This window comes from Podarcis bocagei (assembly GCF_964188305.1).
Source record: "Podarcis bocagei genome assembly, chromosome: 5".
NCBI classification, from domain to species: Eukaryota; Metazoa; Chordata; class Lepidosauria; order Squamata; family Lacertidae; genus Podarcis; species Podarcis bocagei.
The window spans coordinates 17003304-17135034 of NC_138129.1; the positions used below are offsets into that span (position 1 = coordinate 17003304).

The window sequence follows — 131731 nt, forward strand, 5'->3', positions numbered from 1 at the left end:
GAGGTTCTGGCGTGGGCACTTTCACTGCTCTTTGGCCTGGCTGCTGTGCCCCGACGGTGGCAGCCAGGCGTTGGCTTTTACTTGCTCCGGTATTTCCTCCACTCCTCCCTCAACAGCTCCCACCATCCCTTGCCATTCCTTCCTCTGGGGGCAGACTCTGGCAAAGTGACCTGGCTGTTGGCAGAGATAGCATTTCCGGGCGCCTTTTCCCTCCTTCTTTCCCCCCTCACTGGGCTTTGAAACTGCGCGCGCGCGCTGTTCCGATTTCCATCGGCTCCGCCGGCGGGAAAGTTGGCTCTGGAATGTCTGGAATGCGGAACTCCTTCCACCGTTCCCCCTTCCCTTCCCGCCTCTCCAAGGCTCTCGCCTCCTGGTGCGCTCCTATGGTCAGCGCAGATTTGGTCAGCTGATCCATAGAAACCGCCCTGGGACTCCGGGAAAGTTCGTCTTTCACAGCCGAAGCAAGCCCTTCTTCAAATAGCATTTGAATGGGTTCTGCCGATAAGTCCCACCCCAATCTGTGAACCAGCATGGTGAACTCAGTCCAGTACTCACGGACAGATCGGCTCCCCTGTTTGCAAGCCATTAGCTGTCTGCGCACCACTCCCTGCTCAATATCGCTAGAAAACATCAGATCCATTGCACGAAAGAACTTCATTGTGTCCTTTAGGACGTCATTATTTGTTGCCATCAGGGGTCTAACCTCGCCCCCCTTTCAAGATGCCCAATCACGAAAGCCACTCGCGATTCCTCGTCAGGGAATTCATCAAACTGCACATTGAGGGCATATTGCATCTCTGTCCTAAAGGCATGGTAGTCCTTGGGGTCCCCCCCAAACTTCTGCACCAATCCTGGTACCTTTCTGGTGAACTGGGTGGCTTTCCCCTTCTTGTCTGCATCCTGAGCCCTTCTCTCCTCAAGCCTCGCCGTCTGCAGCGCCAGTTGGATCTCCAACGCTCGGTACCTTTCTTCCAAGCTTGGACCCGCTCCAACTCCTGCTTCTCCGGTTCCGGCTGGGTCGCTCATGATGCCTTCTCCTGCACACACAGCTTACAAAGACTGTCGGAATGCTGTGATGGGATGATGAGCTGCTTGTGCGTAAAATCGTAGTCCCTCAGAGTTTGTGCAAGTCCACAAACCTCTGTCTGTGACGGAGCCCCTCAGACATGGCTGCTCTAGTCACTTGCAGTTTCCGACAGTGGTTGCTTTCGGAATCGTTTCCAGCATAAAAGCTCCTTAACGGAAACACGTCTTCTGGACTCACAGCGTGACAGTTTCCGGCGAGGAGTGTGTCTCCCTATGGGAGCTTCAGATACCTCCCCACTGTTCTCGCTGGACGTGTCCCTGAGCCCTCCCTCTTGCTCGCTTTCCCTCAGAGATCCACCTCTCCCCCTGCTGGTTCCTGCTTCAGCTGCTGAGTCTCTACCAGCCTCTGTGAGCCCTTCCACCAGAGACCCACCTCTCCCCCTACTGGTTCCTGCTTCAGCTGCTGAGTCTCTCCCAGCCTCCGTGAGCCCTTCCACCGATGGCAGTTCCCTGACACAGGTGATGGAGGATTGCGAGGGGATGGAGGTCACGGCACAGGAACCAGAGCAGCAGAACCCACCACCAAAGCCAGAGGGACCTCTCTCAGTGTGGTGTAGTGGTAAAGAGCAGTAGACTTGTAATCTGGTGAACTGGGTTCGCTTCCCCGCTCCTCCACATGCAGCTGCTGGGTGACCTTGGGCTAGTCACACTTCTCTGAAGTCTCTCAGCCTCACTCACCTCACAGAGTGTTTATTGTGGGGGAGGAAGAGAAAGGAGAATGTTAGCCGCTTTGAGACTCCTTCGGGTAGTGATAAAGCGGGATATCAAATCCAAATCCAAACCATAAACATGGAGGGCTCTGAGGCATAGGGAGCAGTGGGAGGGCCACTCTAGGAGGCTGAGGCAGGCAAGGGCCCACAGCTTAGTTCCCCAACTGACCAGATGAGGCTTGCTAGCTCTGGGAGAAGGTGTTTGATTCTTCAGATGGAGTAGGCTTGGAACAGTTGAGGGTCACCTGACTCCTCTAGCCCAGATGCTGCAATAAGAATGGAAAGTACAAAAGGGAAGCAGAGCTGAGGTGCAGAATATGCTCAACTGCCCATGTTGATGGACCTTGCCTTGGATGTTCCTGCACTTCTATGGGATTGTGTTTTGGGATTGACTCTGGACTGTATCCTGACTGCTGGACTTCAGACTTGGCTACTTGGATTGACCCTGGACTGCATTTCCTGACCTTTGGACTTTGTTTGCATGGATTGACACTTTTAACTTTGGACTCGGCATACTGACTTGCTGCCAGGTAGGCCAGGCATTCAGGACACACATCTTACTTGCCAAGCAAAACTAAATTATATCAATCTAACTAAAATATCTTCCACATTCCCAAGTCACGTTACAACATTTTAGCACCCATCGTTTCTGGAATTTGAAAGCTGAAAGATTCAACGTGCCAAAGTGAGTGTGATTTGGGGCAAACACCTTGTATTCTTTGCTCACAGAAATGTAGAACTTAGCATGCTGGAACAAGTCCCCAGTAAATAGACCTCTACTGCTGAGTCTCCCACAGGGCTCAGTGCCAGGGATTTCATATGACTTTGTAAAGCCCACACTCTTCAGCTCTAACACAGCAGGAGCTCGCTTTCATCTTGACACCAGCAGCTCAGGTTTTTTTCTATTTTGACATCTTCTGGCAACCATGCTACTTTCTCTTTTCTCCTCAGCAAGAGCTCATGTTGGTTCTTTTAAAAGAAAAAACGCTCCCAAAATGAGACTGGCAATTCACATTTTTACAGATTCATTATATTGGGATACTGGAGTTATGCCAGGAAAGGAGAGCAGCACGCTCTGGCTTCCATCAGGAGATGGATGGCCACTGGGTTGCTGTGTCTGCATGAAGGGGAAAGCTAGTCTGGGTCTAGGACTGGCCTGCCCGTGAGGTATGGTGAGACAATTGCCTCAGGGCAGCAGGCTTGTAAGTTACAGGGAACCAGGCAGAGGGCCTTCTCGGTAGTGGCGCCCTCCCTGTGGAACACCCTCCCACCAGATGCCAAAGAGAACAACAACTACTAGACTTTTAGAAGACACCTGAAGGCAGCCCTGTTTAGGGAAACTTTTAATGTTTGATGTATTACGGTATTTTAATATTTTTTTGGAAGTCGCTGAGAGTGGCTGGGGAAGCCCAGCCAGATGGGCGGGGTATAAATAATAATAATAATAATAATAATAATAATAATAATAATAATAATAATAATAATAATAATAATATTAATATTAAAATAGGGTTGTAATTTTTTCTTGATTCTCTTCTTTTCTCTTTTGTAAACCACTTTGAGGGTTGTTTTTTAAAAAAATAATAATCAAGCAGTGTATAAATTTTATTGACTAACTAAATAAAAATCTGAACCCCATTTTCCAGGTACCAATCTAACACACTAACCACTACATCACACAGACAGACCCTATTTTCCAGGGACGTCCCTAATTTAGAGAATCCGCCCCGGTATTTGAACTGATCCAGGAATGTCCCACTTTTCCTTAGGCGGTCCCTGTTTTCATTGGAGAAATGTTGGAGGGTATGCACAAGCTCTGAATTTCTTCCCTATACCTATATCGGGCAACCCTGTTTCCTTGGAGATACACTTAAAACTAAATGAACACCAGCAGGTAAATAATGCAAAAATCCCTGTGCAAGACCTTCACTATAGTTACAAGTCAGCAAATGAGCATCTGTGAGTAATACAATGTGGCTGAGCTACTTCATCTCTGAAGTGACAGTCACAAATAATGCTTTTTAACAAAGTGTAGCAGCTTTGGGCTATCCTTTCATTATGCTGAATGGAAGCAATTTGAAGTTGAATATGGGGTTAAGGCTATTGTGGGAAACCATCCTTTGATAGTAGGTGGGGGAGCTCGAGGAAAAACTGTGATATGAAAGTCCTGACAAAAGGGAGAAGGGCATACAGATTAAAATGAATCCTGTGCCAAAACCTGTTGTTGTTGTTTTTTGGTTTTTTTTTTTAATTCTCTATCAGTTAACAAGAAAAGAAGCTGCATTTGAAAATTATCATAGAAAGTTTCAGTGAAATTTTCCTGGAAAGGGTGGAGGGCATTTGCTACACTTTCCTTAATTTCAAAAGGTGTTTCCAAGTGCCCTTTCATTCTCCAAATGATCTCTCAAGCGTTCTGCATTCTGTTGCCCTCCTGGGTGACTGTTAAATGAGAATTTCATGATGTACTAAGCTGCGCTTTCCTGAAATAATGGGGAAGCGGGGATACTTCTGTGATGTAATTAACATCTGTTAATTAAAAAAAATGAAGTTCTTTTAAAGAAATCAACAAGGAAATATTTTTAAAAGAAAAAGAAAGCACTTCCCTTAAAATCAACATCAGCGATTTCATCGATCTCAGCAGCTCAATAGCCAGCCTTCCTGACCTCATGTACTTCAATTAAAGCTCAGGGGTTTATTTTCAAATTGTAGCCAGTTTTCAGTGAGATAGGGTTTTTGTTTTTTGTTTGTTTTGTTTTTACATCAATTTCCTGTATGTGTGCAGCCCACAGCTTTTTCCTTCAGGCTATCAAACTCTATATAAGCTTTAATATCATGGTTGCTGTTAAACTAATAGAAAACCCATTGTCAGAGTGTGGATTCCTATATACCCAAAATGATGCTTGGTAGAAATGCCAATATTTTGACCAAAGCGTTAATTTTAACAGCTGTAGACCTCAATAACTGCTGGAACATCTTTCCAGTTTTAATGTACCCTGAACCTTAAATTTTCTTCTGATACTTTTCTCCAAGTCCTCACTCTGAGGGAATTTCGGAGAATGTGCTCCCCACCTGTGGACAGCTCTTCCCAAGGAGGTCCACCTGGTGCCTTCACTGACATTTTTTCAACACCAGGTAGAGACTTAACTTTCACCAACCACCCAGAACTGAGATGATGCTTTGCTGTTAGTGTGTTGCCAAAGCTTCCTTGTGGCATTATGGAGAGGGGTTGTACATATATTAATGATTGCAGCCATTTTGTATGTGTTACTCCAATGGTATTGTACATGCCACCCCCAATATCTGCTGAACAAGATTCCAGGGGGTTCTAGGCACTTACCGTTGGGAAATCGAGGCACGGCTGACACTAGTGTCTTTAAGAAATATGGTGGGTTTGTTTTTTTGACACATATTTACACCTACAGCCTTCAGTGGAGGGGGTGCAGAACATTAAATCCCAAGAGTTTTTCATTTTTCGTCTCATAGCTCCAGCAAGTTTAGGCCCATAGTAACAGTCAGTCATGGCTCCCAGTCTCTTGGTGCAGAACTCCTCTGCATTGGAATTCTGCATGGAATTCTCTTTACTTCCTTCCTTGTTCCCAGAACACCTTGCCAAAAAACCTCTGTGTGACATCATGCCCTCGGTTCCCTAGCAAGCTTCCCTAGCCTTAGAGCCTTTTGTCTTGTAGATGGCTTAATGATATCATCTTCCTCTGCCCCTCAGAAAAACAAGCCCAGACTTTCAGCTCTCGTTAAACCCTGGCACCCAATAATCTAGAGGGGGAAATTTGGCACCCAAGGACCTAGAGAATCTCTGTTCCCCAACTAACCCATAACTAGGGCTCCCCCCCCAGCCAGAACTCATCAGAACTCACATGTAGGATCCATTGCCATTCTAAAAGAACGAGGGAACTTTTCACAGTGAGTTCTGGCACCTCTTTTTCTAGAAATATAGCACTGCCCATAACAGTATAATGTATTTCAAGAACAGCTCAAGAACAGAGAAAAGCGTGCGAGGAGGGTGGGGAGCAGGGTGAGCAAGTAGTATAGCCTTGGCAGGGGTCATAGCCTGGCCAGAGTCCCAAGGGCCACTTGGAAGGGCCTGGAGGGACACATTTGACCCCTGGCCCTGAGGTTCCACACCCATGCACTGGATCTTAGAAACACAGAATGGTAGAGTTGAAAAGCAACCCAAAGGGCCATCTAGCCTTTCAATGCAGGAATCACAGCTAAGTTGGGGCCCCTGCAATTCCAGAGCCCATTGAATGCATCTGGTTGTGTGGGTCCCTGCTCCCCTCCAGCTGCTAAGCCATGCTGAGGAGGGAGGTGGGGTTGTTAAGCATTGGGACTATGGTGGGCAGGAAGGGATGATTAAATTTTTCTTCCCCAGAGGCATGGTTTCAATTAAAATTGCCCTTGCTAGCTGCTATTTGTCTCGGTAAGGACAGTTTTTCTTCTTGAATGAGGAGCATCTTCTGTGCATGTGTGATATTTTCACCAGGGACTCAGGTAAAGGTAAAGAGACCCCTGACCATTTGGTCCAGTTGTGACCGACTCTGGGGTTGCAGCGCTCATCTCGCTTTTTGGCCAAGGGAGCCAGCGTACAGCTTCTGGGTCATGTGGCCAGCATGACTAAGCTGCTTCTGGCAAACCAGAGCAGCGCACGGAAATGCCAGAGCAGCACACAGAAATACCATTTACCTTCCTGCCAGAGCAGTACCTATTCATCTACTTGCACTTTGATGTGCTTTCGAACTGCTAGGTTGGCAGGAGTAGGGAACGAGCAACAGGAGCTCACCCCGTCGCAGGGATTCGAACTGCTGACCTTCTGATCGGCAAGTCCTAGGCTCTGTGGTTTAACCCACAGCGCCACAGGGACTCATTTATACAGCTGCAAATAAAACGTTTTAAATGTGTTGTAAAGTGCAATATACAAATGTGACAGTAAGCTATGCAAAATCCAATGTATTTTTCAAAACTTTTTTTGAAAAAGCATTTTCACAGCGCTTTATATATGTGTGTAGATTCCACCCTGGACTGCCTCATGGGGGAAAGGGTTAACCCTCTTCCTTATGTGCTGTGATCCCAAGATCATTTCCCCTCCCACATGACTGCTAAAACTCCCATATACATAAATTACATGATTACATTTAATGCAACATGTAGTTTCGTCTTAAGAGCTACACAGCTTTTTGAGTTATAAGCAGCCTCCATTCCTGAGGAATTTGTAATTTCTATGTTCATGAAGAACATTTTCAGAGAGTAAGAGCAATTGCGAAAGGAATGTGGTGAAAGGTTTTTAAGAATCACAAACCAGGTAAGGCTCTCTCAAGAGCCAATATAACTATAATTGACTTTGCTCTAGGGGGTTGTAATAGTAGCTACCCCTTGCTGGAAACTTTTCCTGCACACTAGAATGACTTGTCAATTATCGAGCTCATGCCCATTAATGTTGTATATGAAGCACAGAACCGTTGGCAGGTAATTTCAGAGCAGTTTTATTCAAGAGTTCATTGCGTCTTCTTTTTTCCAGCAGAGGAGCTTCAGAGAACATCAAGTACAAGTGAAATGAATGCCACAAATATGTTATTAAAATGACAACTCCCCCAAATGCAATTGGGTTCCAGCAGAGCATATAGCAAGCAGGATCGCAATAAAGAATCTTAAGAACGGGGACATACGGAGCTCAGATTGTCAAAGAAGCCTTGTTTATCCTCCATGAGCTGCTCTCCAGAGTTTCAGACAGGCCTTTTCCAGTCCTACCTGGAGATGCTGATGACTGAACCCAGGACAGTTTGCAGTCAAAGCACGTGGTCTGCTACAGAATCGCAGCCCTTCTCCAAACAGTGATATTGATGCCCCCAGCATTTGTGGAACCCGATACTCGATAGTATTAGGCTGATGCCACACAAGAAACTGCTATCCAAACCTTGCCCCATAGATCTCTGCCTCACAAATGTGCTGTTCAGGGGTTATCTGTGTTTAAGCGGCATATAAATTCTGTTAAATAAAGAAGCACTCCTGAGATCACCACCACATGCTCCAGAGGTGCGCTTAATTTACACTAGCAACAGGGTTTTTAGTGTTGCAGCTGCAGCCCTCTGGAATCAATTACTGTATTTTTTGCTCTATAAGACGCACCTAGTTTTTGGAGGAGGAAAACAAGAAAAAAAATATTCTGAATCTCAGAAGCCAGAACAGCAAGAGGGATCGCTGCGCAGTGAAAGCAGCAATCCCTCTTGCTGTTCTGGCTTCTGGGATAGCTGCGCAGCCTGCATTCACTCCATAAGACGCATACACATTTCCCCTTACTTTTTAGGAGGGAAAAAGTGAGTCTTATAGAGCAAAAAATACGGTACCAGGTAATTAGTCAGGTACCTAGCCTCTTATCATTTAAGTAGCTACTGTAGATGTTTGCTTGAGTGGGCTTTCCCTCTGAAGTATTGAAATTATGAAAATAATAATAATGCCCCACATAATCGATCACATGACATGACCAATTGAATGGCAATGTTCATTAACTTTGGGAGGGCAGCCCCTTTAAATATTTTAGTGGGGGGGCAAAGGGACCTCAGCCCCTAGGAGTTAGCTCCTATGTTTCTGGCTGTGAAATGGTTTATAAAAATGTTAAATTAATACAGTTGATTCCAACTAAGTTTCACTCAGTGGAGACTCATGGCAATTAATAAAGATAAGTTTGTCATGCCTATTAATTTCAGTGGGTCTAATGTGAATAATAATAATAATAATAATAATAATAATAATAATAATAATAATACTATTTTATTATTTATACCCCACCCATCTGGCTGGGTTTCCCCAGCCACTCTGGGTGGCTTCCAACAAAATATTAAAATACAAGAATTCATCAAATATTAAAAGCTTCCCTAACTAAAATTGAATACAACCCACAGTATGGGATGTGGGTGGCGCTGTGGTCTAAACCACTGAGCCTCTTGGGCTTGCTGATCAGAAGGTTGGCGGTTTGAATCCCCATTACGGGGTGAGCTCCCATTGCTCTGTACCAGCTCCTGACAACCTAACAGTTCAAAAGTACACCAGTGCAAGTAGATAAATAGGTACCACTGCGGTGGGAAAGTAAATGGCATTTCTGTGCTTCCATCACAGTGTTCTTAGGGTTTTCTTCTAAGTTGAAAACAGAAAATTATCCCCCTCCCTCAGGAGGTAGGAAGGTGGGGCTGATTATAGAATCAGCTGTGCATCAGTTCTCTCTAGGAGCAACTCTATGCAGTTGGTGTCCCGAGAATGCATAGAACAGGTTGTCCAGAAGAGGTACAAAAATGACCTCTAGAGAAGGGCCATAGCTCAGTTGTGGAGCATTTGTCTTGCACATAGAAGGTTCCAGGTTTCATCCCTGGCATCTCCAGGTAGGGCTAGGAAGTCTCTTTCAATCCATGTAGAAAATATAGATTTAGATGGACCACCGGATCTGACTCAGTATGAGGTAGATTCCTTTGTTCCTATGCTGCACTTATCACATGCTTGTGGGGGCAGAAAGTATTTGGTAATAATAATAATTTATTATTATTAATACCCCACCCATCTGGCTGGGTTTCACCAGCCATTCTGGGAGGCTCCCAACAGAATATTAAAAATATGACAAAGCATACTATATTAAACACTTCCCTAAAGAGGGCTGCCTTCTGATGTCTTCTAAAAGTCAGATAGTTGTTTATTTCCTTGACATCCGATGGGGGGACTTTTCACAGGGCGGATGTCACTACCGAGAAGGCCCTCTGCCTGGTTCCCTGCAAACTTGCTTATCACAGTGAGGGAACCGCCAGAAGGCCCTTGGAGCTGGACCTCAGTGTTCAGGCTGAACGATGGGGGGTGGAGATGGGGTGGAAATGCTCCTTCATGGTAGCATGGATTTGTTCCTGCACTTTGTTACAGAGAACAAGCAGCTAAAGGGACAGCATTTTCAATCCTTACTGGGGGTTGCTACTCATATCCCTTGGGACACGGGTGGTGCTGTGGTCTAAACTACTGAGCCTCTTGGGTTTGCTGATTGGAAGGTTGGCGGTTTGAATCTGCACAATGGTGGTGAGCTCCTGTTGCTCTGTCCCAGCTTCTGCCAACCTAGCAGTTTGAAAGCACACCAGTGCAAGTAGATAAATAGGTACCACAGTGGTGGGAAGGTAAACAGTGTTTTTGTGAGCTCTGGCTTCCGTCACAGTGTCCTGTTGCACCAGAAGCAGTTTAGTCATGCTGGCCACATGATCCAGAAAGCTGTCTGTCGAAAAATGCCGGTTCCCTTGGCCTGAAATGTGAGATGAGTGCCACATCCCATAGTCGTCTTTGACTGGACTTAACTGTCCAGGCTCTTTTACCTTTTACCCCTTTACTCATAACCTTTAAAAGACAACTATATTACATCCAACAAGTGTGCATTTTGTTTAAGTCGGGGTGTTCACACATTGCATCCAACCAGTGTACAATTTGCGTACCTGTGTACAAAATAGCTGAGCTGAACAAGGGGGCACTCTGTCACACAGGCATTTGCATACATGTAGAGACAGCTTGTGTCTGTTCATTGTGTACAAGCCTTCTGTGTACACAAATAGATTAGCTGCATGCTCCTACAGTTATTCACATGTAACCTTCAATGAGTGTACAGTCCATGTATCTGTGTGCACAATAATTTATTTATTAAATTATATTATTTACCATGCCATAAAATATCAGGCCTGTGTACAACAATATGTATGCAATAAAAGAGTTGAGCCGTACAAATAAACAGGTGTTCACTCTTTGAACAAGTCTACTGTCAGGGAAAGCTTAGCGAACAAACAACCATTTCCCCACAGAACACACCATCCAAGAAGCTAGAAAAGAACTGTGGGTTTTCTCTCTCTCTCTCAATAATGGAACAGCAATAGAATACACTCTTTGGAAACACATGTGATCTCAGATTTGCTGGTATCCTTTAAGGAATTAGAATGTTTGCAGGCAATGAAAGCTGTCACCTGACTGTATCTTTCTCATGTTTGTTCTGAGAACACAAGGATGAGTATCTAAAGTCTTTTCCAGCAGCAGTTCTGTGACTTGCTAGCTTTTCGTCCGTCTGGCAAAAGAAGTGTGGCATTCATCATACAGCCTGCTCCAGATAAGACCTTTAGCACAGTGCTGATGGCATGCACTGAAAAGCAGCAACAGCAGCAACTATGATTTGCTAGCACATAGTAAAAAGGATATTAGTTACAGTGTAATCCTAATCAGGTTTACTCTTTTGCATAAAGAGTAATATTTACCCTTATGTAATGTTCATGGGACTGCAGCCATGTCACACAGTTCTGTACATCTTTTTAAAACCAAGTCTTACTGTGTTCAAAGGAGCTCCCCCCCCACCCCCAGTATGTGTAGCTAGGATAGCCAAACTTTCAGCCAATGTTAGAGGTTTCATAGATCATTTTCATAGGTCCTTGTCAGGTGCAACTTGCCAAGTGCCTGCAGTGTCACACAACACGAGAAAGTATATCTGCTGAAATTTTATTATATGCAACAGTGAGAAGCACGGGTGCTGGGGTACTGAAATTTACATCAGTTCCTCTCAAGTACTGCAAATTTGCTTCTGTGATCCCTACAAAAGTGCAAGCATACTGCATTAATGTACTCTTTTGCCATTGAAAGGTGAAAGGTGGCAGCAGCGAGGAAATCATAGCTCTCCCCCTGTTACCCTCAGTCCTTAAGCTTTCCCCCTTTATCATTCTTAGCAATGACACTTTCAGACAGTATTTAGGATTTTTGCCTCAAAGCTAGCCACCTAATGCCTTCATAGACAGCAGAAGGTGAGCACTTCAGAGCATGCACTGTCCTGAGCCTATGCCGTAACAGCAGCAGAATATTTCCTTGAATGTCTTTCGCATCTCCAAGCTCCGGAAGGCATAAATGAGAGGATCGATGACGGAGTTGCACATGATAAGGACCAGGTATGTGTTGAAATGTGAGGTGTAGCAAACACAGTGTGGGTTGGTTGGGCAGGAGATGATCAGAATGAGATGAAGGAAGAAAGGAGCCCAGCAGACAACAAAGACCCCGAGGAGAATAGTGATTGTGACCGCCCCTTTCATACAGGTGCGCTGGTGGGGGGCTCCGTCCACCGGGAGGGCTGCGATGCGCTTGACGTGCAGGCGCGCAAACAGAAACATGTGGACGTACAGCGAGGCCATGAGGAAAAGCATGGTGAAGAACATGGTGATGAGGCAGACAATGACAGTTTTGCTCTCGTAGTAGACAATGAACATGATGCCGCAAAAGATGCAGGCGACCCAGATGAGCCCGATGAGAGCCAGGGCTTTCTTCACGGTCATGATGCTGTGGTAGCGGAGTGCATAGAAAATGGTAATGTACCTGTCGATGGCTATGACCAAAAGGTTGCATATGGAGGCAACCAAAGAGATGCAGATCATTGAGTCAAAGACATTGTCCATATGTTGGATGAAGCGGTCCTCCATGATGAGATAGCCATTGCTCAGGATGGCAATCATGATGGTTTCCAGGGCATTGGACATACTCACCAGTATGTCTGCTGCAGCCAGGCTACAGAGGAAAAAGTACATGGGAGAATGCAGGTTGCCATTTTTGATCACGGCAAGGATGACGAGGATGTTCTCCAGAAGGCTGATGATCCCCAGGGTCAAGAAGACCTCGGCTTTAATGAACACCTTTTCGCAGAATCCATTGTCGCTCCTGCTGCCGAGAAGGACCGAATCGTTGAACTCTTCAGTGGCATTAACCAACACAGGCTGAAAAGTTAGAGCCCAGCGTATCGTCGTGTTCATCGTTAAGATGACGGTGTTCAGCTTTGCAAGCGGTTATGGAAACAGCATCTGTAAAAAGAGAGAATCGTTCAGAATTGCTCTAGTGCTCTTTATCGAATGAGATCAAGGAAGACTTGATTGGGGAAAAGTCCTCTTCATTCAACCCACCAGCTGGGGGATTGCTGGGGGAAGAAAAGCCCCCTCTTTCAGTGAAATCAGATGAAACAGCAAATGCTACAGAAATTTATGAAAGTTGAAATCATGGCAACAATAGCCCCCTTTATGATTCACCTGTTGAATTTAAAGTGACTGTCCTTGTGATATGCTCCCATGTCTTGGGACTGCGGTTGGAGCGGAGATTTAAAAAGCACTTCACAGCATCTCTTCCTGATTCATCTGAGAGAAGGAGGGCAGGAACAGTAAAAGAGCATTGGGTTTTATACATTCATGAATAGGGGGAAAACACTCCTACTTAATCTTCTGTGTCTCACAATGACCATTGGAGAGCAAGTACCTCTTTGACTGACAGTTACAATTCCCATTGCTCCAAGTCTCTGCTGCAAAACTATTTGGTGCCCTCTGCAGATCAGAAAGATATGTACGCTTTTTAAAAAATCCTGTCATTAGTCTATTACATGACACCCGAGAAAAACGTTCAAATATAGCTGAGAAGAAAAATTACAGGTTCTGGGTATATAATTAATCTACATTTAAAGTGCATTTATGACAACATTCACTCCTCACTGTTGTTTTTTCATTCCAAAAAGCTGTGAGTGGTTGCCAGGAGGAATAATGCATCACATTTTGCCAATCCAAGGATACATGTATCAGAGCAGTAAACTAAAGATGCAGTCTTAACTCCTAATCCATCTTGCTGGAAGAGGTTAGAATAGAATAGAGCAGAGGTCCAAAAGGTTTTTAGGCTACCACCCCATTGGTTCCATAAACTCATCCCCTACCTTATTAGTAACGACTAATTTATTCGAAATCCAATTTTAACTATTTAGCTTAATTCAACAAAATTAATGAACTTGATCCAGTGATACTAGCTTTTCAAAGTATGATAGTCATTTACACTTCAAGCACCCCCTGCCAACCCTTGTCTTCTTAGTGCCTCACTAGTTAATCTCCCTGCAGCCCGCAGGCAGCAGCACCCACTTGGGGAACCCGTAGAGTAGACCAGGGGTCAGCAAACTCTCTCAGACCTTGTTGGGGGGGGGTGGACTATATTTTGAAGAAAATAATAATGAACGAATTCCTATGCTCCACAAATAACCCAGAGATACATTTTAAATAAAAGCACACATTCTACTCATGTAAAAAGGATGTCACATAGAGGAGGGAGAAAGGTTGTTTTCTGCTGCTCCAGAGAAGCGGACACGGAGCAATGGATCCAAACTACAAGAAAGAAGATTCCACCTAAACATTAGGAAGAACTTCCTGACAGTAAGAGCTGTTCGACAGTGGAATTTGCTGCCAAGGAGTGTGGTGGAGTCTCCTCCTTTGGAGGTCTTTAAGCAGAGGCTTGACAGCCATATGTCAGGAGTGCTCTGATGGTGTTTCCTGCTTGGCAGGGGGTTGGACTTGATGGCCCTTGTGGTCTCTTCCAACTCTATGATTCTATGATAAACATCAGGCAGGCCCTACAAATAACCCAGAGATGATTTAAAATAAAAGGGCACATTCTACTCATGTAAAACCACGCTGATTCTTGGACCATCCGCGGGCCAGATTTAGAAGGCGATTGGGCCAGATCTGCCCCCCAAGCCTTAGTTTGCCTACCCATGGAGTAGACATCCCTATGCGTTTCTGGCCTCCACCAGCAGAGGGCACCCTGCCACTAGGGAGGCCGCCCACTGCAGCTGCAGAAAACGTGGCCCAGAATGGCTCAGAAAAGGAATGGTATAGGAGCGAGAGTAGAGCTAGGCCAACCATAGGTTCCCCTGGATCCTAAGGCAGTCTTGCTCCTGGCATGGGGCCAGATTCAGGCATCATGGCTGCACCACCTAGAAGCTGGTGCAGCAGAGTTTGTCAGCAAAACTTTCCCCTGCCCTCTTCTGCCGTGGCTAGAATAAGAGGCAAGACTTCAGATGTGACAATGGCTCCCCTGCTTCTGCCTTTCTGCTCCCTGGCCAGAGTTAGGATTGCTCTGTTGCTCATTAACCGCTCATTATGTCAAAGCTTTCTGTATCATTCCCTGCTGAATGCTTTGTTATTATTTCCCCCACACTGCTATGATCATTTTCTTCACAAACTCTCAAGAAGCATTTTTTTTTTTAATAACAAAAATAGTCCTCATCTCAAGGCTGTTCAGTTCATCTCATCTGTATCACTCCAACACTTCCTTGTCTACATGGCGTCAGCTCCTTGGATATCTCTCTTCGTTTTCTTCTGAGATGTCACCTCAGCCTTGGCCATTGATGGTCTCTGTAATTACAGTTAAGGCAAACTGCCATGGACAAAATACTCCATTGCATTTTCCCCCTAGGGCAGAAATTCCAACTTTTTGCTACGAAACAACAATGCTCTTGAGAAAAGCCAAGGAGAAACATATTTTTTCATTTCTTCACACACCAAAAGTGGAAAAATCTGAAACGAAAGAAGAACGAAGATTGTATAAAGAGCTGGTACAACTCTAGGATTCTTGACCCATCACCCTCATCAATCTAAGTAAGCCCAACAGGTGTTATTCAGTGCTAGTCGTACTCAGAGTAGACATACTGAAGCTAATGGACATGTACTTAGGTCTATTCATTTTAATAGGTCTACTTTGAGAAGAACCTAGTTGAGTATCACCCAATGTGTGCCATGGTTCGTGTTGTCCCATTTCCACCTTTTCATTGGCTGTCAGCTATGAGGGCGGGGCAATATCTAATGTCATGTGGAACCGGGAGTGAAGCAACAACTCTGTAACTCCTGTAACATGTATTTATGAAGGGAGCAATCCTAACTCGCCCCCTCAGCTTGGTGAGACCACTGCTGTGCCCATAGCCCTGCCACATATGGTGGCTGCAGTGGCAGGTGGCAGGCAGAGAGACTGCTGTGCCAGCCTGTGACTGGACCCAGGTTAGGCCTGATGCCATCACATGATGGCAGCGGGGAAGGCTTGGGATTTAATGGCTCTTGGGCTACCACAGCCCCTGGTCCCTGTTAGAATTCCTGCTCCATGATTGCAGTCATGGGATTTTTGTCTATCACATGACGGTATATGTTTTGACTCCACAGAGTGGGAAGTGATGGAGACAGGATGTCTGTGTTACTGTGTTCCGTGAAGTGGGACTATTGTGCTTTGTTCTTTTTCTCTTTGCTGTCTTATGCTAGAGAGAGAGGGAGCCATGTTGCAGTGCTCCGTGTGTGTTTATATGTAAATAAAGTAGATTAGCCAAAATGCTGAGGTGCTGAGGTCTGTTACACAACTGCGAAGACTCTGCGGATCCCTAAGTTTGCCGATGTCTGTTGGCATTGGTCACTGTGATGTTTAGGCAGAAGAAAGCTTTTGAAGCTCCCGAACGATCGACCAGGAGGGAGGGAACATGTCAGTTGGGCATGTGTCTCTGCCAGGGTCCTACTCGAGAGTAGGACAAGCTCTTGACAGTTCCTTTCTCCTCCCAGAAAGGCCTGCATGTTTGGTAGATGGAAGGGGAAACTTTGAGCCAGCATCATTCCATAGGTGGTAACTGATGGGCAGCTGACTGAAACTGCCTGGGCTTGGTGGAGGGACACCTCCATGCCTTCTAATTCTACCCCACCCCAATCCAAAGGGGGTTTGGATTGCTTTGTTAAATTTGCATTCCAACAGTTTGACTTCCCACCCGTAAGGCACACTCCTTCATTGTATCACGAGGCAGATACAATGTTAATTCAGAATTAAGCTCCATCGATTTCATGTTTGCAAAGTAAGTGTCTACCGCAGCCTTGGAATGGTGGAGAGTAATTTTATGGGTGGCGGTGGAGCAGGTTAAGGCATTTATATTCAACCCTTTAATCCCTACCTCCCCAAAAGGAATAGTTTCTGTGTGCTGACAGCCATCACATTTAATTTTTAAACACATATTGGATTTCCTATCATTTTAAACAACAACACAATTCAATCGTCAAATCATTAAAAAAACCCATAAACAAACAAGGCACGTAAACAGCTCTCACACACAAAAACACACTTTTGTAGCTTCCAATCAAGGAATAAGTATGCAGAAATCAATTGTTAAATGGCCCTGCTTAAATCCAATGGCTTTTATGCAAAAAAGACCAGTCACTCTTAGGTCCTGTAACATACAGTGAGACAAGTTAGTCACAATTAATTTAATGGATTTCAGTGGCGCTTTGGCATGGACAATCTTCTTTTGATAGAGGGCTATTAGATTTACATACCCTCCAAGGACATTAATAGTATAATCCTAAATCCTAAAGCTTTAGAGAAGAGAATTCACTCTGCCAAGAAGGGGAAGCAAACAGTGCTGAGGTGACCCAGCGTCCAGTCTCCAAGCGGTGAGATTCCAGGGGTTCCAGGCACTTACCCAGTGTTTGGTTCCCTTGGAATTGAGGTCACCTGAGACTGTGGTGTCTTTAGTATATATGGTTTATATACAACCTGAACATAAGGGGCTCACTGCATCAACACCCCAGAAAGTCTTGCTTCTCCCTTGGATTCCAGCACAAATCGAGCCTGAGCCTGTGTCCCAGCTTTCAGCCTGCTTTCAGCTCAGCTCACCCACAACTCATCTCCTATTGTTTTTCTAACAACCAGCCAGGTGGTACTTTTACCTTTACCGCTTCCTTGGATCCAGCAGGGCTCCTTTTATGTTTTATAGTTTCCTTCTGGCTGATAATTTCATTTTTAGGCAAATTGCTGGTTAATAGTCCAGAATGGTTTGCTGATGGAAATTAATGTTACAGAGGGTTCATTTCTTCATGCAAAGCAATAACTCTGCCAAGGAGCTTTGGCACCATCCCTAAATGTCTGCAATCATCTGAAGACACTGTGGTTTAAATGTCTTAGTCTCAGACTCTGCCCTCCTCCTACTCTGTCAGCTCAGTTTTCACACCAGTTCTAATGACAGTAAAGAAGGGTTTGGTGCCATCTTCTGGCTTTCACAGTTATTTTAAAGGACAACTTCCTGGGAATGGAGAATATAGTCACTGTGTTAGACCCACAAGAGTAGAAACACAGGGAGCAGAGAAGGCGAGGACTTCTACAGACCAACTAAGTCCTCCATCACAACATACCCATTCCTCCCAAACCAACTAAGAAAAATCCCCACAACAACAAACAGGTTTACACAGACTGTGCTTAAAGCATGGAAAGATAAAGAAGGTAAACTGTCCCCAACCTCATCCCCTGGCACACCACCTACTATTCCACCACACAGCACAAAACCTCCAGATAAAAACCTGGCAGGCCAAAGGCTTATACCGCCTAGCAGACTTCTACAAAAAACAACAAACTCTTATCAACACAAGAAATAAAATACAAACTAGGAGACACCCAAATGCCCTGGCTAACACATCACCAATTGCATGCCCTCTTAAGCAATCCAGTAGTAAAATTAGCAGCAATTAGGCCCTTGACAACCTCCAAAAAACTCCTCCTAACAACAAAGGGACATGACAAAGGGATGGTATCTGCAATATATAAAATACTACTCCAATATCCCACAGACCCCCTAGACATGATAAAAAAACAATGGGAGGACAACATAGGCTATGAGATTAACCCCATCCAATGGACCAGAATGTGGTCTAAACCTCCCTTTAAATCCATATCAGTGAAAAGGAAAGAACTCACTCTGAAACTCACTTACAGATGATACCTAACACCATGGGAACTAGCACTAATACGTCCAGGAACCTCACCAAAATGCTGGAGAGGATGCACCTCCACAGGCACATACTTCCACATGTGGTGGGAATGCCCCCAAATCCAACTCTTCTGGACAGCAATCATAAAAGAAATATGCAAAATAACTAAGCAAGTGTTAGAAGTCACCCCAGAACTGGCCCTGCTAAACATCTTCTAAGATAATGCCCACTTACAGCATAAAGAGCGCATAACACAGGTACTCTCAGCAGCTAGAAACATCATAGCCAGACACTGGAGAGACCTGTCAGGAGTAAGCATGGACCATTGGTATCAAATAGTATGGGAAACAGTCTTATTAGAAGAACTAACCAATAAACTGAAACTGACATGGGGACAAATAGAAGAAGATGACTTCATCCTGGTATGGCTCCTCTTTATAACATACACAGCCCAACAAGACAATGACAAGAATCCCCTGACAGCATACAAATCAATATGGCTAACCTGATAAAAAAACACCCGCCCACCCCACTCACACATGAAAACAAAGTTTACCACAGCCAACCCCAAACAAACAACCATACCCTAGGCCAACCCCAACCTTTCTCACCACCAAAGGAACACAAGCAAATAGTAAAGAGAACCCGCACAAGCGACGCTGACACAAAACCCCACACATACATTAAGTAAAATAGAAACATCGCCATCCGACTCCACCCCCATTCACCATGCTCTCCTCCACCTCTTCCCCCCTTTTCTTCCTAATGTAACACTAATGTCTCAACAAATGAAACTGATCTGTAGAAAAAGCAACTTGAAAAAAGAGATATTGCACATACTTTTGTAAACCAACTACATAGATAAAAATGCAGGCTTAGGTTTGAAAGCAAAAAATGAATGAAATGGGGGAAACAATTTGGGGGTAGCTGTGATTCCTGCACTCAAGGGGGTTGGACTACATGGCTCTTTGTATCCCTTCCAACTCTACTTTGTATCCCTTCCAATTCTATAATTCTATGATTCTACTTGGTGGGATCTTGGGCTTCTTGAATGAACAGACAGAAGGGGAAGTGGCAGTCTTACCTGCAGTAGGAAAACGGAACTCTGATTTTGCTGAAAGAATTGGGTTGTATTGCCTCCAGTGATAAAGTACTGCTTGTCACACAGGACCCTGGTCTCCTGACCCTAACACTTATCTAAGCTGGGGTGTCTCCTTCCAGTTTTATCCAAATACAAAGGGGTACTTAGAATGCCCACCGGGGATACTTGGCCTGCATGGCAAACTAAGTCTGGCTCTAAGCCCGAGGTCACTCCCTCCAAGGAGAGGTGAGAGAGCCTTTAAAAAGCCTTGGTCCCTGACCATTGAGCCACATTGTCTGGGGACTGCTGGGCTTTGGAGTCTACAGGCTCCCCAGCTCTGTACTAGAGGGAATTTCAGAAACTGCAGCTTGCCATGCCACAGGGTTAAAAGGGGAGAAAACAAATCTGAACTTGCAAAAATATCAATGAACACATGCTTGGGAGTAATTTCCACTGAAGCTACTGCAACTTTATTCATGGTTAGGATTATGCTGTGAAGCACTGGTGATTATCTTTAGCACTGCAACCTTAAAGTAACAGGATTCCTATTTTTTATTATTTAAAAAGTGGCCATCCTGAGTGATTTTTTATTATTATTATCTAAAATGGTATGGAATGCCTTGTCCACTAGATGTCTCTGTTGGCTTTCCATATTCATTCTCACGAGCTCTGCCAAAAGTTTATTCTACATTTAAACAAGACACACACAATAATTTAAATAATTAAATGCCAGGTTCTCCCCCCCGCCCCTTCTTTATTCAAACGTGATGCACAATAAAATCCCTCTGATTTGATCATCCTCAAGCTGTAATGCAAAATGCGGTCACACACACACGTCATTCCTTAAAAGTATATTGACAGCACATGGTGTCCTTCAGAGAATCATGGGAACTGTAGCTTGTTAAAGGCATTGGGAATTGTAGCTCCATGAGGGATAAGCTGTAGTTCTCAAGATTCTCTGGGGAAAATTGGATCATAATTTAACTGCACACATGGATGAACTTTCAAACTACATTTTCATTGACAAGACAAACGTGTGTGTGTGTAAAATGTAAGATATGATGCCTATATTTCCCATTAAAGTAAATGGGACTCACAGCACAATTCTATACAAGTCTTCTGAATTCAGAGGGACTTGCTTCCAGATAAATGTGCATACATTTTCTAGGGCAGAAATGGGGAGCCTGTGGACCTCCTGATGTTGTGGGACTGTGGTTCCCATCATCCATGACCGATGGCCATACTGGCTAGAGCTGAAATGTCTAATGTAGAACATGGTCTATATTCTGATTGCAGCTTTGATTTGCCTGGAATGTTGCATGTATGGATGTTTCATCTCTCCCCCCTTTGCCCTTCCTAATGTTGGAATGTGGCCCTCAAAAGGTTGGCTGGATTCAAATCCACCCCTTGGGTGGAAAGTGCTTCTCCAGGCCCTACCCCACCCCAGTAGAAGATATAGACCTTCACAACTTGTGGCTTCCTAATCTGAATGCAGCCCATCTGTTGGTTGTCCATGTGCTCATCTTTACAGAGGGCTGTCCTCTACTTGAAGGGCTGATAGAGGACAGTTGTATGTTTCAAAGACTATTCCCTCAGAAGGGCCACCCAGTCCAGGGCTGGTTTAAAGACAAAAAACAATAAGAGATACCATGGATATTTGTAGCTGCAGCTGAAGAACAAGCCAGCTACAGTTTTCCCCCACTATGATAAGAGGGACTGCAATTCCATTTGTTTCTAAATTTGCAGCTAGACATAGAAATGGTCAGATGCATATTTTATGAAATCTGTATACTTTTTTTTAGCAATAAATAAGTGGCCACCCTACTTCATGACTCTGGTGGCAAAGTGATTGAATGCTTGCTCCTCCACTAAAGTAAAAAGAAAGAAAGAAAGAACAAAGGTTCTTCCTGACATGTCAGCTTCCTATTTATTTTTGTATAGAGATGAAATCCAGTAGTGTGATCCCCAACCTGCATTCTGAAGTGGTAAAGCCGAGATCTGAGTCAATGATTATCCCATTTGGAGCTCGGCTGCTGAACTGTGGCATTTAAGTACAGCAAACCCAAAGAGTGGGAGGATGTTCCCGCCGCCCTTCACACTCTCTCCTCCTGCAAATGTTTCTTGACCTGCCTCTTTATCCTGCCCAGGAGATCCATAACTGCTAAATGTATTGCTTTCCACTTCTTTGTGTGCTGAGGTTCAATGCAAAACCTCTGCTTTATTTGGTGCGTGGTCCATTGCAAGCCTTCCTTGTGATATTGCCGTCCTTGGAGACCCACAGTGTCACTGAACTGATATCCTGCATCACAGCAAGTACCTATTAGCCAGGGCTGACTGATGGATTTTCTGTCTCCCCCCTCTTTTTGCAAAATGTATTTGCTTCAGTACATGTAGGCTCCCCATCTGATCCTTGTTAGCTGAGCTTTGTTTTTCCTCACTGGAATCAGGAAACAAAAATAAAACAGTCCAGACACCTCTCTCTCCTCCAAACCTCCCTCCCCACCCCTTTTTGGCTGTTTGCATAAATGATGCCTAGAGGAGGTGGTAGTGTGGGAAAGAGTCACATGACGTGCCTTTGAGACAAGGATTGCTCTTTCTAATAGGGCAGCTCAGCCACATAACCCTTCAGCTTATTTCTACTGTGGGATGTTTCTCATAACAACCGCCTCCCAGATGTATTTGCCTGGACTGAGTCTGGCAGATGTATTTGCCTGGACTGAAGTCTGGCAGCAGTTCATCTCTTCTTTTCTAGCACTCATCCAAGCAAACTGGGTGCAAACTAAAGTTAGTAGCCACCATCTATCAATGCTATTTTAAGCAAACATTTTATAATCAACAGTAACCACCAGTTCTATGGAAGCATAGAAAGAAAGAGTCCTCTTTCAACATGGAGAACAAGCACTGGGGGTGATGGCTATTGGGAATGGTAGGGCGGAAGACAGGGAGCTCAGAAGTAGAAGAGCCAATGATCCTGGTGGAGCCAACTATTCCTGGTTTTGGCTCCATTCTCCCTGTTGAGTTCTGCAAGAGCAAGACTGACACTAAGGAGGGAACGTCTGACAGCCAGTACCACCCAATGGACTGGTTGTAAAGTAGGAGACAAGGCAGGTGATGGCTGTTGCTGGGACAATTTGCTCTACTGGAGAACAACAAAATATAATTGATAAATATATGAATGATGCAATCTACAGGTGAATGTTGCAATACTAAGTTGAGGAAGCTGGCAGAATTTACATTGACTTGAGCGGATCTTGGGTTTGGCTTGTGCTGCAAGACATTAAACCCTGACTGTTATAGAAAAGATGTCAAATATAACTCTGTCTTGAAATTCTTCCCTTCTTCCGCCTTAGCTGTGCATGAGTGTCAGGGACTGGAAGGACACTGACAAGTGTGCACCGGGGGCAGGGGGGTTGGAGTCTGACCCAGGAGAGGGGGCCAGTGATTTGTGGAGACCTGTACCAGCCAGGAGGCAAGAAGCAGAGGCAGGGGAAGCTTCAGAGCTGGAGTATGGAGCAGAGGATGGGTCGTAAGAAGAGGAGGAAGAGGCAGGCCATGCAAGTGGGGGGCCAGGTGCTTCCCCACCACCTCCTGCATCCCAGAACCAGGAGGGGATTGAAGAGGGAAGAACAGAGACAGCTTCCACACATGTAATAGTAATTTATTATTTGTACCCTGCCCATCTGGCTGGGTTTCCCCAGTCACTCTGGGTGGCTTCCAACAAAGATTAAAAATATATTAAAATGTCACACATTAAAAACTTCCCTGAACAGGGCTGCCTTCAGATGTCTTCTAAATGTCAGGTAGTTGTTTTTTCCTTTGACATCTGATGGGAGGGCGTTCCACAGGGCGGGCGCCACTACTGAGAAGGCCCTGTAGCTTAGCTTCTCATAGTGAGGGAAACACCAGAAGTCCCTCGGCGCTGGACCTCAGTGTTTGGGCAGAACGATGCGGGTGGAGACACTCCTTCAAGTATACTGGGCCGAGGCCGTTTAGGGCTTTAAAGGTCAGCACCAACACTTTGAATTGTGCTCGAAAATGTACTGGGAGCCAATGTAGGTCCTTCAGGACTGGTGTTATATGGTCTCGGCGGCTGCTCCCAGTCACCACTCTAGCTGCTGCATTCTGGATTACTTGTAGTTTCCGGGTCATGTAGAGCCCCATGTAGAGCGCATTGCAGTAGTCCAAGCGGGAGATAACCAGAGCATGCACCACTCTGGTAAGACGGTCCACAGGCAGGTAGGGTCTCAGCCTGCGTACCAGATGGAGCTAGTAGTTCTGGATACAGAACTGACCTGTGCCTCCATGGACAGCTGTGAGTCCAAAATGTGTGTGAGCAGTCTGTCAGGGGGAGGTACATAAGCTGGTGGAAGGCTGGTTGCTGCAACTGCTCCATAGAGGGCAGACCAGGGACTAACTCCTGGATGCTAGACTGGTGTGTATGGGTGTTTGGAGCTGTAGAAACCACTGTAGTTGTCCTCATTTGACAATAAAGAGTTAACTATCTGCTGTGTGCTTCTTTTGGCTGGGAGGCACCCATGACAGAGATTGCCTTCCACTTTGATCAAAACAGAAGGCACTGCCTATGGCAACAGATGAAGTTCAGGTTAGGAATGAGGAAGTAAATGAAGATCTTCAGCAGCCAACACATAATGCTGTTTTTAGGTACAGCAAATACAGGTTGAGCAGGAGAAGCACACACATAAAGCCCTTAGGAAAATAAATCCAAGACTGCCCTTGGGGAAAACCCAGCTCAAGCTTTTTTGCTGCTCTGGAAGAATTAAAGCATTGTGTTCCACACACTGCATTCCTGGCACAGAGTATCCTGATGAACAGGAAATATATTTTATGTTGCCCTTTCAATGTTCCCTCTGCACCATTCATTTTAGACTCACAACAGCCCTATGAGACTGAGCTGGTAACTAGGAGTACTGTGTTTTTTTGACCTCAGGCGGTTGTGGTGAACTGCATTAAAGGACTCCCTGGAAGATACAATAGCCATCTTCAAATATCTAAAGAGCTGTCACGTGGAAGGTGGAGCAAGCTTGTTTTCTCCTGCTCTGGAGGGTAGGACCGGAACGAATGGATTCAAGTTACAAGAAAGGAGAGTGCAACTAAGCATTAGGAAGAACTTTCTGACAGTAAGAGCTGTTTGACAGCACAACAGACTCCCTCAAAAGGTGGTGGACTTCCCTGCACTGGAGATTTTTAAGCAAGGATTGAATGACCATCTGTCATAGATATTTTAGTTGAGATTCCTGCATTGCCGGGGGTTGGACTAGATGGCCCCTGGGTCCCTTCCAACATGGAATTATATGATTCCATGTTTCAGGCTTAATTCTAAAGGGAGAGTCACCTTACCCTGTAGTATATCTATATATTCATTATTAGAATGATGCATTTTTAAGTCAGCAGCCGGGGCTGTCTTAAGCATATCTGGCACAGTGGTGCGAAGATCCCTCCGGTGCCCCCCCCTTTCCTAGAGTTGCCAATCTTTTTTAGGATGGTGCTGCCGGCAATGCGCCCAGCTTTGCGGGGCTGGAGGAGGCGGGCAGCAGCTGGAGGGCAGCTCCTCCGGTAAGAGACAGGCTGGACGCGGCAGCTCAGCCTGGCCGCTTTGTGCCATGGTGGCCATGGCGGGCGGAGGCTCCGGGCGCGGTGCGGCATGGCGGAGGAGGGCGAGGGCAGTGAGCTGATGCTGGGAGGCACCGCGTTCAGCCTCCGCCTCTTTCCTGGTGCCCTCCAGAACTTGGCGCCCAGGCGCCCTGCGCCACTAGCCTCTATGGGTAAGACACCCCTGTCAGCAGCAACATTGGGAGGGGGTTTGTTGTACCAACTCAGATTGTTAGTTCAGTTAGCAGTTAACTACTATTTGCTCTGTCTGGCATTAGCAATCCAGGGTCTCCAGAGAAAAGTCTTTCCCATCACCTTCTACCTGATCTTTTCAATCAGAGATGCTAGCCAATGATCCTGAGATTTCTGCATGCAAACCATGTGCTCAGGTTAGGACTTGCCTAGACATACTAAATTTTGTTTTTGTTTTTATTTATTTTTTAATGACAGCTCTAGTTGTAGTGAGCAGACCTTCTGGCTGAGCTGTGTATTCTAACAACACGAGCCCTGTTCCTTCTTACCTGGCTGTCTGTTTCCCCGAAAAACCAGAAGGCATCCCCTGAAGCCTGTTGCAACAGTGATGGGGCTGTCCCAAAACATTTAGTTGCCTGAAGCAGAACAGGAAGGTGTACAATACCAAAGCCTCGCTCAGTTATTTTTGCACCTGAAACAGAAAATCCCACAAGCCTTTTCCTTTCCCTGGTTAAAAAGGAAAATAGACTAAATAATTAACAATTTGCTGTCCCTTTGTGACACTCAAAATCATCCACCTGAGGATTCTGCCTCACTCTGCCTAATGGAAGTGCTGGCCCTAAACAGCAGTCTGTAAAACCCAAGGTTGATAAGCATTTTAGTTCTTTTCAAGAGTTCATTAGTAAAATAAAATAAAATAAAATAAAAAATAAAATGAAATAAAATATTGGAGATTTCCACCGAGATGTCCTACAATGAGTATCTGAAAAAGGATTTCTGAAAAAGGCTACAAAATATGAATACAGTTGTGGTTGGTGGGCTGGAACAGCATTGTTTACCTGGCTTCCCAGTGTGGAAGTTGCTATGAGAAGGAGGGGCGAGACTGCAGGGAAGTTGGTGTGGTTCAGGCACAGTGGGAGGAGCATTGGGTTGGTTTTGCCACTGTGTCCACACCGCACTGACCTCCACTCCTCATTCCCTCCTCCTCTTTGTTGCCAGCAATGACTTCCACATTGGGATGGAAGCCATGCCACCCAACCGGCTGCTACTGTTTGAATGGTATTCTATACATGCCTAGGGCCTTTGAGTTTCACCTGTCTGGATTAAGTGTTCTCTAAAGTTTCTCCATCTCTGGGTCAGAGTTCATGAAGTTATTATAGTTTTTGCGATCAAACAATAATAATCATTGGAGGAAGGTCTTTCAGAGGCCCACTTCTGGGGGACTTTGTCCTCCATCCCCTGAAGAAAGGGTGTGTGTGTGATTGTACAGATCAGGCCTCCACAAATGCAGGTCTCGTCCCATGTCCCAAATAGAAGCCAGACCAGTGAATATGATCAGTAATTGCTGTTGTTCTTGCTTTCAGTCTGCAAAAGATAGCCACTCACAAGATGCATGCCTTCCCCTGGTGTGGAGGTCAAGATCTGGGCTCCATGGCTTCTCCACAGCTGGAAAACAACTGTAACATTTCTGTAAAATTTGAATACAGTGGTAACAAAAGGGAAGGGTGGAATTGTGATGTGTTCATTGTGTATTATTGTTACAATTTCTTATTCCTTGCATATCTTGCAAAATCCTGGATAAAATATCATTGCACTGATGAAATAAGTTAGTTGGATACCACCCCAGGGTGCTACAACTGTGCAATCTTTGCTGCTTAAATGCTGTGCTCACTTTCTTATGAAATTGATCACTCCTAGAAAGGGCCATCTTTACCCAGGGGTGCAAGGGGTGAGGGGCACCCAGGCGCCAAAGCTGCCTAAGTTCTTAACTATCTACCTGTTATGAAATAATAAATAATTTTGATCAAGCTAGAAAAACAAAATACATATATACCTAGGCATAACCGAAATGTATACCTACTGTTTTACTAAAGGATTTTCGACTTTGTGCACTCATTTACCAAAGACGCGCTGCACCAGCGGCGGCGCTTTTCATTCACAACAGCAACATTTGTCAGACTCAATGATGGCGCTTGTCATTCTCAATGGCTCCATGCATGCGAAATTAACTCTTACGTCAAAATTTTATGTTACGTATTGTATTGAGCTGCTATGCAGCAGTGAGGTCAGTGGCACCTTTGACACCTTTGGGGGGCGCCTAAACTAAATTTGGGGGCACTGGGTGGATCTTTGCACCCCGGCGGCGCATATGCTAAAGACATTAGTGCTCCTAGACCTGTACCTGTGCTTGGAGAACTGAACAACCCAGTGGCATAGCGTGGGGGGTGCAGGGGGGGCCGGCCGCACCGGGCGCAGCATCTGGGGGTTAGGGTTAGTGGGCGCAAATCCATGGCTTAGGGGGCGCAAATTACTTGCCTTGCCCCGGGTGCTGACAACCCACGCTACGCCACTGGAACAACCCCATAGATTACAGCTCTCCCTATTCAAATGTTGCTCCAGCAACCAACAGACACTGCTTTCAAATAAACCTGGGTGTATTTACTAGGTTATGTCTCTGATATATCCACTAAAAGGAAGTAACGAAAAGGGAAACCAGAAATAAAGCAAACAAGCTTTGTCCTCCCCTCCCTTCAGAGGTAATTACCAGAAACCGTCTGGGTAACTTCCCTTTCTCGTTGAGATATGAGCACATACGAGGAAGAAATGGTCAATTAATTAATAATTGTTCTGGTCGAGAACTTCTGAGAAGCAGAGTGGGAAAAGGGAAAAGCTGTACTGTGGAAAAGCAAGTGTTCTTCATAAATAAACAACAGAATGGACTCTTGTGGGAAACTGCTGAAATAAGGAGAAGCGATGGAGAACACAAAAGCTCTGGATGTCGTTCCACAGGTAAAGGAATACATTCTTTCTCCCTTTAGCTGCCAATGGCATTTGCTAGGCACAACTAATATGAGCCTGCCTGCAAGCAACTTGTAAGCAGCATTGTCTGGGATTTTGTTATATGGAAGCCCCACACTCATGGGATGTTCCAGATTGTCTAACATAGGAAGAGGAGTCCATCAATTAAGACTGCAATCCTGTGCTCCTCACTTACATGGCTGCTGGGGGATAAGAATTATCAGTTTGAGTTAGCTCCTTATAGAGCGATCATACAGACTTCTTAATGCAGTATACTTCACAGGATCCACTTTTGTCCCATTGTCAGGATTAAGCAAGCTTAAGTGATTTGGAGATAGCAGCCTAAGAGCCTAGATAATCATTAAGTAACTGTTAGGGACCAAAGTAGATGTGATGGGCACATGTGCATTTATTCCTGTGTCTGCTTCATTCATGTATCAAGTGAGACTTGTGGGGTGTGTGTGTGTGTATGTCTATGCTTTACTTTAAGTGGATCCTGCAGGCAAGTCGAGTGAGGCCCCTCTGCTTTCTTCCCTCATTGCTCACTGTTGCTTTGTATTTTCCCTGCATTGCTTCAGTACAGTGGTACCTCAGTTTAAGAACAGTCCGGTTTAAGAATGATTTGGTTTACAAACTCCACAAAACTGGAAATAGTGTCTTGGGAGAGAGATATAAGATATATGTTCAAAAATACAGTAAAGGTTCACTATCTATGCTAGCAATCAATTGATGTGGGAGAGAGACTGAGTTGAGAAATAAGACCAAGGGTACATATTGATATAGGAATGTATTAGATAAAATGTAAAGAAATATACAATAATAAGAGTACATTCATTTGTAAAAAAGGAATATACAACGGGATAGACAGGAAGTCCAAAGTGTTGGTACATATATGATTTTGGAATAGTTTTTTGTCCTTGTTTCCCCCCCCCTTTCCCCCCTTTATTTTCTTTTAGTATATAAACTTTGTATACATGTTGAAAATTATAGTATAATAAGCCTTGTGATGTAATATAATAATGTTTACCGATGTAACATAAGAACTTTAATAAATAAAATAAAATAAAGGAAATAGTGTCCTGGTTTGAGAACTTTACCTTGGTCTAAGAACGGAATCTGAACGGTGGAAGGGCACTGGTGGCGGGAGGTCTCATTAGGGAAAGTGCGCCTCAGTTTAAGAACGGTTTTGGTTTATGAACGGATTTCCAGAATGGATTAAGTTCGTAAACCAAGGTACCACTGTACTCATTGAATCATAGAATTGTAGAGTTGGAAGGAATCCAAAGGATCCCTTGTCAGATTTAGGGCAGTGCAGGCAGTTTCCCCTGCATAGGGCACTGAGCTGAGGGGGTGCAACGTTGAGAAGATCCATAATTGAGAAGTTCCTTTTGGGGCATCAAATTTTGGCCTCAAACAGGATGCCGCATTAACAAAGATTGCCAAAGTCTGCCCCTACCAAGGAAGGATCATGGAGTCCAATCCCATAGCTAAAGAATCCCTGACAGATGGTCTTCTGTTTAAAGACCTCCAGTTGAGAGTCCACCACCTTCTAAGGTAGTCCAACTCCACTGTAGAACAACTCTGGCTGTCAGTAAGCTCTTCCTAATGTTTAGTTGGATTCTCTGACTAAAGTGAGCTGAGCTGGGGTGGGAGTGGGTAGGTTACAATGCTATCTATCTATCTATCTATATCTATCTATCTATCTATCTATCTATCTATCTATCTATCTATCTATCTATCTATTTCTATAAAAATGTTTGGAGCAGTGGACCTGCATGTTTCATTACATGTTTAAAAATGAAAGATACACTTTCTGCTGAACAGATACATGGATATGGCTGGATCCTCACATCTAATCTGGCCCTAAGAACACCATTGGTGCCTCCATCTTCCAGTGTGAAGATACAAGAGTGCAACAGCTGTAAGATCATCAGCAATCTTTGGTACTTAGGGTCTTAGTAGGGAGAGCATCTGAGTTGAATACGGAAGGTGTCATGTTAATTTCCACCATATCAGAGTAAGGCTACAAGAGACCTCCGTCTGAAGCCCAGGCGAGCCGATTCTGGTCAATATAGACAATACTGCGCCAGATGGACCCTTGTTTGAAATGGACCAAGTTCTGCTTGCACAATGGGACTTTCCCCACTCCCCACCCCACACATGTGGGGAGCACCTTCCCACAGAGCAGCTGTAGGGGGGCATGTGAGGGGAAGAGAGGGGGAGAAAGCCTCTTCTGAACTGGAGAGGAGGTGGGGTTGTGGGCTTCAGGCACAGCCCCCGCGATACTAAGGGAATCCTTGGACGCGTCATTCCCTCCGGCCAGCCAATCGGCTGGCACGGGGGGGGGGGAATGGCCTGGCCCTAAATATGGGCCGGTGCGGCCAAGGACCGCCCTCTTTTCCTCTCTGCGCTCCAGCTGATCAGATTTTCCTATCCCGCCGAACCGTTAGGCTCTCCGACCTTGCTATGGACTCCGGTTGGTCACTGTCAAGGGGCCTGGTAGGAATTTTTTCCAATTGGCAAATTGGCACCAGCCATTTGGCTTTTCGCCTACCTCGTAGCAATCGTCACAACTTCCTGGGCATTGGCGGTTAGGCATTGGTAGGGGTATTGTTTTGCAGATGAAGAGGGTGGGGGAAGGAAGTGCCATCACCTTCCCCCAAATCGAAGGGTAGTCCGGTAAAGGATTCTGGGGGGCGTCGCCTTGTCCTAAGCCTATGGAGGTGTGGGCCTACGGCACGCCCCCGATCTGTGACCCCGGGGGAGCTCCTAGTTGATGTGCATCAGCAGGACTCCCCCTACTGGTGGTTAACCCTTGCCGGTCTTCAACCAATCGGGCTGAAGCCGGTTAGCTGATAGGACCAATGCCTAAGCCAATACCCCTCAATAACTGTAATCAATAAAGTTGTGGCCTAATTTGACCCATTAACCTTAAATTCTGGTGTCTCGTGTCTTTATTTCTGTGGGGGGAGGCAGGAACTCGCCACGCAACATTCCCTTGTGCAAAGAGAAATCCTTGTGCTGATGCCAAGTTTCCCTCAGGGCTACTTGAAATACGATCTCTAATGTAGATTACTATTATTTGATTAATTGTGGCAGCGGGCCAATGATTTCATTAACCACGGATTAAAAATGAGAGCTTTAAAATTGGTTTTTAATCAGAAATGCTTCCCCACGAGATGGTATTTCATGTTGGAGTCAGTGTCACTAAAACAGAGTGTTTGCTGGCAGAGCACTCCAAACCCTCTTTGCGCAGGGCTGGTTCTGGTTCTTGGGCTGCTGTCTTAGGTGATGCATTTTAAATGGTTTTCCAATTAACTAGTAAGATTGGGTTTTGTACTCTGTTATTTATTTATCTTATTTATCACACACACACACACACACACACACACACACACACACACACACACACATGCTTGATGGTTAGAAAACCTCTAAGTGGGTAGCATCATATTGGTATGATGGAAAACATATTTGTGCAGATCAACTGATTGGATTAGAAAATGCACTAATTCAAAATACCGCAGCTAATCTGTGTAGTAATGCAAACATTTAAATTTTTTATTTTGTGCCCCCTTTCCAACTGTCATTCTGCAGTTCCCTTATCCACCAAAGCAAATGCCCCACACTGTCTTGATCCCCATCTGCTTTCTAATTAGCTAAAATCAGGGATGGTGGATTTTCCCAGTTTATACAGTACAGTGTTACCTCGGGTTACATACGCTTCAGGTTACATGCGCTTCAGGTTACAGACTCCGCTAACCCAGAAACAGTACCTCGGGTTAAGAACTTTGCTTCAGGATGAGAACAGAAATCGTGCGGCGGTGACATGGTGGCAGTGGGAGGCCCCATTAGCTAAAGTGGTGCTTCAGGTTAAGATCAGTTTCAGGTTAAGAACGGACCTCCGGAACGAATTAAGTACTTAACCCAAGGTACCACTGTAGTAGATTAATCAAGCTTTCAGCTGCCAATATGTACACTGGCTGCTTAAATCTTATTGGTGCCAACAGTGCTCCCCCCAAAAAAAATTATTTAGGGGTACTCTCATTTTCCTACTCATATTGAAATACTTCCCTTCAGTGAGGCCAAACTTAGATTCACAAAACGTTTAGAGGTATGTGTACCCTTGCGTCCCCCTAGAAAAAAAGCACTGGGTGCCGATAGCTTTTAACCAGCTTAATTTAAACCAGGGTTGCGGTTTAACTTTTATTTATTTATTTTACAGAGTACTCATGTCTCTGAATTGTCCCCCCCCTTTTTTTCTTTGCTGGATGGTGGAGAACTGGTGAATTTCTGCTTCATGCTGGTTCATGATCCTGTCCTGTTAGCCAAGGCTACCTTTTTGCTAACAGTCTGTGATTTATTTTTTAAAATTTATTTTTGCATTAATGGCTTACCCACTTAGAAAATGTAGCATCCTTAACTTCTGATTTGCCATGATTTATCTTGAAAAATGTACACTCGTTTTAGTTGGCGAAGACAAATATTAATTGGTGGGGCTGGGAGATAGGGTTACTCCAGTTTATCCATTGATTCTATTTTGCTCCCAGTGTTCTACTGTCATAGTACAGTGGTGCCTCGCAAGACGAAATTAATTCGTTCTGCAAGTTTTTTCTTCTTGCGAGTTTTTCGTCTTGCGAAGCACGGTTTCCCATAGGAATGCATTGAAAATCAATTAATGCGTTCCTAGGGAAACCGCTTGCCAGGCTGGCGGTGCGGAGAAGGGCTTTTCTCCGCACCGCAAGCCTTCAGGACAGGTACGGGAACAGAGGGGAAGGCGCGCAGCGCTTTCCCTCTGTTCCCGGGGCTTGCGTGGGAGGAGGGTTTTTCCTCCCCACCGCCAACATTCAGAACAGCATTCTGAATGTTGGCGGTGGGAAGGAAAACCCTCCTCCCACCCCAAGTCTTCAGGAAAGCCATCCGAAGCTGGGCGGCGGGAGAAGGTGTCCCCGCCCCCCCGCCCGGCATCGGAGCTTTGTTCCGATGCCGGGCGGCGGGAGGAGGCGTTCCCCCCCAGCCCGGCATCGGAGCTTCGTTCCGATGCCGGGCGGCAGGAGGAGGTGTCCCCCCCCGCCTGGCATCGGAGCTTCGTTCCGATGCCGGGCGGCGGGAGGAGGCGTTCCCCCCCCGCCCGGCATCGGAGCTTCGTTCCGATGCCGGGCGGTGGGAGGAGGTCCGAGGACAGTGGGGAAGACGCGCTGTGCTTCCCCGCTGTCCCGGAGATTTCCCTATGGGCTGTCGTCTTGCGAAGCAAGCCCCTAGGGAAATTCGTTTTGTGAAGCGCCTCCAAAACGGAAAACCCTTTCGTCTAGCGGGTTTTCCGTCTTGCGAGGCGTTCGTCTTGCGGGGTACCACTGTAAATTGAAAAGGAAAAAAAATATATGGAAGATGGTCTTTCCTTGTAACAATGAGTGGTACCTGGGCATGTCGATCCAAAGATCCTGGATTGCTTGGTGGTCACTCTGCCACAGCCAACAGTGATATAAAGCAGATGTAAACTGGCTTCTTCATGTGAATCTGGAGTGGTGAGCATCCATTTAAGTTTACAACAAGACCTCCCTACTAACTGAGCTTTTCTGGAAGGTCTTATTTAACAATTTCTCCAGTCCCTGAACAAAATTACATTGCAATGTAATGTTTATGAAAAAAAGAGAGTCTATGAATCGAGCTGCGAAAGATCTCTTTGGAGTCCATGAATATACATACCAAGAGATATAGATTAATTTTGCCTTATTTAAATGCAATCGATCACTTGCTGTATATATACAGTGAAAAATCAACCCCAAACAACCTTGCCAAGGACCGGTGGGGGGAAATCAATAGCATAGGAGAGGTGGCCTTTAACTAAAAGTCTAACAAAATTGATAAGAAGCCTGGGGAATATGGTGCTGCAAAGTGGTTGATTAAAACTAAGTGAACTATAAAGGGAGGAGGAAGAGGTGATTTGGCTTACAGCCCTGATACCAAGAGCTGTGGTCTTCTCAGCATTCGCAAGATACAGAGCACTGGGGTTGAGGGAAGAGATCTACAAATGAGGCCATGAAACATCCAAATAATCTGTGGCGCATAACCAGGCAATCTGTTGTGATTGTGTGGGTGGAAGCTTTGCCTATGACTTGAGCATAGTAGGGGCACCCACAAAAGCAACCCTCACCACAACAGTGAGGCCAAAGCTAGGCATGCTGGGAGATGTGTGGCTGATGCTGAAAGCACTGGACTCCCTCCCAGAGTAATGTCTGCTGCAGCCTTTCCCAACCTTGTGCCCTCCAGTTCTTTTGGATTTACAGTCTCAGGTAGGGTGGTCAATAATCAAGGATTATGGGAGTTGTATCCCTAAACATCTGAAGGCCAGTAGCTTGGTGGAAGGCTGGTCTAGCATTACAAAATGAGCAATATCACTGTGTGGTAATCAGGGAGGGATGGATATGTCAATTTTTGGTTTCTTGCAGTTTCTGCATGGCTTTGCAATATTTCTTTTAAAGTCCTCATGAAAACTTGTAAGCATCATAGTGCAAATTTCTCCCAATGCACACATTTTGGTTTGTCATTTTGCTTGCTACACATTTTTTTTTGCATGCAATTTCCTGTAATATAATGGCATTCTTACGTGCTACTTTCACAAATGTATGCATTTTTATATTCCCCCCCTCCAATATGAACATTGTTGTATGCATTATTTGGTTGGAGAACTGTGTCATAATATTTGGAGCAGCACAAAATTTTGCAAGATAGCTGTGTTTCAGTTTGCATATTGTCCTAGCATTTGGTAGGTTTGCATTAAAATCCAAACTAAACCAAATTTCTCCTGCATCCCAAGCTGCAAACTTTAGGATAAAGTGGAGACATTTCTTTTCCGATACATAATTCTCCAAGAAAATGGCAGGGGGCTATTTTGGGGTTGTATTGCTGGCAGAAAAGCCCCCATGTGACAAGTAGATCATTCAACGCATAATCCCCTCTGATGAAAGTGCTTCTGTGTTGATGCAATTTTGGCAGACTGCTGGTTAAAAGCCATTTAGATAATTGTGGCTCCAAAGTTGGTTTGAAGCATTACACCTATTTCCAGAAAGTCTGCCCATGTTTGATTTAACTGCTGGAGATATAATCCTAAATACACTTGGAAGTACATTCCACTGACATAATGGGCGTGACTTGCATTTCACATGGAGGCTTTCAATTTATTAAACCCCTTGAGGGAGCTGGTGCTGACGCCAAATGGACTTATTAACTCAGAGAAGCAGCCAAGGCTGGACTGCGCTAAAGAGTCAGGTCTGGTGTGCTATAACAGGATGCTGGCAAAGCAGAGACCACAGCTGACTGTGACAGTGGAGCCTACATTGGGGAGAGTTAAGGGAGCTGTTGTAAATGAATGATGGCTCAGAGTGTAAGCTGGGGAGTCCAAATTTCACTACAGTCATGGACTTGTTAGCTTTAAAAAAAGGCCACTTTTTATTTTTATAAATTTATTTATTTGGTTTTTCAAATTAGAATTTTACAATCACATATCCAACATAGAATGTAAAAACAAGATTCCAAAGAATCTCCTGGACTTGCCTCCTCCTTTGTGGGTCCTATTATTAATCGTTTCCTCCTGCATCTTTTATAATAATCCAAATCTTTTACATCTTCATTATATCCAAAATCCACCATTAAACTACAAGTGTTATTCCAATCCTACTAACTGTTTACAATGGTTTTTAAGGTCAATTATAAATTTCCCCCATTCCTTATCAAAGTTTTGGTCTTCCTGATTTCTGATTCTTCCAATCATTTTTGCCATTGCAGCATAATCCATCAACTTAATCTGTCATTCTTCTCTGGCCGGGACTTTGTCCTCTTTTCATCTCTGGGCCAATAACATCCGCACAGCTGCGGTCGCATGCATAAATAGTACCGTATTTTTCGCCCTATAAGACGCACTTTTTCCCCTCCAAAAATGAAGGGGAAATGTGGGTGCGTCTTATGGGGCGAATGCAGGCTTTCGCTGAAGCCTGGAGAGCGAGAGCGGTAGGTGCGCACCGACCCCTCTCGCTCTCCAGGCTTCGCGGACCTCTCCTTAAGCAGCGGGAACGTTCCCACTGCTTGGGGAGAGTTGCCGGCATCCCGAAGCCTGCAAGCGCTGATCCCAGCACGTGCAGGCTTCGCGGATCTCTCCCCAAGCAGCGGGAACGTTCCCACTGCTTGGGGAGAGTTGCAGGCATCCCGAAGCCTGCAAGCGCTGATCCCAGCACGTGCAGGCTTCGCGGATCTCTCCCCAAGCAGCGGGAACGTTCCCACTGCTTGGGGAGAGTTCCAGGCATCCCGAAGCCTGCAAGCGCTGATCCCAGCACGTGCAGGCTTCGCGGATCTCTCCCCAAGCAGCGGGAACGTTCCCACTGCTTGGGGAGAGTTGCCGGCATCCCGAAGCCTGCAAGCGCTGATCCCAGCACGTGCAGGCTTCGCGGATCTCTCCCCAAGCAGCGGGAACGTTCCCACTGCTTGGGGAGAGTTGCAGGCATCCCGAAGCCTGCAAGCGCTGATCCCAGCACGTGCAGGCTTCGCGGATCTCTCCCCAAGCAGCGGGAACGTTCCCACTGCTTGGGGAGAGTTGCAGGCATCCCGAAGCCTGCGCGCGCTGATCCCAGCACGCGCAGGCTTCGCGGATCTCTCCCCAAGCAGCGGGAACGTTCCCACTGCTTGGGGAGAGTTGCAGGCATCCCGAAGCCTGCGCGCGCTGATCCCAGCACGCGCAGGCTTCGCGGATCTCTCCCCAAGCAGCGGGAACGTTCCCACTGCTTGGGGAGAGTTGCAGGCATCCCGAAGCCTGCAAGCGCTGATCCCAGCACGTGCAGGCTTCGCGGATCTCTCCTCAAGCAGCGGGAACCACCGCTGGGCTCCCACGGCTTGCAGAGAGCTGCCTGTTTGGGGGCTGGGGTCGGGGGAAGCTCGGGCTGCCCCAGCCCCGCGCCTGGGGGGGAAATAATTTTTTCCCTTTATTTCCCCCCCAAAAAACTAGGTGCGTCTTATGGGCCGGAGCGTCTTATGGGGCGCAAAATACGGTATTTTCTGCTCCATTGAGATTTTGGAACCTAGAATTCCTAAAAGAAAGGCTTCAGGGGTTTTTGTTTGTTCTTTTTTTTAACAAACAGTTATTTTAAACATTTCCCCCTGGATTCATTATATATCATTTCCCAAAATTCTTTTACTACCTTACATGTCCACTACATATGATAGAAGGTGCCACTACCTTCCCCCCTTACATTGCAATAATACTGACCAGCCTTATAGCATTAGAATGATTGATGAAATAATGTATGTGCAATGCATTGAAGGTCTTTATCCAACTCTAGTTATTTTTTGTAGTACCTAGCTAGCAGCTTCAGATAGGGATAGAAGAACACAAGAGTCGTGTTGGATCAGATCAGTGCTTCATCTTCTCCAACCAGATGTTTCCGGGAAGCCTATAAACAGGACACAAAGGCAGCAGATCTTTGCTGTTCTTGGTCCCAGCAGTTGGTATTCAGTGCCATGCAGAATCTGAATGTGCAGGTTGAATGTGTGACCAGTAGCCATGGATGGGCTAGTAGTTGCCATTAAGAAACTCAGTTCAACTGGAGTTCGGTTCATGTTCTCAAATAATGTCTTTACTTTGGCTTTGCTCTGAGCAATGAGCATGGCACCATTGAAGGGAACCATGTGATAGTTCAAGCTAAGTAAACTCCCTTCCAGAGAAGCTCTAGTGGTTCCTACAAAATAGCCTATCCATAATAGTTGGGGAATTCCCTGGGGAATTTTCCCACCATAAACTAGTGTGCATGGTTGATTAGATGAACTTTAGAAGTTTATGGTCCATGTCATGTGGGAGTAGGTAGCCTGTGTGAATTACATCCATTATCCATTTTGCTATTTTCACTTCCAGTATTGGTGCTTCAAGCTGATAAAGCAGTTTCACATGCAGACGTTTTGGAGGGCCACAGGGAGGTTAGGCTGGCCTCAACCAGAGCCAGGGCTTTTTCGGCTGTGGGTTCAATCTGATGGAACACTCTGTCACCAGAGACTAGGGCCCTGTGGGACTTGACATCTTTCCTCAGGGCCTGCAAGACAGAGCTGTTTCACCAGGCCTTTGGCCAGGGCACAGCCTGACTCCCTCCTTTGGCAATCCTCACAGAACTCTAACCCAATGGTTGTCATTAATTTGATTTGAACTGATTTTATAATGAAATGATTTTAGAATGTTGTATTATTTTACTGTTGTTAGCCGCTCTGAGCCTGGCTTCGGCTGGGGAGGGCGGGATATAAATAAAAAAATATTATTATTATTATTATTTAGGTTGATCCTTGTTGCTTCCTGCTTATAAGAGAAATAAGCAAGTCAATATTGGTGTTTCTAAACTAGAAATGTGCTTTGCAAGTAGGTCCGCAGAGTTCAGTCATCTCCAGAAAAGATACCCAGACCGACATTTCTTTGAATGTATCTGTAAGATATTGGTTCACATGTGCACATGCACTAATAGTGTGGATAACAACATCCTCCATGATGTCTGCAAGACACACATCCATTAAGTTCTGTAGGGACTGGATATGAATGGCAATACACATCTGCATCCGTATGCATGTGAGTGCACAGATATCACTTGCTAGAGTACACAGAAAGCTCTGTCTTATACAGAGTCAGACCATTGCTCCATCTAGCTCAGTATTGTCCACACGGACTGTCTGGCAATGGCTTTCCAGGGATTCAGACAGGGGTCTCCCAACCTTACCTGGAGATGACAGGGATTGAACCTAGAACCTTCTGCATTTAACGCTGCTGCTCTGTCCCTGAGCTACAACCCTTCTGATTGTTGGAAGTAAAACAACAGTGCTTGCAGTAAGTTACATGAACCAGTAGGGGGCCGATAGAAAAGACAATCTAGGGTAGGGTTACCAGATGTCCCCATTTCCCGGGGACAGTCCCCGGATTTGCAAATAAGTCCCAGGACATATTCCATCCCTGGAATATCCCCAGATTTCATCTAATGTCCCCAGGAAATGCAGCAGCGGCAGTCTCAGCAGCCCGGAGCAGTTGTCTCTGGCTGGCTTCAGGAGCTGCTCAGAAGTCCCCATCTAGGGTGGATCTAAACACAGGAAAAACCTGCTTTAAATAAGTCAGAAATTAGATTGTTTTAATAAAAGAAAAAAATATATACCGTATTTTTCACTCTATAGGACGCACTTTTTCCCCTCCAAAAATGAAGGGGAAATGTGTGTGCATCCTATGGAGCGAATGCAGGCTTTCGTTGAAGCCTGGAGAGCAAGAGGGGTCGGTGCGCACTGACCCCTCTCGCTCTCCAGGCTTCAGGCAGCTATCCAGGCAGCCTGGAGTTCCTGCCAGGCTCCGGAGGATTGCGGACAGCAGCCTGCAGCCTGAAGCCCGGGGAGCGCAGCGCCAACTTCTGCTGCGCTCCCCGGGCTTCAGGCAGCTATCCGTAAGGCTCCGAAGGCTTGTGGATAGCAGCCTGTTCTGGGGGATGGGGCCAGGGGAAGCTCGGGCTTCCCCCGCCCCCAGCCCTGCAAGCTCTGGGAGCGGCGGCGAGGTTGCGCACAATCTTGCTGCCGCTCCTAGACCTGTTCTGGGGGCTGGGGCTGGGGGAAGCTCAGGCTTCCCCCGCCCTTGCCCCGCAGCTGGGAAAAAATAATAATCCCCCCCTTTATTTCCCCCCCTAAAAACTAGGTGCGCCCTATGGTCCGGTGCACCCTATGGAGCGAAAAATACGGTATATGGAAAACTGCATTTAAAATTTCCTGCTCTCGGGTGCCATCTGGTGTTGCATGTTTATAGTGCATCCAAATATAGTTCATCCAATTTGCCGTTTCTTTACTAATGAGCCGAGTAGCTATTCTTTCCTTGCTGATTCTTTCCTAACTTCTTACACATTGTTTTCTCTTTACTTCTCTCCTGCTTCTTCTTCAGCCTGTGAGTGTTGAGCCATCCCTTTATTAACCTCATCACTCCACGATGGCCATAGTTAAGTTTGTGCTCAGAATGGCTTTGTTTGCCAGGAGTATTAAACCTCCTTTATTCTTTCAACCTGCAGTCTTCCCAGACTATTTATTTCTGCACTCCACTGCAATCTATATCTCTTTACCAAACTCCGATTGTGGCAACAAGGTCGAAATTGGACAAGATGTCTAATGAGACAAGCATTTAATACCCCCTCCAAAATGACTCGGCTAAACTCAAGCGCTGGGCTGGCTGTGAATCCATCCCTGTCTCTTCACTCACATTTCTACAATGCTCATAAGCCAGATGGACTGCGAATCTTGGTTAGGTGTCACAAGACCTTTTGCAACGGGGTCATTCCATGAGTGGAGTTATGATGCCGATCTAGTTGGCAGCTACACTTCGTCAAAACATTTGGCAGCTAAAGTGCTCGGCCAAACGGAGCAAGAAATAATGATCAAACATCTCCAAGGAAATTGCTTGCCACTAGTGTCAGGAAGGCAAGCAGCGAGTAGCAGCAAACGGGGTGTTGTGAGTGTGTCAGGGCTGTGTTCCAGCAGATGTGATACACCTTCTGGTTTTATTACGCCTGACTAGATTATCCCAAGCCTTTATCAAGTAAGAAAAGAGAGGGGAGACCTGCAGGTCCTTTGTCATTATTACTTTGCTCATAGAGCCAGATCGGATGTAGTGTTGACTGACTGCTTAAGAATTCAAAGAGGACACAGCGGGATGGCAAAACCCCTCCCCTCCCTTTAGGAGTGCAAATTTCCCCGACTGCTTTAGCCATGCTTAAACATTGCACACATCCAGACTGTCCTTGCTTCATGGGTGGGATTCACACCCAGATTCAGGGTGCTCAGTTAGTGTGGATCTGGCACTCTCGGACTACAAACCTGCTTCCAAGAAAAGAAAGGGAAAGTGGACTTTTGCAGTAAGGAAAGTGAGGCAGAAAGTGCCCTGCAGAGTGTGGGACGGCCAGTCCTTGATGTGACATGACTTAAGCCTTCCCTGCCATCAGAATGACTGTGCCATAAGCAGCTAACTTAATACAACCTTTCTGAAAACTTTGCACAAGCAAATCAGAAGGAGTGCTCCATAAACAGGTTGCCTGGAAGCACCCATTATGTTGACAGTGTCATTGACTACTGAGAAGGCTAATAAAGCATATTCAGCACACCTTTGAGTATTAGATAATGGGAAGAATCACAGGTTCTTGAATGTTCTAGGCTGGTTGCTGTTGGATCTTTTCCAAAGGTTTGCCCAGTTCAGGTGATGGGATAGAGGGAGTCAACTGCCAGAGTTTATTTAGCTGTCATTCCCCATTGCAGGGAGTTAATTTGGGCTCTTTTGAACTCTACAATTCTATGATTCAATGAACTATGAATGAAATATTTGAGGGAGCTTCGTTTGGTGAATGCTCAGTAATTTCAAGTAGATCTTTCCTCAACCTCTTGTGATAAGTAGGTGCTGAACTGCTAATCTGAACATTCACTTTGATCAGGGAGCAATAGCTAGTTTTGTAGAGATGGCTGGATGTCAGGCATAGAAAATAACATTTTTTCTCTCAGCTCTGGCATTATACCAGGATTGGCTCTGGCTTTGGGTGATTCTTGGACCTAGACAGGCTTTATAGTGGTCTCAGGGTGAGAATAAATATTGGGTGCCCTGCCCAATTCCAAACACACTAATCTCTGCTGTCAACTGTGCTTTGTTGTCAGATCGGGATCTGGAAAATGCAGTTACAAAGAATACTGCAAACACTGGTTGCTCAAAATTAGGGTTGTCATATTTCAAACAGTGAAAATCTGGACAGAAAAAGTTGAGGTTTTTTTTAGTGTTTTCCCCAAAGTTGTTGAGCTTTTTCTGCTGCTTGCTTAAATGGGCGTTGGGAGTGGTATGATATTCTGACAACTTAAGAAACAAAACAACGAATTGCCTTAGTTAAGAAGCTGAGCAGGGTTTCATAAGTGATGAGACTGTACAACAGGACTCATGCACAGATAGGTTTGGAAAATCTAGAACGGGCAAGATCACCAAGAACAGAAACTGAAGTTCTTTTGGCCTGTAAACTACAGTTAGCACAAAATGCTGCACCACAATTGCTTGCTTATTACATTTATATTATCCTTTACTGTTAAGTTGCGGGTGAACATATCAGACGACACTGCGATTCTTCAAACACTTCTTGTTTATTCACAGGCCAGAACAGAACAGAACTGAAAGGTTCAGCCAGCCAGCTTATATAGAGCTCCACTAGAACACAACAGTAACCATTTTCTGTAACTATCCAATCACTGAACGTCACTTTCAATCCCTTATTTGCATATGTGGACCTGAGTGAAAACGATCTACAGTATCCCCCTGCTGGCCCAGGGTGAGAACTTCAGTACATAACATTTACCTTCCAAAGAGCTCAAGGTGGTGTACATGGTTCTCCCAGGGGCGCAGGAAGGAGGGTGGGGGTGGTCCGCCTCAGGTGTCACCACTGAGGGGCGGTGACAAAATGGCGGGCGGCACTCACAGCGGGTCCTGCAGCGCACCTTAGCCACATGTTTCTCTTGGGAGTGACATGGTGGCTTGGGTGCCCGCAGGCCCTGCGCTGCCCCAAACGGTCCACCCGCCACCTCCCCCTCAGCTGTAGAGCGGCTGAGGGGGAGGAGGCAAGCAGACTCCTCGGAGTCCCCATGGAGCGTCCTGCCCCAGCTCGCCCCACCCCACAGGTGGCTGGCTCTGCCCCTGGGCACAGGGCACCCAATAGGCTTCCTCCACTGCTGAGTTCTCCTCCTTTCCATTTCATCCTCACAGCAACCCTAAGAGATGGTGACTGGCCCAAGGTCACCCAGTGAGCTTCATGGCTGAGTGGGCATTCGAACCCTGGTCTCCCAGGTCATAGTCCGGCACTCTAACCAGTATGCCACACTGACATTTGTGCTCAAATATATTCACTGCCTGCCAGTGAACTACTGGGCTGAGTTCAAGGTGCTATTATTGATATATAAAACACTTAACAGCCTGGGACCAGTTTCTTTATAGATTATAGTAGTAGATAGGTAGCCGTGTTGGTCTGCCATAGTCAAAATAAAAAAATTCCTTCCAGTAGCACCTTAAAGACCAACTAAGTTAGTTCTTGGTATGAGCTTTCGTGTGCATGCACACTTCTTCTTCTTCTGGAGAAGTGTGCATGCACACGAAAGCTCATACCAAGAACTAACTTAGTTGGTCTTTAAGGTGCTACTGGAAGGAATTTTTTTATTTTATAGAGTATGTTAGCCATATATGCTGATTTGAACACTTCAACAAGACTATTGAAAAGGTGATCTCCAGTTGATCATCTTGCAGTGGATAAACTGAGTGGCCAAATGAAAACTGGATTGCTGAGACCTAGTTAGGCTGGATCTTGTTCTTTTTCTTTTAAGTTATACAGGTCCTCCCACACTTGCCCAAATAAGCTATACATTTGTTGTTGTTGTTTAGTCGTTTAGTCGTGTCCGACTCTTCGTGACCCCATGGACCAGAGCACGCCAGGCCCAACATAGTCACACTCATGTTGGTAGCTTCGAGAACACTGTCCAACCATCTCATCCTCTGTTGTCCCCTTCTCCTTGTGCCCTCCATCTTTCCCAACATCAGGGTCTTTTCCAGGGAGTCTTCTCTTCTCATGAGGTGGCCAAAGTATTGGAGTCTCAGCTTCACGATCTGTCCTTCCAGTGAGCTCTCAGGGCTAATTTTCTTCAGAATGGATAGGTTGGATCTTCTTGCAGTCCATGGGACTCTCACGAGTCTCCTCCAGCACCATAATTCAAAAGCATCAATTCTTTGGTGATCAGCCTTCTTTATGGTTCAGCTCTCACTTCCATACATTACTATTGGGAAAACCATAGCTTTAACTATACAGACCTTTGTTGGCAAGGTGATGTCTCTGCTTTTTAAGATGCTGTCTAGGTTTGTCATTGCTTTTCTCCCAAGAAGCAGGCATCTTTTAATATTGTGGCTGCTGTCACCATCTGCAGTGATCATGGAGCCCAAGAAAGTAAAATCTATACATTTACATCTCCTTATTTCCTCCAAGGAGTTCAAGATGTTGTATGTGGTTCTCCTTCTCCCTATTTTATTCTCGCAACAACCCTGTGAAGTAGGTTAGGCTGAGAGACAGTGACTGGCCCAAGGTTACCCAGTGAGTTTCATGGTTGGGTGGGGATTTTAATCCTGGTCTCCCAGGTTGTAGTCCATCACTCTAACCACCATGTTAAGTTGGAAGAAGGTCAGCACAATGCTTCCCTGTGGCTTCTGATTTTGGGTCTGAAACTTCTGTTTAATGCCTTTAGTGAACATCTAAGCCAGTGTTTCCCAACCACTGTTCCGTGGCACACTAGTGTGCCGCGAGATGTTGCCTGGTGTGCCGCGAGATGTTGCCTGGAGGGAGGCAGGCGAGTCGGGCGGCGAGAGGCGGGGCGGCGGCGGCGAGGAGAGGCGGCCCAGCGCGGGGCTCTCGCCGTCTGCCTGCCTGGCTGCCTGCGAGCTCAGCGGGCAGTGCCTCCGTCCGCAGTGCCCGCCTCGCGGCTCTCATTCCCTGCCCCTGCCAAAGCTCACCCAGCCAAGCCGCGCTCTCCTTCCTGCCTCGCTTTGCTGCCTCCTCCCCCCCCCACCCCCAAAGCTTGGAGGTTCCCCGGCAAGGGGGAGGGAAAAAAATTGAAACTTACACTTTCGTGCGTCCCTCCCGGCGTGACGCTGCGCGCTGATGTCACGGGGCTGTAATGGTGGTGTGCCTCGAGATTTTTTTCATCAAACAAGTGTGCCTTTGCCCAAAAAAGGTTGGGAAACACTGATCTAAGCAGCCCCTCTGTCCCTCCAGGAGTCCAAGTCTCAAAGCCTCGGCCAACACAGCCAACAGTCAGTGAACATGGGAGCTGTAGTCCAATAACATCCAGAGAACTGTAATTTCGCATACAGTATCTGTTTTAGTGCTTAACAGACTGGTTCTTTTCCACTGAACAAGGCAGGTCAAGTATACAGACCTGTGAGCTCAGAGTGCACCAAACTGTCTCTAAAAATAATTAGGTGCCACTGTTTAACAACCTGATAATCATTGTTTCAACACAAGGCTAATTGGATTATCATGTTAATAAGCAATATGATAATACAGTTCTTATTACTTTGGATAATTTTAATCACTCATTAAAAGGCACAGGGCATTATTACCTAGGTAATGAACAGATGCAGGGATATGTCAACAGCTTTCTATATTATTTTATGCATAGTTCATTAAGTAATAAACATTTGAAACTGCACAGGGGAACTCTGTGACGGCTCAAGGAGCCAGCAGCAGAAGGTTTGGCAGTTTGCAAACAATTACGGAATGCCGCTTTCTGCCTCAGAGATGGGGTTAAAATTTACAGAAAATGAAAACAAAAATAAAAATAGGTAAGGGGTGTTATAGAGGTATTGTGGCTGTTCCATCAAAATCAATGCAGATTGTGGTCTGCTGGCAAGAAAGAAAAAGATAGTAATCGAGTGTTAGGAAGCCCGTCATGGTGACCAGTCAATATTTTGTTAATTGAATGCTCAGTTGCCTGTTTATTATTTGATCACTAGCAAAATGTTCGTTGTTATCATGGGCTGGATATATGTGGAGTTGTGGAGGCGATTATGAGGGCTACAATTTGTGCATAAAGAAGGCTGATCACCGAAGAATGGATGCTTATGAATTATAGTGCTGAAGGAGACTCTTGAGAGTCCCATGTACTGCAAGAAGATCAAACCGATCCATTCTTAAGGAAATCAGCCCTGAGTGCTCACTGGAAGGACAGATCGTGAAGCTGAGGCTCCAAGACTTTGGCCACCTCATGAGAAGAGAAGACTCCCTGGAAAAGACCCTGATGTTGGGAAAGATGGAGGGCACAAGGAGAAGGGGACGACAGAGGATGAGATGGTTGGATAGTGTTCTTGAAGCTACCAGCATGAGTTTGACTAAACTGCGGGAGGCAGTGGAAGACAGAAGTGCCTGGCGTGCTCTGGTCCATGGGGTCACGAAGAGTTGGACATGACTAAACGACTAAACAACAACAACAACATGAACATCCATGGAATCTGTGCTGATGGCTGCACTACCCAGTGTCAGAAAGTGTGAGTGAATGTCATTTCCTCTTGCAGTGCTTAAAAGCAAATGTTGATTCTGCCATCCCTAGATTGCTACCTGCCAAACTCTGATCCACCTAACACAGAAATGGCCAACCAGTAACCGAGCATCGTGTTAATAATGTCTGATCTCCATTCATTTATATTTTGACTTTGTCTCGTCTGCTGTGTTATGCCTGAAGCAATTTGCTCTGCATGTGCTTTTTCTGACGAGGGCTTGCTGGTGGCACACTGCAGTTTGGATTGGGTAGCTCTGTCTGCTGAAGGGTGAGTAGTACTAGGGAAGGGGTCATAGCTCAGTGGCAGAATGTGTGCTTTGATCCCTTGCACCTTCAGTTTTAAAGGTAGCTCTGGAGAGGTGCTGTAGGTTGGAGCGCACAAAGTACTGAATTGGATGGTAAAAGGTTAAAAAGATAAAGGGCCCTTGGATGGTTAAGTCCAGTCAAAGGTGACTATGGCGTTGCGACGCTCATCTTGCTTTCAGGCTGAGGGAGCCAGCATTTGTCCACAGACAGTTTTCCGGGTCAAGTGGCCAGCATGACTAAACTGCTACTGGTGCACAGAGGACCGTGACGAGTGCCAGAGCACATGGAAACGGTGTTTACCTTCCCTCTGCAGTGGTACCTATTTATCTGCTTGCACTGGCATGCTTTCAAACTGCTAGGTTGGCAAGAGCTGGGACACAGCAACAGGAACTCACCCCATCACGGGGATTAAAACCACCGACCTTCTAAGCAGGAAGCCCAAGAGGCTCAGCGGTTTAGACCACAGTGCCACCCGCATCCCTTGAACTGGGTGGACAGATAGTTGGATGCATTTTTCAGCAGTTTCCTACGCCTTGCAGCAAGGAGTCCAACTGGGTTGTATTTTGTCATTTTTAACATGATCCTGGAAAAGGGCAAAAGAAAGATGGAGACAATTTACAAGCCACCACATTCTCCTTTGCAACCCTCCTCCCCATCCTTCTGCCTGCCTGTGGGGAGATTGTTTTTAAATAGATCACCTATATATAAATTGTGCAGCGCAAACTAGCATTGTCTTGGGAGCTTGTGCATCAAAATGCAATTTTTCAAAGAGGTCCCCCCCCTTTTTTTGGAAAGGGGAGTGCACATCATCTTCTCCCTTGCTCCCTATTGCCCAGGCTATATTTCATGCCATGTTCAAATGGGATCTGGGTCCATATGGAATGAGAGTGGGGGGAACCTCAGCATATTTCTCGTGATGGGTCACTTTGCTGCAAAGGGCTTTTCCAATGGGCCTTGTTCTTTGCTACTTTATCATGCTAGCAATGCTGAGGCAGCGTAAAACCCAGCCATGCCCTGTCAGCTCTGATGAAGTATTCTGTAGCTCCAATTGTAACAAAACTGTTTCCCTACCTCTTCCTTCTTGTTGTTATTGTGGCAAAGAACACCGTCCCTTGCATCCCATTCTGACAGCACAGAGAATGTGCACTGGCTTAATAAATGGTGATCTGCCAGGGAGATTCTTTTTGAAGTTTTGCTTGGGGGTGGGAGTGGGGAACCCATGGTCATATCTTAGTACGGTATTCAGGTCTGGGACTTAATTCATATGCAGAGAATGCTGCAATGTGGGTTACTGAATGAGCTGCCTGTTGATCTCATGGTGTTGATTCATTCTATCGAGGGTGGTTGCTGCTGGCTGGCAGATTCTCCATGGCAGGAGACAGACTGCAGTGTGCAAACCAAAGGTGGTAGGAGAGAAGCACCATTGTCCACGGAGAAGCATCAGTGTTCATGGAGTGAATCTTTATTTCATATTTACAGGCTTTGCAGGCTTTTCGGGTAGCACTTCAAAAACCTGCCAAAACCATTTGAGAAATGGAAATACAATAAAGGCACAAAGTGAAGGGTGCAGCACCCTAAACATGGTGCCCGCAGCCTGGGTTCCTTGCTGCCATCCTTGCGTGAGATGCATGTCTCTATATGTAGGCAAACAACTCCTCCATGCACAGGGGAAGGAAAATAAAATATAACCTTTCTGGGATTGAAAAATGGCATGAGAAGTTAGAGCCAGAAGTTAGAGTGAAATGCTCTGCCCAAGGCAGAGGGAGGGGAAGATACTGGGGCAAACCCAAAATGATGGTAAAAGGGAGTTCAGAGAGGCAAGAAGAGGATGAGGAGCAAAGCGCCTCATGAACAACTTGCTCCAAAAAGGACTGGAAGTGGACCGAGGGCTTTTGAGGCACCACCTTCAGGTGACCTGAAGGTGCACTGCTTCCTTGCTAGTTTTCTATATGAAGGGAGTTGTTTTTGCTGTAAGCAGGTGTGGACCTTGGTAATATGCCACCTAATTGAGGCCATGGGCTCTTGCTGCCGTTGGGGTTTGGGAAGGAGGTGTGAGGCTCTGACAGGGTCCTAGAGCCCTCCCATCTCCTTCCCAATGCCCAGTAAGCACTTGCCGAGCTTGGGGATGGAGGAAGGAAGACTCCAGTACCCTGTCAGAACCCTCACGCCTCCTTCCTGAAGCCAAGCAAGTGCTTACTGGGATTTGAGAAGGTGCCCTCCTCGGCTGCGCACCTGGTTGCGACTACATAGCTTTGTTGTTGTTGTTTAGTCGTGTCCAACGCTTTGTGACCCCATGGACCAGAGCACACCGGGAACTCCTGTCTTCCACTGCCTCCCGCAGTTTGGTCAGACTCAGGCTGGTAGCTTCAAGAACACTGTCCAACCATCTCGTCCTCTGTTGTCCCCTTCTCCTTGTGCCCTCAATCTTTTCCAACATCAGGGTCTTTTCCAGGGAGTCTTCTCTTCTCATGAGATGGCCAAAGTATTGGAGCCTCAGCTTCAGGATCTGTCCTTCCAGTGAACACTAAGGGCTGATTTCCTTCAGAATGGAGAGGTTTGATCTTCTTGCAGTCCATGGGACTCTCAAGAGTCTCCTCCAGCACCATAATTCAAAAGCATCAATTCTTCGGCGATTAGCTTTCTTTATGGTCCAGCTCTCACTACATAGCTTGCACCACCCTAAATCCAGCTCTGTTGTAAGGGGCTACTCAGCGATGCAGTTTCCCAGGCCTGCTAGCAGCACCTGGAAGCTTATGCCAGCTGCCTAGACCCCAGTGCCCTAGCAGAGCCCCCCAGTTCTGACGTGTGCCTTGAGCCCCTTACAGTGGGCAGGCTCCATTTAAATTTCCCACAAATGCCTTGGAATGACACTGTGCTAAGCACTCTGAGCAATGTGGGAAATTAAGATGGCAGCCACCAGCCACTGGGGCCACCATCACTTGCAGCTAAGTCTGGGGGGGGGTGTCCCTCCACATAAGAGGGAGTGCTGATCCCCAAGTCCTTTGCCCCAAGGCCCACTCAGATATGGAGCCAGCTTTGCCCCTCCCACCTGGATTATGAAATAGAAGAGCAGACCTAGGAGGACTTTTAATTTTGGAGGGCTCACTGTGGGCTTTTGCCACAATGGGAACTCGTAACTTCTGGAGCAAGGACCACACATATTGGTCTATTGTAGATGCTCTCCTGTTCCATTAAAAAACCATTCGTATGTGTTTGCCTCTTATTTCAGTGACATGTTAGGATGTGCTTTGAATATTAAAAAAGGGTAAAATAAACTTTGCACATTTAATTCCTCACTCAGCTGACACGCTGATCAAATCTACAAACAATTTCAGTGATAGCTTTGTACTCTAAATGGTTTTAATGGACTAAACTGGCTTGATGATCGCTGAACGGAAGATATTGTTATATCTACATGAGTCACACATTTGGCATGAATATTTTACATTTTATAGTCTTGGGATATGAAAAGCAACATTTATTAACATTTCTGGCACTGTTTATATACATGTCTGCTGGCTTCATCTGCTTGCTTAAAAAGCTGGTTGATATTAATGACGTTTGTTTGCCAGACAATTCCACATTTGTTCTCTTCTCATTGTCTGCAGTCTGTTGGCATCATTGTTTCTAGACTCATTACTTCTCCACAGTTACAAAAGGACAGCAACAAAAGGCATTTGCTCATTTGCATCTAAAGTAGAACCTCCTTGATCCATGGCAGTGTACCCTGATGTAGCAGATGCCAAGGACAAACACTTCAGTTTTCCTGGTCCGCTTGTACGCTTCATGGAGGCAATGTGGCTAAGAAGCAAGTTGTGCAGTGGTACTGTCAGAGCAGAAATTCAGGGCAGAAGCCCAGGTCCACACTCAGTGGAATGAGCTGGAGACCTCCCAAATGCAGCAAATAATTATCAAATGGGACATCTGATGACTGAGGAGGGGACAATCTGCCTCCCTATCAGGACAGATTTAAACCTCTCATCCCAACTCAGTGCTACATATACTTTGATGGGCAGAAGGGTGGTCATCCAGCTCCTTGGCTGGGGATTAGCCACCTCTGCTGTAACGGATATCATAGAATGATAGAATAGGAACGGACCCAGGGGTCATCTAGAGCAGCATTTCCCAACCTTGGGCCTCCAGCTGTTTTTGGACTACAACTCCCATAATCCTCAGCTAGCAAGACCAGTGGTCAGGGATGATGGGAATTGTAGTTCAAAAACAGCTGGAGGCCCAAGGTTGGGAAACACTGATCTAGAGCAACCCTCTGCTATGCAGGAATCCCAACTAATTTTGTGGCCTTAGTGGTGATGTTGATTGTGGTGGAAAAGCCTGTGGCAGTGATTGGCTGAGTTGCCTGATTCTCACAGTAGGTCAGGCATGGCAGAATAGAAGGAGATGTTAGAGAAGACACTAGGCCCCAGACCAAGGGACAAAGTGCCAAAGATTAGAAGGTTGTAAAAAAGGCATGGAGAAACATGGACCACTTATAATATCTAACTCCTTGAAAGATTCCATCAACAGTGTCACCGAAAATGCTTACACATCACTTGGGAAGATAAGCAATCTAATGCCAATGTACTGGAAAAAGTAAAGATCACCAGTGTTGAAGCAATGATTCTTCAACATCAGCTTCATTGGACTGATCGTGTTGTGTGGATACCTGATTATTGTCTTCCAAAGCAACTATTCCGAACTAAAAGATGGAAAGCGTAATGTTGATGGTCAACAAGAGATTTAAAGACTCTCTCAAGGCAAATCTAAAAATATGTAGAATAAACATTGGCAACTGGGAAACATTGGCCTGCGAGCATTCCAGCTGGAGAACAGCCTCTATCAAAGGTCTCTTGAAAGACTTTGAAGATGCTCAAACTCAGGACGAAAGGGAGAAATGTGCTAAGAGGAAGGCACGCTTGGCAAACACTCACCGTGATCATCTCCTGCCCAGAAACCTATGTCCCCACTGTGGGACGTGTGGATCCAGAACTGGCCTCCACAGTCACTTACGGACCCACTGTGAAAACCGTGCTTCTGGAAGACAATCTTATTTAGCTACAAGTGATTGCCAAAGAAATGAGGCAGAGAGTGAAAGGGATGAGGATCACACGTCCTACTTTGCAAAGGTTAGCCCTCTTTTTGAAGGGTTGTGGGATCTGAGTCTGGTTTAAAGGTAAAGAACCTTAGATGGGAGAGCACCTTGAAGTAATATAATGATGATGATGATGATGATGATGATGATGATGATGATGATGATAATGATAATAATAATAATAATAATAATAATAATAATAATAATAATAATAATAATTTATATGCCACCCATCTGACTGGGTTACTCCAGCCACTCTGGGTTGCTTGCAACAAATTAAAACACAGTAAGACATCAAACGTTAAAAAATTCCCTATACAAGGCTGTCTTCCGATGTCTTCTAAATCAACAGCTGGCTCACAGGCCATTGCCTTCTACGTATGGGAGGTACTGCATTTCTATTTGAAGGACAGCAATTATTACTAAATTTGCACCTGTACATATAAATGAGCAAAGCTTATGGGAAAGTGTGCCTTGATGTCTCTCCCCCCCCCTTTTTGTCTTTTTCTTTTTGGTGAGGTGTATGACGCCATCCTAACAGAAATAAGTATTTGTAAGGAAAAGTAGGAAAAAGAACAGGCAGGGATGGGAAATGCATGTGGCTGGGAGCTGCAGAAGTGACAGATTGTAGTGCAACATGGAAGATGCTTTAAATCGCCTGTCAGTTAATGAGGTTTGAGTGTGAGTCAGCCAGCCTCTGTTCCAGGGGTTCAGCTAGAAGACCTTCAGCTGCCTCCCAGCACTACAGTTCAAGGCTTGCTCGATTGAAAACAAGTTGCCACTGAGTTCAGTTCACGGCCCTGTGTCTGGTTCATTACATCTGGTTTCACCAGTCACATTTTGTTAGACCTCTGAACAATCATCTGTCTTTGTGACATTTCACTGGAAGAAACCTGTTATCCATTGAAGAACGGGGCGGTTGGGGGAGGAAAAGAAATGTTCTGAGCACAACGGAGAGGAGAGCAGGGAAGAAAAACACACCATCTAGTTGCTAAATGAAAAATGTCAGGACGTACTTCTCCCTTTCAAGTACTTGTTTTCAAGTTTTAAAAAGAAATACTGAATTAATTTATTGCTGTCAGAAAGATCAGTTAAATCAGAAGTCTTCAGGCAAATAATTCTGAGAAATCTCGCCGACAGAAGTGTCATTTCCTTCTTTTATTTTGTTAAAAACACACACACACCCCAAAACACTCTCTTATCCCTCCAACATCTGCTTACAGATGTGCACTGAGATTGTGAACAAAAGCGACATCTTTTAAGAGAGCTCCCCCCTGCATTGTTTTCCTTTCCTCTGTCTCTGGGGAACGCCTCCAACAGCAGTAAGCAAACTTCATAACTAATCTTTCAAGGGGGGGGGCATGATCTACAAAAGAGGGGGGGGGGGAGAGAGAGACTTGTTTCCTTCCTGAAAATGCTTTGTCTTCATACATTATGAAGAGAATTAAGAAGGCCATTCCATGTTGCAGTCACACCGCAGGGAAGCAGAACTGTTTCAATTAAACATATGAGGATCTCCGACTAAGAAAAAGGATATTAGTCGCTGGGAATCAAAGGTGGGCAGTTTGCCACTTCACCCAGGTCCCGTTTCATAGAATCATAGAACTGGAAGGGACCCTGGCAATCATCTAGTCCAAACAAACTGCTTGCGGGTTTCTCATGAGCATCTGATTAGCCACTGTGAGGACATGAAGTTGGGGTAGATGGGCCTTTGGCTCAGTTCATCAGGGGACTTCGTCTGTTCTCATCTGCTTTACACCAGAGCTAGCTCACCATTCTCCACTCTGACTTGCTGTGGATCACGGGTAGAAGTTTCCCCTGAAGTGTAGGTGGGTTCCCACAAGACAAGACACAGTCATAACAGCAAGAACAAACTGAGCAGGACAACAGGGGCAAAGCAACCGCTTATATACATTTCTTAAGGCCTCGGACACTCCCACTCCCAACGTGATTGGCTGTCCAAAATTCCAAGCTTCGAATCATAAGTCAGAGTCCCAAATCCTGAAATGTTCTGTGATTGGATATCATGTATCGAATCAGAACACAGGGGCTCAGAATCCTTAGTCCAGACTCAAGCTTAGGCAAACACTGACCGCTGAATACATAACACCCCCCATCACTTTTTGCACTCTTAAGCACGGGCTCCGATCCCTCCCCAGGGAGGAGAATATGAGGAAGTGGCAATTAGAAAAAGAACTTCCTCCCCCCCCCATTGTTGGTGCAGCGCAACTGACTGTTGCTCCTCCTTGGAAAGCCAAGTTGGAGCCCCTAATGGACACCTGGATTGATCCCGTCTGGAACATATACATGGATCGTCTTACACAGAGGAGGAGGGCTTTAAAGGGTGTCTCAAAATGGGACAGCTTTGATTTCTGTTCTTTTGCTTCATAAAGAAGGGACAGTGTACTCTATATCTTCCGGCCTGTCAAGCCCCTCCATGGAGAGGCTGTATGGGGGTTGACTGAAAGTAGGGTAATGCATGAGGTACAGGATTCTTTCAACAGAATGAATCACAGCATGCATGAGAGCAGAGTGCTTACCAATATTACACTGGTAGATACTTTCCCTGATTCTTTGCTGTGTTTTGCTTTGTACGGGCTTGCAACTGAAATGATTCTGCGTGGTTTTATATTTGTTGTTGGTAGTGTTTAATGAAAATAATAACAAATGGTTTTCTTTAAAAAAAGGAAACAATAATGCCTTTATAAGCAGCTGTGGTTTCTTGAGCATTCATTCTCATCTGTTTGCAGGGAGATTAGATGTTATTGCCTATTTAATGAGCATCTGATTTGCTTGTGGGGAAGGTAGATGATGTTGCCTCAAAAAAGTGCTATCCCACACTTCCCAGTGCGTTTTCCTGTCACTTAACTTACTGCAAAAAGTATGTTTTTGCACAACCTGAATTTGCCGGTATGTGAATAAATACCGCACTCCAAATAGTGGCAGCCTGGAAGCAACCTGTGTGTGGCTGTGCACACCATGAAGAATTAACCTGCAGCCATAGTCTTGAGCTCCCCTTTCAAAGGCTGAAGCCCTCAGCGATTATCAGATTGATACTGAGGTTTTTTTTACCAAACCTAAAAGGATTTCCCTTTGAGAGAAGAATTGAAGGAGGAGCAGGAAGAAGGGATGCTTCTTTCCTTTTCAATTCTGGCATGGAAATGTTGCCCCCTGCATTTTCATACCTGCCCCCCAATGCAGGCTCCAAAATGAGACTTTCTTGCCTCTCTATCCTTCCCTAAATATGCTCCTCTGAGCCCCTGCGCTGGCACCACCACTGGTGGAGGAAGAGGAGGGCACCGTCCCCGGCAGCGCTATCCCTGTGGGGTGCTATTGTGGCTCCCCCCCGCCCGTGTTGGGCACCACGCCCCTGCAGACGCCTTGGACATGCGCCAGCCCCACCGCCACCTGCTCTCCAACCCCTGGTGCTGGAGCATGAAGCTCTGCCACTGGGCACCACATCTCTACCAAGATAACATCTAGTTCCATACTATTTTTTTTAATAAGCTGTGGGATGGACATATCTATCAATTTATTATCAGGATCACTTTTGCATGTTTCTTACCTATTATTCTGCTCCAGTATGCTTCTGGGCTTTTTAAAAAATGTTTTAAAATATGTGTTTATTCTAATCCATTCTGTTTCAGCCCAAAATCTCAATTTACCCTATGAGATGTACTATATATATGTAATGTATTGTAAGACTATTAATAAAGCTTGTTACATTGCCCCCCCAAAAAATATTAGAAGATGCCAGTAGCCCTCCAATGGCCACCTTGCAATGGGTACCCAACCCAAGTAGAGTTGTGTCCCTGAAACCTCTTGCCAGTTGGAGGACTGGGGACCACATGACAGGGTTCTTCTATATCTGAACAGGCAGGAATATTTGTCTCAATAAAACTTGAGAAGTGTGAAACCCAGTGGATATTGATTTGCCTATTAGTTTCAAGATGTGCAGATTAGAGGTCATTTTGCACAGGAATTGGCAAAGACTAAGTTCATCAAGGACTACTGAATAACCTTTAACTTGTTTTGTGTAATCCTACCTGGCCAGGAAAGGGGGAACTTGAAGGCAGATTAACTCCCCCCCCCCTAAAATCCAAAGCACTGCTGGTCTTGCCATGGTAGACCAGAAGGTTAGGTGGGGTGTAAGTTAGCCAAGTTGTTCCTTTAAAAAAAGATTTCCATTGTCTGCAAAATCCTATTGCCCCCAGGATGCTCTCCCAGGGGCCATAGGATTGTGTTTGTTGATTTAAGAGCAATAAATAATATCCCTGTTGAGTAATGTTATGAACAGCTTCCCCTGGTTTTTTGTTTCATTTACGTTCAATGGGCAAAGTGTAACATTTCCCGACAAGTTTCAGAGACAGCTAAAACCTGAAGCGAATGCATTTCCATACACAAAACTAGCTGTGTCCTCTAAATATCTGATGTTACCAGTTTAGCTTCTTGCTATTTGTTATGCAGTGCTTTGTGCAAGCAGAGAGAGACTCCGGCAGAAAGCATTCAGAATTGATATCCTTCCCTCTTGCTAGGCTCAGCCAAGCCAGGGAGATTTCCTCGGAGCAATCTGAGCGCCAAATACTACCACCCTGTCTTTCAAAAACATACAAAGCCCTGTATATTTGATATCTTGTAGGCTCCTGCTTGGCTTCAAAGGGAGATTATATTTGCTGGGCAAGTTGTCGATAAAACATAAAATATGAATGAAATAGTAATTTAATGACCGATACACTGCCAATGCAGTTGTCACAAGCCTTGCTGTAGCTGGACTTGCCAGGTGGGTAGGGCGAACACCGTTCTCCCCGCTCAATGATTTTTTATTGTTCAAAAACATTTCTCTCTCTCTCTCTCTCTCTCTCTCTCTCTCTCTCTCTCTCAAGCTAAGCCAAGGAAAAATCTTGAAAATTATGAACATGGTGAAAAACAAAGAACTGAGCGTCGAAGAAGCCCTGGATTTAGCAGAAAGAGAGAGAAATGCAGAAGAAAAAGAAGAAAAGCAGATTGCATCGTGGGCGGTAAGGTACCCCACCTTCCTTCCATGTGCGATATGTTTACTAACAAAACATATTTTATTTATTTTTATTTATGTATGATTTTATACAGTAATCATACATAATCAGAAGCTGCCACTTCTCTCTGCCACAGACTCTCCCAACTCACTAAGTGTCAAGGTGGTGTTCCCTCTTTGCAGTAACACTCCAGTACACTCAGCATGATATTTACAGTCTTTATAACATACATACAAAAAGACAGCTACAGTTCAAAATCATGTGTCCGAACCTGTTGAGTCAAATTCGGGGAGTGGCTTCTTTCGATTCTGGCGCCAACAAAGTAGGCGTGGAAACCTCGCGAGGCGTGTTTCATTTCCCTCCTTGCCTGTGCTGATGTGAATGCTCCCCCCCCCCTTTTCTGAGTCTGAACTTCCTTCTCCCGGCTCTGGTGGGTTATAGGGCTCTTCTCCATCTCTGACCCCCTGCTCCACCTGACTACTCTCTGCCCCCTGTTCTGCTTCATGCATCATTTCCCTGTCTTCCTCTTCTGACAGTTCCTGCTCAGAAACCTCCCCTGCTACTGACGAAGCAGCACATTCTGGCTCTTCCCTGACACTAAGCCCGGTTACCTCTTCATCTTCTGACACCTGCTCTTTCCCAACCTTCTCCCTCTGATTATTCATTGTCATCCCACCACCCCGGCCTCTGAGCCTTTTTCCCTTGGGGATTCCCAAGCTGGCTCCTCCCACTATTCCTCCACATCCAACCAGTCGTGACACGTTGTTTAGTTGTTTAGTCATGTCTGACTCTTCATGACCCCATGGACCAGAACACGCCAGGCACTCCTGTCTTTCACTGCCTCCCGCAGTTTGGTCAAACTCATGCTGGTAGCTTCAAGAACACTGTCCAACCATCTTGTCCTCTGTTGTCCCCTTCTCCTTGTGCCCTCAATCTTTTCCAACATCAGGGTCTTTTCCAGGGAGTCTTCTCTTCTCATGAGGTTGCCAAAGTATTGGAGCCTCAGCTTCACAATCTGTCCTTCTAGTGAGCACTCAGGGCTGATTTCCTTAAGAATGGATCAGTTTGATCTTCTTGCAGTCCATGGGACTCTCAAGAGTCTCCTCCAGCACCATAATTCAAAAGCATCAATTCTTTGGCGATCAGCCTTCTTTATGGTCCAGCTCTCACTTCCATACATCACTACTGGGAAAACCATAGCTTTAACTATACGGACCCTTCATGGATCACTGCCTTGCCGTGGTGAAGGGGCTTGAATAACTCAGAGAAGCTATGAGCTATGCTGTGCAGGGCCACCCAAGATGGACAGGCCATAGTGGAGAGTTTTGACCAAACGTGGTCCACCTGGAGCAGGAAACGGCAAGCCACTCCAGTATCCCTGCCAAGAAAACTCCATGGACAAAGTCGGTGACATAATGGGACCCAAACAACTGCCCAAGAAATTCCACATGTTGATGGCAGGGCTGCGTTCAATCTATCTGGATCTTACCTGGTGAGAGAAGGAAGATTGTCTCTGATGCAGAATCTCGTTCTTCCTTGGAACTTAGCCATTCCTCACCTTTCAAGGTGCCCCTCATCCATCCCTCAGAGGGGCTCTGAACAGTCTGAGATTTTGCTCTGTTTCAATATTCTATTCCTTGGGAAAATGCTACAGGGAAAGCCAATAAGGCATGGCTGCAATTCATACATGGCAGCTACTGATTATCATTGTTCATTGCCTGTTCCTTTCCCCCCCTTCTTTTTGAAGCCTTCTTTTCATTTCTGTTGTTGTTGTTGTTGCTGCTGTTGCTGTTGCTGCTGCTGCTGCTTCCACCAATTGAAAGTTATGGCTCGTGTTTGGCAGCTCCGGGTCAGCTTGAGTTGTAAGCACAGTACATAAAATTGCGCCACTGCATTGATACAGCAGCCACAGTAATTGGCTCCAACAGCAGCCCATGGAATCGGGAGAGCTTTCAATAGCTCTTAGGAGAGCTATTGAAAGTGTTTACAATTTGCCAAGTTACTCAGATTGCAAACATAAATAGGATTAAATAGGCAACTTTGATTTGTGAATATGGAACACCTTGTTTCTGCATTATTCTGAACTATCGGCCTGCCCTTTATCTGTCTTGTCTTGGCTGGTTTGCTTACAGATCCCTTCCTCTCCCTTTTATGCTCCAATTTCCCACTGCTCACAAATCATTAGGATTTGTGGATGCTGAACACTTCCAAAAATCAATCCATTAAGGTGCTACAATTCATCCCAGGGCAGATGTGCTGCAAATCATGGAGACACAAAAGGGAACAGTGCAGTAAGATGAACAGAAGGAGAGCAATGACTTATTCAAGTACGCTAATCTCTTGCAGGATTCCCTGGACTTGCCAAACAGCTCGCAATTCAACTTCATTGTCTACAAATATAACCGCTACCGGTGGCAGAAAAGGATTTTGCAGGTAACTCTACAAATGTAACTTTCCCCCTTTTCCAAACACAACAGTTTATGGATGATTTATGTGTTCTAACTTGCAGGTTAGGTGATGGATATCTATGATGAGTCTTGCCAAAGTCAAAGGGCCAGGCCATTCCTTTCCACTGAATTATAAGTGGTAAAGTGTTGGAAGTGCAACAGAAGGGATCATTCAGTGTGTAACTTAAGGGTTAATTGCCTTCACAGTATTAGTCAACTACCCAAGAGGGTGGAGGTGGTGGTGTTTAGTGACCAGGCAGCATGGCGTGATCTTCACTGAGGTAGCATGCACCTTGAGGGAGTTTTTCTTCTGAGTGTTTGGTTGAATGGCTGCCTGAAATGTAAGAAAGATAAAACCTATTTGCTTATGTCTCCTCAAATCATATATTTTTGTCCAGATTTCCTGTGTTACCACAGTACAGTGTAACCAGGATTTATTTTCTCTCTTGTCTCCATCTGTGTTATTTAAGTGACTTTGCTAAGATAAATTTCTTCCTGGACTTCCAGCTGCAGGTGGTTTGTGTGTCTATGGAATTTCCCATCTAAAACATTTCAGCACCTACAGAACAGGCATGCTAATGAAAACGTTTCTTCCTGATTTACTCTTTTTCTATGCAGGGATTTTATTTTTTCCATCCATGCATGCAGTCAAAAGTGTTGATCCAAAAACAGTATGCGCATTTCAAGACATGGAACAGGAACTAAAGCAGCAAACCTCACACCGTTTCCCAAGTAGTAGGAGAAACTGACCTGAATCTTTGCAACAAATTCATGCACAGTACAATTGCATCTCACTTGCATTTAACTTGTGCGATTTCATACAATTTCACAAGTTAAATCCAAGGAAGGCATAGACCTTGAAAACTCTATTTGCACTGGGCCTGCTTGGGTTTACTGGTGCAGAAAGAGCTTTTAAGCTCTCTGCCTTGCTTTGGGCCGGGGGGGGGGTAGGGGTAGAGTTCAAGGCTTGCTCAGCATGCTGGTTCTGTGATGCTTTTGCAAGATCTCAAGGGTGCAAAGAGTTCTTGTGAGAGCATTCCTAGCTTTCTCTCTCTCTCTCTTCCACTCTCATCTGCTAGCACTGGGGCAGCTCCAAGGGTTTGGATATGTGATTTTCATGTATATACAGAACCCTTGGAACTGAAAACCCATTTAAGACACAATCATACCATAATAATCAGGCATCTTCCACATCCATCTTTGGACAGAATCAGGCAGCCGCAAAATTAATTTAGGATTGTTTTGCTAAAGTTGGCGTTCAGCAAAGTTTGAACGTTCACTGCAATGCACACACACAAACAGCAAAAAAACTGAACCTTTCTCATCATTCATACTTTGACCCCTAATCAATGTCCAGTCAATGGCTTACCAACCAAACCTTTGTTTGCCATCAGGTTCATTAGAAGCTCTGCCTCCCTTGCTGCTGAAATTCGGAAGTATTTAATAATTAGTCGGCAGGAAATCACAGTGTGTTGGTTTAGTGCTACTGCTTAGCTGTCCAGCCTGGAGTATGTTCTCTCTTTCAGCCACTTACTACATTTTCACACATGATTAGAAATCAATGCTGTGTACTGGAGTGAGACAGTCAATACTCCTGGCTGTGATTTTCATCTCTGACTGTATCCTGCTGTGCAAACAACTCACAGCACAGGGGAATTCTTTGTTTGAAGATACCTCCTTAGCTTGCTTTTCATTGGTCATTTCCTAGCAGAATTACCCTGGTGGAGAGGTGGAAAGTACCTTAGGGCAAGGCATGATGACATCACTTTTATTCAACACCGAAACAAGATATTCTGGCCCTTTGTCAGCAATACATTGTGGATAATCTTCCAGTGAGTTGCCTTCAGATAATCAGATTGCTTCTGCATGGTATCTATCTTGGAAAGCAGAAGTCAAACTGTGCGAAAGTATAGCAACCGACTGGTGTTATAATGGCTTGTCTAGCTATAAGCAACAGCCTGCAAATACTACTGTTCTGGGAAGTACACTCATAATCAACTCCTTAACCTCTTTTCAGGTTCTGCACTAGAGTCAGAATGGCTTGTCAGGCGGTACTCAGTGCATGTATCTGTTGCCCAGTAAAACTTGACCACAATAAATTCATTTGCCACATAACAACAAAAATGGAAGGAAGCCATTCTGGAGTGGAGCAGAGTTGGCAATCTCCTCTCCCTCTGGAAGCGGTCTTGGATCTTTAAGCAGCTAGCCAGCCAAATTCAATAGTACAAATTCAAGGGTAACTTTCCACCTCTCTGTCCTCCCCCCTCGCAAATTACCACAGCAGGAAAAGTTTCAGATGCCTACCTCTCAAGGCAGTTTACAATATAAAAAATACATAGCTACAGCATAGCAAAAGCAGTCAATAGCAATAAATTAAACTTAAAAAAACAAAAAACCGAACCATTTCCACGTAAATCACAATGAAACTAAAATAAAGATGCAAAACACCAATAGCCACAACACCCCAGCCCAAGAATCTGTTGTAGTCAGTCAGTTGGGGTCCTTCCCTTCTAGGCCAGGTGGGAAATGCTCTGCAAGGCAGGGAGTAGGCCTTCAAGTATTCACAGCCGGATGGCAAATGGATAATTCATTTGCTAATAGTAAGCACCAGCAAATACAGGGTTAATTTAGTACCAGACTGAGCTCAGCAGGGAAACTCAGTGGGGAGGCTCAGCTTTCAACATCAAAGCAAAAACAAAGCAGCAAAAGGTTGCCCTTTAGCATGGCTGGTGGTGTACAAGCCCATTGGGCTTGGCAGAAGACAGACACCCAAGATCTGAAACACCTGGATTTCAGCTGATAGGGGCTCGCTTGGAAGCTGTCTGCTCAGCTGTAGTTTCTAAGCGGGTGGAGCATAGCACATTTTGCCTTCTTGCTGAAACAGGCAAGCAGGGGGCCTGATCCTATGGAAGGTGGAGGGAGTAAAGTTCCAGTGCATTCAGTGAGGCTTGTGTAAGATTGCGGCCTAATGCAGCTCATTTAAGTTTAATTAAAAACAAACAAACTTCCGTGAGTTATTAAGCTGAGATAACAACCCCCACCCAACCTTCCAATGATCCTTGTTTTCTTCACATTGGTACATCTTTCAATCTTTATTATTATTATGGCCACAGGTCAGTAACTAAGTTACAGTCAAACAAATGCAATTTGCGATTTGCAGTTTACAGAGCAGCAAAAGAGTGTTAGGAATTAGCAGCACACCATAAAAAAGGACTAAGTAATGTGTGTGCGTTGTCACTCTTAGAATGCATTGCTGGTTTGGTGGGTAGAGAGATTTAACCATCCCGGGGCTGACGTACAGAATGCTGCCACTTGGTTAGTGATTTCAAAGCGACAAAAGGGGAGGGAGTTGTAAAAGTTATCTACCTGGGAATTTGTGAAATGGGTGTGATACATAAGGAATGAGTGTCCTCTTAATAGAAGCAGTAAAGTAATATAAGTGCCTTGGTGAATATGTGAAGGATATTCCTTGGTGAAGGATGCTTTTTAGAAAATGTACTAGCGTGGGATACTAGAGTGATTCTTCAGATTTCATTTTTCTCCAAGCATGAGCCGGATGTGTGTTCAGCTTTGGGGGAAATGAGACAAAGAGGAGATGCAGCTAGGGGGTCTGTGTGTGGCGAGTGGTTTTCATAGAATCATAGAGTTGGAAGAGACCACAAGGGCCATCGAGTCCAACCCCCTGCCAAGCAGGAAACACCATCAGAGCATTCCTGACATATGGTTGTCAAGCCTCTGCTTAAAGACCTCCAAAGAAGGAGACCCCACCACACACCTTGGCAGCAAATTCCACTGTCGAACAGCTCTTACTGTCAGGAAGTTCTTCCTAATGTTTAGGTGGAATCTTCTTTCTTGTAGTTTGGATCCATTGCTCCGTGTCCGCTTCTCTGGAGCAGCAGAAAACAACCTTTCTCCCTCCTCTATGTGACATGCTTTTATATATTTGAACATGGCTATCATATCACCCCTTAACCTCCTCTTCTCCAGGCTAAACATGCCCAGCTCCCTTAGCCAAATGTATTGCTCTGCCAAACTTTGACCACATCAGTGAGGCTGTGGGGCTGGGGTGTCTTGTCATCTGAGTAGCCCAAGACCTGAATACACACTGCACAGCCTTGGTGCTGCTAACATAGTGGTTTGACTGGAGGTGCACTTCATTGTCTCTTGAGACAGACAGATGCCAACAACTAAATACAAACAACTGGGGGGAGAGAGAGAGAGAGAACACAGAGGGAATTGTGTGTTCTTCCCCACCAACTGCTCCCCACATCTTCAAGTATGTCCATGCAAGGCCATCTTACTCATAGGCGCTAGGGGTGCGGGGCTCTCAGGGGTGCCAGGCTGAGAGTCTGGGGCCGGAGATTTGAGTCCAGGAAATAGCCCGCTCGTCAGCCGGAGAACCGCGGTGGGCTCTTTTGCTGCGAGGTGCTCTGCATCGCGAGTTCGGGGGTGACTGAGCCAGTGAGACGCTGAGGCGGCTGGCCGGTTCCACTTTCCTGCATGCCTGGGACTGGGCAATCGGAGACGGATGGATGCCGGGCGGATCTTTGCACCCTGGGGCCGCCTATGCTGAAAACAGCCCTGTGTCCATGCCACTCTTTGTGAAGCAGGGTATTCAGAGTCTAGACTTAATGGTCTCCCTCTTTTAGATTGCAATGCATATTGCTTCACTTCAGGAGGCAAGCCAGCCTAGCTGCATTTGGAGTCCTTTCTGTTAAAGGGCCCCTGGACATCTGCCCTCAAATCCTTCCCTGATGGTGCAAGTGAAGGTACTAGACTGAATCAAGCATTTGCATCTGGCTAATATCCTTCCATACAAGCTGAGGTTCTTGCCTTAGGTAGAGCAAGAGGCTGGAAAATTTCAAAGGAAATAACACTTCAAAATGATAAATCGATGCATATTTATCACAAGAAAACGGGATAAGGAAGCAGCAGACAGAATCAATCTCTATTCGGTCACTAACTTAAATAAATATGTTATGGTGACTAAGTGATGAAGAGAATGTTTGTCTTGATTATTATCATCAATAAAAAGATACATTTTCTCAGTCTTTTTTTTTTTTAAAAAAACCCCAAATGGCTGCGCATCTTAATTTGAGGAGAGGCTGTTGGCTCTTCACTAGGGAGAAAAGACTGGCCGTGAAAAATACCTCACCGAGAAAAATCACTGTTTCCCCCCGCAGATTGATCTGAGCACCAAGACAATTTTTAACATAGAGAAAGGGATAATCAAAAAACAGTTCCCGTTTCCCCAAGTCAAATCCTGTGCATACAGTGAAGGAAGACGTTTCAGAATTAACTTCCATGGACGCGAGGACTATATACTGGAAGCAGCATCGGTGGATGATAAAAATAAGGTAAGTGATGTTGAAAAGCTCCCAGCAATTCCATTTAGTCTGGCTGCTAACCAGAAGGCTGGTGGTTCAAGCCCACCCAGGGACGGTTGTGGGCAGAATTCCTGCATTGCAGGGCATTGGACTAGATGATCCTTGGGGTCTCTCCCAACTCTACAATTCCACGATTCTACGAACCCTGCTTCTTCCAATGTTTGCTTTGCAGATAACACATCTCCTGAGTAAGATTATACAGAGTAACGCCTGCAGAGGGCTGGCAGAACCTTGCTGTGGTGAGCCTGAAAAATGTGATGTGATCCACGAAGGAATTTTGGATCTACAGCTAGAGACGCCAAAGTCCATTAAATGGGTGAAGTACGAAACTTAGAGATAACTGAAGTAACGACAGTGCCTTATTTACATTGCACTCCTATGCATGTTTGCTTGCAAGTGACTCCCATTAAACACTCAAGAAAGGGCTCACTTACATTTCTGCTTGCCCTATCCCTAGAAAGCATGGGCCCAAGCAGTTTTCTGCTTATCGCATGTTTTCAAGGCATGGGTCCCAGCAGTTTTGCCTTTGTCCCACTGTTTCACCCTGGAAAACGTGCTCTCTAGCGCTAAATCGGAACAAACACCAATCTTTGGAAAACCCAATTCAGCACTGAAGGTTGGGCTTCCCTGGGGGAAAACAGTGGGGTAAATGAAGGTGTGGACAATCCCTAAGTTTCTTAGGACTCCGGCCTCAGTTAATTAATTTACTGAGAATGTTTTAAAACCCCATGTAAATTAATAAAAGGTGGCTTGCATTTTTTAAAAAATCAAAACCAAATACCACTAAAACACTCATTTTAAACAACAGCGTTAAAATAATGAGAACATAAAAAAAGAATAAATCACATTGAAAAACTGGGATAAAATGCCAATATTAATTAGTGAATATGTTTTAGTTATAGGGAAGACTGTGACCAAGTGACGTGAGTGCCTGTGGTCCAACTGCTTAACACCCTTTTTATTGTGCTCCATGATGCTTTATGCTCATGATGCTACCGGGGGGGGTCTCAAACGACCCTGCTTTCAGTGCTGTTTGCAACTGCAAAAGTTTTTGGATGGTCACACTGCTTCATTTCCAATTTGTGCATAACCTGTAACTTCCTGCTGAAATCCTGTATCCTTTTATACCGCAGATGTTCTGGGGTTTTGTTTTGTTTTTGCCCTGCTTTTGTTGTGGTCCACAGGCCCTCTGAGCAGCAGTAATGTGGTGGCAGTGGGGAAGCAGAATAAACCCACCACTAATGCTCTATTATTGTGTAAAGAGCATCTTGCAAAATACACCCACAATAAAGCTCCCATCTGTAGGGACCCTGTTCTCCTTCCTTAGAGTAGTTTCATCTTTAAATTGGACTTGAACCAGATAGCCCTTCAAATAGTTGACTTTCCTTTGTAAAGCAGGGCATATGGCCTCCTAGATGTTAAATTTCTTACTGCATTTATATATCACCCTTTTGCCCAAGGAGGTCTACAATTTTATGATTCTCCCATCATTCACCAGCAGGTAAAAATAAAACCCAACCCAACACAACCAACCCCTTCTCCCAGCCTTCCTTCTTCCTTCTCAAAGGGTAGATGATGTTCCTCCAGCCCTGTGGGGGAAGGGAACAGCATGAGTGGTGCAGGCCCTGCATTGCAGAGGGTTGGGCTAGATGACCGCTTGGATCCCTTTTAACTCTATAATTCCATGATTCTATGGTGGTGTCTCTGCCTGCCTCTGTCACTCCCTTCTCAATGGTCTTTGCATCTCATGTGCAGGTTTTAACAAATGTAATTTGCATTAGATGTGTGTTTGTTTGTTTGTGTGTGTGAGAGAGAGACAGACAGACAGAGAATGAATAAATGGGATCTGAGCAGGCATGAAGTTGGGTGCCAATGGCGGATTTCCTCTGAAAGCAAATACTAGCTGCAAAAGATGGATTGCAGGGGAAGAAAGGGTTAAATTCCCCTTCCCTGCTTGCTGTGGTCCCACTCAATATCAGCCCTCCACCAGCTGACACAATTCCATTTTTTAAAAAATCTTGCATGTTAGGTTCAAAGATCCATTCAATGTGTGTAGCAGGGATGAGCAACCTGTAGCATGCTAGGTGTTGCTGGGTTCCATCTCTCACCATCCCTGATCTTTGGCCAGGCTGATGAGAGTTGGAGTCCAATAGCATCCAGAGGGCAACAGGTCCTCCATTCCTGTAGCTTGGCCTTGAGTTTCTGGTCCTTTTCCACAGATCTGATCCAAAATGCAGTGGTTTCATGCACTGAAGCCAACTGTTAAAAAAAGAATGACTCAAGCAAAGCGGTATCTCATGGGAGCAATGGGAGACTTTCATTATTTGTGTGCTTTGCTGCAATACTGAATGAAGGTTAATTGAGCCAGACATGTCTTCAAACACATTTTGGGTGCTTGGGGAGAAAACACTTACTGTCCCACCGGGCTCTTCTACATAGCTGTTTATATACCAAACGCTCCCAAGGCCACCCAAAACTCAAAACTAGTCTTCTTTTATTTCAGTCAATTGCCCCACAAACCCAGGGTGTATTCTTTGCTGTCTCCACCAGCTCCCTTTGCAGCTTGTTGCCTTGTGTTAGAATGGAAGTGTGGAGTAAACCTGGAAAAAGAACAAGCTTTAGAAGAAAGACAAGGGATACGATTTGAATTCCTAGAGCCCTAGAACTCTACTTTACCTCCCTGGCTTTTCTACAGACTATTCCTGGACTTTATATATTCCAACTCAAGCAGTGGAGAGTCTTTCACTGAAGAGAGTATTTTAATGCACCACCCCAGTCTCCAGGAGACACCAGATGGGGCTGAGCTTTACTCAGAGTTTGATTTCCTTGGAATGAAGGCCAGCAGAGACTCTGGTGTCTTTAGGATATATGGTTTTATTTACACATATATACAACCTTGGCATAAGATGGAAGGGCTCACAGCATTAACACTCGCACAGATTTTGCTTCCCTTTTAGGGACTCTCAAAATCCAGTACAGAGCAAACATGTTTCCCTGTCTCCAGTTTTCAGCATCCAGCTTTTCAACTCTCTCTTTCACACACACAACTCTGGCTAAACCCAGTGAGGGTGTTGGGAAAAGCCCACCCATTTGTTTCTATGACAACCTATTTGGATTTGTAACCAACTTACTTAACCAACCAGCCAAAGCCATTACCTTGACAAAGGAACTGATTCGGTATGCTTGCTCCTATATATTCTACTCCCACAGATAGAAGATCCCAAGAATTGAAAGGGGCCTAGGCGAGGTACCACCAGACTGATTCCCCCCCAAAACTGACAAAAGATGAATTGTTCCTATGGCCAGTCCATCTCCCCACCTTTTCCCAAAAATTCACCTCCCCCGTCATTTCCTGAACTTCATTGTAAACCCTTCTTGTACTAATACCTCTTTTGAAGCTAATATCTAACCCACTCTTGAAGCTTAAAACTATTTCTTTGGAGAAAAAACACCTGAATTTGCATGCCTATATTGGAACAGGTATTTCTCTGGTGCCAGTTTTGGGTAACAGCAAAAGCAGAAACATGAAACTGTCCCCCAACACACAAGCGAATTGACAAGGATGCCATTTTTTTGTAACACTAAATGCAAGAGATTTCAGTGGAGAGGGCAAGATTCTTAGTGAGAGACCTGCTCTTGGAAACTTTCAAGGCTGAATGGTGAAAAAGAGACAAACTCCATAATCTAAACAAAAACTGTAGTGGCCGCAGGATGTAGTTTAGACAAATCAATGGAGAATAATCGTTCAGCCTGGACACTGAGGTCCAGCACCGAGGGCCTTCTGGCGGTTCCCTCACTACAAGAAGTGAAGTTACAGGGAACCAGGCAGAGGGCCTTCTTGGTAGTAGTGCCTGACCTGTGGAACGCCCTTCCAGTGATATCAAGGAAATAAGCAACTTGTTGTTGTTGTTTAGTCATTTAGTCGTGTCCGACTCTTTGTGACCCCATGGACCAGAACACGCCAGGCGCTCCTGTCTTCCACTGCCTCCCACAGTTTGGTCAAACTCATGCTGGTAGCTTCGAGAACACTGTCCAACCATCTCATCCTCTGTCGTCCCCTTCTCCTTGTGCCCTCCATCTTTCCCAACATCAGGGTCTTTTCCAGGGAGTCTTCTCTTCTCATGAGGTGGCCAAAGTATTGGAGCCTCAGCTTCATGACCTGTTCTTCCAGTGAGCACTCAGGGCTGATTTCCTTAAGAATGGAGAGGTTTGATCTTGCAGTCCATAAGCAACTATTTTACTTCTAAAAGACACCTGAAGGCAGCCCTGTTTAGGGAAGTTTTTAATGTTTAATGCTGTATTGTGTTTTTAAGATTCAGTTGGGAGCCAACCAGAGTGGCTGGGGAAACCCAGCCAGATGGGTGGGGTGATAATAATAATAATAATAATAATAATAATAATAATAATGGCTAACGAAGGGCTGCAAGTCATGATGGCTGTGCATTTCTCTGGTATCAGAGACAATGTGCATGTCTCAATGCAAGTTGCTGGGAACTGTGGGGAGCACAAGTGGGGAGAGGGATGTTTCATTCATGTCCTACTTGCGGGCTTTCCATAGGCACTTGGTAAGCCACTGTAAGAACAGGATGTGAGACTAGATGGACCTTTGTCTCGAGCCAGTATTAAGCAGCACTATACACTATTGATTGGGAACTTAATAAGATCTGCCGAAATGTACTTGGCCGCTAAGCAGAGAATGCGAACAGCTGAATAAAGCTTGGCATGTTGTGAGTGTGTCAAAGATTACTGAGATAGTAAGACCGAGAGGACGGCATAAGCCGGAGCAGTCTGAAAGTCCACGATCCATCAGTTATATGAAAAGTAAATACAACTCAATATGATTTGATGCATTTTCATTGTTGAAGTGAAAAATAAGCTAGGGGGACATAGATAAATGGCTAAGCATAATTTCCTTGAGAGACGAGAATAAGAAATCTAGGGTGGCATTCAGCTCAGAGCAGAGCAGTTGGAATCAATGGGCCTAACACAGTCATGTCCATTCATTTCAATGGCCCTGCTTTGAGTAAAGTCCTCCATAAAGTTGAACATCATATACTGTATACACATATGGCAGTGGTTGTAATTTATTATTATTTTATGTTTTCCCTCTTTTCTTTGCCTAGGTGTACATTTATATTCCTTTAATAACAAAAAGAGCATTTGGTGAGATTACTTTTTAAAATATATAGCAATGCCATCAACATAAATTGTAAGAAAACAAAAAACAAAACAAAAGGGCTTCCCTCCCTCACTAGGAGGATTTCTGCTTTCCCTAATAGAAAGTGCATTTGTCACACACAGGGAAGAATTCAGTATAACCTTATGGCAATTGTTCTGTTGGCACCAGAGTTACAGCCTGCCGGACCAAATGACCCCAGTCTCCTTCCCCAACATGCTGTTCTCTGGACCCACTTGAGCTACTTTTTTGCAGGGGGGGCACAGGGGAGAATGGGGGGGGACTGCAGAAAAGCCCAATTATGTTAGTGAAGGTCCTTGCACGGGGGCTTCCGCTAGAAGGACTTGCTACCTTAATTTGGCCGTTAATCCCGTTTGGCTTCTTATAACGAAGTCATTGTGCAGCGAAGCAGCGGCCTTGGGTGCTTCCAAATGTTTCTTAATTGTGGGATGAGCATGCAATTTTTTTCACAGCATCCATGTAGCACCACTGGCATCAAAATGCCCACTCCCCTTCATGTGGATTTACCCTTTCTGGTTGAATATATAATGTTAAGTTGTGGGCGAACATATCAGACGACACAGCGATTCTTCCAAAGCAGCTCTTTATTTGTAAGCTGGAACAGAACTGAACTGAGGAGCTCAGTCAGCCTGCTTATATAGAGCTCCACTAGAATGCAACAGTAACCATTTTCTGTAACTAGCCAATCACTGAACGTCACTTTCGATCCTTCATTTGCATACAAACTATCCAATCACTGAGCGTCACTTTCGATCCTTCATTTGCATAACTATCTACAGTATCCCCCTGCTGGCCCAGGGTGAGAACTTCAGTACATAACATATAATACGATAAACAACAAAACATCATGCGTTAGAAGCGATCCATTTGCAGTATCTCACCTTGGTTAAGGCCCCATCTAGAAGCACGCTTCGTGTGATTAGCGATGATGAATAATCATGTAGTGTCTGAAAAGCAGAGGACACAATAGACCTATTGAGGTGTTCAGTTTCTCACATGAGTGGGAGAGTGAGTCTATATTTGCTGGTCTCTCTTTCTCCATCACATCCCTGTTTCTCAGCCCTGCTGCCCTCCATGTGTTTGAGAAGAAAGGGGTTATGTAGCTCCCTGTGTGATGTAGCACCCTGGTTGCACAGGGTTCTACATTTACACAAATCCTACATATATAGAGCAGGCTCTTCATTTATTTATTTATTGCATTTATATCCCAGATTTCCTCTAAGGAGCTTAGAGTGGCAAGCACGATTCTGATTCTTACAGCAATCCTGTGAGGTAGATTAAGTTGGTAGACAGTGAGCTTCATGACTTGAGTGGAGGCTTGAATTCTGGTCCTCCAGGTCTTAGTCCAATGCTCTAACCACTGCACCACACTTCTCTCCCCACACACGGATGGCCATGGGAACACAATGATTTTTTGTTGTTCACATTGTGGAGCAAAGCCCAAGTTTGCTTCCTTCATCAAAGCAACTGTTTGGTAAACAGTGAACAATTAAGCTGCAAGTTCTTTGTGAAAGGAATTCGAATGCAATAAGACGGCCAGCTCTGTTCAACAATACGGAGAACTCTGACTCTGCACACAGATGTAGAGATAATGGATGCTTTCAGTTAGGAGTGGTAGCCAAAATGACTTGAATTCTTTATCTTTCAGCTAAGCTTTCAGGAGAGACACTAAATAAATCAGAACTAAACACAAAGGGTTGTATCTAATGCTAATTGTATTCAGACTAGACCCATTGAAAATAATGACCATGACTAACTTTGGCCTATTAATTTTTGTGGGTTTACTTACTTAATGCTTAATAATGCTTAGCTGGATAGAACCCACACAATCAGTAGTCAACTGGAGCCCTCTTGATGCTCCAGTGTTTGCCCCACACTGGAGTGGGGGCTTGCCAATCCACCCTTGAGCCCTAGACTTCATATCCATCTGTAGTGACAGGGCCTTCCTACATGTACCTGTACATGCAAAGCATCCCATGTAATCCAGAACTGTGCATGATTGTGAGTCTGAGTTATGTGCAAAGATGTCAAAGATGTTCACTTATGTGTTCCATCTCCAGAATGGAAATACAAAAATACAATCAGTGGTTGTTTTCAGTCTGCAAATGGTGGTTAATTGATGACTCCTGCTCCTTTCCCTTTGCACTGAATTTCCTTTGAACTGAAATGAGCCAGTGTGGTGTAGTGGTTAAGAGCAAGACTAGTAATCTGGAGAACCGGGTTCGCGTCTCCGCTTCTCCACATGCAGCTGCTGGGTGACCTTGGGCTAATCACACTTCTTTGAAGTCTCTCAGCCCCACTCACCTCGCAGAGTGTTTGTTGTGGGGGAGGAAGGGAAAGGAGAATGTTAGCTGCTTTGAGACTCCTTCGGGTAGTGATAAAACGGGATATCAAATCCAAACTCTTCTTCTTATTATTATTACTTAAGTATGTAAAATTTTGCCACGGTGGATAGCAAGATGAATAAGTTTGCTTTGTTTTTGTTGGAAGCCAGACTGTGGTGGAATGCAGTGGAACACGGGTCTTAATGAAAACAAATTATTTCTGCTTCTGTAGTTGAACTCCCCCCTCTTCCCTGTATGTCCCCACAATCTGTTCTTGGGGTTCCCTCAACCCTCTGGAGCAGATCTGAGAAGGGCATGGGGGGGGGGGAGAGAAGCAGGGAAAGTTCAGTAACTTGATGGGGCAAGTTAGTTTGCTACCACCCATTATTTCATTAATTTATGAATCTCCTTCCCATGAGTCTCAAGGTGAGTTATATAAAAACAACTGAAAAGTTTTAAAACCAGTACAAAATATAACAATTAAGAGAGGTTTAAAGCATGATAATAATAATAATAATAATAATAATAATAATAATAATAATAATAATAATAACAACAACAACAACAATATCAATGCAGCCACTTAAAGCAAAGAAGGGCAGAGTAGGGCAGATGGGAGCTATCTTGAGTGTTATCTTTTAATGTAGGAATGGGGAACCTGTGCCACACTATATATTGTTGGACTGCAGCTTCCATCAACACTAGCCAGTATGGCCAAGGGTGAGGGTTGATGGGAGTTGTAGTCCAACAACCTCTGGATAACTAGAGGCTCCCCACCCCTAGGTTATACCATAACCAGGGAGCTGTCATTGAGAAGACCCCTCCCCACTGTTAATAGCAAGAATAAGAGTACAATTAACCATTTCTTTTTTTAAAAAATATTTTATTAAGGATTTTCTTGTTTTACAGAAGTGTAGTGCCTCGTTTTTGGTTTGTTTTTTTCATGTAACATTTTTACAAATCCATTTCATTTGTTGAGGCATTAGGGGGAGAAGAAAAGAGAAAGAGAGAAGAAAAGGGGGGGGGTGGAGAGAGGGAAGATGGATGGGGGTGGGGTCGGGTGGCGGTGTTTCTATTATGTTTAATGTGTGTAGAGTTTGGTGTCAGCGTTGTTTGTGTTGTTCACTTGTGTTCCTTTGGTGGTGAGAGAGGTTGAGGTTGGCCTAGGGTGTGATTGTTTGCTTGTGATTGGCTGTGGTGATCTTTGTTTTCGTGTGTGAGTGAGGTGGGTGGGTGTTTTGGATCAGGTTAGCCATATTGATTTGTATGCTGTTGGTGGATTATTGTCACTGTCCTGTTGGGCTGTGTGTGTAATAAAGGGGAGCCATACCGGGGTGAAGGTGTCTTCTTCTGTTTGTCCCCGTGTCAGTTTCAGTTTATTAGTTAATTTTTCTAGTAGGGCTGTTTCCCATACTATTTGGTACCATTGGTCCATGCTTACTCCTGACAGGTCTCTCCAGTGTCTGGTTATGGTGTTTCTGGCTGCTGAGAGCAGGTGGGTTATGAGTTCTTTGTGGTGTAAATGGGCATTGTTGTCTTGGAAGATGTTTAGTAGGGCCAATTCTGGGGTGATGTCTATTGCTTGCTTAGTTATTGTACATATTTCTTGTATGGCTGTCGTCCAGAATAGTTGGATTTTGGGACACTCCCACCACATGTGGAAGTATGTGCCTGTGGAGGTGCACCCTCTCCAGCATTTTGGTGAGGTTCCTGAGTGTATTAGCGCTAGTTTCCTTGGTGTTAGGTACCACCTGTAGGTGAGTTTCAGTGTGAGTTCTTTGCTTTTCGTTGATATGGATTTAAAGGGGGGTTTAGACCACATTCTGGTCCATTGAGTGGGGTTAATCTCATAGCCTATGTCATTCTCCCATTGTTCTTTGATTGCGTCTAGGGGATTTGCGGGATTTTGGAGTATTGTTTTGTATATTGCGGATACCGTCCCTTTACCGTTTCCCTTTGTTGTTAGGAGGAGGTTTTCGAAGGTTGTCAGGGGCCTAGTTGCTGCTGATTTTACTGTTGGGTTGTTTAAGAGGGCATGTAGTTGGTGTTGTGTTAACCAGGGCATTTGGGTGTCTTCTAGTTTGTCTTGTATTTCTTGTGTTGACAGGGGTTTGTTATTTTTATAAAAGTCTATTAGGCGATATAAGCCTTTGGTTCGCCAGGTTTTTATCTGGAGGTTTTGTGCTGCATGGTGGAATAATGGGTGGTACGCCAGGGGGATTAGTGGGGATGGGGTTGGGGATAGTTTGCCTATTTGTGTTTTCCATGCTTTGAGCATGGTCTGTGTGTACCTGTTAAGTGTTGTGGGAATTTTCTTTAGTTTGTTTGGGAGGAGTGGGTATGTTGTGGTGCAGGTGTTTTCAATTGTGTCCCTCTCTAGGTGTACCCATTGTTTTGTCTCATCTTCGAGTATATATGGGATTATATGGCGTATTTGGTTGGCAATGTAATATGCTTCTATGTTGGGGATTCCCCATCCTCCTTCTGAGGTGGGGAGGTGCAGGTATTTGGGGCTTATTCTTGGTTTTTTATGTGAGAAGATGAAAGAGTGTAGTTTTCTCTGCCAACTGCGAAGTTGGGTTGAGGGGATCCAGATTGGGAGGGTTTGGAATAGGTAGGTTAGTTTTGGGAGTGTGATCATTAACCATTTCAAGAAAGACAGATTTGGAGATAACTGAGCACAGCTACTCTATTTTCGGGCTAGGGAACCTATATCTATTTAGATGTTGCTGGGCTACAACTTTTGTCATCCCTGATCATAAGCTAGGCTGGCTGGAGCTGTTGCTGTTGGCACCTGTCTGTCTTGGGAGATAATGGAAGGGTGTACCTTTGGGGGTAAAGTCAAACCGTCAGAGAGTAGTTACAGTGTCTGCTGGTGGGGCGCAGGTTCCTCATCCCCAGGTTTGTGCAACAAAGAAAATGTTTTGCAATATCTCGTCTTCATTTTCAGTCCAATGCCTATCCCAGAATTTCTATCCTGAAGTTCTTTTTAAAAAAGAAACCTCTTATTAATTACAGTTTTTCAATTAGAAAAACATAGTTCACTTAATAAATTTCATTGAGGAAGCACAGAGCATTATAGCCCCGTATTAGTGAAACCCTGAACACTTCAAATGTTTCAGATGCCATTAAGACAGACTAGCAATTCACAAACCCTTTTAACCTAATAAATACAAAGCACAGAGCACCAAGATACATCAAAACACTCTAAATGTTTTAGGCTCCATTAATGAGGAATCTTTTAACCTCCTAAGTTGATTCACAAACCATAAAACAATAAGGTCCTTCGCAAATCCTTTTAAAAGAAATTATTTTCACCAGTATGAAATGTGTATTTTTGCATTGAATCAAAGGATCTACATGCACCTAACTACCTGAGTTTGCCAGCACCTTTTCTTTTCTTTTTCTTTTTTTGTTCTCTAGACACTTTGTTCAGCTGAGGGAATGGGAGCTGAGCTTACATTGCATCGACCAACGCCAGATGGAGACGGTGGCTCCTGTAGCAAAAACAATAAACTTGTCAAGTGGAGATGCAGTTGTCAGCGAGGAGAATGGTTCTGGCACCTTCATGCTTCGAACAAAGGAAGCTAAGTACTTGTAAGTGTACCTAATACAGCGGAAACAAATGTAATAATAATAATAATAATAATAATAATAATAATAATAATAATAATAATAATTTATTATTTATACCCCGCCCAGCCCAGAAGGTCTAAGTCAAGGTTGCACAAGTGGTACCAACCATGCTAATTTATGCTAGTGAGCTTTGTGTAATGTTCTGTTGTGGATGCTGTGTAGGGAGGAAGAGAAACACGCACACACGCCAAGACTGCTGAGTAACAAAAAACAGAAAATTACTCTGGCTACATTTGCACCATACATTCTAAGCACTACGATACCACTTTAAACAGTCATGGCTTCCTCTGTAGAATTCTGGGATCTGTAGTTTGTTAAGGGTGCTGAGAGTTGTTAGGAACTCACAGAGCTACAATATGCAGATATTCCTGGGAAGAGAGATTGACTGTTAAACCAGTCTAGAAATTATAGCTCTGTAAGGGGGAATAGGAGTCAGTGCGATGTCGGTGAAACAAAGCTGTGGGGAGTCATTCATGAAGCCGTTTCCTCCTTGAATTGTTTCACATATGTTTGATCACCTTTTCTTGCCAGCTGTAGTCTGCACACACATCAGTTACCACACATTGTGACATCCATATACATGTACACCCAAATTCAATAGGCTCTAATATTACCCTGGAGATTGTGTGAAAGAGCTGAAGGCTTGGGAATAAATGAATTGTTAGAAGTTTTGCTTTCTTAGTTTCCCTAAAAGTAAAGCTAGGCATGTCAGATTAGTCACTTGAATCCAGATACACAATTTCGGCATTGAATATATGATTGGATCTGCATGTTTCATATCTAAAATAAGAGGTGCTAAGTTTTCATCACTTATTGATGTGGGAAGGACACTCTGCACATGCTCAAAAGCATGTTAATATGCTGGACATATTTCAGTTCCAGTTCCTAGTGGCTAGCCAAGTCGACGTATCTCAGTGTCAAAAACATTCTGTTCCTTGCTCACAAACCAAAGAAGGATTAATTAGTAAATTGACTCACGTGAAAAATCTAAATGCTGGAGACAGTGTTTAGCTGTAGCTGTGTCTTCTCAGAATGTAGAAATGTTCCATTTGACCCCAGAGGCCACAAAATTATATGGAAATTGTTCACCTGAGTCAATATGTTGCAATATATATCTTTATATCTCAGCATTCTTGTTTCTTTCAAAGTCTTAGCAATTAAGTCAGCCTGAAAAGGTCAGAGTCAGCACTGCTGGCCTTCTTGAAAAGTAAAACTGTCTGTAACATCAATGAGCATGAAACAGAAATGGTTGTGGTTGTGCTTATTGGCATTTCATGTGCACTATTTTGGGTTCACAGACTCACCGTTTTTGAATTGTAGATTCCAAATACCCTTTACTGTCCAGAACAACAAACTAGAGGACATTACCAAGCTCCGAAATGAGTGGATGCTGCTCATAGACAGATACTGCTCATTGCCAAAGGCAGAATCCCTGACTCAGGGGAACGTCTCAGAAGCGGTGTGTGAGGAAGCTCCCTGTTTAAATGAAGGGAAGATGGAACAGCCCATCTGTTTCGGTTTGGAATCTCCTACAGCTCCAGAGGCTGTGACCTTAGCCCACACTCTCCAGGAGAAGCGTCCTTTGGTTTCAGCATTGGGTCAGCTTCCTGGAAGAACGGCAGATATGAAAGCCCCGCCTCCTTTTCCCAAGTTGTCCAGCCAGCCTCCAACATCAACAAGAACAAAAGTGTTCCACTGGGAAGTAGTTCCTCAGGAAAAGGTCTGAAACTATATTTTGCATAGAACAGGGCGCATACAATCCATGAGTGTTTGATTCTCTGTTGTTGCAAGCTGCCATCATCATAATCATAATGTGATTTAACACGAGATTGTTCATCCTTCTACAGAATAGAAATGCTGTCCATGTAGGAATTTAGCAACAAAATAGAGAAAGCAAGTAGTACACCAGGGTGACCACTGAGGTTCTTTCCAGATGTTTTGGACCAAGCCTCCCATTGTTTCTCAGTATGGGAGTATGGGAGAAATCATCCACATCTGGAGTACACCAAGTTGGCTACCCTTGTAGTACATACACCATGTCCTATTCACATGCCCATTCAAATAATCCTGACAACTTATGTGATGTAAACCTCCTTCGCAAAGGAGAGTATTGTGATCATGGTAGGCATTTAATGGAATTAAATTGGTTGGTGGGGAACCTATCCTTGCTGTCTTGAGTTCCTTAGGAGGCAAAATGGGCAAGAGACGAACACCATTGGTTAATAAGTAAATGTTGGGAATAATCTATAACCATAGTCCCTATCCTGTTAGAGGAGGGCTGAGCAGAAGCAGCCAGCATTCCACAGATCACGTGACAGGTGGGTGGATCTGGCTACCTGCTAATCAGCTGATGGCATCGGGTGCCAGGTAATGGTAACTTCAATATGCAGCTGCAAGATTCTTCCTTTGCAGTCCCAGCTTGAACTGCAAAGAAACACGGCCTGAATTCAAGAAGTCAAACTGCAGCTGCAAAAATTCTACCTCTGCAACTATGGCTTGAATTGCAATGGAATTTTCATTTGAATTCAGGTCAGGTCTGCAAAAGAAGAATCAGGGGTCCATTTAGAGTGAACTCCTGATTCTCCCTTTTGAATATGGTGCTTTTCCAAGTCATGCTTTTACCCATAGCTGAAGTCATCTGATGCTGGGTGATGGACAAGTGGCTGTGGCTTGCCTGACATGGCCCTTGGGCCAAGTGGGAATAACTTGTGGGCCTAATTAGGACCATAGGCCAGAGGTTTCCCACCACTGTCCTAGATATAATGACTCATGATTCATAATCACCCTCTAGCCCATTGAGGGATGTGGTAGCACCAAGCCACAGAGAGGTCATGATCCTATATCGTGAGTCAAGCTCTTTTATGGCCTATTTAGATGGAATCTCCACCCTGCCCCTTGCCCACATACAGTCCCCTGGTAATCATTCAGTTGGAGGAATACAGTAAAAAATACTATGATGGAATTCAAGATCTACATGGATTCATCAAGAGGAATCCGCAAGCTCTTAGCCCCATGGGAATCTATTGTCTTTTTATGGTTACGACTGTCCATAAAGAATGTCATGACTACCATTTACACATCACAGGGTGACCTCAGGAAAAAGGTACTTGCAATTCCTAGGACTCCTCCTATATGCTAAGTTAGGTGTTACAATACCCAGTCAGAAACATGGGATCCTACTTGGATGTCCTATAAGATAGTTATACATTCCTTTGGCTCACCAAATCCCATTTTTTGAATCATGGAATTCTCTAGTCTTGGGCTTCTCGGCTAATTATTAGCCAAGTTTGGTCTTCACTCATAATTAGTTTAGCCCCAGTTTCAAAACCAGCATATAACACTTCCATGGTTGACCCCTTCCATTTCTGGCTGAAACCTACCTGGCAGCAGTGGTAAGGAGGGCTGTTGCAACCTTCATTAGGCCATTATTAAGTGACAAGACTGATGGGAAATGTTGTTTCCATGGCCTTTGAGGTCCTCACAAATATCCTGGAAACTACAGGTCACCAGAAATCAGCTACCAAAAGATACATAGGGTATCTATAATTCTCAGGGTTCCTGGTGCTTTTGCTGCATTAAGGCTACATTTCACCATTGTAGGTATGCTTTTTTACAGGGATGGGGGAATGTGTCAGAGAGGAGTATGAAGTGTCTGCAGGACTCATCATATTCCCTAGTGGTTGGAGGATGTGTTGGGAGTGGGGATACTTCTCATTGCTTTGTGTGTTTATAAAAGCATCCCTGAAAATATGACGAAACCTGGAGCTTGGAATATGTGAGCTTAAAATGAACTAATTTTGGACATGAGCTGAACTGCGTGCAAAGTAGCTTGCATTAGGTAAGCTCATTCCAAATCAAGCCTTGGGAACTTGCCCGTCCTAATTATAGAGATGCCATGACATATTTACTTACAGCTTTTTAATATTTTTAGATAGAGAAATCAATCTGGACATCCTGCTACCTGGGCCAGAAAACCATAAATGTGGCTCGGCTTCACAACCAGTTTCGTATTCAAGAAGTGGTGGGAACTCATGGCAATGAGCCTCTCCCGACACAACAAATTATGTTAAACTCAAAAGTTGCACATAACTTCAGTAAGTGTGAAAATGTCACTTTGCTTACTAGGAGTAGCCCCTTACTCGTGAGTCCTAAGATTTTTAAGAGGCTCAGAAGGAAATGCTGTGGAATTTCAAGAGTTATACGAAAAGCAGTCCATCAAATGTTATCCTGTGATCACAGAATCATTGACATAAGAATATAAGGAGAGACCTCTTGATCAGGCCAAAGGTCTACCCAGTCTAGCATTCTGTTCTCCTAGTGATCAAAGAGATGTCTGTGGGAAACCCACAAGCAGTTCATGAATGCAATAGCTCTCCTGTAACAGATGTTTAAAGGAATACTGTTGTCAGCTGGCTGTTGCGGTTGCTTGAGAGTAACCAGGCAGGACTCCGCCCTGTGTTTTACAGGCTTTATTTTGGTGCAAACTATTTACAGTGAAGAGCCCCAAAGCTCATGTCTGGCTCAATCGCTAGCAGAATCTGGTAATGGTCTTTTTTTGGACCTCCCCAACATAAGAGTTTTGTTACCCCCAAACGTCTCCTCCCCTCTCTGCGCCTCAAACTACTGTGCAGGATGGGCGATGGCAAGGGCGTGTTTCCCTCCTGTCCGGCTTGCCCAGAAGGCTCCCACCAGCATCCTCTGGTCCTTGCACCTCTTCCCCACTGGAGGTAGGGCTTTCCTCCTCCCCAGAAGAGGAACTGCTTTGCAAGATTTTCAGAGGCTCTCTGTAACACAACTGCCCTTCTATTTCTCACCTCTGAGCCGATGGCAGTTCCCTAACAACTGTCTTTGATCCTGAGGTAGTACACAACCATCGTGACAAGTAGTCATTGATGGCCTTATCCTCCATTTCTAATCCTCAATTTAAGCCATCCAAGTTGGTGGTCATAACTACATTTAGTGGTAGCAATTTATGTAGTTTAGCTGTGTGCTGTGTCAATGAATGCTTTGTTGTTGTCCTGAATCTCTTGCCATTCAGCTTCATCTGTGGACCCTGAGATAGAAAGCAACCTTCTACTGAGTCAGACATTGGTCCCTCTAGCTGAGTACTGTCTACACTGACTGGCCGAGTCTTCACAATTTCAGACAAGGGTCACCCCCTGCCTTTTCTGGAGATGCCAGGGATTGAATCTGGGACCTTCAGAATGCAAAGCAGATGCTCTACCGCTGAATTTTGGTCCTTCCCTCAAATACCAATGGATGAGTCTGTCAACATCAGTTTCTCATTTTTCCAGTTTTTAGTTCTCCGTATTTCTCCATCAAATTGTGATTTTTTTTAAAATTTAATTTTTAATTTTAAAAAATCCACATGAAAATTTGTAGACATTTTGTATTCAGTTCTGACAAATATGCATATTTTTGTAAACAAATTTCTCCCATATATCGCACTTTTGCATGTCATTTTCACTGCTGTGTGCTTTTTAATGCATGCAGGCACACATTTTCTGGTTAGTGGACCGTATTGTAAAATTCAGAGAAGTGCAAAATTCAGAGAAATACAAATTTCAAAGGATAGTTCATGTGTAAGCTTGAAAATTGCACCTTAGGTAGTTTCTCATTAAAATACAAACAAAACCAAGTTTCTCCCCCATGCCTACTCAAAAGTAAGCTAAATGCAGCCAAAACAGTTCATCCTGACCTTTATAATTACTCCAAATTTTCCTTTGCTCTTTGATAATTTTTGAATGCATTTCCCCTCTCAGTATTGGAACATGGTCAAGAAGAAATGGGGGATAAAAGTTTGGCACAACACTCTAAGTGTATGTGTGCTTTATAGTACTTCCCAGGATCCTTTGTAGCACTTGAGGCAGCTGCGCAAGGGGCCTCCAGCAAGCACAATTGGAAATCCTTAGTGTGACGTATAAACCTGTGAAGGATTTGCATGAACTAAAATTGGAAGGGTGTAATCATTATGTTAATTGGGACACCTGGGCTGGGAAATTATTGCATCCATTGACTGACACTAAAGTGGTGGTGGTGGGGAAGTACATGTTAAGATGTTGTTAGTGAGGATAAAGACATCTTTAAACAGTGCTTTCTAATCCTCCAAATTAGTCTTGTTTCTTCCAGGAAATCACTCTTTTCTACTACGCAAATTGGGCAAGCCCCTTCTTTTAGCAAACTTAAGACTCAAAACATGCTTGGGGAAAAACTGGACAAATTCAGGTGTGGGTAATTCAATAAGGGTATCACTTTTCATTCATAGGCAGTGTACCCCTGTTTACTTGATGCTTTGATCACGTGACAGTGAGAGCGATTGTCACCTTTCCACCTTGTTTGTGAGCTCCCAGGGGGAGTTGAGTGGTCACTCTGGAGAACGAAACAGTGGGCTCTGTAAACTCAATCCCAGAATCAGCAGTACATTTTTTGTATACTTAACTAAAATAATTTTCAAAGTAAGGTTTTGAGTGCCATCAGGAGACACTCTCTTGATTTATTCTTCTGACTAATGGATTGACTGCACTTCAATCAAATACATCCATATGGATACATCGATGCCATTCGTACTAGAATGCTAGGATACTATTTGTACAAGATATTAGAGCACTGACTCATCTTAGCTTTTAGTGGGCACAAGCACAAGCTAATTCTGTGGGCTGAACAACAGTATAAATGTCCCAGTGTTCTTTCTCTGCTTCCTCCCCCCCCTGCTCCCCTGTGCATTTATCTACAAGTAATCAAAGAACCATTCTCCCCCTCCAGACATTTTTCTTAAAAGTTTCCGCATAAAGCCAAGCCAGCTGAAAGAAAAATTATACATTATACATGAAGACAGTGGTGGACTTAGCATTGAGCAGATTACAGCACTAAGAAGGTAACCTTTTGGATAGAATTCTTTATTTATGATAGATATTACTTTTTGAAAACAGCATCATTTTGGGCAAATGAAAGGAGAAGCGAAAGGATGTGTTTACTGAAGCACCTGATGTACCTAGCTCCTTGCATTGGAAATTAGGGATGTAACTTAAAAAAAATACATATGCTCTATTACTCATTGTTCTCTGGAGGAACCGTAAGCCACCTTGCTGCTTGTAATGCTGAGCTTTAAGCAAAGTGAGCAACAAAACAATTCAATCCAGTTGAGCCAAATGGCTTGGATTTAAAATAAATTAATCCCATGCTTGACATGATTATGGGCCACCCTTTTGCATTATTTCCCCCAACCCATCCAGAGACAGCTTGAAATAACTTTCCACGATGCCTTAGGGACATAGGAAGCCGTCTTCTCCTGAGTTAGACCATTGGGTCCATCTAATGCAGAATTGTCCACACAGATTGGCAACAGCTCTCCAGGGTTCCAGGCAGAGGACATTTCTACCTGGAGATGCTGGGGATTGAACCTGGGGTTTCTGCATGTGAAGCAGTTGCTTTAGCACTCAGCTATGGCCCTTCCCTGTAATGTGGTTCACCTCTCTCCACCTTGCTTTGTGTGCTTGGACCGGGAAGATTCCATGGTGCTGCTTTGCAGACTATCGGAGGCAGGTGAAAGAGGCATGTGGATTTACAGTGGTGCCTTCTGGGTGATGTAGACTCCAACTCCTGCCAGCATAGCCAGAGGTCAGGGATGATGGGAGCTGAAATACAGCAGCATCTGAAGAGCACCATAGTTGGTACCCCTGAACTACAGTACCTACTCTAGCAGTCACAAGGGGAAGGGAGAATACAGAGACTGCTGAAAGAACTCTGTGTGTCAGAACAAGTTTGTGTTGCTTGGTCTAAATAAATAGGGAGGTTTGATTGGTGCCAACTCTCTGTATTCTGAATGCCAAGCAAAGGGCTATTTATTCAACAAGACATTGTTTTAAACTCTGACATTTAACTGTGCTTTTATCTGCTACGGTTATGTTTGTATTGCATTATGGTGGGTATTGTGGCTTTTAAGTTTTGTAAACAGTGCAGGCAATTTGACTATGAGGCAGCATAGAAATGTATTACATCAAACAAACAAATGAACACTGTTAGAATTTGTTCCACCTGTGGGAAGGCCCAATGAAACAGTTCTAGCTGTTGTTGTTTTCCCAATCTGAAGGTGGGCAGAAGAGGAAAAATACACATATGGAATGTAGTTAATTATTCAAGATGGCAGTGGTTAATGAATTTGAAACAAGCCAATACAAAAATGCTACATTTTCCCCCAATTAATTAAAATGGGGAAACGTTCATTGTTGTTTACTCTGGTTTAGCACACAAATGAGCCCATGTTTTAAGTATTCTGTTGAAATTGTTACCATTTTCTGCAAAATGCCCATATTTGACACTGATGTCTTGGAACCAGGAATGCTAATTTGTATCGATTTCCCATAGATACCAGCCCACCGCGAAAGATATAGAAATGTACATGTCGTTCAAAGGGTCTCCTTCAGACCTGCATCTGGTGGATCAATTTATGCTAGAAGTAAGAAGTATATCTACGGTTTAAGTCGTGGTTTTGTACATGCCATATTGTCTGCTTCTTGCTCTCTGTTGATTTTATGCTGAGTTTAAAACTTGGGAAAATGCAACTCATCGAACTTTCTTGGAACAAAGAAATCCTTTGCAGCAGCTGGGTTGCTTTATTTATTCAAACATCCTGATCTGTCTCCTTAACACAGAAGACTGTGCAAAAGACACAGTGTTAGAGTATTAGAATTAAGTTCAAACTGAAACGTTAAAAAAGCATTTCTAAAATATTTCATTTGTGTTTTTTAAAGTACAGAACAGCAGTTGTGTGACTTAAGGTCAATGCATTGTTGAAGATGCATGTCTATAGCTGATATATCCCAAGGTGGGAGCTTTTACCTAGGGTTATAGTTCAGTACGGATGTGTCTGGTTCTAAGTTTAGCCTCCAACATCTTTGCTGGTGCTATGCCAAAACGTGTCCCCAAATTTCTCAAAAGTTTTCTTCTACTGCAAATGAGGCTGCCTCATTCTCAGGACACTTTAGAATTTTCAAAAACATTTTGTGGCTGTGGAATTGAGCTTTCGTTATTGTTGCAAGGTGGCTGTGGGTAGAATGGGCATATGCATTTTTCCTTTCCATTTCTCCAGCACTTTGTAGTCTCTTGGCTCTCTATGGGAAAAGCTCTGTCATCTTACTCTGAGTAAGCTGGCCATTGAGCAGACTTCAGGGATTTTCAGGAAACACTCAGGAAGGCTGCAGAGTGCAGGCCACTGGAGAATTAAACTGAAGACTGAATGAAAGGGCACTCACAAATGCTGCTTCACTACCTTGTAAATGGGTGCCTTGAAAGTGAGAGAAATTCAACAACAACCCTGTAGCTCATGCTTGGGAATTCCACCAATTTCCCTCTCCCTTTCCATTTTGATCATTTTTGAGCACAATTTTCTCAGGAATTGACGAGCTGGTGTCAAATGAATATATTCCATTGGAGCAAGGATTTATGTTTGCTCAGTGGACCTTCCCTTCATCTCCTTCCTCCATGCATACATACTCCAAACCCTCTTCAAATCTGCTTCAGAGGGTTGTGGAAACCCCTAGAACAAGATTTAACAAGGCAGCTTAATTTTTTTTTATGTAGGACAACAGGAATCTTTTCTGAGTTTCCTTTCCTTTATGCAGATGTGTAAAATACCTAATTTATGCAAGAAACTTGACCTCTTGCATTCCATTCGTGAACTACCAGAATCCATGGCTGAACTGCGGCCAGTAAGTATCATACCTTGATTTCTGTGGGTAAGCATATTATATTTGTTTGTGTGTGTGCCTTAAATAAATTTAAACATTGAGCTTGCTGTAATCCTATCCATACTTACATTGGATAAAGTCCCTTTGTACTCAGGGGACTGGGATGAATCTGTCAAACTTGCTTTCTCTTGGTGTTTTTGTCCCCCCGCCCCCAGTCATAACTCCACATTAGCACATCAGTTTGGATAAGCTAAATCGAAGTTATCATTAAGGGAACCAAATGCATGTTATAGCCAAAGATAAACAGGCAAATATAAAATAATACATTTCAATACATTCTTTTGTATGTTACTTGGCTGGAGAACTGCACTGCAAGCTTTGGAGAAGCACAAATTTTGAGGGATGGCTGTATTTTGGTTTGCATTTTGTTCCAGGAAGTGAGAATTAGGTAGGTTCACCTTTAAATGTGAACTGAACTGAATTCCTGCCGCCCCCGCCCCCCGCCATCCTTACTCTTGAGTCAACATGCTTAGGGATGCACTATAAAGCACCAGATGCCCTCCATGTCAATTTTAAAAGCCGGCGTGTCTATCTACGTATGTGTGTGAGCAGAGATTTTCCTTGAAAAAAGCAACTCACCCGTCATGTCGTTGACATTCATATTGTATTAATGTGGGCAGCCTGATGTATAACTTGTCATTTCACTGCATTATTCAAAAGAAATGTGGAGAAAGGTTTTGATGATCTATGTGTTGCTCCTGGATTTGATAGCCAAGAGAGTCATAACTAGCATGAAAGTAAATTTGAGATCGTCTAGATTTTGAAATACAATATGCGCTACCTGCTGGGGTATCTAAAATAGCCTTGGGCAAGTCAAAACCTGAGAGTTCATTAGCGGAAATAGCACCTCCGGAAGGTAATACCTCATGAACGATGACACAGTCCATGCCAATCAACACAGCTGATACCTTGTAGATATTGTTTGAGATTTAATTTTCGAGATATTTGTCATTCTTGTTTACCTATGGAAACACAGTCTAGGTGCCCAAGCAATACATCCAACATTGACTGTTTTGTTTTACATAATAATGAAAATCTGGTTTGGGGCTCAAGGTGTCCACATCTCAAAAAGACTGCCAATCATCCAGTTTGAAGAGGCTGCAGGGAGGGAGCTGAACTTAACCTGAACCCCAACGGCTGGTTCAAAGGACCTCCTGCATTGTGTCAATTGCAACTAAGCATCAATGCTAAAACCTCTCTGGAGCCTTGAACCTGAACTAGAGCCAATTGCTCCCAGATACTGGTTGAAAATAACAGCTCTCTGTTGGGTGCTCCCAATGTCATTCTATTTTTGGAAAAGCAGGTAAGGGGCACCGGTTTTGATTGGGGTCACAGCATGAGGAGAGACACACTTTTCCCCACACCATAGCCCTGGTCCAGATTACATACACCCCTTATTTAATTGGAGCTGCTATAACTTGTGGATGGGAAAATATGAAAAATTAATTTTTAAAGTCCACATGTTTCTCCCTCTATGGCTAATAGCAGCTCTAGGGAGGCAATCCTTCTTTAATTAATGAGCTCAATATAAGGAAGGGTGAAAAATATACATCCATATTGGGAGAGACAAAAGAAATAAAGAAAAAAGAATAACCAACCCAACAAGATCTGAACAAGTTAAAATTGCACATCCTTTTTTCATTATGGAAATCAGTTTTGAAAGAGCACACTGGGGTCAAAATAAGAATGTGTTGGGATTATTGACAAGTGTGCACTGGGAGAGTAAGAGAGAGTAACCTTTTGCACCCTGTTTTTGCCCTACTGTGTAGTTGCAGAAGTCGTGATTTGCACAAACCCTTCATAGGGAGACACCTGTGGTCTGGGTGCAGGGGGACATATGATTATGCACATAAGTGGCAGATAAGACAAGCTACTGCCTGTATTGAATATTCAGGCTGCTATTTCTTCCTGCTGATTTTTGAAACTAACAGTGTATCTCTTTGAGAACACAAAGCATGAAATGACTGGCACATTACCTGCCAATAATGTGTCAAAGGCCATCAAAGGCTGCTATTTCTAAGCAAAAGCAACTTTGCAAAGGGAAAAGTTACACATGAAGTGGGAAAGTGGCAGCAATGATAGCATATTAACCTTTTCCTTGCCTGTTGGTTTTCTGCTCAGAGTTGCCCTTTCAGAGCTCTTATTCTGCCTGTGAGGTCCAAAAAGCAGACTTTTTCTTCACAGATTCCTCAATCTGTGTCTGTCACCCTACAGAGGAGGGAAGGGGAAGGAAGATTAGGAACATAGAAGCAGCACAAAGAGTCCAGTTACCCCTTCTCACCACCTTTACTGCTCCAAATTGCCCTTTCTGAAGCTGCTATTGTATGTAATTACTTTCCAAGTCAAGTGTTGCCAACATGGTGCCCACAGGACTAACAGAAAAGCAGCCTTGCAGGACAAATGGGGAGGCCTGTGGGGCAATCTTGGTCTACCAGTTTCCTCGCCTGTTATAGCACAAAAGTGCCTCTCCACATAGCAATAAATGTATTAATATTAGGGAAGCATTGCAGGAACAACTAATACTTGAGAGCCAGTGTGGTGTAGTGATTAAGAGTGGTAGACTCATAATCTGGGGAACCGGGTTCGCATCTCCACTCCTCCACATGCAGCTGCTGGGTGACCTTGGGCCAGTCACACTACTCTGAAGTCTCTCAGCCCCACTCATATCACAGAGAGTTTGTTGTGGGGGAGGAAGGGAAAGGAGAACGTTAGCCGCTTTGAGACTCCTTCGGGTAGTGATAAAGCGGGATATCAAATCCAACCTCTTCTTAATAAAGTGGTCCAGTATAAATCTACTGCTAATCCACTATTATTGCATCAGTGACATGTTGCACAATGTGCCCACAAGTGAATGCCGAAGATCCCTGCCATTACAGTGTGTGAGAATGTAGCAATCTTGACTATGAAGTCTTCATGGCAGATCCCTACAGAGGCCCCTTTTATGGCTTGAGATTCCCATGGTCTAGATTAATTCCTGACTGACCAGAAACAATGCAGAGAGCCCCATTTAGTCACCCTTGACAATTTAATCAAACGATGCCTCCTTGTGTTCCAGCTCATAAACCAGAAGATCAGGGCATGCAAACAGCTGCAGGACAACCCGAGATTTGTTGCTGTGCTGGAATATATCTTAGCCATTGGGAACTACTTAAATGAAAATGCTGGGAGAGAGAAGGCCAAAGGCTTTCAGCTGTCTTCTCTGGCTAAAGTAAGTGGTTTTGCTGGGGAAAGGCTTGGATTGTAGGAGAGTACAATTTCCCTTAAAAAAAGTGTTTAAATCTCTCTCTTTTTCTCCTGAGTGCAGATAAATAATACAGCAATGTCATTCCCTTCAGATGAATGTTTTCTAGATGCTCCAAACCCCTTAAAGAAATGCTGAGACTCAGTGCAAACTACTCTGGCAAAGTCCAGACCCTCCAAGTGTCCCTATTTCCCAGGGACAGTCCCAAATCTACAGAAGCTGCCTTAGTTTTTGGTTTGATCCTGGAACGTCCTGCTTTTCCTTAGGACGTCTCCTATTTTCATTGGAGAAATGTTGGAGGGTATGGAGTTATGTGATCCCTGAGCCAAGGAGATAAGTTACTATACAACCTTTAGGAGACATCTGAAGGCAGCCCTGTATAGAGTTTTTTAATGTTTAATGCCTATTGATATATATATATATATATATATATATATATATATATATATATATATACACACATACCATATTTAGTAAAGGTAAAGGTACCCCTGCCCGTACGGGCCAGTCTTGACAGACTCTAGGGTTGTGCGCTCATCTCACTCTAGAGGCCAGGAGCCAGCGCTGTCCAGAGACACTTCCGGGTCACGTGGCCAGCGTGACATCGCTGCTCTGGCGAGCCAGAGCCGCACACGGAACGCCGTTTACCTTCCCGCTATAAAGCGCCCCTATTTATCTACTTGCACCCGGGGGTGCTTTCGAACTGCTAGGTTGGCAGGCACTGGGACCGAACAACGGGAGCGCACCCCGCCGCGGGGATTCGAACCGCCGACCTTTCGATCGGCAAGCCCTAGGTGCTGAGGCTTTTACCCACAGCGCCACCCGCGTCCCTAACATACCGTATTTACTCGAGTCTAATGCACCATCGAATCTAATGTGCACCTCAATTTTCAGAACCTTGAAACCAAAAAAAGTATTTGCTGGTGAATGTAAATGTACCATCAAATCTAATGTGCACCCTAATTTTCACAATGTAATTTGGCTCAAAAAGGTGAGTACTGTATTAGATTTGAGTAAATACGGTATATTGGAAGCTGCCCAGAATGTTGGCTTCCATCTGGTAGTCTCCACATTGCAGGAATATCATTAAAAATGTGTGGACATCTGCAAAAAACAAAATTTTGTCCGAAACAGAAATTAATGAACAACAGTTTCTGGCCAGAATTAAGATGCAATAGGATATGCCCATGTAAAAGTGACTTTTTTGGTTGTATTATCTGTGATCCATTTGCAGGACTGATGATTTGCTTTTGAAAATGTTGGCAATAAGAGCAGTTTCCTTTGCCTCAAACTCTGTGTATGGCTGCTCCTATTACTGACTGCATATTCTCTAGGCAGCCTTGAACCTTTAAGCATATTATCAAATTCTGCCACATCTCTAAATAGAAGTGGAAGTTATTTTCCCCCACCATGGCACTTCCCAGGGATTTCAGTATATTGAGTGAATGATTTATGATGCAAGCGACAATTCAGAGCCCCAATTTGGATGTTTGCCTTTTTTTATATTTCTGCTGAACTACCACATTTATCATTATGAAAAATATCTACAAAAGCTTACTGTGCCAGACGACATCTTTCTCGATCCCACTATGGAGACTTAAAGCATTGTTTTACATGAACTATTCTTACTGTTTTACACTGGAGTGTGAAACCTTTTGTCACTGTCTAGGAAATATATATGTCCCATTTTCAATGTTAAAATCGTCCAGTGGGTTACTCCCAAGACCACATTACCTGCTTTCCTTTTTGTACATGGGTGTACAGCTATTTTTGCCAGTCAAGCCCCCTTCAGACATTTTCTCTCTCTGTATTTAAAGCATATGTGAGGGAGCAGCACCCTCAACACCTCCATCCCTGCTGGCAACACCTTAATACATTCATGTTTTCTGCGGGAGATCAGAGAACCTGTGGAGCATCAGTAGTCAACTTGATGCCCTCCAGATATTGTTGTTCTCCAGCTTTCATCAGCCTCAGCCAGCATGGCCAAAGGTCGGGTGCAGAGAGCTGAAGTTATTCAATTTTGGGAGGGTGCCCTGTTGCCAACTGGTATGGAGGAATAATTTCTGGAGGGGGCTTCTGTCTCTCTAGTGCATAAACCCCCACCCACCCACCCAAAAAATGGATGAATGGGACAAATACCAAAAGGTGAAAAATGCATAAGTTATTGTATCTATTTAAAATATAAAACCTTTGGAAGAATTATTCCCAGGAGTAATATTTACTCGGCAGAGAGGACCCTCTTGGTAGTTCCTCTGCCCTCAGAAGCTTGGTGTGTGTGGCAGCCTGGCAGAGGGCTTTCTTCAACCTTTAAAAGGTTTCTCAGAGAAGCTCAAAAGTGATAAGAACATCCTAAAAAAGCCCAAAATAGCAGAGTAGTGTAAAATAAACTTTAAAACAGAGGCAATGTTAAAGCACAACCCAAAAACAAAATTTATAAGTCAGATAAAAAGGTCTTCATTTGGCACCAAAAATACTCAATGTCAACACCAGGCATAGAATCCAATGTGGTGCCTAGATCTCTGTTTCTGTCAGTGAAAGCATTTCACAATGTACTGTTCACCCCTCCTCCTGTGCCCCCTAATTTTGTTTTAAGAGTTTTCCTAACCTCCTGGAGTGGGTTTGTGGAGGACACAAGTCAGGTGAGGAGACGGGAGGAGTCTCATTATGAAAGTGGAAAGTCTTGAGCTGAGTTAATAGAATACTGCTCATGGCAAGCTTCCCTGGGAAAGGTATGTCAGACATGGATGTCGCAATGGAGAAGGCCCTGTCCGAGATCACCACCTACCTCATTTCTGAAGGCAAGAGAAAACACTGAAGGGTCTCTGAAGAACATTGCAATAGCCAGGCTGGTTCTTAGCTGTGGTAGTATTTCTCAGCTTTAGTTCCTAAGTGGCATTGTTGGCACCTGACTGTCTCAAGAGACAATGGAGTGCACCTCCAGTGGTAAAGTCAAACCACTGCATTAATAGCACCAAAGTGACCTCCCCAGGACACAAGCCTGGGCAGGGTGTATGGAGGTCCTGGGCTGCCCAGAAGACAAGACTCCTCTCTTGGCCTCACTGATGTCTTCCCAGGGAAAGCAGAGCTATACATTAGAGGTGTTGGGTAGTGGTGGGGGACACCTCTGGTGGGGGACACATCATGGTCCTTCTGAGGTAGTTCACCCACCTTTGGTCCCCATCCTGAACTCGGCTCTCAGCATGCAACAGTGGTCATACCCTGGGAATGGCTTCAACTGGCCAATTAAAACAGGTAAGGGTAGCCATTGGATCTCAAACCATCTATGAGTTAGGGACTTCCCTTGTATCCCTTGACTCTGGCAGACTGAGCGGACAAGACCAATGGCCTAGACGGTGGTTTCTGCACATGCTGTAGAGGGAAGTAAGGGACAGGTGGGGCTTGCCAACCTGGGAAGGAAGCCCATCTAGGAGAATGAAAATCTGATCCTAAGCCTCTGCTGCCTTGTGGAACATCTTCAGGAGAAGAAAAGGCTAAGAAGTAAACCCTACACACAAATCCAGATTGGAGTCCCTAAGGTGGTAGGATGGTGCCTTGTACACCTCCTTCTGGCAAATCCTACAGTGGTACCTCTGGTTACGAACTTAATTCGTTCCGGAGGTCCATTCTTAACCTGAAACCATTCTTAACCTGAGGTACCACTTTAGCTAATGGGACCTCCTGCTGCTGCTGCGCGATTTCTGTTCTCATCCTGGGGCAAAGTTCTTAACCTGAGGTACTACCTGAGGTACTACCTAATGTGTTTGTAACCTGAGGTACCACTGAATTCACAACATCCTTCATGAGGATGCAGTGAGAAAGGTAGTACAGGCCCTTTGCAGAAAGACCTCTGAATCCTGTTAGGTTAGAAGCTTAAAGAAATATTAACCCCACTTTTCTGCTCTTATTAAATTTTCCTTGGAGCTATAACATTTCTCCGCTGCCTCCATTTTTGAAAATAATACACCCCAAATCTAGGCAAGCCTGTCAATTACATTGCTGTCTTCTGTTTGTAGTTATCATTGCTACGAGGGAAGGAGAGGAATTTCACCTTGCTCCATGCCCTTGTGGAACAGATCTTCTTACATGAGCCTGATTTGGCTACATTTTCTCAGGAGTTGACAGAATTTAAAGCTGTTTCTGCTGGTAAGAGGATTGTTTCCCTTCCCTCCTTTCTTGCAAATATTGTTTTTCTCAAAACACCCATTTCCATATTGGATATGTGTGATACTTATCTGGGTTCACCATCTGACTTCTTTTCTGCTTTGCCACAGCTTCCATCAAAGGTCTCAGTGCTGAAGTTGAAGGTATGTAAAGATGGTTTCAGAATTCACCGAAAGCATTTTTCACACATTGCGAAGTCACCTGGAACTGGGTTCCATCGTGTTGAGCTTGTAGGTCTCAAAGAGAAGAGCTTTTAGGGTTTGTTTGATTCTTTAATAATAATAAAAAAACACATTCAAACTACTGAGGGGGTGGTGGTTGCCATGGCAATATTTTAACCTGTCATGTCTCTGCAAGGGAATTTGAGGAGAAATATCTAAGTAATGGCCATGAAGTTTCCAAATTGTGCATAGAGAAGTCAATTTCATTTTGCCTTAAACCAGTGCTCCACTGACCTTTAGAAGAGGTATGGGAGGCAGAAGAAACTTAGTGTGGTTGAGAAACAAAGACTCGGGAAGTAATTTAAATCAAAACTTTGAGTTAGGCATTGAGATAATGGAAATATGCAGCAAATCATCCCAGATCTCTCCTGTCCCCTGGACTAACAGGTAACGTGTCCCCATCCTGGCTCCAGCGCTCTCTGCTCTCTGCTAGGCATGTAAGGAAGAGATGCTAGTGTTGGCCAAGGATGCAAGGAAAGTTCCTGAGACATCTTGTTGGCTGCTGTTGAAAACAGGATGCTGGACCAGATGGCGCCTCCAACAGAGGGCTCTTCTTATGTCCTTACAGAAAATCTCTCTGGTCTCATTCTGAAGAAGGCACCCAAGTAGTGCCAATCCCTGCAGGAGGCCTACTGTGCAGGTTGAAGGAAGCATGGTCTTTATTTTCCATTGCTCAGTAATAGAGCACCTGCTTTGCGTGCATAATATCCCAGCTTCAAATCTCCAGGGTACTGCTGCCAAAATACTTTGCCCGTCAGAGTAGATCGTACTTCTCCAGATGGAGAAACTGTCTTACCGGCTGGCATAAGGCACCTTCCTATGTAACTTTATGATTGTCATCAAAATTCCACTCTCGGAAAGATCTGGCAACTTTAGTTTAGGTTTCAGAGCCCAAAAACCTTTGAAGATGGAACATAGAATCATAGAATCATAGAATCATAGAACAGTCAGAAAGAATTCAAAGAGGCATGTGTGCGTATCTTACAAAATGAATTGCATGCAAGAAAGAGTAGTTAATTAACCAACCAACAAAATAATTTACCATTTCCAAAAATGCATCCTGTCATATGCCGAGAATCAAATATACAATTACAGTACTTTTATCTTAACTATAAACTTCCTATAACGTATACCAACATATAATCAATTATTGTATCAGCAATATATCAAATTCCTTTATAATAATCTGAATTATTGGATTCCTTTCACACATTCCAGCTGCCTTGTTTGGAGGTCTCTGAATGTTAGTTTAATGATCCCTATCCATATCCAAATTTTCCTTACTAATTCCTTTTTAATTCCAGCTTCTTTTGACTTTGACTTTTCAAAAAGTATTTTTGGAAGTGCAAGGATTTCTGTGTTTCATATTTTTGAATATGTATTTGGTCCCAGTGCTTATATCCAATCCCAGTTGAAAAGGGACCAAATTAGTTGGCCAAATGCAAGATAGAAGTTGGGAGAGCTATGAAAGAGAATTTCAAACCAAATTGAAAAACCATAAGGTTTGATGGGAAGACTCCAGTTGACTGATTGCAGTGAGATATTGATCAGATGCTTGCAAGTAACCAAAGGCATAAAACTGTCAGAGAACTTCAAACTGGGGTGGGGTGGAAAAGATCAAGAAGAAAAAGCAATGATTTGGGGGAAAGCCAGTAGCCTACTTTATTGTGTTGTACAGAAGGTATGCTATGCATGTCATGAGGAGCCCACTATGGACATTCCTTTTCCCATATTGATGCCTACTGTCTTCAAGTGTTGAATAGGATATTGCAGGAAGAAGCACCACATGCTCAAAGGACATGCTTAAAGGTTCACATTAAGCTATCATTCTTCTCTGATTGATTGATTGATTGGTGAGTGCCTGAGAAGTATCAGCTCCTGAAACAAATAGAATGAATAAAGTCAGAACAGTGTGATGGGCAAAATGCCTCATTTTCTTCCTCTCTGTTTTGTGATTAGTTTTACGGAAAGAATTAGACAGCATTGCTGAGTGCAGAAGACTAATGAAACCCAAGGTTATCAAGGCAGGAGCTGTGGAGACACAGTTCTACAAAGAGCTGAAGGTAACTGTGGTCAGGAGTATGTTTAAATGGGTATATACCATGCAGAATTTCAGAGATCAGATGTGAAGGGATTTTTGGGATGCAGGGAAATAAGGGTTTATGACAAGAATGGGGAAATTTTGAATGTGCCCCTACAGCCCCTTGCGACTCTTCCTGGACTACCCACCCTCTTTCCAAGCCACACCTCTTTTGCTTCCTGGAATGAATGAATAACTGAACTGAGATAATGCATTTTGCTTGCTTAGATGGAGGATAAAGAGGCATGGACAGATTTGCATGGCTGAAATGTGTCCTGCTGTATGTAGGTATGGGTCACATCCACAGAGCTGCCCATTTTTGCCTCTGGCTTTGCATTCTCCATGGTCTGTGTCCCCCAGAAAATTCCCCATGGGGGAATGCAAAGGATTTCCCACTCCTCGTTCACAGAAACTTGTCTTCAAGTCACAAAAAAAAAATGAAAAAACCAAGCAAGATCTAGACCACAGACTCTGGGATGCCCACTAGTGATATTTGGCGGCCCACCATGCACTCAGCAAACCTCTTGGATTTTGTCCCTGCCTGGGACTTTCTGCACAGAGGGGCCATCTGACTGGTCATGATCCATGTCAGTTTGACGCCATTCATGTTACATGTTGTAGATTCCTGTTCTAGAAAGTTGCATGGCTGCAACTCCTAGCATGACGTAGAAACAACGTTAAAGGTAAGGAAATAAGTATCCAATCTCCATTTGGCAATTTTCCTCATCCTATGACTAGCTTCAAGTTGCCACACATAAGAAGAAAGCTTGAAAGCCTCACCATCACTTGCCAGAGCAAGGAGATGCTGTCAATTACCCTACTGCTCCAGGAGAACATGTTACTGCTATTGCTTAAAGTTTATGTTCCTCCAAGCCCACCATCAAAGACATCACTGCAGTGGAGCATTTTCCTTCTTTGTCCAGGATCTGAAGATGACCTGTCATGTAATTTGGTATAGCCAACCCAATTGTCAGTCTTGATCTATAATCCTCTGCGTATGCCACAGACTCATGTCTATGTGATTGCGTATTGCCAATTTCTCCTCTAGCTGTAGCCATATGCATTTCTTTGAATGCCACACCAGAGGGTTCTCTGACCTTGAGGAATAGCGTTTCAGAGGGTTATTACTGGAATTGAATTTATTATCTATTTACAGCCCAGTTCATACTTATACCATGGTGAGATAAGCAGCTGGCTAGCATGTGTCAATTTGCTAAAATAAATATCATCATCATCATCATCATCATCATCATCATCATCAAATGAATACAGAGAAGAAAGATACACAGCATAACAAGGTTTTTTAAAAAATTAAAATACTATGGCTGCAATCCTAGTACCACTTACCTGGTAGCAAGGCTCATTGAATAGAATAGAACTTACTTCAAAGCAGATGTGGTTGTTATGATGATGATGATGAGGAGGAGGAGGAGGAGGATGATATTTATACCCTACCCATCTGGCTGGCTTTCCCCAGCCACTCTGGGTGACTCTCAACAGAATATTAAAAACATGATAAAATATCAAACATTAAAAACATCCCTAAAGAGGGCTGCCTTCAGATGTCTTCTAAAAGTCAGATAGTTGTTTATTTCCTTGACATCTGACGAGAGAGCGTTCCACAGGGTAGGTGTCACTACCGAGAAGGCCCTCTGCCTGGTTCTCTGTAACTTCACTTTTCACAGTTAGGGAACAGCCAGAAGGCCCTCGGAGCTGGACCTCTGGTTAGGGTTGTTAGCAGATAACATGGTGGGCTTGTGCCCTTTCCTAGTGCTGGTATGAGAGGAGATATCTCAACTTGGTGCTGTGTGATGGGTAGTTTGTTTAAACCTGAGTGGGGAACCCTTTACAGTGTGAAGCCTACATTCCCTTGTGGGCAACCTTCCAGGAGCTGGGGCCAGTGGCAAAAATGGAAAGCTGCATCTTTTATGGTAGACTACATTCCTTCCAGGGACGCAGGCGGCGCTGTGGGTTAAACCACAGAGCCTAGGACTTGCCAATCAGAAGGTCGGTGGTTCGAATCTCCACGACGGGCTGAGCTCCCAATGCTCGGTTCCTGCTCCTGCCAACCTAGCAGTTCGAAAGCACGTCAAAGTGCAAGTAGATAAATAGGTACCGCTCCGGCGGGAAGGTAAATGGCATTTTCGTGTGCTGCTCTGGTTCGCCAGAAGCGGCTTAGTCATGCTGGCCACATGACCCAGAAGCTGTACGCCGGCTGTATGCCAACGTGACCCCAGAGTTGGTCACAACTGGACCTAATGGTCAGGGGTCCCTTTACCTTACATTCCTTCCACACGGAGGCCACACTCACATTTTTCCATTCAGGTGAGCAAGAAGTATTCTCCCAACTCATGGGCACCTTCAAGCCAGGCAAAAGCATTGAAGGAGGCTGCAGAGCACACCTGGTGAGGGGTGTGGATTGGAGAAGGGCATGGCCTGAGAAGAATCCTGACAGGGAAGGTCTGCAGGATGGCCTGAGGTTCTCCACTCCTTGCTTAAGCCTTCCTCTCACCCCACCACTATGATGGAGAAGTTAAAGGAGTGGAGGATCCCTGTGTGTGTGTGTGTGTGTCTGAGTGTGGTCCATGTGTGTGCGAATTCTGAACATTCAAGTTTGACTCCCTCCAACCCAGTGTTTGTGATCTTTTTTTAATTGATGTTTGTAAGTGGCTTTGAGGTCACATTAGACTTTAATGTGACACTCATTCCAGATTGTGCTTTATGTTTCAGGATTTGATTCAGGCATATGAAGGCGACCTTTCTCAGTTATTTAGAAGCTGTCAAGAAATGAAAAAGGCCTATCACAACATACTGGTACGTTTTATTTTAAAATATAAGTGTCAAATAAGCTGTTTTCTCATCAACAGTGACCTCTAGAAATGCAGAGAAATATCACCTTTGACAAATATGATTCTTAGTGTAGTGTTTAGGCTGCATTCTCAAACACCCATTCTAGGGAGCGAGCTCTTGAGCACAGTGCACTTTTGAGTAAATGTGCATTGGATTAGGTAATTATTGAAGGCAGCAGTCCTGCATACATGTATTAAAAGGTAAAGGTAAAGGTACCCCTGCCCATACGGGCCAGTCTTGCCAGACTCTAGGGTTGTGCGCTCATCTCACTCTATAGGCCGGGAGCCAGCGCTGTCCGCAGACACTTCCGGGTCACGTGGCCAGCGTGACAAGCTGCATCTGGCAAGCCGTTTACCTTCCCGCTAGTAAGCGGTCCCTATTTATCTACTTGCACCCGGGGGTGCTTTCGAACTGCTAGGTTGGCAGGTGCTGGGAGCAAATGACGGGAGCGCACCCTGCCGCGGGGATTCGAACCGCCGACCATGCGATTGGCAAGTCCTAGGCGCTGAGGTTTTACCCACAGCGCCACCCGCGTCCCAACATACATGTATTACATGGGAGTAAATCTCATTGCCTATAGGAGGCATTTCTTCTGTTCCGCTAACTATGCTTAGGAATGCACCAACTATGTTTTAAATCAGATTGCTGCTGTTCATTTAATCAACTTGCACAGTTTATCTTAACGTGTCTCAGTGCTTTTCAAAATAAATAAATAAATAATACTTAATTAAAGTAACAGGGACTTCTAGCAAATAACACTGACACAGACAAAAACCTTTATTGTATGGAGATTCCTAATGCATTTCCTGAATGAAGTGACTCTTTGCATCAACACTTATTATCTTTGAATTTCCTTTCATGGGTGATGAATCCAATTAAAAAAAATATGATGACTGCATGGCTAATGCAAAGTAGTATGCAAGAAGAAGGATGCAAAACAATTCTCCATAATTTTCCAGCTGCGGTAAATCTCAACGCATTGCACTCTCTCTGCACATCTTGACTGAACATGCTGTACCTACTTTATGTTTCAAGTTCATGTTCTCACAGTGGTAATGACTGCTGGGGTGAGGCCACATTGGATGTTGCCTTTAGCAATGTGAGAGCTGCTGCAGCAAAGCTGCAAAGCCAGTGTGGTGTAGTGGTTAAGAGTGGTAGACTCATAATCTGGTGAACCAGGTTCGCTTCCCCGCTCCTCCACATGCAGTTGCTGGGTGACCTTGGGCTAGTCACACTTCTTTGAAGTCTCTCAGCCACACTCACCTCACAGAGTGTTTGTTGTGGGGGAGGAAGGGAAAGGAGAATGTTAGCCGCTTTGAGACTCCTTTGGGTAGTGATAAAGCGGGATATCAAATCCAAACTCCTCCTCCTCCTCTTCTTCTTTCTGCTCTGTTTGTCAATGGAGGAAGTATGGATGACGAGCTTGCAGGGTGGATGCTAGTTATTCCGTAAAGAAGAAAAGGTGCTCTACATATGCTCTCTTCTCTATTACCGCTCCATGCAGCTCAAGGATGAACTCTGATGTTGTTGGGAAGAGGTTCCAAGGCTAGGATCCGGTGAGCCCCGCCTCAGATCACACCCATCATGGATGTTCATGGCTATTACTTTCTGCTGTAGACATCTGAGCCAGCCTGAGATGGCTAGATTTCACCAGGCCCTTGATAACCTCCATGGTGCTTGACTACTTAGACTGTGAGCCAAAGTTCCCAAGCACAATTCAAGGTGTCAGTGATTATGTATAAAGCCCTAAATGGCTTAGACCATGGCTGTTGGAAAGACCATCATTTATCCTTTGGGCTTGGAGATCAACCATAGCTTTCCAGGCCTCTCTAGTTGACTCCTTGAGTGTTGCCTGGCTGGAACATCTCCTTGAGCTCTAGTGATGTTTCTTGCTTGTTTGGATAGAGTACAGAGAGGGCTGTGAGAGTATTTGTAATAACTAGCCTACTGTAAGATTCACATTTGTTGCCCCACCCACTTTTGCCTCTGGCTCTGCCCACCACTGTCATGTGGCCCCTGGAAACCTTCCCATAAGGCCCGGTGGCCTTCAGACTGGAAAAGGTCCCCATCAGAGGCTATGCTCCATGTTCTTCAGAGACTTATCTGGTTGGGATTGCTATTCTCAGTATGGGAACAAAGGTTATAAAATTTGGGAGAGCAGGTGGATCTCATTACCCCCTCCCCCAGTCTCTCCCTAGTACCTGCAAACTCCTCCTCCTTTCCTGGGTGTCCTGCCAAGAAAAGACTATCCTGGTTCAAAATGTTTTGCTCTGGGGAGCCCTCTGGGGCAAGAGTTTTCCCGAGAGGTGGTTACCTCCTGGGACTATGACCCAAAGCCACCTCTTCGACCACAGCAACTCCTCGTGTTTAGGCGAATTCTCCCATCTGTGGTTTTTAATGTTGGGTAAGGTTTCAGCTCCCACGAAAGCTCTCCTGAAACTCTGTTCATTTATATGGTTTTCTCGCTGCGTGGGTTCTTCGATGTAAAGTAAGTTGACTGCTTACACTGAAGATCTTTCCACACTGCGTGCATTTAAATGTTTTCTCCCTTGTGTGGGTTCTCTGATGATGTGAAAGGCAACTGCTTACACTAAAGCTTTTTCTACACTCCATGTATCTCCATGCCTTTCCCCACATCACATGTACTGAGGATGCAGCCTTGGATCACAAATGATAACTCTCAAACCTAATTTGCTATGCCACTGTGTAGCTACACTTTTTAAAATAAAAGACAAGAGAGACACTGAAAAAGACCTTGACATATTCTTATGAAAAGGTTATTTTCAGTAAAACCTCACTAATTGCATTTTTCTGGGTCCAGCATTGCTTTAATCTTCTGCTCCTGTTCAGATGATGCTCCCAAATGCTTGAGGGGCCTCACCATCCCTTTCTGTAATGTTTTATGTAAAACTGAGAAGCAATCACCTCTCTACATACACATTCTCATCTGCAAATAACATTGAATATGCTCTGCACCAGAAGCGGCTTCCTAGAGGGAGTGGATCAGTTTTGCTAGCTTCCTGGAGGGTGGGTCACTGTTGTTTACTGAGACGAAAAGGGGACCATGGTGTGGACATCAGCATAGTGCGCTGGTGGGAGTGTTGGATTGGTTCAGCTGATGCAATTGCACCATGCCAGACTCCCTGATGCCTCACCCATCCTCCTCATAGTAAGTATCAATAATCCACCTGCCAGGAAGCTAGTGCAGGGTCTCTGCCTGACTCAGCTAGCTCTTTCTGCTCTGCACCTTAAGGTAGGGTTACCAGCCATCCCTGGTTCCTGGGGACAGTCCCTGGATTTGCATATCTGTCACTGGGAAATGTGGTAACGGGAGCCTCAGCAGCCCGGAGCCAGCCTGGTAGCGCCGTTGGCTGTGGCTGGCTTCCGGAGCTGCTAGCTGCTGTGGCACCCACCATTTTTCCTCTCTGGAAGTCCCCATATGGTGTGTCTTGTGTGCAGTTTTTCTACTGGGCAAGGTGCAAAGCAGTTCTTTCACACCTTGTGAAACATAAATGTGCAGGTTTTTAAAAACTAGGCTACAGCGCGCTGCCCACCTGCTATTCCCGATCCTCCCCTGATCTCCTGCCCCCTTCCCTCTTTGTTTGGACAGATCGGGGGAGGCTCAGGAGTCGCAGGCGGGCAGCTGTTGCCCAGTTTTTTTAAAACTCTGCACATTTATGTTTCACGGGGTGCGAAAGAGGGGCTTTGCACCTTGCCTGGCAGAGAAGCCATGTGCCTTGCGCCCCTCCTGGGCAATGGCCGCCCGCCAATGGCTCCCAAGCCTTCCCCAATCTGTCAAAACAAAGGGGGTAGGCTCGGAAGTCATGGGTGGGTGGCGTGCCATTGCCCAGTTTTTTTAAAAAAAACCTCTGTGTGTTTATGTTTCACAGGGTGCGAAAGAAGGGCTTTTCACCTTTATCCAATATGCATGTGTGCTTGTCCCCAGGGTCTTTTGCCTCACCATCCCCACTACCGACTCCCTGTTGCTACTCAGCTTCAAAGGTCCCCGGATTCATTGAAAAAATCTGGTAACCATACCTTAAGGTTGCAATCCTGCGCATGCTTGATAGGAAGCCAGTGCTATGAAAGTGAACAGAATGCAAAGTTGGATGGATCTGTTGATTTCAGTTTCTCTCTGTTTCATTTTCCTCTCATTTCTGCATCAGTTTATTTTAAAAACTCTCTCACACACAAATTATTTGCTTTTTAAGTGCATTTTTCTTACTATGCACATATTTGCAAGCAGCACTCCTAAATGATCACATTGTTTTCACTCAAATAATGGAGACCTTCTACACAAAATTCGGAGAACTGTGAATTTCAAATGGTAGGTGTGTTTCAGTTTGTTTATTGGTTCAGGAAGTATCAGTCAGGCTGATCCAACCCCTTTGCATCACTAGTGTATTGTATTTCCATTGAGTCTCACTGAGGTTTACTTCTGAGTAGGTATGCCTAAGTCTGCAGTATGAGTTAAGACTAATCTTTGTTGGATTCTACCTGGAGGCTGTGATTTTCCACCCATTTCAAATGGGTGCTTAAAAATCTGTTGCAGAACACTGACACAGCAGCTGTTCAGAAGCTTCAAGCCATATCATTACTATAGCTTTTGAATTAAACTGTGCAACTACAGACTACTATGTTACAGCCTTTGAGGTTGTACTCTTCTGCTTATGGAACAGCCTTCCCAGAACAGAATTACCTGGTGGACATTTTGGTGACTAATGACTACTTTTTTAAAAAAATAAATAAACCACATTTTAAGCAACTAGCATTCTAAACAAAAGCTGGGTGGGGTTTGTCTAAATTGTCTTGCACAATTTTTCTCCGCCTCCCTTCAATTTTTTAATGCTCAGATTTTTTTTGGTTTGTTTTGCTTCTTGGATTTGAACATTTTATTCTGAGTGGCTGGGGAAACACAGCCAGATGGGTGGGGCATAAATAATAAAAATATTAATTATTAATTATTATTATTATTATTGATAGGATGCTCATAAGGGACTGCTTATAAAACAAGCAGCCAAACAAGCACACACATTAGTTGGATGTGCTACTCTTCCCACTGAACATCTATAGCAAACAGAGTTCCCAAGCCTGTCAATACTCCTAAGAGTATCCCACAGCTATTGGTAGCAACTGCATTATCAACAGTGTAGATAAATCTATTGGTTGCTGCGCTTGTTACTCCCCAATTTTGGGGTATGTGTGCGTGCTTCATCATAAGGCAATATGATGGGATTAACATCTGATTCGCGTAGGATTGCCTTCAATTTACCCCGCTGGAGATCAACACCTTCTAGATGTTTGGTCGTTAGCTGTAGAAATAGTATCTTTTCTTCACTACTGCTTAATTATTGGCAAGCCTTTCGTGGGCTGTGTTATCATCTACAGGCTTCCATCACCCCAGAGGTGCAATTAGGAGCTCATTGTGAGAGCTATTGATTAGTCACTGATAGAGGAAGTTTAGTTGATTGGTGAGTGAATTAGATTTGGAATGATTTGTGACTCTTTGCTTTGGGTCCCTGTAAGAGTCTGTTGTCAGATTATGCGTTTTATTGATACGCCAAAATAAAGAGAAACAGAGCAAATGAATAATCAATTGACCATCAGAACAAAGGAGAAGGAGACTTTGCTGAAACCATTCTGTGCAATTGATGATGGGCCATAATGCAACTTCACAGTCCTCACTTTGCTTAGAAGTAGGAACAAATTCCATAGTGTGAGTTTGCTTTTTAAGCAATGCTGTATGGTTATTTGATGAGGGATCAGTAGTGAGGTTCCAGCTTGGTATGAAGGAGAATTTTGATTTCATCTGAAGCAGAATCTATTAAATTCCCACTTTCCAAAAAATAAATAAATATGTGAACCGAAACATAGCTACCTTTCAAAATTTGCACTCATCTGAATTTTGCTATGCAGTTCGCCAAATAATGTTTTAAAAATGCATATATGAAGGGCAATACAATAAATAAATATATTGGTGAAAGCATAACAAAGAAATACATTATATTAGGGCAAATTGTTTGGAAAAATGTGTACATTAGTGAAAACTTCATATAAAGATGTGTTTATTAGGTGAAATTTGCACTAAAACACTGATGGATTTTCATGAGGGTTTTTTTATGGCTGCAGAATGTGGAGAACTGAATTTAAGATCAGAAAAATAAGAAACTGGGAGAAACAAAAGTGACAGATCCTTCCACCCTGACTTCTAGTTTCTCTGATTCTAACATGGGCATGCCACAACAGCCCGTATATCTGAAAAATGCTTTTGCAATGCCTCTCCACCATTTTTTCACCAGACAAAATATATCCAACCTTTCCTTATAGCGACTGGACTCCAGGTCCCTCATCATCTTTTGCATTAGTACTTATTTGACTGTATTGAACAGTTTGGATGTTTGGAATTATGTATTGTTTTATGTAACTTCTTTTAGTGGTCACCATTTTAAGGAAAAAATCCTTTGAACAAATGGCACATATATTGGCTAAAAGAATAAATATTTGTTGCCCTCCTTTGAGCTGACCATAAGTTCTACCATTTTCTCTTGAGATAGACTCTGGACACCCTTCAGCTGGTTTGGATGGTAATGCCAACTGGAGCGTATGGGAATTGTAGTTCAAAACATCTGGAGGGCAGTAGGTTGAGAAAGGCTTTTCTGGACCCCTAAGAGCTGTACCTCAATCCTCATCATCCCACCCATATAATGCAATTGTGAAAACCACAGAGCCTCCACCAGAAAAAAGATGGCAATATTTCTTTCCATCTCCCTTTTCTTATCCTAAATGCTTGGGGCAGAAATTGCAGGTTAAGACATATAGAATGTTGTAGATATAACCAATGACAGAGATAGCTTTTCCTTATGCTGCATCCAGGAACTGGGCAAATTCCAAGTATGGATTTAATGGCTAACTTGTTAACTCTGGCCAAATTGTTCTTTCTCCAAATAGCTTAAAAATGTTAATGTGATTTTCTCACTTAGGGCAGTGGATTGGTTGAACAAACTGTGAGAAACAGATGAAGTTGACAAGTTAACTATCCTAATTTTAATTAGGGAATGCACTGAGGATACAGGTGTGCTTATGTATTCAATTAATAGTATCTACTTTCTGAATTACTGGAATAATAATCGAAAAGGAATTTGATGTGATTTAGAATTTCTCAAAGATTATATATTACGGGTGTAATTCAAGAGTAAATCCTTGCTTTTAATTTTTGTTGTGCAAGTGAAATAAGCTAACTGCCCATTACTCTATTTAACACTTAATCCCAAATAGTGGTGGAAATAATTTTTAAAATCTAGTATTCTTTCAAATGATGCCTGGGCTCAAATTAGGGTGCCTCTCAGGAGAAGGGAAATCCATCATTGTGAAACAGTCACCAAAATGACCTATACAGTGGTCAAAATAAAAAAATTCCTTCCAGTAGCACCTTAAAGACTAACTAAGTTAGTTCTTGGTATGAGCTTTCGTGTGCATGCACACTTCTTCAGATACACTGAAACAGAAGTTGCCAGACCCTTCTATATAGTGAGAAGGTGGGGAGGGGTATTACTCAGAAGGGTGGTGGGAATGGGAGATTGGCAGATAGCTGAGATGAGCCTGTTGACGACTCTTAACGACTGTAATAGGTCTTACAGGAAAAGGCAAGGGGTGAGAAGGTGAGAAATGGCTTAGTCATATATAATGAGATAAGAATCCAATGTCTTTGTTCAGACCAGGTCTCTCCATGGTTTTAAGTTTGGTAATGAGTTGCAATTCAGCAGCTTCTCTTTCCAGTCTATTTCTGAAATTCCTTTGTAGTAAAACAGCTACTTTGAGATCTTGTATAGAATGTCCTGGGAGATTGAAGTGTTCTCCTACTATACAGTGGTGTGAGATTAGTGAACCAGGAGGACTAGGCCAGTTCCCTAAATGTTTCCCTGGCGCCTTGTTCCCAAAGCCTCAGAAGCTCCTGTTCAGCTTGGGAAGGAGGTGCGACGCTCACATGCACAACTTTGTGACATCATGCACACATCCTCCCACAGTCATCCTCACAAGCTGATGCCTCTGGCCCTTACTGTTCTGCTATGAAAAATTTCACCGCATAGGCTCAGGTTGTATATATGTGTAAGTAAACCATATATCATATAGACACCACAGTCACCACTGTGCCTCATTTCCAAAAGGAAATACGAATCCTGGGTGAGCGCCTGGGACCCCTGGAATCTCACACTTGCTTGGAGATTGGTATGGCATGCAACAATACATATCAATAAGGAATCAGTACATGACATCTTAGAAATGTAGAGGCAATTGTCCTTGTTTAAGTGTGTTGGGTCCTGTATATTTTGATCATAAAGAGGCCTGATTCTCACTTTAAGATACATGTGGGAAATGTAGGAGAGAACATAGAGGATGGAATAGCATTTCTGCAATGTGGTGGATCTGCTTATCTTGACCTTCCTGCCATCAGTTGCCATCCTTATACCATTTGTATTCAAAATGCTTCCAGCAATCAATTCTGCTTGTAAACCATTTGGGTTTGGCTTTTTGTAACAGAACGTTCCGACACAGTTTAAGTGCCATTTTGCTTCCTGGGCCTTCATTGTGACAAACCCTACACTCACATAGAGGAAGCAGGCTATATTTCAGCTCGTCACTCTTGCCTGATCTCTTCAATCCACAATAATCTTTACATGGCTCATATGTGAATAACAGTAAACATCTAGTCTTTATTGTTATTATTATATTGCAGGTGAAATTTGGGGAAGCAGAAGATCGAGACTCAGAAGAGCTTTTTGCCTGGATTTCAACTTTTATCAGTGATTTCAGAAGAGTCTCAGCCGAGATGATACCATGAGTGCAGTCACTGATTCGGCAAAACTGAACAGTGTTGCCTTGAGGGTGTCAGCAGAAATCGGATGATTTGTGGGGTTATTGTTTTAGTCATTTGTACATCAATGAATTTCTGCTTGAATGTAACTTTCTTAATGACCTTGCAGACCCTGTGCTGAAAAACCACTGCTGCCAGGAAGGCCCAAATGGGATTTACAATAGTTCTTCCAGCTAGGTAGAGTAAGGAGAACAGGACAATTGATTTGTACTCAGGCCTGAACCAGTCTCTGGATGTAAGCCAAGAACTTCCTAACTTTGTGAAAGACCATGGACTATATATGATTTGCCACTTTCTCCAATGTGCTGCCCTTCAGATGTTCTGGAGCGGTTTTTAAACATCCAGAAGGCATCAGCTTGACAGAGGTTTTTTCAGACACAAAAGAACAGTGATGTTCCACTGTAGCCCTGCAACTTGAAAGCAATATAAAGCCCTTTTATGAGCCACCTTTGGTATAAATTATAGAAATCCATCACTTTGCCCTTATTGTATGTGGATAACAGAGCAGTGCTTTCTACTGACCTCAGGTATCCTGAACTAGAGAAAACAGCATCCACGTGTACAGGTGCCCTCAGTGCTGGCCCTAGACCAAAGAGTGCCCCAGGTGAGGTGCATCCTCAGTGGCCCTCTATTGAATACCTTTTTTTCTGACTGCATTCAAAGCACAGTTGATTAATCTATAGATTGGATGCACGGTGTCAGGGAACTGCCATCGGAGGAACAGGTGGTGGAAGGGCTCACAGAGGCTGGGAGGGAGTCAGCAGCGAAAGCAGGGACCAGCAGGGGGAGAGATGGGTCTCTGGAGGAAGGTCTCATGAATGCGGAGAGAGACGCAGCAGCTAAAGCAGGAACTAGCAGGGAAGAGGGAGGGCTCAGGGACACGTCCAGCGAGAACAGCGGGGAGGTGTCAGAAGCTCCCATAGGGAGACCCATTCCTCGCAGGAAGCTGTCACGTCGTGAGTCCAGGAGACGTGTTTCCGTTAAGGAGCTTCTATGCTGGAAGCGCTTCCGAAAACAACCACTGTCGGAATCTGGAAGTGACTAGGGCAGACATGTTTGAGGAGCTCTGTCACACACAGAGGTTTGTGGAGTTGCACAAACTCTGAGGGACCACGATTTTACGCACAAGCAGCTAATCATCCCATCACACACGGCTTGTCCCCATCATCCTATCCCTGCCCACAAGAACACAGATCACTTCAATGCAAGCTGATTCCACTGAATGGGCAACTGTTGTTTGAAAATGTACTCATAATAAAAATAAACAATGCTGCAATGCTGATCACGAAAGTAAGTATTGCCATCTTTTCAAATGAAGAAAAATTGGTTGAATTACTGTTGTTTTAGCTGTTGAGTTCCACCCCGAAGCCCAGCATCCTAGGTCAGGGGTGTAGAAGCATAGTTCTGGTGAGCAGGAAGATTTTGTGGCAAAGCCTACTGGGAAGAGTTGTTGTGCTCACTAAGCCTCAGCTCTTTTGTTTCTTGGAATAAAGAGTTCACTTCACTGACATGTGAGTTATTGCTGGCCAGCTCCTGGCTCCCGGCTCCCGGCTTGACATCAAGGTGGGTCTTTACAGCATAACCAGGATCCTTGTTCCTATTTTGCTGAATACAGGCACTATTAACACTCATGTCCAGGTCTAGGGCTCAAGACTTCATCAAATCTCACCTGCAGCCCTCAGCATTTGACTGCCAACATACAGCAGCAGTCAATGTGTGATATATGTGCAATACATTTCTCATATCAGGTCAACTTCAAATTCAAATTCATAAATACATAACAGTGAATTCCAAACTACAGTGGTACCTCGGGTTAAGTACTTAATTTGTTCTGGAGGTCCGTTCTTAACCTGAAACTGTTCTTAACCTGAAGCACCACTTTAGCTAATGGGGCCTCCTGAAGCAAAGTTCTTAACCTGAAGCGCTATTTCTGGGTTAGCGGAGTCTGTAACCTGAAGCGTATGCAACCTGAGATACCACTGTATGGCATTGCATTTCAGGTTTGTTGTTTGCTTAGTCGTCCCATGCCTAGAATGGAAATCAATCCAGTGAATGTGATTGGTTGCTGTTGCTTTCTGTCTGCAAACAGTACGTAACTGATGACCTTTCTTTGTCCATTGGCATTGTGTTTCCCTTGTACTGAAATGAATGGAGTGGCAAAACGCAACAAGGTCGCTTATGCACTTAATCATGTGGGTTACATAAATTCAAAACCAGTAGGCAGTGAGATGAATAGCATAGTTTTGTGTGGAAGACGAATTGCAGTGGAACAGTCACAGTGTCGCATGCAATGGATCCAGGGTGGAACAGAAAAAAAGCTTGGAGTGGAATGCCCATCCTGGGCTTCCATTTAAGAGTAAGTATCTGGATGAGGGCATGGCTGGTTGGAAGGAAGGAAGGAAGAAACCTTGAAGAGGAGCACCTTGAAACTAAAGATACATTGCAATGTCTCGTTGTCGGTTCCAATTGCATGATATTGCCCTACCTTTTTTAAATAAAAAGAGAGAGAGGCTAATACCAGTTTTAGCATAGTTCACTGTCGGAGTGATTCAATATACTAGTATTGTGTTGATGGAAGGGGCAAAATGTTAGGAACAGAAGCAAAAGTTACAAAAGCAATTAGTTTCACAGAATCGTCACAATGCATTTTACAGCTAACTAACTTGCCTCGCTAAAGAAATTTGCACTTCCCTCAGATATTTGCCGGTTTGAGTGTTGGTTTTAATAATCACACAATAAATGGAAGGACGGCAAATTGCCTGTGAGATCAGGGGGAGGGGGCATAGGACTTGCAAATGAACAGAGAAAATTATTTTTATCGTGTTAGTGGGAAAGGGTGTTACATGTGCTATATATAGTGACTGGGAAAGGATAACTGAGAAATGTTGTTCTGCCCTATCTTTCTACTCTGCTCCTGAAATAGGAAGAATGAACCTTTAGCCGAACAATGGGGCAGCTGCTAACCGTTAGATGTTCATGCAAGATAGAACCTCATTGATTTGGTGCCTATTGGGATGGTTGGAAATGGAGACTGCAATCTTCATATTATCATCCAAAACCCCCAAAACATAGAAATTCAGCAGGTGCCTTCTGTTTCAAATTTTAAACCTCTTCTGAAAAAAATTCTATTCTGTCAGGTAATTAAAAATGCATCTTTTCATAATATCTGATTTCCAATTTTGACTTTCTTACATGGTTTTTATTGCGAGGTTTTATGTGTAGCTGTCACAAACCTATTTGATACACACTGTGGTAGATAGACCAAGGGACTGACTGAGTCCTACTCTTTGGAGAAGTTCACAGAACATTTCCAAGATAGTATGAGGCAAGCTTGGGAGAGGTTTTTTTTTTTTAAAAAAAGAAATAAATAAAAGGTATTGAGAAAGTGGTAAGTTTATAGTTTGATGGAATCCAATGATACTATTCTGTCTAGCCAATCACCTAGCATGTATTCTCACCTTTTCATTCTTTTGCATTAGAATACAAGGTTTACTTGAAACAATCTCTTGTTGTTTTTGGTGAGAGTTCATACATGGATTGTTAAGCCGCACTGCCATATCCTTCATCATTCCTCAGATGAAAATAGGAGTATTTCTCACTCCGCCCCACAACTGGTCCTCCTCAACCCCCCATTTTTGTGTGTGTCCATGCCCCCCCCTATAGAGAATTTCCTATCAGAAGAACGTTGAGTGCCACCACTGCTGCACCCGTGGGACCCAGCACACATACCCTCCACTGCCCTGAGAAAACTCCTTAATCCCAATTTTATTCTTTGGTAGATTTACAAAAAGAAAAGCACACACCAATAAATAAATTTTAGAAAGGGGCAAAATTATATGTGGATCCACAAAGTATTTTTTAAAATAAAAATAGACTCCTTGTGCCCTGCTCCCCCTTTCTTCCCACCCAGGGTGGCCTTGCCCAAAGCCGTCTTTCCTATTGGGCTCACTGGCGTGTTGCGCCAGGGCGCTGGCCTCTCAGGGGTGCCCAGCAAGTGGGGGAACTGCATGGCTTTGCCGGCGGCCTCCCCTTTCCCTGCAAGCCCACCAGCTGTGCCCCATCAACCATATGGCTGGTGGGCATGCAGCTTGCCTCCTAAGCCTCCGCGGGAGGAAAGCGATCCCTGCAGAGGCTTCAGATGGAAGCTGCGCCCCACGAACTATATGGTTGGCGGGTGTGAAGCTTGCCTCCCAAGCCTTAGTGGGAGGAAAGTGATCCCCGCAGAGGCTTGGGAAAAGGTCAACAACACTGGGAAAGGGGGGAGGCGCCGGAGGGATCTTTGCACCACTGCGCCGGATATGCTTAAGATGGCCCTGGCCTTGCCTTCCCCTTAGAGCCAGTGTGTCATGTGGGGCTGGGCCTTGGCAGCGTCAGCCTCTCCTCCTCCCCTGCCCCTCCCAAGGGAGGAGACTCCCTCACAGCCTCTGCAGCTACCATCGTCATCGCTTGGGACAAGCGCTGGCTCATCCTCTTCCCCAAGTTTGGCACTGGCAGGGAAACTAGGGACATTTTGGGATCAATCATTTTCCAAATTCCAGTGTTGCTTCAAAATTAGTTTATGTGATGCAGCTGGACTATTTTTTTATTATTATTATAAAAAAATCACTTTGCCAAACACTAAGATTGTTGTTATGGTCCAACACATTCTAACCACCTTTTCTCGTTGCTTTCTTCTTTCCCTTCGTTGCTGTTTTATAGGTTGTAACAACCCACGATATTCTACTTATGGCTACCCATGATGTCACCGCATAGAATCGTGACATTATTGGCAGTGAAGGCAAGCAAGGCCCAGGGGCAGTGAGGGCATAGAAAGGGGCATCAAGAAGTGGCAGCAGGCAGAGTAATAAAAGGGTGCTGAGCAGCACCAAAGCAATGCTAACATTTTAAAAATGAACATGCTAAAGTGCTGAGAGCTGAAGGATCCTTCCAGCTTACAATCGTGAATATGACGCAGAGTGAGTAGTTTTAGCTCAGCGCTAATTTTCACTTAGCTGTAATCCAGCCTGAGCCCTCAGAATAGAGTAGCAAGAAAATCTTAACTAACTAAAACTATCATTGGCTGCGAACCTATGCACTTTGTGGAACAAGCCGCTTCTTGCCAGCTAATTAAAATGAGCCTAAAATGAGCCTCAATTGCTAAATTATATCAAAGTTCAACTCTCAGCGGAGTGTTAATTAAACTTCGCTAAACTTAAGAAGATAGCTGGATAGGTTGGCTCTATATCCGGTAGACAGATTTCGGAAGACCTTAGTTCATCTACCCATGCATTAAGAAGTAGCACTACACTGTGCTTTGCCCTTCAATTTTTTAGAAGCTTTCTTCCCCTGAGAAAGTGGCCTTTGTTTTTCTGCCTCATTTGCACGGTGATTTAGATTTTATTTTTATTTTTTTAAGAAAGGATGGGTGCAGGGTTCAGCTTTCATTAGCGGTATGAGATGGCCAAGGGTTGTGAGTGTGTGTTATTTTCCATTAAGAACATCGCCAGCTCTCTACAGCCTCCACAGCTGGTTGGAGGTATGGTTTGAAGATATAGGAATATAAGCAGCCCTGGGTCTCATCACTGCTCAGATGGGAAACTGCTTGGGATGGGAACCGATCAGTGCTCAGATGGGAACCGCAGGTCTTTATTTATCAGATTTCCTCCAAGGAGCTCATGGTTTCCCTGCCTCTCCATTTGATCCCTGCAGCGACCCTGTGAGGTAAGGTAAAGGCAAAGGGACCCCTGACCATTAGGTCCAGTCGTGACCGACTCTGGGGTTGCGGCGCTCATCTCGCTTTATTGGCCGAGGGAGCCGGCATACAGCTTCCGGGTCATGTGGCCAGCATTACTAAGCCGCTTCTGGCGAACCAGAACAGCACACGGAAATGCAGTTTACCTTCCCACCAGAGTGGTACCTATTTATCTACTTGCACTTTGATGTGCTTTCAAACTGCTAGGTTGGCAGGAGCAGGGACCGAGCAACGGGAGCTCACCCCATCACGGGGATTCGAACCGCTGACCTTCTGATCGGCAAGCCCTAGGCTCAGTGGTTTAGACCACAGTGCCACCCGCGTCCCTACCCTGTGAGGTAGGTTCAGCTAAAAGACAGTGGCTTTGTCCAAAGTCACCCAGTGAGCTTCAGAGAAGAATGGGGATTTGAACGTTGGTTTCCCAGGTCTTAGCCCTAGTCCAGCACTACACATATTGGATCCCATGATGGGGGAAAAGGTTGACTATAAATGGAAGAAAATAAAATAAAATAAAATAAAACAAACCCCTGGAGGAGTTAGAATCATAGAATTGGAAAGGACCCTGAGGATAATCTAGTCCAGGGGTCAGCAACGTTTTCTGAGGCTGGTCCATTCCACTCCCTTGGCAGACCTCTCGGTGCACGCATGCTATTTCTGGCGCTTGTCCGACCCGGAAGTCGGTCCCTGTGGTGAGGGGGGGGGGGAAATGGTGATATTTATATGTACCTAAGATTACAAACTTAATTCGTTCCAGAGGTCCGTTCTTAATCCAAAACTGTTCTTAACCTGAGGCACGCTTTTGCTAATGGGGCCTCCTGCTGCTGCCAGCACACAATTTCCATTCTCATCCTGGGGCAAAGTTCGCAACCCGGAGCAACTTCTTCCGGGTTAGCGAAGTTTGTAACCTGAAGCATTTGTAACCCGAGGTACCACTGTATATATAATGGGGATTGAACCTTGGCATTATCAGACCTATTCAGTAGGTTATGTCTCATGATATCGTTCTCCAAGCTTTAACTGAGAGATGGGAAGCCAGGGAAACTTCTTTTTTTTTAAGTGAAGCCCTTTGTTTTAAAAACAAAAAGGTTACCACTGTGATTTCTTTAAAAGCAAAGAAGACTTTACTAAGGGACAGCTGTTGTGTACGTGGCAAGCAACTTTTGTACCTTCCAACCTCTACAGGTAACCTTAGCTGAGGAACTGACAGGGTTTTTCATTAAGTGGGACCATCAAGGATGTAGAGAGATGGTTTGTAGAATGAAAATGAGGGCACTCACAAACACCAATCTGCCACCTCAAGAGTAAGGCCAGTGCAAAACAAACAAAGAAACAAAAAAACCCCTCTCACACCACCCAAGAGAAGTTATCCAAATTTTTCTTTTCCTTTTGCAAATTTTAGAATTTAATTTCTTTCTTTTTTCATTCATTGATAGATAATGGTTTGATAGAAGAAGAAAAATGTGGGGTGTTTTTTTTTTGGCGCAGCATTACTAAGACGACTAGATTCAAATCTTCAAGCGCAGCAGAGTTCTGAAGACCTAAAATTAGCATTCAGCCTTAATGCACATAGTTATCTGAAGCAATGCAATGTTTTGCTTTTCAGCATACATTTTGAAATATGTTTGGCATAAATAAAGATATTGAATAATCTACCAGGATTTTCTAGGCTTTCCTTTTACTGTGGGTCATATTCCTCATTGAATGGATGAGGAATGGTATGCTGTCGGGTGGGGGAGTGGAATTAGACATCTTTATGCATTCCTACTCAGAACTAAGCCCTATTGAATTCAGTGGGACTTACACCCAGGTAAAGTGGTGCTAGGACTACAACCTGAACACGTTAAAAGTTTGAAATCTTCATACGCTTACATCAGGCAAAGATAGCAAATGACCTTTTCTTCCAAATATGTACCCTGGGTAGCCACTGATGGCTAGAAGGTGCTTCCTTACATGAATGTTGATGGCTGGTGGCTAACAGCTAATTAGATAATAATAATATAATAATAATTTATTATTTGTACCCCACCCATCTGGCTGGGTCTCCCCAGCCACTCTGGGCAGCTTCCAACAAAAATTAAAAATACATTAAAATGTCACACATTAAAAACTTCCCTGAACAGGGCTGCCTTCAGATGTCTTCTAAATGTTAGGTAGTTGTTTATCTCTTTGATATCTGATGGGAGAGTGTTCCACAGGGCGGGCGCCACTACCGAGAAGGCCCTCTGCCTGGTTCCCTGTAGCTTTGCTTCTCGCAGTGGGGGAACCGCCAGAAGGCCCTCGGCACTGGACCTTATGCTAAGATGAAAGCTGAAGCACAAAACTTTGGGCGCTAGTCAGCTAGGTTTTACTCAGGAGTAGACACACTGAAGTGGATGAACATGACAGAATTAGGACAATTACTTTCAGTGAGACAATTACTTTCAGTGAGTTGAGTACCACCCTTTGAGTTATTTGAATGTGATGAGTGAAGGAGAAAGAGGTAGGACTTTTGCAGCTGGAAGAGATGGTTGTGCTTGCAGGGTGTGTGTGTGATACAGGCATAGTGTTTATGTTTGCGGAAATGGAGGCATTTCAAAAGTCTAGGTATTTATGCAGCCGCTTTCCCCCAATGTTGCATTTGCATATTCTTAAGTAAACAGAAACTGCAAAGCACAACAGTTCTCTGATACTCTGTCCTCCCAGGGAGTTCCCCACCAGGTTGGGATGACACATCACACAGCAATATGCTGAGGCCTTCTTTCCTCTCATCACCGAGAGCATTTAGTCCTTCTTCATTGCATGTGATGTTTCTTTGCCAGCCAATTATATTGAATGGCAATGGGAGACAAGGTAAGATTTAGGAAGCTGTCTTCTAAAAGTCAGACAATCAGTCCACCTGGTTCAATATTATCTACCCTAGCCAGCAGTGTACGCATGGACTGCACCTCTCCAGGGCTTCAGACAATCCCCCTATCTGCTGGGGATTGAAATTGGGACATCCTGCACTGCCATTGAGCTACAGTTCTTCTCCAGCACTTGGATCAAGGTGGGGAAATGTGATGAGCACAGAGAACTTTTCAGGAAGATGCTATTTTCAGGTGGCTGCCTGCGGTCAAGAGTAATGGATAGTATTACCTTGGAACTTCTTAACACACAAAGAAGTGGAGGGGAGCCATGAAAACATGATGCTACAAGTTGTGGCAGGAGGGTTACTCCAGATGGTCCCCTGAGTCCCTTCCAATTCTTGGGATCATGTACCTGTGAGGGGTAGAATGCGTAAGAGCAAGGTTGGCTAGCAAGCTTGGATGAACACCATAACTGGTTAAGCACCATGATTGTAGTTGTTTAGTCGTTTAGTCATGTCCGACTCTTCGTGACCCCATGGACCAGAGCATGCCAGGCACTTCTGTCTTTCACTGCCTCCCCCAGTTTGGTCAGACTCAGGCTGGTAGCTTCGAGAACACTATCCTACCATCTCATCCTCTGTCGTTCCCTTCTCCTCGTGCCCTCAATCTTTCCCAACATCAGGGTCTTTTCCAGGGAGTCTTCTCTTCTCATGAGGTGGCCAAAGTTTTGGAGTCTCAGCTTCACAATCTGTCCTTCCAGTGAGCACTCAGGGCTGATTTCCTTAAGAATGGATACGTTTGATCTTCTTGCAGTCCATGGAACTCTCATGAGTCTCCTCCAGCACCATAATTCAAAAGCATCAATTCTTTGGCGATCAGCCTTCTTTATGGGCCAGCTGTCATTTCCATACATCACTACTGGGAAAACCATAGCTTTTACTATATGGACCTTTGTTGGCAAGGTGATGTCTCTACTTTTTAAGATGCTGTCTAGGTTTGTCATTGCTTTTCTCCCAATAAGCAGGCGCCTTTTAATTTTGTGGCTGCTGTCACCATCTGCAGTGATCATGGAGCCCAAGAAAGTAAAATCTCTCACTGCCTCCATTTCTTCCCCTTCTATTTGCCAGGAGGTGATGGGCCCAGTGGCCATGATCTTCATGGACATGACTCCATGGACAAAGACAACAAGCTCCATGATTAGCATAGCCAAAGAAGTTCCTCTGTGCCATACAGCAACTGGGTGGGCCTTTCCGCCACCCCACCTAGCTGCTAGGTAGGAGAACTATAGCCAGAGATGTGTGTGAAAACTAGAGACAGGCTTGTTCTGTGCTAGATCCAAAGCTGCAACTAATGGAGAAGCAATGTTTTCAGGGTGTTAAACGCTGTGAGCCCCACCATCTTATACTCAGCTTGTATATACAGTCGTACTTTTGAACTGCTTAGTTTTTGAACTGCTTAGTTCTCGAACGTTTTGGCTCCTGAACATCGCAAACCCAGAAGTGAGTGTTCCAGTTTGCAAACTATTTTTGGAAGCCAAACATCCGACAGGGCTTCCAATTGGGCACAGGAGCTTCCTGCAGCCATTCAGTAGCTGTGCTTTGGTTTCCGAACATTTTGGCATTCGAATGGACTTCCAGAATGGATTCCAAGCTACGACTGTATGTGTAAACAAAACCACACATCCTAAAGACACACCCCAGTCTCTGTTGACCTTCATTCCAAGGAAGCCAAACCTGGAACCCCTGGAATCTCTCCCATCTCGGAGATTAGGGTGACATGAAACAATATGTTGGTTTGGCCAACAGAAAAACAAGCAGATGTACAAAGGTTTTGCTCTGCACCAGGGGTCTGAGTAGTTATTCCCCTCACCCAGGACCATGCCTTTCACTTCTCAATATCTCTCCTTGTTTTTATCACCATCATTTGTGGCAATATGCCACCTTTAATCAAAGTTAAGCTGATTTCAGCATGCACACTATTTTCTGTGGCTCATTAAGTTCCTCCCATTTGAAATGCTCTTCATTTATATGTGAATCATGTAAAACTACACTGAGCACAATTGCTATTTCCATGGTATCCGGATTCCCCACATCCCCAAACAGCATAAGCTATGGTCACGATCATTTTCTTTTTCTTCCTTCCTCTGGGTTATCGGGACCACCAGGAGGCCCTTTAGAAAAGGAGGAGGGGGAGTTTGTTTATTTTTAACAGTTGTAAAACCAGTTGGCATGTTTTTCTACACACACAAACACACACACACAGGCAGAAAGACCCCCCCCCCCCCGCAAACAAAAAAAGGCATAAAAGAAACAGGGAGCAGGCAGGCTATAGAAATTCCTATCAGTTCATTTGCAAATGAATTTAAAAGAGCTTCTCTGTATATTTAAAGCAATGTAAATCATGCAGCAGCAGGTCACTCTCTTGACTCAAATTCCCCGAGAAAGCCACTTGTTGTGAACATAAACTGCTTTCTTACAATTTAAGGTGTGTCATGACATACAACTACTTCTTCCCTTTAGGAGGCAGAATGGGGGCCAACAGAAAGCATCTCGGAACTGCTAGCCAATCAAAAATGGATACCAACGGCTGCTATTGTGCAGGAGAGAGAGGGGGGAGTGGGGGGGGGAAATATCCCTAACATACTGCAGAGTTGAAGGACCCACTCTGAAAAATGACGCAAGAAAGGAACCCAGTGTTCAATATTTGCCTCACTTTCTTCCAGCATTGAAACCAGGCAATGGAGACACAATGAAACTATTTCATTGGCATATAGTCAAGGCTGTGCATATCAGATGTGAAAACCGGAACCTGCAAAGAATAATATGATTGGGGTTGTTTTTTTTTTCTTTTAAAAAAAATTCTATTGGAATGCAAATGCCATAGGCAAACCAAAGCTCAGCTGAGGTGGACCACTCTCCCCTTGATTGCACGAGTTGCACATGGTAAAATATTGCATGGGGGCGGGGATTGCATGCAGAATTTTTATGTTGTGTACCCCAGCTAAGAACATGTGAACCTCCCTGAGACCTGCAGGTATAGGGCAGTATATAAATTCAATAATTACCGTATTTTTCGCTCCATAGGGCGCACTGGACCATAGGGCGCACCTAGTTTTTAGGGGGGGAAATCAAGAAAAAAAATCTTATTCCCCCCCCCTGCCCCAAAGAGCAGCGTACAGTCTGTGCGCAACCTCTCCCTGCCGGAGGAGTTGCACGCGGCTATGTCACAAGCCAAGGCAGCCAGCGGGATCCATCCCGCTGGCTGTTTTGGCTTCCTCTTTAGCCCCACGCAACCTCTCCCTGCCGGGAGAGGCTGCATGGGGCTAAAGAAGCCATAGCCCCGTGCAGCCTCTCCCTGCTGGAGGGGCTGTGCGTGGCTATTCCTGAAGCCTGGAGAGCAAGAGGGGTCGGTGCGCACTGATGCCTCTCGCTCTCCAGGCTTCAGCGAAAGCAACGCAAAGCCTTTGAAGCACGGAGGGAGCGCTCCCTCTGCGCTTCGGAGGCTTAGCATTGCTATCGCTGAAGCTACGGAGCCTGTATTCGCTCCATAGGTCACACACACATTTCCCTTCAATTTTTGGAGGGGGAAAAGTGCGTCCTATAGAGCGAAAAATATGGTAATAATAATAAGAACATAAGAGCAGTCCTGCTGACTCAGACCTAGGTTCTATTGAGTCTAATATTCTGTTCCCTGCAGTGACCAACCAGATGCCTATGGGAAGCTCACAAGCAGGACCTGAGTATCAAAGCCCTCTCCTGTTGTTGCTCCCCAGGGAGATATTCACAGAGACACTGGGTGTTCTGGAGGTAACATCACCACCACCACCATTAATTACCTGCCCTTCTCCCAAAGGTCCCATGGAGGGTTGCAACATTAGAACACAGTATTTAAAAATACAATTTAAAGCAAGTCACAATCACAAAATTAAGGTGGGTCTTAAAAATATACACCTCAGGTGTCAAGTGGGTAAAGAGATATACATCTTCTGGAGAATACTGAAGACATAAGGAAGGTGCCAGATGTGGGGTGGGTGCTCCATTACTTAGGGCCTGCCACAGAGAATTTCATCTCCAAGGCAGCCAGCCCCCTGAGCCTCTGAGGGTGAAGGAACTACCAAAATGAGCCCCTCTGCTGTAGGGAAGGGGGTGGTTTTCATGGCAAGTAGCAACTGATAGCATCGTTCTCCATCAATTTGTCCAACACCCTTTTGAAACCATCTAACTTGACAGCCATGGCTACCTACATCTTGCAATAGTGAAACCCATAGTTTATGCGTGATGTGAAGTAGCATTTAATTTTGTCTGCCCTAAATATCCCACTGGCTATTGGATGACCTTGAGTTCTATGGGAGAAAAACATTTCTCCACCCGCTTTCTCCATGCTGTGGGCATAATTTCATACACCTCTCCACACACCCATTATCATTTTCCTCACCCTCTTTTGAAAGAAAGGACACTCACAAACAATCCTCAGCCCCCTCAAAAATAAAGTAAGTGCAACTAAACCTCAGCACCTGAGCTGAATCCATGGGAATTTCACTAAAATTTTCTAGCCACCTTTCATCCTTTTGAATGCAGTTTCTTTTCTCATTAACTGATGGAGAATGGTTAAAGTAACGAAGCAAGATAAAATCTAATAACAAATGGAAAAGGACATTAGGAACCATTTCTTGAAATAAGGGGCATATGACTCCCACATGATGTTCCTCTGTTTTCTTCAGGTGAGAATACTGCTGTAGAGAAGAGAACCATGCACATGCTTTCCTGGATGCATGAGGTTCCTTTAACTGGAGATGCCAGGGACCTTTTGCATCCAACTCACCTTCTCTATCCCTGGGGTTATGCCCCTTCCTCAACTTATCCGCCTAGCAACATTGCTCCCCCACCCCTTATTTCTCTGTCTTTCTTTCCGGTATGCTTGGGAAACCCCCAACCTCTTCTCTCCTCTTTTTCTACAATCTGCACGATATAATCAAACTTAGGCACTTTTCTGTCCCATTGATTTAAGCACATGCTTTAAACTCTCTTAGTGAAATCAATGGAACTTAGCATTGCTTTAGTTTTGTCTAAATCCTGCTTGTAATATTCACTATAGACCTGAGAATGGTGTAACCTTCATTCATCCATGACCACATCAGAGAAACTGCCTCATTTCTCTTGATCCCCATTTTCTGCCCTGCTGTGGAACTTGTGTGTGTTTACCGAAGAATGGAGGCAGACCTGGGCTACCTGTTCTTGTGTTTCCAGTGATTCTGAATCCAGTGTTGTTATGCTTCTTGTTTACATCAGGTTTTGGTTCAATTGGTGCAACCAAAAAAAGAGTCTCATTTGAAGGTCTACTATTGCCTCCCCCATTCCACCTTTAGACTGTGAACCAATGCAGGCACAAGGGTTTCATTTCCCATCCACTCATCTTGCCTGATGAAGTGTTCCAGAGCTTGCAGATTATTTTGTGATATTTTGATTGGGCTACCAACCATGCTGTAGCTATCAACTCTGTGTTACAAAGATGACTGCAAACGAGACATGAAGGCTGGCAATATCAACTCCACCATGTGGGAATCCCTTGCAGATGACTGCAGGGCCTGGAGACAGACAATCCAGAGGAGGAATGACCACTGGGAGGAGGGCAGAGAGAAGAAATGTCATGGTGCATCTGCCCACAACTGAACGCCTTCATCTGCCTTAGCTGCGACAAAGCATGTCTCCTCACATTGGTCTCTGCAGGTACAGCAGGCACTGCAACTCTCCAGCAGTTTGACTTCATCTTCAAAGGTGCACTCCTTCATTGTCTCCCAAGACAGACGGATGCCAGCAATATATCAGCTAGGGATGTATGGATCTCCACTAGCCATGATGGCTATGCACTGCCTCTACAACTGGACGCAGCAGTGCTTCTGAATACCAGTTGCTCGAAACCACAGGAGGTGAGATTCCTCTTGTGCTTGGGTCCTGCATCTGAGTGGCCACAGTGAAAATAGGATTGTGGACTAGATGAGCCATTGGCCTGATTCAGCAGCTCTTCTTACATTCTTAAGGATCTGTCAGGCTCCCCACTCTCAGTTTCTCATTTGCTGAATTCTTCACATTTTTACATCAGTCTGAGAAATTTTTTTTAAGCCCCAATAAAAATTCATCAGTGCTTAAGTGCAAATTTATCTTAATATACACATTTTGTGTGTGTGTATGTGCAATTTCCACCCGTATACAGTGGTACCTCGAATTAAGTACTTAATTCGTTCTGGAGGTCCGTTCTTAACCTGAAACTGTTCTTAACCTGAAGCACCACTTTAGCTAATGGGGCCTCCTGCTGCTGCCGCGCCGCCGGAACACGATTTCTGTTCTTATCCTGAAGCAAAGTTCTTAATCTGAAGCACTATTTCTGGGTTAGCGGAGTCTGTAACCTGAAGCGTATGTAACCCGAGGTACCACTGTATTCATTTTTATGTATATTTGACCCCAATATTTTTGCACACATTTCTTGGCTGCAAATTGGAGAAGTGCAAATTTTGAAGGATAAGTTGTCTTTCGATTCATCTACTGTGCGAATTAGATAACTTGCTTTGAATGTGAACTGATTCAAATTTCTCCACCATCCCTACTCCAAGCACACTCTTCTAGTCTGTTTCATACTGCTGTTTTCCTATGAGAAAAAGCAACATGCATTAAAATGAAGGAAGGCCTTGTATTACTGGAAGTCTCTGCATGTGGATGAAAAGCTCAAAAGATGCATATTATTTGCCTGGATGCTAAATGCTTCAGCTACAAAAAGTTCTGCCATTTTATTAGTATTCAGCAGTTGAGCTAAACAACGCTCTGCCAGTCTTAAAGGGCTGCCAGGGGCTAGTTCACTTTGGAAAGTCTTGCTTTGCTTTGCTTTTTTAAATAATTTCAACAGATGAGTCTTCTTGCTAAAAAGGGTTGGCGATTCTTTTTCACTAATAATAATAGCAATAATAGCAATAATAGTAATACATTAGGCAGAAATGTAATAATAATACATTAGGCAGAAATGTTGGCTGCAGACAAAGAGATGGAAAGGGAAATTTGACAGTTTGTGAATATTAAAGGCACTTTCTTGATCTAACACTCAATAATTGCTAGATAAATGTAATGTACATTGAGGGGAAATGACTAATGCACACATACTGTATACTATTGATAGCATACTATTGTATCCCATGCTAGTCATACTCTGAGCAGGCCCATTGGAATTAATGGTCATGATAAATTTGGCCTATTAATTTCAATGGGTCTAGTCATGTAGAACTTAATTGGAGATGACACAATGCTATGACACAATGGAGTGGGTCATCATGGTATGGCTCCTTTGGATCAGGGAAGGGAAACAAATGCATTGATTGTTGTAAACTACTCTGGAAACCAAGCTTTCTATGGAATGTTTGAGGGCAGAGGCAGTTTTAGGGTAGCATGACTGGTGCTTTTGCACTGGGCGCTGCACTGCAGGGAGCTTCACAACAATGCTGTAGAACAGAGGTGGTGATGGTGGGCAAATTTTAGCATTGCACAGGGTGCCACTGAAATTTGAGAGCCCAAAGTCTGCCGCTGGTTGAGGGAGTTGGGTATGTTGAGCCTGCAGAAGAGAGCACTGAGAGGTGATATTGATAGCCATCTTCAAATATCTGAAGGGCTGTCACATGGAAGGTGGAGCAAGCTGTAATATATGTGAGTGCCTGCATTTGAAAGCTTCTGCTGTCGTTGATAGCGTTTCAAATTTCCCAGCTGAGGCAGTTGTGTTATCTTGCTTCACGTTAGGACCTAGAGTCAAGTATTGCAGGAGGTGGGGATACAATGGGAACCAATTGTCTTGGACCCAAAGTTCTGGAGAGAGATTTCAGAAGAGATGTCCATAGTCAGAGTTTGTGCCTCTCAGTCCCACATCCAGATAGTAAACTGGTCTGAGAACCTCCTGTTGGGGGTCCTCCTGGGCTGCCTGTAGACATGAACTACACCAATGAACCCTTTTGGGTCCTATGTGGGAAGATGCTTTATATTGAGTCAAAACATTGGTCAATCTAGGTCAGTGCTTTCTACACTGACTAGCAATAGCTCTCCGGAAATTCAGACAAGGAGTCTTTCTCAGTCTACCTCGAGATGCCTTGGATTGACCTGTGACCTTCTGCATGCAAAGTAGATGTTCCATCACTGTGCTATGCCACCTTCCTACTGGAAGACTGCCCAGTTTTCAGAGATGATCTCCTGGCAAAATTATGCTTCAGGCAGGTCCGCAGCTATGTCCAGTTTCCAAATAAAAACAGAATGGCTGTAGTTCTCTACTCATTTGCCATGTACCTGCGTATTGTCACTGGTGACGGCAGCTGCCTCAGCTACATCAGGGTTAAGAGAAGGTTGTGTAACTTGGGTTTCTTTACAGCCTAACAGAAAAACCTGAAAAAACATCTCTATAAATAAAATCTTTTCCAATTTACTAAGCACCACAGCATATTTCATTTCACACAAAATGTGCCAAACTTATCAGGTAACTAATTTGTAAACACGTATAGATGTAGGGCAAATTACAAAGGGAAGAAGTATGAAGCCCAATGGAATTCTGTTTTTATAATTAAAAAAAAATACCTAGCAACACAGGAATAGAGAAAGCCAACCTGTATACCAAGTCAGACCACTGATCCACCAAACTCCAGCACATAGAAGAGAGGTTTTTCTATAGTGGTTCCCCTAATTATGGAACTCAGTTCTGCATTATGTCAGGCCAGCTTCAGTCTTTTTAAAACGGGCCTTAAAAGTTCACCTCTTTTCCTTGGCTTTTAGGGATTAATTTAGGATGCTAGATGTTATGCTGCTGATTTAAGAGAATTACTTTGTGTTGCATTGTATTATGTCTGTCTGTCTCTCCTTAGCTACCTGTCTTAGGGGTAATGTAAGTTGAGTGGTTAATGTTCATAACAACCAGCCATTTATCAGTTCACATAGGGAATCTGCTGAAGAAGATGGAATCTTCCACATTTCCTGGTCGTTATATGTACTCTCCAAAGGACTTTGAAGAATCTGCATCGCTTGACCACATTTTATATATTCTCTTGCTAAAATGCATAATCCCCAGCCAGCCTCAGTAGTATGAGCATATCTCAACATTCCTGAGTCATTATGCATAACCCCCACCTCTTTCTTTCACTCTGGCTTTAGATGTTTTATTGATATGTGCTTATTTGATTGTAAAACTGCTTTGAGAGGGAGTTTTGTTCACAAGAAGCAATACGTAAGCCCAATCAACCAATGAGCAAACTAGCTAGCAAGCAATAAGCAAGCACCCAGCAGCCAACCACACATGGTCAGTGAGGAGATTGCTTTTGGCTTGGTGGGTCCCGGGCTACACAGGCCTCTTCTCAGATCCATAGCTGTCAACTTTCAGATTTGAAAATAAGGGATCAGCAGCCTTGAAATTAAGGGATCAGCAGCCTCACCTGTCCCGGGGATAGTCTACGGGATGTCTAACAATCCGGGATAGCAGCGGGAAGCAGTGGGAAATGGCACAGGAATAAGGGAATTTCCTGCAAAAAAAGGGAAGGTTGACAGCTATGCTCAGATCATCAATGACAATAATCTCTTTTATTAATACCCAAGTGATGTAACGGTCAGAAAATTGCACTTAGGACAAAGACACCTATTCAAATTCTTGCTCAGACATACAAACCCTGCCTACATGACCTTGGGCCATCTAACCTACAGTGTTACTTTGAAGATAAAAGGAGGAAGGAGAAATCTACCACATACTGCCCCAAACTCTTTGGAATGAAGGTTCAGACAGATATATGTATGCTAGCAGTGTAAGTGAGATCAGGACTGCTGCTTCAGTGCTCATCTGTGCTACAAACTGGAACAAGACTAGTTTGATTCTCCTGAAAATGTCCCCACACCCCCCAATTAAATCATCATCAACCATGGAGATGGTGGTTTTGTGAGGGTTGTTGTGACTCTTATGTGGTAGAAGGCCCTTTCTGAAGTCTCTTGTTTGGGATGCATGCCGGTGAAACCGGTTTGTCCCACTTTACACACATGGCATCTTGGCACATCTCATTATCAGCTCATATTTACAAAGTAAACTACATACATAAATGTGTTCAGGATGGAGATCTAACGAGCAATATTTGCTTAGACAACATTACCATCTGTCCAGTGATATTAGCCACTAATCACTTTGGCTTGGGGAAGTAATATTCTCCTTGAAGTGCAAGCCAAACTGGGGAAAGTGCTGAATTTCACCTTTGGCAGATATGCTTAACTAAAGTTAATTGTCAATCAGGGAAGATTCAGGGCGGGACATTATAAGCCACATAGAAGAACCAGAGTCATTCTGTGCTGCTTTTTTTCTTCCTGGTAATGCTATTCCTGCTCTTTAACAGGGTTGAATTTGCTTCTTTCTCTCTCTCATAGGGTAAGGGTGTTGGGGATCACATGGGCAGGAATGCTTAATGGAAGGGGAGCAATCTGGATGTCATTGAATCCTGCTCCACCCATCCACTTTCTTTTGCAGCACCCAGCCTTGCTCCTTCTACAATGTGGGCTTTTCCAGGGGCTAAGAATTTTTTTTTTAGAGGCGGGGGGGGGGGGGAGAGGAGAGACCTGATTGGCTTTTGAGATGTCCCCTTTTCACTTGCTCCACACTGTAGGATTTTTTGATTCATATGCACATCACCACCCACTGCAAAACAATTTAGGGCCCAAATCATCATCTTCATCACCATTACAGTACATCTGAAGGCAGCCCTGTTTAGGGAAGTTTTTAATGTGTGACATTTTAATGTATTTTTAATCTTTGTTGGAAGCTGCCCAGAGTAGCTGGGGAAACCCAGCCAGATGGGCGGGGTACAAATTATTATTATTATTATTATTATTATTATTATTATTATTATTATTATTATTAATTATTACATAACCATCTGTTTCTTACAAAAATAATATACATCAAGAATATTATCACTATGTTCCATGCAATGGTGGAGTTTGGAAATCTTTGGTAATATGAGCAAGGTCAAAATTTGGTGACCCCAAATGGATCTTCTCTGTTATGGGTTGTCTCAATTTTGCACCCCCTCGGCTTGGTGCCGTGTGTGGGGGGGACCCACCTGCATCGTCCTAAATCCACACTGTTCCAAGAGAGAAAGTGGAGGTTTAGTCAAGGGTATCTAGAACATTTTTTTTTTTATGCATCAAGATTTGAACACACAGTTCCTACTTGTGCCACCTATTCTCACGCATGTTTATGGGAAATAAGTCCCTCTGAGTCTAGTGGTGTTGAATCACAAGCAAACACACACAGGAATTTATGAACTACAACACCTATCATCTCTGACTATGGGCTATGCTGGCAGGGGGTGATGGGAACTGTAGTTCAAACCACGTGGAAGGCCACAGGTTCTTCACCCTTGCCCTTCATCTTCCCATGCACAATGTGGAAAGGCAACTTCTTGAAAAGCCAGGTCATTTCATCTAACTGATAGTGAATAGTCATGTAGCTAAGAAAGTTAAAAATTCAGCAAGGCTAGAAACTTGCAACTCAAGACGAGAGAAATGTGATGAGATGAAAGGAGCTGGCAGCTTGGGAACGAAAAAGGAACCAAGGTTTGTGTTACCCAAAAGTAAGCAGAATTGTTAAGGCCCTTAGGAACAAATTAGGATCATAGAATACAGAGGGTAAGTTTGGGATTGATTCCTCTTAAAAAAGAAGAAGCAAACTTCAAGCATCTTACTCAAGAGCCATCCTCTGAAGCCAATGGGATTACTTTAAAAGAAAGGTGTTGTTGGGGCTGCAACCTTTGAGGTTAATGTTTTTCAAAGCACTTCACCAAGTGATTTAGAAATCACCCTGAACACTATTGATGCAAAGCTGTATTTTATTGTAAAGTTGTAAAAGGGAACAGTTGCTGGGAAAGAATTTATGGTAAATTGAAATGTGTCCTTCTACCCTTTGCTTGTTCTTTTGTTAGCTGTATACTGAAAGTTTTGAAACACTGTCTGCTCGATGAATGCATGGATCGTGTAATTATGGCACAATATTATTTTTGCTAGACCCCAACTCAATCTGGTCCCTGATTTAGGCTGACCCAGGAAACATTTGATCCAGCTTCAATCCAGTCTAGAATCTATTTGTGGGATCAGGTTAATATTTAATTACAGGTGTTTAAACCCTAAATAAACATATGGTCAGGAGGGGGAAGAAGGATATGAAATAACTCCTTATCCCAACCACAACCCCACCATGAATGAGAACAGGAAGATTCAATCCTGTGCTTTGAAAGCACATTTCCTGCAGTGAAGGCACTTGTGAAGAAGCATGCTACATTCCTCAAGATTGAATTCTCCCCAGATCTCTCTGGGCAGAGGAACTCAACATAGGGCAATAAGGATACCACCAAATTGGCCCAATTAAGCAGTGGGGCAGAGTCAACCCAGAGACTGTACATTGCATGCTTCTGAACAAGAGATAGAAACAAAGATATGTTTCTGGAAATCCATGTATTCTGATTAGAGAATGTGCATATTGCCCAGAGCATGTACAAAACGCTGTCAGAATATGCACATTACTCAAGGACTGCTGGAGATTATGCATAATGGTCAGAGAATGTACAAAATTCAGCTGAGATATGCACATTTCACAAAGTGTGTTGGAGCTTATGTATATTGACCAGGAAATATATATAATTCCCTCTTCATGTAAGAATTATGTGCACATTATCCAAGAGGCCTGTTGAATGTGCGTAATGGGCAGTTAAGCACATAAACTGCTTAACTTTCATTGCCCCCCCCTCTCTCTCTCTCTCATCTATCATCTATCTATCTATCTATCATCTATATCTATCTATCTATCTATATCTATCTATCTATCTATCTTCATCATCATCATCATCTATCATCTATCTATATCTATCTATCATCTATCATCTATCATCTTGATTTCAGCAAGGCATTTGACAAGGTGCCCCATGATATTCTTGTAAAGAAGCTGGTAAAATGCGGTCTTGCCTATGCTACCACTCAGTGGATTTGTAACTGGCTGACTGACTGAACCCAAAGGGTTCTCATCAATGGTTCCTCTTCATCCTGGAGAAGAGTGACTAGTGGGGTGCCACAGGGTTCTGTCTTGGGCCCGGTCTTATTCAACATCTTTATCAACGACTTGGATGATGGACTCAAGGGCATCCTGATCAAATTTGCAGATGACACCAAACTGGGAGGGGTGGCTAACACCCCAGAGGACAGGATCACACTTCAAAACGACCTTGACAGATTAGAGAACTGGGCAAAAACAAACAAGATGAATTTTAACAGGGAGAAATGTAAAGTATTGCACTTGGGCAAAAAAAATGAGAGGCACAAATACAAGATGGGTGACACCTGGCTTGAGAGCAGTACATGTGAAAAGGATCTAGGAGTCTTGGTTGACCATAAACTTGACATGAGCCAACAGTGTGACGCGGCAGCTAAAAAAGCCAATGCAATTCTGGGCTGCATCAATAGGAGTATAGTATCTAGATCAAGGGAAGTAATAGTGCCACTGTATTCTGCTCTGGTCAGACCTCACCTGGAGTACTGTGTCCAGTTCTGGGCACCACAGTTCAAGAAGGACACTGACAAACTGGAACGTGTCCAGAGGAGGGCAACCAAAATGGTCAAAGGCCTGGAAACGATGCCTTATGAGGAACGGCTAAGGGAGCTGGGCATGTTTAGCCTGGAGAAGAGGAGGTTAAGGGGTGATATGATAGCCATGTTCAAATATATAAAAGGATGTCACATAGAGGAGGGAGAAAGGTTGTTTTCTGCTGCTCCAGAGAAGCGGACACGGAGCAATGGATCCAAACTACAAGAAAGAAGATTCCACCTAAACATTAGGAAGAACTTCCTGACAGTAAGAGCTGTTCGACAGTGGAATTTGCTGCCAAGGAGTGTGGTGGAGTTTCCTACTTTGGAGGTCTTTAAGCAGAGGCTTGACAACCATATGTCAGGAGTGTTCTGATGGTGTTTCCTGCTTGGCAGGGGGTTGGACTCGATGGCCCTTGTGGTCTCTTCCAACTCTATGATTCTATGATTCTATGATCTATCTATATCTATCTATCTATCATCTATCATCTATCTATCTATCTATCTATCTATCTATCTATCTATCTATCTATCATCTATCTATCTATCTATCTATCTATCTATCTATCTATCTATCTATCTATCTATCATCTATCTATCTATCTATCTATCTATCATCATCATCTATCATTTCTATCTATCTATCATCTATCCATCTATCTATCATCTATCTATCTATTTATCATCTATCTATCATCTATAAACACACACACACACACACACACACACACACACACACACACAAACAAACATATAGTGTCTGATAACAAAAAGTTCTCTGGACAGCTTACAATAAGTGAGTGTGAAAACAATTCAAATATAAAATACAACATTAAGCCAAAAATGCAGCAAGAAAATAAAACCCACAAGAACCCAAAAGTTAAAATATAGAATTGAAAACCTAGAGAACCAGACTACATGAATTATTTCATGTAGTCTGTGAAACAAAAAGGCTTCACCTGATACCAGGTGAACCTCTCTAGGAAGCTTAGTCCATAACCAGAGTACCACTATTAAAAAGTCCTCTCCTTGGTGGTTACCCACCTCATTTCATTCAGCAATAAACCTTAGAGCGGGATGCCTAAAGAAGATGTTAAGCAAATATGGGAGAAGGCATTCTTTCAGGTAGCCAAATCCCAATTCATTTGGGACTTTAGCAGTTAAAACTAACTAGCACTTTAAATCGAACCTGGAAACAGGCTTGGGGCCAGTGCAGCTGACAAAACACTCTATTCCACAGCTACAGTTTCTGAATCATTTTTAAAGGCCATGTATATTAAAATAAGGGACGCGGGTGGCGCTGTGGGTTAAACCACAGAGCCTAGGACTTGCTGATCAGAAGGTCGGCGATTCGAATCCCCGTGACAGGGTGAGCTCCTGTTGCTCGGTCCCTGCTCCTGTCAACCTAGCAGTTTGAAAGCACGTCAAGTGCAAGTAGTTAAATAGGTACCGCTCTGGCGGGAAGGTAAACGGCATTTCCGTGCACTGCTCTGGTTCGCCAGAAGTGGCTTAGTCATGCTGGCCACATGACCTGGAAGCTGTACGCCAGTTCCCTAGGCCAATAAAGCAAGATGAGAACCCCAGAGTCGGATCACGACTGGACCTAATGGTCAGGGGTCCCTTTACCTTTACTATATTACAATAGTCTAAATAAGTTGTTACTGAATTATGGGTAATTGTGGTCACAGCTAGCATATTAGCCTAAGCTGATAAAAGGTGCTTCAGGCCTGCATAGGTCACTTGAGCCTTTAATGGTAGTTGTGGATCAATAAGCACCTCAAGACTGTGAGCATGATCATTTAGGAGAAGTGAAACCCTAGCATTTAGGGGAAGTGCTGAACATCTGTTTCCTAGCACAATTCCAAAGACCTGTCCTCTACACCCAGGCCTAGACAGCCTCTGCCTAGTGCACTTGTAAGGTTATGTTCTCCAATTTGAATCTGGCTAACTACTAAGTTCCTCTTTGGAAGTTTTGCTCAGAGTACCCTCATTTTCGGAGGCACAATAGGTAGCAATGAAGAGTTGGGTCTTTTCAGATTTGGCACCTCATCTTTGGAATTCCTTCCCTTATTCATTCACCAAATGTGTTTGCTGATGGTTGCTTAGCAGACATGTAAAGATATTGGATCTATGAATTCTGTCATTCTGTGTTTTGTTTGTTTTATCTACCTGCCTGCTGCATTTGTATCCTGCTTTTCCCCTAAGTTGCTCAAAGTGTTGTACAAGGTTCTCCTCTCACCTCCGTTTTTATCTTCACAACAGTCCCTTGAGGCTGAGAGATAGCCCAAGATGATTCTGTGAGTTTATGGCTGAGTGGAGTCTACTACCCTCATCTCTGCCACCTTAGTCCAATACTCTAACCATTGCATTGCACTGTTTTCAATTTCACTGTGGATCTTAGTGTGTTATTATTTTTACATAAGTATTTAACCACCTTGGGAATCTTTGAATGAGAGGTAGGCCATAAACATGTTAATAATAAATTAACACTCCCTGTTGCCTCTTTCAAAGACTTAAACAGATGTTAACCTTATTTATGTCAGTGGCTGGAAGGATGTGATACAGAAAGACTGAATAATTGTTCAGATATGGGAAGGGGGGGGGGAAACTAAACTAAAAGAGCCAGCCTTGTAATGCAACTGTAAGCACAAAGATTGCCATTGTCAGATTTCGTCAGTAGCTCTTACCGTTCTCTTACACAGCACACATTAAGGAAATAAATTCCTGCATCACCTGATTTCATTTCCAAACAAGAGCCACTAGGCAGTGCACTAAGAGTATAACCTCGCCAAGCCTGTTCCAAAAGTGGGAGAACACTGGAACTCCGTATTAC

General features: G+C 44.2%; 2 protein-coding genes across 4 annotated transcripts; one reads left to right on the forward strand and one right to left on the reverse strand.

The window, feature by feature from the left end:
* Positions 1–10666: 10666 nt before the first annotated feature.
* Positions 10667–13038, reverse strand: MC3R (melanocortin 3 receptor). The gene is given in 3 exon segments (XM_081196539.1): positions 10667–12601; positions 12603–12643; positions 12866–13038. Coding segments are annotated over 3 exon segments (1185 nt in total). The 5' UTR covers positions 13020–13038; the 3' UTR covers positions 10667–11611.
* Positions 13039–27715: 14677 nt separating this feature from the next.
* On the forward strand, positions 27716–106838 carry LOC308588017 (formin-F-like). 3 transcript variants are annotated; one of them, XM_081196160.1, is made up of 17 exons: positions 27716–28046; positions 56433–56567; positions 58908–58994; positions 64192–64365; positions 64568–64716; positions 75340–75513; positions 76873–77272; positions 79484–79646; positions 82315–82426; positions 83917–84007; positions 85173–85259; positions 88354–88506; positions 92553–92682; positions 92811–92843; positions 94881–94984; positions 97732–97815; positions 106586–106838. In XM_081196160.1, exons 1-17 carry the CDS (start codon positions 28011–28013, stop codon positions 106688–106690), a joined length of 2217 nt encoding a protein of 738 aa, XP_081052286.1. In that variant the 5' UTR covers positions 27716–28010; the 3' UTR covers positions 106691–106838. The 3 variants fall into 3 exon arrangements, with proteins under 3 accessions (XP_081052286.1, XP_081052287.1, XP_081052288.1); XM_081196161.1 differs by lacking the exon at positions 106586–106838 and adding an exon at positions 104832–105245; XM_081196162.1 differs by lacking the exon at positions 56433–56567.
* Positions 106839–131731: the final 24893 nt, after the last annotated feature.

Bases quoted from the DNA above. Each gene is read 5' to 3' on its own strand.
- LOC308588017 (XM_081196160.1), top strand. From the start codon at position 28,011: ATGGAGAACACAAAAGCTCTGGATGTCGTTCCACAG. The intron at 28,047-56,432 runs GTAAAGGAATAC...CTCTCTCTCAAG, and splicing joins CTCTGGATGTCGTTCCACAG to CTAAGCCAAGGAAAAATCTT. The intron at 79,647-82,314 runs GTAAGTGTGAAA...CTCCCCCTCCAG, and splicing joins AAAAGTTGCACATAACTTCA to ACATTTTTCTTAAAAGTTTC.